This window comes from Scyliorhinus canicula, chromosome 21, assembly GCF_902713615.1.
Source record: "Scyliorhinus canicula chromosome 21, sScyCan1.1, whole genome shotgun sequence".
NCBI classification, from domain to species: Eukaryota; Metazoa; Chordata; class Chondrichthyes; order Carcharhiniformes; family Scyliorhinidae; genus Scyliorhinus; species Scyliorhinus canicula.
The window spans coordinates 54,816,601-54,960,779 of record NC_052166.1 but is presented as its reverse complement, the minus strand read 5'-3'; the positions used below and the strand labels follow the sequence as shown (position 1 = coordinate 54,960,779).

The window sequence follows — 144,179 nt, the reverse complement described above, 5'->3', positions numbered from 1 at the left end:
CACCCCAGTCCAACGCCGGTATTTCCACATTTGTTTATGAAGCCCAAGATCCTATATGTCTTTTCTCCCGCTTTCTCAACCTCTCTTGCCGCCTTCAACAATTTATGCTCATGTGCCTCCGGGTGCCTCGGTTCTTGCATCTAGTTTAGAATTGTATCCTTTATTTTAAGATGCCTTTCCTTGTTCCCCCTACTAATCTTCATCTGCTACGGGTGCGAGCCCGCACATCCCACCAGCCTGCACATCCCACCAGCCTGCCTTTCCTGGGGAATGTTTGTCAGGTGAAGTAGTGGCACTATCACTGGACTAGTAATCCATAGGCTAATTCAATGAATAGAAATGTGAAACCCACGCAGACACGGGGAGAACGTTGCAGACTCCGCACAGACAGTGACTCAAGCCAGGAATCGAACCTGGGACCCTGGAGCTGTGAAACAACTGTGCTAACCACTGTGCTACCGTGCCGCCCTAAATTTTGTCCTAACTAATAGCTCCGCTCTCCCACCACCGAAGTTAGTGATCTAGCTGGTCTGAAGCAAATACAGAGGGAGGGAAAGGGGCAAAGGGAGAGCAGACTCTCATCCCTTTAATGGGACAGGAGACGATGGCTGCGGTACCTTCAAATAGCCACGGCGGGATTGTCCCGGCATTCCAGCCTCCTGCCACCCTGACCAAAATCTGACCCCCAACTGTGCATTATTGCAACTGGGGCCCCCTCCCTCGAGTTGCAGGGAAGTGTTTCATGACGTCTCTTGAGTAAACCTGGGGCCTCTGCCTGGGACTTCAAATGGTGTTTCACAACCGAGTTCCCCAATGGAAATGATAGCGAAGGGGCTTTCTCCCTGCGTTTGAGCGGTTTCGTCCTCCTATTAGCAACAAATGGTAAAATTACTAGCTGTGCCAGACACGTTGAACTGTAAACAAAAAAAACTCAAAGCTAGTTCTTGTTTGGCTGCTGAGAGGCCAGAGAAAATCTTTCATCTTTGACTTTGTAGAAGTGTCACATGTTCAAGGTCTGTACGCTGGATGAACTTTGCCCTTTTATGACCCATGTTTATGAAATGGGTTGTGATATCTTTGTCTCCCTCCCCTTGGTCGTGACTTGACTTTTTTAAAGCACACCAGGAGCCGTCCAACTTGAGGCTTTGGTGAGGCCACACCTGGAATAATACTTGTCAGAAGAAGTTGACTCGGTTGATTCCAGAGATATTGGGTTTTTCGTATGAGGAGAGATTGAGCAGTTTAGGCCTATACTATCTAGAGTTTAGAAGAATGAGGGGAGATCAAATTGAGGTATACAAGAGGATAAAAGGGGATGGATAAAGTACACGTGGAGCGGATGCTTCCTCCTGTGGGGCATTCTAGAACGAGAGGTCTTAGGATAAGAGTTAGCAATTTTAAAACGGAGTTGAGGAGAAACTACTTCTCCCAAAGGGTTGTAAATCTGTGGAATTTGCTACCCCAGAGTGTGGTGGATGCTGGGACAAAGAGTAAATTTAAGAAGGAGTTAGACAGATTTTTAATTGGTCATGAGTTGAAGGGTTATGGAGAACGGGCAGGATGATGGAGTAAAGGCCAGGCTGAGATCAGCCATAATCGAATGGTGGAGCAGACTCGGATGGGCCAAATGGCCTAATTCTGCTCCTATATCTAATGAACTTGTAACGGTTTTGATGGAAGCTAGTTTGGCTATTGATTGGGGAGGATCATTTGTTTCTTGAGTGGAGAGGACAGATGAATGAGTTGTGAAGCGTTAGGTGGATCGGTTGCCCCTTAGTGTCCAAAAAGGTTAGGTGACGTTACAGGGATAGGTTGGAGGCGAAGCCTTAAGTAGGGTGCTCTTTCCAAGGGGCCAGTGCAGAGCCAATGGGCCAAATGGCCTCCTTCTTCACTGTAAATTCTCTGATTCTCTAATTAACTCTATGAGAAACAAGTGATTGGACAGTTTTTCTGATCCCAGATGCTTGTTATAGAACAGTACAGCACAGAACAGGCCCTTCGGCCCTCGATGTTGTGCCGAGCAATGATCACCCTACTCAAACCCACGTAACCACCCTATACCCGTAACCCAACCCCCCCTCCTTACTTTTTAGGACACTACGGGCAATTTAGCATGGCCAATCCACCTAACCCCGCACATCTTTGGACAGTGGGAGGAAACCGGAGCACCCGGAGGAAACCCACGGACACACTGGGAGGACGTGCAGACTCCACACAGACAGTGACCCAGCCGGGAATCGAACCTGGGACCCTGGAGCTGTGAAGCATATATGCTAACCACCATGCTACCGTGCTCCCCTTATGTAGCTAATAGGCTCAACTTGTTGATAAATGTACCCTAATCACAAAAATTCGGAAAAGATCATGGAGCAAACAATGTGATTCCAGATTCCGTGACCTAAGCTGGGTTTGGCAGACAGCCTCCAGCTCAATCAGCTGATGTCAGGATTTCCAAATTCCCTGGCCTTTCTGGCGAGCGTTGAGAATCTCGTTAGAAACTGTACAATGTTGCTGGGAAACCCTCAGCCCATCACCCACAACCTCCACAATACTGGCTGCCTTTATTTTTGCTTTTAGCAGCTTTCGTAATTAAGAGGTTTTTTTCTCTCTCGGGCACTGGACGAAAGTGATTTTCCAAATCCCCAGTGTGGGGATTGACTGCTTTGCCAGTAAACCTATTTCGTTTCAAAATATGTAGGTTTCAAAATGGAATTTTAAGTTGAGCAAATATTCTGCAGAGCAAAGGGTGTGGGTTAGATCTTATTCATCGCCTTCTGTTCGTTCAGTTGACCACATGCCTACAATCTTGTGGCACGGTGGTAGCGGCCCCACCTTTGGCTAACATAAATCTGTCAATCCCGGATTTTTAAATTACAATTGATCTGGCATTGATTTTTTTTTTTCTTCTCATTGTGGCGAAGAGTTCCAAACGCCTGCCACTCTTTTGTGTGGAGAAATGCTTCTTAATTTCACTCAGTCAGAAGGAGGCCATTTGGCCCATTGCTCCACACGAACTGGCCCAGAGTCAGTCCAACTTCAGCAAATTATTGCGGCTGCTGGAATCTGAAATGAGAACCGAGGACACTGGAAAAACCCAGCCGGCCCAGCAGCTGCAGGGAAAGAAAACAAAAGAGTTATCATTTCGAGTCTGTTCTTCATCAGAACTGGAGAGAGGGAGAATGTGCGAGCTATGAAACTATGGCTGCGGGAGATTGCAACAAGATAGAATAGTATTCCTACAGTCCAGAAGGAGGCCATTCAGCCCATTGAGTCTGCCCCGACCCTCTGAAAGAGTTTCTCACCTAGGCCCACTCCCCTGCCCTGACCCTGCAACTCCACCTAACCTGCACATCTTTGGATACTTAAGGGCAATTTAGCATGGCCAATTCACCTAACCTGCACATCTTTGGACTGTGGGAGGAAACTGGAGCACCCGAAGGAAACCCAGGCAGACACGGGGGGGGGGGGGGAAAGTGCAAACTCCACACAGTCACCCAAGGCCGAAATAGAACCTGGGTCCCTGGTACTGTGAGGCAGCAGCGCTAACCATTGTGGCACCGGGCACAATGTAGCAACCTTGAGAACAAAAGACAGATAGAATGGTGTGTGTGCATGTGTATGTGTATATGTGTGTGCGTGTGTGTGCGCGTGTGTATGTGTGCGCGTGTGTATGTGTGCGCGTGTGTATGTGTGTGCGTGTGTATGGTTTTGTGCATGCGTATGTATGTGTATATGTGTGTGCGCGTGTGTGTGCGCGTGTGTATGTGTGTCTGTCTCTCTACCCCTCGCATTGGGGCTGAAGATGAAAAATATACAGATGTGAAACGGAAGCAATTGGATAATTGCCTGATTTCAGACGCTTGTTATGACACTAATAGGCTAAGCTCATTGATCAAAGTACCCTAATCAGGTTAGATCCTGTGTAGGCAAATGGATTCCCTTCAGAAAGGTTCATGAAGCAAACAATGTGATTCCAGATTCCGTGACCTAAGCTAGCTGCTGGTAGGCATCCTCTAGTTCGATCAGCTGATGTGTGGGTTTTCAAATTCCTTCGCCTTTCTGGCGAGCGTTGAGAATCCAGTCTCATCAGAAACTGTACGGTGGTGCTAGAAGACCCTCCATCCGCCACGTACAACTTCCACAATACTGGCTGTCTTTAGTTTTGCTTTTAGCAGCTTTCATAATTCCGACTGTTTGTCTCGAGCACTGAAGCAAAGTGATTTTCCAAATCTCTAGTGTGGGGGTTGATTAACGTGCCGGTAAATCCCATTGCATTTCAAAATGTATTTATTTGGAGCGAAACATCGATCCTCTTTCCCACCCCCCCTCCCAACCCTGGTGAGGTTCAGGTCATTACCGCTCACTGCATTAAAAATAAAAATTCTTTCTTCCTCTTGTTCCTCCTGGTGCCTCTTGCCCAAAACCTTTAGCCTGTATGTTCTCAAGCCTCGGTGCAATCAACGTTTCTTTGTCCGCCTTATCTAACCTCCGTAGACCTCTTATCAACGTTCTGCTCGCTCAATCTGCTTTGCTCAAAGGAGCACAGTAATTATTTGTACTTTTGCAACTTGCCAGTGAAGCAGCACGATTGCGAAAGAAAAGATGGCTCGTTTGAGTGTTCCATCTGAAGCCTTTGCCATCTGCAAATCTTTTACAGCAGAGACGCGGGGCGCGATTTTCCAGCGACAGAGTCGCTCTCCATTGTCCATCGATGGAATCTTCCCGTCCGGCTGTTGTCTGCGCCGCTTTGCGTGTCTCTTTCCCCCTGTGGGGTAGTCGCCTTTGCCTGGAACCCATCGGCAGCCAGGGGCTGGAAAATCCCTCCAGTCTTCCGTTATCTTCCGCCGCTTTGATGAGCTGTCGAACTCTGAAGTGACAACTGTTGCAGGCTGTCCGTTTGTATTTGGTGCCGTGTGTCTGACTTGGGGGTGTGGTGGGGGGCGACTCTTGGGCGGTTTTAAAAATAGATGAGTCCAGTTGGAGAAGGGAATGTTTTGAGCTGCCAGAAGAGCCTGAGGACTAAAAATACAAACATTAAGTTGTGTCCCTTTTTACTTGTGCCCTGTAGTTACCTTTAACCAGTGTGTACCGTGCCTGAATACAATATTTTTAACCATGTCAATGCTCAAAATGTAAACATCCATAAAACAATTCCAGCACTTCTGCCAATCTGCATATATGGTTCTAGTATATACAGTGTAATTTATGCTCTTGTGACGGCTCCACGTCAATCATGATTTGTTTAATGTGCAGCAGCTTGCCGCTGGTTCTGAAACTATTCTAATAGATTTTCTCTTTCCTCTCAGGGCTGTTTTTCGTCCTGCCCTGTACTGACTCTTTTGTCAAAGTGGACATGAGGACTATTTCGTTTGACATTCCACCTCAAGAGGCAAGATGTTTGAATGCTCAGTGTTTATACCTCCGGTACATTGTCTCGTTAGTTGAATCTCTTGGTTTCTCCGTCCCGTCCTAATGCCTTTTTTGTTTTTGCAACCTGTTGTTTAGATTCTCACCAAAGATTCTGTGACGGTCAGTGTTGACGGAGTCGTTTATTACCGCGTGCAGAACGCCATACTGGCCGTTGCAAATATCACAAACGCAGACTCGGCTACCCGCCTCTTGGCTCAGACCACATTAAGAAACGTTCTTGGGACAAAGAATCTGTCTCAAATTCTGTCAGACAGGGAGGAAATTGCCCACAACATGCAGGTGAGTGCCGCTAACCTTCAATTTCATACTTTTTTTTTTAAAAATCCCCCACCCAAGTGGAATACCTTATTCAAAATAATTTTTTTTTAAACGGGAGAAAACTTTATTGGTGTTTTAAACAAATATACAATTTACAGGGAAAGGTCAAAAGCTTAAACAGAAAATATCAAAAGCAGGTTGCAAATGTAGTCCTCCGTCCTCTGAGGATAGACAAGTGATGAAGCGTCGACTTAATTCATTTGGGACATTCCCGTGCTCGTTATTTCTTGCCAGACTTTTTGATGCCCCCAGTACTAAGTGGCCCTTTGCCTGCAGCTTTTTGATGCCCCCAGTACTAAGTGGCCCTTTGCCTGCAGCTTTTTGATGCCCCCAGTACTAAGTGGCCCTTTGCCTGCAGCTTTTTGATGCCCCCAGTACTAAGTGGCCCTTTGCCTGCAGCTTTTGCTTTCATCTCTTTTTCTGCTCCTCCTCCTTTTTCTGTTTGAAAGCAACATCGTCCTCATCCACGTCCTTGCTCATTTTTTTGGGTTGTTTTAATGGTTTCTTCTTGCCTCCTTCCCGGCCGGACATCTTCCCTCTGTGTGTCTCTCCCTCGCCGCTCGGCTCAACCCTGCAAAAGAATTTATAACGGTATATTACATAGCAGTTTAACTTTAACATTGCATACACGCAGTTTATTCCAGTGCTGTACATGGCACTCTGAGGTGCCTCGCTACACTTGCAATTTTTTAAAAAATTTGTTCATGGGATGTGGGCGTCGCTGGTCGGGCCAACATTCATTGCCCATCCTTGAGGACATTTAAGAGTCAACCACATTGCTGTGGATCTGGAGTCACATGTAGGCCAGAGCAGGTAAGGACGACAGATTTCCTTCCCTAATTAGTGAACCAGATGGGATTTTACGACATGGTCACCTTTCAGATTTTTAATTCCAGATTTTTTTTGTTGAATTCAAATTTTGCCATCTTCCACGGAGGGATTCGAACCTGGGTCCCCACAGCATGACTCTGGGTCCCTGGATTACTAGTCCAGCGGCAATACCGCTACGCCACTGCCACCCCTCATTGCAGGTTCTATTTACAATATCAAGTCAAACGTAACAGCCCGATGGGGTTTTACGAGATTCCCAGCCATTCTGTGTACTCTGTCAGGCGGTGGCCTATCCCATTGAACGTTTGTAACGGCTGCCCCATATTTTAGTGCATCCCTCAATGCATACTCCTAGACCTGGAAATGTATCTGTCTGCAATGCTCAGTCATCGATAGCTCTTTGCATTGGAAAACCAACAAGTTTTGGGTTTTGTTTTGGCATTGAATTCAGGGCACAGGTAAAGACACTTTGTCCAATGTGTTCATATTGGTGGTCCCCTAAATCCTCCTTCCCATCTAACTCTTAGCTGCATACTCCTAGGCCTTGCTCGTATGTTTTTGTAGGTTTGGTTTCATTTGTGTGCATTTTATTTAGCAGAGTGGGGGAAATTTAGCCTTGTTCACAAGTGAAGCATTCTGTTAATCATTGAGTCTTTGACTATTGTGTGAAAAGGCACATGATCCATTCCAAGTACTGAATAATGCCAAAGTGCAGATGCAGATTATGCCAAGCCAGTAGATATTTAACACACGAGTGGCTGGCTCACAGATCTGTGCATTTGATTCACTGGCTTGATCATTAAAAATGCGTTGAAAAGGGTGACACGTGGCGCAGTGGCTAGCACTGGGACTGTGGCGCTGAGGACCCGGGTTCGAATCCCGGCCCTGGGTCACTGCCCGTGTGGAGTTTGCACATTAGAACATAGAACAGTACAGCACAGAACAGGCCCTTCGGCCCTCGATGTTGTGCCGAGCCATGATCACCCTACTCAAATCCACGTATCCACCCTATACCCGTAACCCAACAACCCCCCCCCCTTAACCTTACTTTTTTAGGACACTACGGGAAATTTAGCATGGCCAATCCACCTAACCCGCACATCTTTGGACTGTGGGAGGAAACCGGAGCACCCGGAGGAAACCCACGCACACACGGGGAGGACGTGCAGACTCTGCACAGACAGTGACCCAGCCGGGAATCGAACCTGGAGCTGTGAAGCATTTATGCTAACCACCATGCTACCGTGCTGCCCATTCTCCCCGTGTCTGCGTGGGTTTCACCCTCCCAACACAAAGATGTGCAGGGTAGGTGAATTGGCCACGCTAAAATTGCCCCTTAATTAGAAAAGAATAAATAATTGGGTACTCTAAATTTTTTTTTAAAGAAATGTGTTGAATTCATGTTTGTTCCCAGGTTTTCATGTCGATTTTTTTTTAAGTGAAGCTTCGCTATTTAATTTCTCCCCCCCCCCCCCCCAACAGTACATTCCACAATCCACCCCCCCCCCCCTGCCCCCAGCAAAATAAAACTATTGTCTGCATGTAATTTCCAGAATCTGTAACTTTTCGCAGGACATCATGACATCAGAACACTGAATTGCAACATAAAGACAGGAAGTCTAAAGCCACATGCATCCCAATGTGCAAAAAGTCCCAATAGTACAATCTGCACGTTCTCCCCATGTCTGCGTGGGTTTCCTCCGGGTGCTCCGGTTTCCTGCCACAGTCAGAAGACGTGCAGGTTAGGTGGATTGGCCATGCTCAATTGCCCTTAGTGTCCAAAAAAGGCTAGGAGGCGTTATTGGGTAACGGGGATGGGGAGGAAGTGGGTGCTTAAGTGGGTCGGTGCAGACTTGATGGGCCGAATGGCCTCCTTCTGCACTGTATGTTCTATGTCTCTGTCCGCTCGTTCCAGACACTCACCACCCTCTGTGTGAAAAAAGTGCCTCTCTGGACCCTTTTGTACCTCTCCCCTCTCACCTTAAACCTATGCCCTCTTGTTTTTGACTCCCCTATCTTAGGGGAAACATGCTGACTAGCTACCTTATCAGTGCTCCTCTCTGTTTGGGAGTGTTCCCATTCAGTTGGACGATCCGGACTTCAACTCCATTTACCTACCTTTGCTGCAGATTGCTAGATAAACGTCCAGAGTCCACAACCTGTCAATGGAGAGAATTGCAGATTTCTTCCATCTTCTGAGAAAATGTTACCAGGGAGTGGCGTTAGCTTTAAGATTATGCTGCCTTCTATATTCCCACAGCAGAAGGTATATTTCCTTTATCATCAATCCTAATCAGACCCTTATCACTGTAAACATTTCAATTTGATCACCCCGCCCCCAAATTCAAGGAAATATGCAGCTTGTCCTCCTGATTTAACCCTTTAAGGCCCAGTATCGTTCTGGTGATTTTGTGCTGTACCCTCCCCAAAACCTTGGTGCCCAAAGTCAAGGATGGTATTCCCAACGGAATGTGTGCAACTGGAGCATCACTTCCTTGGTTTGTAGTTCAACCCCCTCATGCTAAAGGCCAGCATTCCATTAGCCTTTATAATGACCACCTTCTCCCTGTGGACTAGCTGTTGGTAATTTGAGTACATGGAGTTGAAATCAACCATGATTGAATGGTGGAGTGGACTCGATGGGCCGAATGGCCTTGCTTCCGCTCCTATGTCTTATGGTCTTACATGGCTTCCTACGAGAATAATCCGTTGTATGTCTTTGATCCTGAGTGAATGACCTGGTGCTTCCCCGCACCGACATGATTTCATAGAGTGCAGAAGGAGGCCATTCGGCCCATCGAGTCTGCACCGACCCTCTGAAAGAACACCATACCTAGGCCCATGCCCCCACACTATCCCAGTAACCCCACCTAACCTTTTAGGGGCACTAAGGGGCCAATCCACCTAACCTATACATCTTCCGACTGTGGGAAGAAACCGGAGCACCCGGAGGACACCCCCACATACACGGGGAGAACGTGCAAACTCCACCCAGCCACCCGCGGTCAGAATTGAACCTGGATCCCTGCCGCTGTGAGGCGGCAATGCTAACCACAGTGCCACCGTACCTCCCTTCTGCTGCGCCATCTGATTCCTAGAGCTTCACCATGAGTCTCTGGGTTACTAATCCAGAGACAATAGCACTGCATGCTCACTTTGAGTCTCTTGGTGTTTTCTGTTCCCGATCCTCTTAACTTAATGCAGATCCAATGTTGTGGGTCACAACTCCTCCTCCATCATCCAAGCCATTAATACATTTGGCGAATCTTGCTGACACCAATGACTGGCTGTGTTATTTACAACCTCTGCAGAAAATAATGGTATGTTGATGCTGAATAAAAATTGCAGCACCTGGGACCTGGTGCTTTCAACATCTGCACCAAGATTTGGCAAAGTACAAAGTACTTTCTGCAATGGAAAAATCATGTCTTGCTTAGGCTGAGTAATCTAGTTTGACCCCGATCGTTGAAGTGTTTTTAATGGTCGTATTGGTTAAGATTAGAAATTTCAACAATTCCAAGGGCCACTTGGAATTGTGCAAACAGCCTTCAAAGTCCACTATTACATCAGGCACATTCTTCAGAGGTGCTGCTAGATGCTGGGTCAGCCTTTCATTCCCTTTCTCATTCTCGCCTGCGTTTACCCCCCCCTTTATTCATGTCATCTTTCTTTCTCTGCGATTCCTCAATCGTTATTTTTGGCAGAGGTTGTAAATGACACAGCCAGTCATTGGCGGCTGTAAGATTCTCTAATGCCCCAGATACTTCAAAGTCTGTTTTGGTAAAGGATCTATCTGCACCGGAAACATGAACCATTTCAGATGCGGGCAAGCTGCTTCCACCATCTTCCATTTTATGCCCAACATAAAGGATATGTCTGACAGCCTAATGAATTTGGACAATTCATTTTTATATTCTCCACACCGCAGAATTAGTATGTGATTTATAGTTTGAACGGATTCACATTACACAAAATTCTACCTGCAATTTTTTTTTATTGAAGTGACTGATTGGTTAAAAAAATGGAGATTTTTGCTTAATATTATTAAGGGGCTGGTTTAGCTCACCAGGCTAAATCGCTGGCTTTTAAAGCAGGCCAGCAGCACGGTTCGATTCCCGTACCAGCCTCCCCGGACAGGCGCCGGAATGTGGCGACTAGGGGCTTTTCACAGTAACTTCATTGAAGCCTACTCGTGACAATAAGCGATTTTCATTTTTCATTTTCATTTTGCTGCTCTGTATTCTAAATTTGGAGATAGGGTGGGGCGATAGTGGAAGCTTTGACTCTTCCTTCTGTGCCAGTAACTTTACTGTTTTTAACTAATTTTCTCAGACAACGCTTGATGTTGCAACGGATGAATGGGGCATAAAGGTTGAGCGCGTGGAGATCAAGGATGTGAAACTGCCTGTCCAACTCCAGAGAGCAATGGCCGCTGAGGCTGAGGCATCGAGAGAGGCCAGAGCTAAGGTGAGCAAATGCTTAAACATAACCAAAAGTTCTGCATGTGACAAAATGAAGATATTTTTTAAAAAAAGATTTGGCCTTTTTTGAAACGAGAGGGCTCAGTATTTGGTCAGTTGTTGCCTCGTTGTCGCCGGGTCAGAATCCTGGAACTCCCTCCCTAACAGCACTCTGCGGTTACCTACACCACACGGACTGCAGTGCTCCAAGAAGGTAGCAGCCTACCGCCACCATCTCAAGGGCAGTTGGGTTGGGGGTGGGCAATAAATGCCAGGCCTAGCCAGGGACGCTCGTGTCCCGTGAGTGAATTTTTAAAAAAATGTTCACCTTTCCTAATCCAGCAGGGCTCCGAAGCCACAGTTGCCTATCATTTCTCTCATTTAAGTTAACAAAATAAAGACAAAAGAGAAAACAAATGACAGTCAACATGATTTAAGGAATACGTTCCACCTTCGCTAAATTGTGAAGTGTGATTTAGTTACAGCGGGGAATGTTGCAAGGTAGTAAACTCTCCTCTTACTAAAGATGCTGGGGCTGGTTTAGCACAGGGCTAAATCGCTGGCTTTGAAAGAAGACCAAGGCAGGCCAGCAGCACGGTTCAATTCCCATACCAGCCTCCCTGAACAGGCGTCGGAATGTGGCGACTAGAAGCTTTTCACAGTAACTTCATTTGAAGCCTTCTTGTGACAATAAGCGATTTTCAAATGTTGCTGCGTGGCAAATGCCGTGATTGGATGTCTAGTCTTCTTGCGATCAACAAACCTATTTTGACAGGCAAAGTCTCCTTAACAGCAAGGTTACTTGATAGGACTATCATAGATCTGTATTGACTTGGGCAATCTTGCATCGATGTTGGCTGATCCGTTGTCTCCAAACTTTAGGTAGAGTGGAATCAATTTTGATGTTTTGATTTGTTAAAATGACCGCAAGGGTTTGGGGTACTTTCACTCTTGCTGGAGCTGGGTGGGGGTTCTTTTGGCCTCCAGTATATTTGGACTTTGTTCCGTGCAGATAGGATAAAGGGCGACTTGGGACTGTTAATGTTTTGCACAAGAGGCTGCCTTGACTTGCCGGGATTAGATACTTTGAAGCAGTTTATCGCCAACTGTGCTCCAGTCTTAAAACTGTAAATATTTCTATATCAAATATATTTCCCCAGTGGGGAATCTGTTTTGCTGGAAGATTATATATACAGAATGGAAAGAAATTGGTGAATAATTAAACGGTGGGTCGCATAGAAAATTTATTACACAGGAGGTGGGCACTTGGCCCAGTACGTCTGCCCTGGCTGACATGAGACATATCCAGTCCAATCCTACTTTCCAAATCTTGACCCTGTAGGTTACAGCACTTCCACGTGTGTATCCCAAGTGTTTTCTAAATGCAGTGTGGATGACTGGCTCTACCAACCTTTCAGGCAACGAGTTCCTGACTCCCACCATAATTTGAGTGAAAAGATTACTCTTCCGCTCTCCTCTATCAATTATTTCAAAAGCTCTGCCCCCTGGCTAATCAGCTGTCTGCTAACAGAAATTGGTCTTTCTTATCCACCCTATTTAGATCCCTCATCATTTAACGCACCTTGATTTAAATCTTCCCCCTCAGCCTCCTTTTCATGGAGTTTTACAGCATAGAAAGGGGCCCTTCGGCCCATCGTGTCTGCGCCAGCCATCAAGCACCTATCCCAATCCCATTTTCCAGCACTTGGTCTGTAGCCTTGCGTGATGTGAACAACACCAGTCTATCCGATCTTTCCTCATTGCTGAAATTCCTGGCAACATCCTCATAAATGTGCCCTCTCTGTAGTGCGATCACATTCTTCCTGTAATAGTGTCCAGAACTGTACACATTACTATAGCTGTGGAGCAGAACCTCCTACTCTTACTTGGTTGAGCCGGACAATCTATCCCGAACGCCACCTTGATCATCGTTTCTACATATCCTGCTACCTTCAGGGATGTGTAGGAACACAAGTCAGCAATAGGCCATTCGGTCCATCGAGCCTGCTCTGTCATTCAAATAAACTTAAAACTATAAACATTTCTATATCAATAATATTGCCCCAATGGAGAGTTTGTTCCGCTGTAAGAATATCTATACAGAATGGAAAGAAAGGTGAATAATTTAGCATTGATCGCATTAGAAAGATGTATGGCACAGGAGATGCAAGTCTACGTTCCCATATCCTTGATATAATTCATAGCCAGAAATCTATCCATTTCTGACTTGAACACGCTCAAGGATTGAGTTTCCACAGCACTCTGGGAAAAAGAATTCCAAAGAGTCACCCCCTCATTGAAAAAATTCCTTCCTATCTCAGTCGTAAATAGCCTACCCTTATTCTGAAACACAACCCATTGCATCAAATATATTTTTCCAATCCACCATAGCTAATTTTCTCTTCATAATTTCTTTTGTTCAGATTTAAGACTCTGGTTCAGAATGAACTATATAATTTTCAGACTTTTGTAAAATTCCGTCATGTTATGGTCACTATTTCCTAATGGCGCCTTTCCAGCAAGGCTATCAATTAGCCCTTTCACATTACTTGATACGAAATCTAAAATAGGTTGTTCCCTAGTTGGTTCCTCAATGTACTGCTCCAGGACCTCCGGTGACGGGGATGTGCTGAGAAGTCGCACATCGGGTGGCTCTCCTCCTGCGAACCTGAAAAATAGCCACTTTTTACCGGAAAAACACCTGCAAGCCACAACACTAGCTGAACAACAGGAAAGATAAAGATGCCGCACAAGAACCAGTCCAGGGGTTGAGCAGGAACCAGGAGTGGGAAGAGCCTGGACCAGCAACAGGCGGACGAGCCGACCGGCGCACGAGGCGGCGAAACTCGAACTTCGCCGGAGCGAGAGGGCCCAACAAGCCCCACAAGAAGCCCCCCCCCCCCCCCCCCCCCCCCCCGGCGCTAGGGGATGGCTGGTTGACGTTCCTTTCAAGACCATTGAGGGAACACAGAGACGAGATAAATTCGGACATCCAGGCTGCGGTGAAGGGCGCAGTAGCCGAAGCTCTGGCGCACAGGCAATTGGCCCTGGACAAGGCCGAAAAGCGACTGGAGGCCCAGGGGGCGATGATCGGTGACCTGGAAAGGGTCGCTACGGACCAGAGCGATCGGATCGTCGCCCTGGAAAAAGGAGGTGGCGAGGCCTGTCGCGACACAAGACAGCCTGAAAGGAAACGTTGAGGACCAAGAGAACTGGTCGAGGCGGCAGAACGTGCGACTCGTGGGCCTACCGGAGGGGATTGAAGGTAGCGAAATACGTGGCCTAAATCCTAGGTAACCTGGTGGGAAGGGATAGCTTCCCCAACACACCAGAAGTAGACAGAGCACAACGCTGGCTCCGACCAAAGCCGGGGACCAGCCATGGGAGATTATAGCGAAAATATATCGGTACCAGGATTAGGAAAGAATCCTGCCCTGGGCCAGGCAGTCCAAACACTGTAGCTGGGAAGGAGACAGGATCTGGATATACCAGGACTTTGGGGCTGTCCTGGCCAAGTGCCGGGCCAAATTCAACAAGGCAAAGGTTGCGCTGTACAAGAACGGTGTAAGATTTGTACCCATGTAAGATCTGGGTCACATACCAAGGTGAAGAACACTTTTTCACAGTCCCTGCAGAGACGGACAAGTTCATCGCAGAGAGCAGGCTGGAAAAGTGGCAGCAGGGAAGCGAGGAGCCCACAGAGCAAGACTGTAACAGTGCAGTGTTTTAACACGGAGGGGGGAGAAAAGAGCCCCCCCCCCCCCCCATAGACTGTACAGCCGACACCAAACCACAGCCACAGAGACCGCTTTACACGGGCGAACGTGACCTCCTTTTGGAAGACGAAAGTAGTGAAAGAGGGAAAGTTGAGCTGAGTGCAGGCAAGCACAGGGTAAGAAGGAGGAAAGAGTGGGTAAGGAGTCCAGAGAACGAGGGCGACGGGGCAACAAGTACGGTAATTCCCCAGGAGGGAAGCTAACTAGCGAGGTAGCTAACAGCGGGAATCATGAGAAGGAAAGAAGGCGCGCCCACAGCAGGGGGGAGGGGGGGGGGGGCACCTGGCATGGGGAGGGAGGGGCAGATAACGCAGACGGGATGGTAAGCAGGGAAAGAAACAGGTGGAAGGGGGAAGTGGACTACAGGAGGGGGGGAAAGAGGATTCGGGGGAGGGGAGGCACCATAGAGAGAAATAGGCAAGGAAAGATGGGAGACATTAGACTGGCTACAGCAGGCCACACGTGGCGACTTGGAACAACATGGCGCTGGAGGCAACCACTTAGAAGTGTCCCTGGGCCAAGGGAAACCCTGGACTGCAAGGGCTTATCCACATGGCGAACGCACAGTTGGCAGCCTTGTTGGTTGCCCCCTAGACAAAGGGAAATCCCAGAGTGCAGGAGCCTGATCTCATGGGAAGAAAAGTGACCGCGGCTATTTTGGACGGCCCCCGAACAAAGGGAAACCCCCCCGAGTGCAGGGGCGTGTCCACCAGGTAAGTATGGTTGATCCCGTAGGAGCGGGGTGACAAAAAACCCCATCAGGATAGTCACCTGGAACGTCAGAGGACTTAACGGCCCAGTGAAAAGACCCAGAATCTTCACCCACCTGAGAAACATGGAGGCTGACATAGTCTGCCTCCAAGAGATGCACAAGGAAGGAAGGGCTGATGGGACCGACCTACCACTCCTGCTACAGGACGAGGGCAAGGGGGTAGCCATTTTGCTAAACAAGAGAGCAATGTTTCCAGCATCAAAGACGCTTACAGACCCAGGGGGTTGTTAACGTGTGTGCTCCCAACTGGGACAACATTGAATTTGTAAAGAAGGCCATGACGGAATCCCCAACATGGATACACACAGACTGATCATGGGCGGGGGTGGGGGGGGCTTTAACTGTGTACAGGACCCATTGACGGACAGGTCGAACCCCAAAACGGGAAAGACCTGCAACATGGCAAAGGACGGCCTTTTGAATGGTGCAGATTGGGGGTGGACCCATGGCGATTCACCCACCTAGGGGAGAAAAGGTCTCCTCCTTCTCCCAAGTACACAACGTCCACTCTTCTTTGTCATGGAGAAATCAGTGCTTCCAGCGCTGGTACGGGTGGAGTACTCCGCGATCGTAATCTCCGACCACACTCCACATTACATGGATGTGAGGTTGGAACATGGATGTGAGGTTGGAACATGGATGTGAGGTTGGAACATGGATGTGAGGTTGGAACATGGATGTGAGGTTGGAACATGGATGTGAGGTTGGAACATGGATGTGAGGTTGGAACATGGATGTGAGGTTGGAACATGGATGTGAGGTTGGAACATGGATGTGAGGTTGGAACATGGATGTGAGGTTGGAACATGGATGTGAGGTTGGAACATGGATGTGAGGTTGGAACATGGATGTGAGGTTGGAGATGGGCCATACCCAACACCTCACATGGAGGTTGGACACAGCCCTCCTGACCGATGAGGCTTTTTGTGAGAAAATATCACAGGCCATAGAAGAGTATATTATTAACAACCAGAATGGGGAGGTCTCACCCTCCCAAGTTCTGGGAGGCGCTACAAGCTGTGATCAGGGGAGAAATGATCACTTTTGAAGCACGAAGAGATAGGGAGAAGAGAGCGACTAGGCTACAGCTAGTTGACTCCATACTAGGGTGGACTGGCAATACTCCGAAGTTCCGACTGTAGAGTTCCTGGCGGAGAGGAAAAAGCTGCAGATGGACTTTGACCTGCCCTCCACGAGGAAAGCAGTGCACCAAATCCGCCATACACGGAGGACCCTATACGAATACGGAGACAAGGCCAGCCGCCTGCTGGCTGACCAGCTGAGAAAGCTGGCAGCCCCAAGGAAGATTGCACAAATTCGGGATAACGGAGGAAAACTACAAGCGGACCCAAGTCAACAAGGCCTCAGAGACTTCTACCGGGAGCTGTACACCTCGGAGCCCCCAGCAGGGGACTCGGGGATGATGCAGTTCCTTGATGGACTGGACATGCCGGTCGTGGGGAGGACAGGAAACGGGAACTGGAAGCACCGCTAGAACTGGGAGAGGTTATGCAGCGTATTAGCTCCATGCAGGTTGAAGAATGGTGTTAAACGTACAAGTTCCTGGGAGGACTTGAACAGAGTGAGTGTGTGTGTGTGGGGAGAGATTGTTCCCTTAAAATAAAGTTAAAGGCCACAGTTTAAAAACAATGGGCTTCCCCAGATAAGGTCAAGGGAGATTTTTTTATGAGGGTCGTGAATCTGCGTAACTCTAAAAGTAGAGGCAGGGTCATCAAATATTTTTAATGCTATGGTAAATAAAGGGTACAATTGTAGGCAGAAAGTAATGAATTGGGTCAGCCATGAACAGGTTCAAGAGGCCAACTAGCCTATTCCTGCTCCTAACTCATCATGCCAATTAAGCAGAAACATTCTCTACATATATCCTATCGGACCCCAAGAGTATGGCCACCTAAAATGGCATCCAGCAAGGGGTGCTGGGAAAAGTGGCCAGCTCTGAATAAACAAAGGCTACAGCTCAGACTGCAAAGTGACACAGAAAAAAGGCCATCCCAGGATATGGGTTTAAATGCAAATTGCTTCTAAGGTATCAGACTCCGTCCAGTTTCCTAATTTGGAAAGGCTTTGGACACAGCCAGTAAGGATTATGCTGATTGGACTTCATGATTTAAGCCCTGATAGATTTGATAGCCCTCCAGAGACCACCAAGGTCACAAAATCCCCATTGATAATAAAGGCCCTGTGCAAGCCCTCTATAATCCCTGTACAGCAGCAACCAACAAGTGACTCCATGCAGGCAGGGACTCCCATGCCGGACCGGATGGTTTCCTGGCTGACTTCTACCACAAGTGCACTGGCCCTGCACCCGTGGGAGATGTTGACAGACTCTCTAGCGAGAGGCACACTGCCACCTACACTAGCACAAGCTTCAATCTCACTGACACCTTAAAAAAAGATAAAGACCCAACAGAGTGCGGTTCCTCAGACCCGTCACGCTACTAAATGTTGACGCAAAATTACTGGCCAAAATCCACGCCAAAAGGCTGGAGGACTGTGTGCCGGAGGTGGTGGCAGAGGACCAGAAGGGCTTTCTCAAAGGTAGACAGCTTACCTCGAACATGAGGCGCCTGCTGAACGTGATCGTGACCCCATCCGGGAAGAGAACACTTGAGATGATCATCTCCTTGGCCCGAGCCACGGAGGCACTCCCATCCCCACCTAAGAAGCACTCAGAGAGGACGTACCCACGACCACCACAGCAGTCACTGCTAGAGGAACTGTTGGACGCGGACATCTTGGGCAAAGGGAACCGTGGCGACATGTACGGGTGACTACTAAGGGGGGCCAGCACCCAACTGGTCGAGATGAGGGAGAAGTGGGGGGGGAAGACTTGGGGTTCAAAATAGGGTGGGGACTCTGGAGCGAAGCACTACACAGGGTCAACTCCACCTCCAGATGCACAAGGCTGAGCCTAACACAGCTAAAAGTGGCACACAGAACCCACTTAAGCAGAACCCGAATGAGCTGGTTCTTCCCGGAGCTGAAGGACACATGCGAACGGTGCCAAGGAAGCCCGGCCAACCACGCCCACATGTTCCTGTCTTGCCCCAGACTTGCTGGGTTCTGGACAGCCTTCTTCAAGGCCAAGGTGGTGGGGATGAGGGTGGAGCCATGCCTGAGAATGGCAGTCTTTGGGATATCAAAACAGCCAGATCTCTTCATGGGGAGGAGGGCCGACGACCTTGCCTTTGCCTCCCTGATCGCCTTAGAATCCTGGTCATCAGCCCAAAGCTGCAGACTGTCTGTCCAGCCTGTCGGAATTTCTCCAAATGGAGAAAATCAAATTTGCCATTCAAGGGTCGGAAGAGGGCTTCCACAAAACGTGGGAGTCATTAATTCGGTTGTTCTAAGACCTGTTTGTAGTCAACAACTGGGAAGCCAACAATCAAGAGAAGGTAGCCACGACACAGAAGGGAAGAAATGGAGGGGGGAGAAAGTGGGGGGGGGGGGGGGGGGGGGGGGTTAGGGAAACTAGGAATTTAGCCAAACCCAACAGGAGAGCCTGGAGACACAAGGGAGGGATGTGGGGGAGGGTGCAGGAGTAACAACAACGGGAACCAGGGTGGAGAAAAGCAAGCGGGGAAAACCGTCAGGGAGCGAAACGTAAAGGACCACAATTGCCACGGCAAACACTGAGGAAAGGGAAACTATGACGTATCCATGTAAATAGTTAAAACCGGTATTGATGTAAATATCTCTAATAGTACTCCCTATTTACTCTCTTGCGAAACTCTCACTGTTTTGTTCTATTTATATTTTGTTTTGTACACCAAAAAACCCAATGAAAACATTTTTTTTAATGTACTGCTCCAGAAACCCATCTCGTACACATTCCAGAAATTCATCCTCCACAGCATTAGTTCTAATTAGGTCTATCCGGTCTGAATTATTACCCATTATTGCTGTATTGCCTATGTTACGTGTATCTCTAACTTTCTGATTTATACAGTGCCCAACATTACCACTACAGGATATAAATAACCACAAATGCTAACTCGCACTTAGTAAGTTTGTTAAATGAATGAAACTCGAAAACACGAGGTGAAAAAAAGCGAAGTTCCATCCAATTCGCCTTTTGCACTGTTAGCCATTTGATAAATGACTTGTTGACCATTCACAGCAATCCACTTCTATCAGTAAGTCCACAGCAGGCCCAGACATCACGTGAGGGAGAAACTCCATTAGAAAACTGAGAGAACCAAGACAGCCACACCTGGCACATTTCATGCCTCAAATTACTCGTAAAGTGAATCTCAGAAATTATTTTTGAATCCCTAGGTGGGTTTTATTTTTAGCACGGGATACTGAGTGGTGGGAGAAGGATTTGGGGAGGTGACCAATTGTCACGGTGATTCTACACACTGGATCTCTTGTGTGTGAGCCGTGGCTCACTGGGTGGCCCTTTCACAGCCTTTTAACGAAGTACAAGGGTTGTGAGTTCAAGTCCTGCTCCAGAGACTTGTGCGGATGACAGTACTGAGCTGATGGGACTGGCACACTGCTGGAGGTGCCACCTTTCAAATTAGACTTTAAATCTAGTCTACCCTTTCAAGTGATCTTAAAAGATCACATGGCACTCTTTTGAAGCAATGCCATGACAGTAATGATTCCTCTATCAACATGGCAAAAAGAGGGCTAGCAGCCACTGCTGTTCGTGGGAGGTTGCTGTGCACAAATTGAGTGCTCTGTTTTCTACACTTCCAACGACTGCACTTCAGAAATACTTCATTTGCATACCATGAGGATGTGAATGGTGTTATATAACCGCTGGCCGAGCCACCCACATCCCAAGTCAGTTTTTTAAAAAAGTAAATCAATGCCAGTCTTTTTTTTCACTTTAAAAAAAATAAATTTAGAGTAGCCAATTATTATATTTTTTTCCAATTAAGGGGCAATTTAGCGTGACCAATCCACCTAACCTGCACATCTTTGGGTTGTGGGGGGAAACCCACGCAGACACGGGGAGAATAGGCAAACTCCACACGGCTGGTGACCCAGGGCCGGGATCGAACCTGGGTCCTCGGCACCAGAGTCCCAGTGCTAACCACTGCGCCACGTGCAGCAGCTTTTTTGTTCCCCCGAAAGAGAAAATGCTGGAAATTCTCGGCAAGTCTGGCAGCATCTGTAGGGAGAGAAAAGTTCAGCAAGTCTGGCACTTTTTTTTCCCCCACTTTTTGACAACTTAAGGCAGAGCCCTGTCTGGCGCTGGGTTGAAGAATGCAGTGGCTCAGGAAGAATGGGGAACAAAGGGATTTACTATTTTAAATGGATTGAAGGTTTCTTCAATCAACAGGCAATTTGGTTTCGATGCGTCAGTGTTTTAAATACTGATTGTAAGAAAAACATTTTTTGCATTTCACTTGCACTTTACCCCATCTTCTGGACATCTTGCAACATCCTCCTCCCCCCCCCCCCCCCCCCGAGCAGTCCCTCCGATTGAGGTTGACTCGCTTCCACTCGGGTTTGATGGGTTCTGAGATGGCTGATGGGACCGGTGCGCCATCTGCAGACTTTTGCCACGGGCGGGGCAGTTGATGCCTGGGAAATGTTGGGCACATGGTCCGTTTGGAGAGTTTGTCTGCTCCCACTGACATCTCCACTTGGCCGCAGCTCCCAGCAGAGCCTATCTGGGTTTGGTGCCTTCCCAAATAAACTTTCTCCATTTTGGTTAGGCACAAGCCAGCGACTCCCATGACTCGGCAGGGGGTGTTTGATCTCTTCAGGGATGCTTTGAGGGCATCCGAGAGGACAGTGGAAATGCATCTCCTGCCACAACAAGTAGAACGATTGCTTTGGGAGTTTGGCATCACGCGTATGAACTACATGGCCCCACCCGACAGAGCTTGTTTTGAGTGCCTTGACGATGGTTCATGTGGGCTTGGGAGAGGGGGCACTGCTGTTGAATTGCCTTTATTGCTATCAGATTTGGAGGATTTTGCGAGGGCACTGCTGGTGGTACTTCTCTAATGCTTTGAGGTGCCTGTTGGAAGTCTCCAAAACACATTGGAGTATGGGGATGTCTGGTAAGCCATAACTTTAGTCTCGGTGTTTGAGACCCTGTTCCTCAAATACTGTTCCCCAGTTAGCTAAAGATTGAACAAGCACATTGGAGGGAAAGATAAATTTTGTCAGCGATGCCTGCCTTTGACGACAGGAGGCTCCCAGTTGTGGAAAATGGGCCACATTTTCCAGAATAACCCTGTTGATCTTCGTTGATGGGGGAGGGAAAGCGGGCGGTGTCGTGTGGCAGATGGTTGAAAGAGCACCCAAGGCCCAATTTCTCACATGCTTTTGAGAAGGAGTCGATGATCATCTGGTGATCAGCCATTGCCAGTTCTTGGTATTTACCTTGCTCCATATAGTTGTAGAGGATTCCTAACTGAGCACGTCTGCGCTTGTTGGAATGGAAAATCTGCTGTGTTTTTGCATCAAATTTCTCTAAGGCTGAGGTCATTAGCGTCACGGCTTAAAACTGTTCAGCCAGGTTCAGTAAATTCCGAGGGCCAGCTACTGACTAGACATACTGAGCCATCCCGAAACATCTCTGGATCCCAGTTTACTTCTAACTTGCACTTTCTTTCCTAATTTGATTGTGAATAAAGCCACGGGTTCTGGTTGATCTTAAAAATAATCAATTTTCATGCAAATTTGTTTTGAATTAAGTTATTGGTTTTTAATGTCATTTCTATTTGTCTGTATTCAAATTTTAGATTCACTTGGAAATGTTCCTGCATTTAAAACACTGTTGTAGGAAACGGTTGCTGTTGTAAATCGTTGCCAATATGCATTCACAACACTAGATGATAAAACAGTTTATGTAAGCTCCGTAAACAATAGTGATCACTTGAGAAACATTCCGATCTCCTAAATTGAATAAGCCTTACTCATGGACTGAATTTGACAAAGTTTAATGTTATCGCTACGAATGTGTATTTACAAGACTATTAATTAATCCAACCCGACATGGATAGCTATGCATTTGAGTAGAAACTTTTAAACTAGATGTCATAAAAACACACGAACTAGGATCAGGAGTCGGCCATCTGGCCCCTCGACCTGCTTCGCCATTCAATAAGATCATGGCTGATCTTTTTATGGATTCAGCTCCACTTACCCGTCCATTCACCACAACCCTTAATTACTTTACTGTTCAAAAATCTTCTATCTTTGCCTTAAAAACATCCAACAAGATCGCCTCAACTGCTTCACTGGGCAGGGAATTCCACAGACTCACAGGGTCTAACCTGGAAGTGCACAGTGGGTCTGAAGAGAATTTTAAAAATTAATATTTTCCACAAAATTCTCCTGTTTTTGTTTTTTTGTGCTTTTTGACATTCCATGTTTTTTTAAAATTTGGAGTACCCAATTCATATGTTTCCAATTAAGGGGCAATTTAGCATGGCCAATCCAGCTACCCTGCACATCTTTAGGTGTGGGGGTGAAACCCACGCAAACACGGGAAGAATGTGTAAACTCCACACGGACAGTGACCCAGAGCCGAGATCAAACCTGGGACCTCAGCGGCATGAGGCAGCAATGCTAACCACTGCACCACCGTGCTGCCGTTGACATTCCATGGATTTTGAAACTCTCTTGCAGTGACCCTGGTTCAAAGTCTCGTCCCTCGGCCTTTCAAAGATAGCCATTCCTCATTTTAATTCTGCATCTGGCTGCCGTCTGCATTCAGTCTGTTTGGAAATTACTCCTGGCAATGCCAAAAGCGTGAGAAAACACTTAATATTTTTGAAGGTGCAACCTGAGATGGGTGGCCCAGTGTATTAGAACAGCTGATACAAAGCTGGAGCTTTCTGAACTGTCATTGGCATTAACAGCTCAGAATGGGGGCATTTCCCCAAGAGGTCCAGCTCAGTGTTTATGCTCTACACAAGCCTCCCACCCTTGCCTTTCTTTCTCCCTCGCATGTTTAGCTTCCTCTTAATCGCAGTCTTTGGAGGTTTATGCGATTTCTCCAGCGTCTGGACTTCACTGCTGGTGGTACTTCTCCAGTGCTTTGAGATGCCTCAGTCGGATGTCCAAACCTCCGATGTATATAATAACGTGGGAATCACTGTGGCCTGGTGAATCATGGTGTTAGTCTCGTTTGGGATCCTGGTCCACAGTCCAACATGGGACATGTCTGCCTCAACCCTTTTTTTTCAAATAATCTCTGGTCCTCACTCCACTTTAGAAAAAAAGAGCTCCAGCCTGTTCACTGGCCCTGGTGGGTATAACCTCTCGGTTCTTGCATCATTCTAGTTTATCTTATTAGGCTCTTTTTCAATGCCTCCAGAACTATTCGCTGTAGTGTGTATGGCCGAACCAAGGTTTTAGACAGGTTTAACAAGTTTATTTTTGTTTTCTAGTTCTACCTCTTTAGAATCCCAGTGTTTGGTTTGGGTTTTTTTCTTTTAGGCCTTGTTAATCACGGTCGCTACTTTTCAAAAAACATTTACTCATGGGAAGGGGTAGAGGAGGATAGACTCGACCAGCATTTATTGCCCGTCCCTAATTGCCTTTTGAGAAGGTGGCGGCGCGGCGAGCTACCTCCTTGAGCCGCTGCAGTCCATGTGCTATCAGAGAGGGAGTTCCAGGATATTGACACAGTGAAGGAACAGAGATATAGTTCCACAGGGCGGTGCGCGGCTTGGAGGGGAACTTGGAGGCCATCGTGATTTTGTGTACCTATCACACTAAACCCCTCTGGTCCTCTACCCAGTTTAGACACTTTTTCCAAGGAGTATGTCAAAATATGCCAATTCACACTTACCTATTTTGAGGTTCGTTTGTCAATTATAGGCCCAGTATAGAAGTTGTGTTTTCTTGTGTTTTTCTGCTCTCCCCCTCCCTTTATATTAACTACACCACAAATCCACTCCCACTAAACTGATGTCGTCTGCTAATTTTGAGATTGTATGTAAATTGTGATTAACAGTGATCTTAGCAGCAGTCCTTGTGGAGTACGCTGTCTACCTCTCTAACCAGTCGGAGTGACTACCTTTTCACCCTATTCTCCGTTTTCTAATTTGCGACCAGTTTGCTTTCCATTCTGCTTCTTGCCCCTGACTCCACATGTTCCAATCTATAGTTATGAACCACCCACGTGGCCCCTTATTGAAGGCATTGAGAATATCCAAATATATGGCGTCAACTGCATTATCCTCCTCTACCCCTTCTAACAAGAATTAAATCCTGGTTCCTGAGTTAGGAAATAAGCATTCGCCTCCAGGTCGATGGATTGTGCATTGAAGCCCCACTCTAGGATTTGAGTACGTGACAGACACTTTGGTGGAACTACATTGTCAAAGCTGACAGGTGTGACCCAAAACTCAGAGCCTGCCTGCCTATTCAGGTGGATGTGAAAGATCTCGTGGCATTATTTAAAGGGATGGAGATTCCCCTCGGACCCTAGCCGGCATTCCTTCTTCAACCAGCACCAATCAAAGAAGCTTATCTGCTTATTTACTGTTTCTTGCCTAGTACAAAGTGCCTGTTCTGTTGGTCTTGACCCTTCAAAGGTAAGTAATTGAATGTGAAGCACTTTGAGATATGTTCAGTGCCAAGTAAACTTTCTCCCTTCCCAATCATGATTGTGATTTTTAAAATAAATTTAGAGTACCCAATTCATTTTTTTCTAATTAAGGGGCAATTAAGCATGGCCAATCCACCTAGCCTGCACATCTTTTGGGTTGTGGGGGGGGGAAACCACGCAAACACGGCGAGAATGTGCAAACTCCACACGGACAGTGACCCAGAGCTGGGATCGAACATTGGACCTCAGCGGCGTGAGGCAGCAATGCTAACCACTGCGCTACCACGCTGCCCTCCCAATCATGACTATGACCTCCCCTTGACTCTTGAGTTCGTTCTGAAAAAGGATCTGTTTTAAAATCATTCAAGTCCTCAGTGGAAAAGTACAGAAGATCAGGTGGCGTCTGGGAAATTCGAGACAAGTGTAAGCTTCAGGTGGGGTGAGGCTTTTATCAGAACTGACTTTTAAAAACACTGCAGTGCAAATATTTGCCGCTCCCCCTTTTTGATATCCCAGCTAAACGTGACACATTGTATAGGGCGGTTTGCCCAATTGCGGATAAATTTATCTTGTATCCTTTACTGATTCACTCTCTTCCAGATCACTGACTCTATGTTTGTTCTCTCTCAGGTGATTGCCGCCGAAGGTGAAATGAATGCATCCAGAGCCCTGAAAGAAGCTGCGATTGTGATCTCCGAATCTCCAGCAGCACTCCAGCTGCGCTACCTGCAGACCCTCACCACCATCGCCGCGGAAAAGAACTCCACCATTGTATTCCCTCTGCCAATGGACCTGGTGCAAAATATCATGGGGGCAGGAAAGTGAAGCAACCGAAGACGAACCTTGACCACAGTTTTAATGTATGTTTTCCAATGACGAGACAATTTTGGTTCATATTTTACTTTTAATTTTATTTTTCCATGTTGCAATAACAGCAAGCCATACGGGGGCGGCACTGGTTTACCTTGGTGACGGATCACAGCTAGCCCCTCTTAAAGGGAGGGGGGGGGGGGGGTCCGCATCAACTAATATTTCACTATATGTAACTGCTTCCACTTTTGAACAATTTGATTGTATTTGTTAAAGCAATGAGTCACAGTGGAATGTACACAGTGCTGGGCAAATTCACAGCATGCAGGTGTTAGGTCTGAGCAAACTGTGGCTTTATCCTTGCACTCTTCACGTTTCTGTCACTGTAGTGTCGGCCTGAATGTTTTCTGGCTAAACAGAGCTGCTTGCTATCCATTTGATGGTGAAGCCAATAATATTCGCTGCACATTTTACTGGTTTCGTTTAGCACAGTGACGTGTACAGATGCTTTTGTTCCACTTTTGTTGCACAATGCTGCCACGACCCTAAACCCTATCCAGTTAAAATAAAGCCAATGCTGTTTAACTCCGCAGTTAAGAAGGAGTGCGTCTTTGACTGATGATTTAATTATGTGATACCATCGATTTTTCTTTTTGGAATTTAGTGTTCCACACACCACCTGCGCCCCATTTAATTTTAAACAATTCTTTAATCTGTACAATATATGTAACTAGAAGACTTGTATCACAGCATATAGTGTATCTATAAATCTTTTAATTTCTGTATATTATATAGAGACTACATGTTTTGGACTTGAGGTGTTAAAATCTTGTGCCTGTACCAATATATCAAAGGTCTGGATGGAAACTAGTTAAATTTAAGCTATCATCAGCACCAAGAGCTCTAGAAGTGATTGATCACACAGATTTGCAATTTACAGAAGGTGCATTTTTGGTGCATTTGATAAGTATTTCCAGTTGCTTTTTCCACAATCTTCTTCCTACCTATTGAGTTCCTCCAACCCCACCCACCATGTTAACGTGGATTAGGGCATTGCCCGTTAAAGCCCTTTGATAAAACTCAGTGCTGGCTAGTTACCGTTGTGGTCCTTGGTCAGTAATGAATATTATGGTATGCCTCCTCAGTAATGAATTCAGTAATGAATATTATGGTATGACTGGCCAACTGGTACTCCAGCCTGCCGATGCATGATGACCCCCCCCCCCCCCCCCCAACCCCCTTTTCTGTGTGAAAACACCAATTTCAATTCCCCCTCCACAAAACACCCAAAAGTCCCTTGCCAAGTGGAATTTTATTTCTCCCTCTCTTTTAAGCTGAGTCTATATAATCAGGAAGATACTTTTGCTAACTTTTTCAAAAATTCTCTATTCAGGCGACTGGCCAGATATTTTGATTTTGTCACCTTCCAGATTCCTCCCCTGCGAGGGAAGTGAATCCTTGAAGTGTTCTCAACCATCTACCCCATTGGAACTGAACTTGATGAATAAGTCAAGCATGCTCAGATCCCGTTGCCTGTTTGAACCCGTTTGCCATTGGATGGCCTGCGATAAGCAAGTAAACATCACAGACGTTAACAATTCCTGCCCTGTTCTTTTGTGCTGAAGTCTCTTCTTTTTGTTGCTGAATGATTGCATTGTGAGTCTATTGGCGGTTCAGCTTTGTGGTGTAATCTAAAATAAATGTCACTCCAAGTGACCTCACCATTTTTGCCTGCGAGTTTTGTAGGGGAACGCTGTTGGTCTTGGTGCAGTGTAAGCAAAGCCCAAGTGTAGGCACTAGAATCTACCAATGGGGCTGTGTGTGTAACAACTTAATGCCTGTCCTGGGCTGGGGGTGCCGCTAGATTCTGGGAAATCTGTAGTAATGTAAACCCTACAGAGCATTCAAACTAGACCCCAATTGGAGGCCTTGCTATCATTCCATAATTCCAAATGTGATACACATGTGCCTAAGTAAATGTGTTGTCCAGGGCTCGGCAGACAGCAGAACAATGACCAACCACCCAAACCCAATTTTGGGATGGGGGGGTGGGTGTTGTGGTGAGTGGATGAGTGTTGATGGTATGATGGAGTTCAGGTGGTTAGTCACGTCTGAGAGATGAAAAATCTGGCCAGTGACCTGGTCGGGAAAGGAGAAGGAAATGCTTCCTCAAGGAATTCAGTCTTTCATTTGAGAAATGAAACCTATTTGAACAGTTTTGTTGATTATAGTGTGTAACGTTGCTGTACGAACTTTCCGGTGATTATAATTCACTGTATACTGATGGTAAACTGAGCTTCACTTTGAAACTGTTGTATCATAATTCACTACTACTTCATATTAAAAGCACTGTTTAAATACTTGCAGTCAAATGAATGTGCCTGTAACTAAAGCAATGCGACCTAAGTGGGGGAACTTTTTTGTCTACAGTTGAACGTTAGTGATAAAGGTCAGCTCACTGTGTAACGGTGATTTTTCTGTGAGCTCATTTCACCAGGAAAAGTTGCCAATTTGCATTAACTCCTCATTGTGCTCCAGGTCCATCCCTAACTATCTCACAAGCACACGCTGCCTAATGGCCGAAAATGTCAGATCTGCGTTTGAGCTGATGCAGCTCCGTCATTGGTGACACGATCACATGCACGTCAATGGTATGTGGAGCAGGGTTGGAGAGCATTGGTGCTGAGTGAGGCGCAGTGTTCTGTCACTTCTGCCTCCAAGTCCAGCCCAGATCTCTGTGATTGAAGCATTCACTGCTGGCTGCACGTAAAATGGGTTTGGACCCATTTGGCAGGAAATTGGTTATCTCACTCTGCTCCAGTGTCCACGGTGACCGTGTCCAACTCCGAACTGCTTTAGCAGGTGATGCCGCTCTGAAGATGGGAACTGTAGGAGAGCAGAGAGAACCTGGCTCTGTATCCAACTCTGTGTATGTCTGGGAGCACGTGACAGAGAGAATTGGCAGAGACTTATCCTTCACTGTGGGAGAGTACAAAAAAAACCCGCAGTCAGACGTAATTTGTGTGAATGTTTTATGTACTCGCCTTATCACCGTTTGTGATTCATTTATTGCTGAGTCAGAACCACTCCATCACCTCACCAGACGAGCTTCTCTTCACATGCACTTAAAAATGACTATTCCTTTTGTTTTGTGTGTCTTTTAAATCCAACCCAATAGTCAATCTGGATTGGAATCAACACAGCCCGGAGTGTGAATGGGCACGACTCCAACTCGCTATTCAAGAAACCAAGAGAGCGGATCTGTTTAGACGTGCACTAGCTTGATACATTATTGACCAAGGCTGGGTTTTGGAGGCCTTATAACTCAATGCTATATGCTGTATAATTCTCCTGCTCCTGAAGTTCATGAATGTAACATTTTAGAATGTACACTATATAATAACCAAGGTAATTGCTTTTATTTTATAACTGTTTTTGAAAGCATGTTCGGTAATTGGTGTAGTGTACTTTTATAATTAATCCTGCAATGCATTTAATAAATGTTATTAAACCAAGTCTGCTTTCCATATTTGTAACTTTGTCCCTAACTTCCTGTCGACTTTTAAAGATACACTGTTTCTCTTTGAGTGAAAAAAAAACACCATGGCAGATGGTGAAATTTAAACACTATTTTTTTAAAAATGTAAAATTAAAAGTCTAATGATGACCATGAAACCATTGTCGATTGTTGTAAAAACCCAACTGATTTGCTAATGAATGCCCTTTAGGGAAGGGAATCTGACCTTGCCTGCTCTGGCGTACATGTGTTTGACTCCAGACCCACAGCAATGTGGTTGACTCTTAAATGCCCTCTGAATGGCCTAGCAAGCACCTCAGTTGTATTCAACCACCACAGAGGAATGAAATCGGATCACCCAGCATCAACCTAGGCACCAGAAACAACCACGGCAAACCTAGCCCTGTCGACTCTGCAAATCTCTCCTTACTAACATCTGGGGGTTTGTGCCAAATTTTGGAGAACTGTCTCAGACTAGTAAAGCAAACGTCTTGACAGTCACACTTGCAGATAATGTTCCAGACATCACTATCGCCATCGCCGAACTGGCGGTACAGTGGTACACAGTCGGGAGGGAGTTGTCCTGGGAGTCCTCAACATCATCTCTGGGCCCCGTGACGTCTCATGGCACCAGGTCAAACATGGACACCCCTTTCTGATTACCATGTATGGTACGCTGCTATGTTGAATATACTTGAGGGTGGCAAGGGCACAGAATGTACCGTGGCTTGGGGCCCTTCAATGCCCACCAGCAAGAGTGGTTGAGTGGTGCCACCACACCAAACTGGCCAGGTCCTAAAGCAAAGTTCTTCATATTCAGGGCTGCGACCCACGGGTGGGTGTCGGGAGGGTCATCGATCGGCCGAGTCGTTCCCGATCGCGGGAGAAGTGGCCCAACGGCCACAACCGGTTTTTAAGTTGAGAATGTCGGCTGCGACCAGCCTTTAAATATGAACGATGGAGTCTTCCTGCCAGAAGCAGTGGCAGAGAGCAGGTCACACACCTGGCACGTCCACTGACGTCACGCCCTTAAATCAGGAAGGAGAGATTCCTCCATTTTATAGCTGCCAGCAAGCCAAAAACAGGATTGTATGAAGAACTGAAGATGGGTCATTTTGTAATAAGGAAGAGAGGGCCAGTTACATAAACAGGCCAGGATCTCACAACTGAATTTGCTGGAGAGAGCTTCACAGGAGAGTCCACGGCAGGACAACAGTGCTGGTGTGAGCTGTTTGCAGTGCTCCAGGGTCCTTGGTGAACAACCCATGAAGAAGAAACTGAAATCGGGAATAAAGCAGTATAAAAATGATTTATTAAAGTGTGGTTTTGTTAATTGTATAAATACAAATCAGGATGCAATGCCCATATGGGTTATATGCAAGGAAGTACTGACAAATGAAAGTTTAAAATCCTCAAAACTTCAAAGGCATTTGAAGACGAAGCAAGATGAGTTCAAGGAAAAACCTCTTGATTTTTTTCAAAGGAAACATTACTGAAAGGAAGGACAGCAGGTAATAGCAGGCATTCAAGGAACGAATAGGAGAACTCCAAAAGCTGTTTATTCTTATTTGTCACGAGTTCAATGGGAACTGTGGCCAACCCATGGCTGATGAGGGAAATTAGAGATAGTGTTAGAGTCAAAGAAGAGGCGTACAAAGAAAAATAAATCAACCTGAGGATTGGGAAGTTTAAAATTCAGCAAAGGCAGACCAAGGGATTGATTAAGAAGGGGGAAAACGGACTATAAAGGTTTCTATAGGTATGTAAAGAGAAAAAGATTGATAACTAATGTAGGCCCTTTACAGTCAGAAATGGGGGATTCATAACGGAACAAAGAAATGGCTCAGGAACTAAATTTGCACTTTGCTTCTGTCTTCACAAGGAAAGACTTGAATAACATACCGGAGAAACACAGGTTTTAGCAAGGAGCTGAAGGACATTAGTATTAGTAAAGAAAAGATTTGGGGAAATTAATGGGATTGAAGGTGGACAAATCTCCAGGGTCTGATGACCGTCATCCGAGAGTGCTTAAGGCAGTGGCCCTAGAAATTAGATCAATCGGTGGCAATTTTCCAAAATCGTTTGGAAAAAATTCTGTAATGGTTCCTACAGATTAGGGGGTAGCGAATGTAACCTCGCGATTCAAAAAGGGAGGTAGAGCGGAAAAAGGGAAATATATAGACCAGTGAGTCTAACATCGGTAGTAGGGAAGTTGCTGGAGTTTCATAGAGTATTCGGAAAGTCAGCATGGATTTACGAAAGGAAAATCATGCTTGACAAATCTAGAATTCTTTGAAGATGTAACTAGTAGAGTTGACCAGGGAGAACCGGTGGATGTGATTTATTTAGACTTTCAGAAGGCTTTCGACGAGGTCTCACATAGCAGATTAATGTGTAAAGTTAAAGCACATGGATTATGGGTAGTGTCTTGAGATGGATAGAAAGCTGTTTAGTAGACAAAGCAAAACGTTGGAATAAATGGGTCTTTTTTTGAGTGGCAGGCAGTGACTAGTGGGGTACCGCAGGGATCTGTGCTAGGACCCCAATTGTTCACATTAAATATTAATAATAATCGGCAGAACTAAATGTATTCTCCACATTTGCAGATGATACAAAGTTGGGTAGGAGGGTGAGCTGTGAGGAGGATGCAGAGATGTTTCAGCTTGATGATCAACCATGATCATAATGAATGGCGGAGCAGGCTCGAAGGGCCGAATGGCCACCTGCTGCTTCTATTTTCGATGTTTCTAAGATGCAGCGAGAACTTAAAAGTTCAGCTGAAGTCCTTATCAGAAATGTAACATTGGGGCAGACGGCGGCACAGTGGTTAGCACTGCTGCCTCATGACGCCAAGGTCTCCGGTTCGATCCCGACTCTGGGACACTGTCCGTGTGGATTTGCACATTCTCCCCGTGTCTGCGTGGGTCTCACCCCCACAACCCAATGATGTGCAGGGTAGGTGGATTGACCGTGCTAAATTGTCTCCAAAGACGTGCTGTTAGGTAATTTGGACATTCTGAATTCTCCCTCTGTGTACCTGAACAGGCGCCGGAATGTGGCGCATGTGGGAATTTTCACAGTAACTTCATGGCAGTGTTAATGTAAGCCTATTTCTGACAATAAAGATTATTTTGAGAATTGTGGAAGGAATGTTTCTTTTTGTTACCTGCATTTCAACCAAGAACCACCTCACGTGCTTGAAGTGTAGATGTCAGAAAACTAAACGCTTGCTTGGGTTCCTTGGTGTTCAAGGTTTTGAGTGTGTTTCTTTCCAGCACCCCTATGAGTTTTGGATTAGTTAATCCGTGAGTGAGAAGAAACAGACAATAGGAGTCCACAATGCCCAGAATTCTGGCATTCCTGTAGTGTTGGTTTGATATTGTGCTCGGCTGATTACATACATAATGGGAGGTTTAAATGTTGGGGGCCTGTTGCTCAGCTGATGCCAGGTTTCAATGTGGAGTTAGAAACAAACCACATTGGGTTCTGAAATTTATGTTAATGGAATACCCCTGTTTATGTCCTTAAAGATTGTCCTCCTATTAAATAAAATCCTGTCATTCTCTTCTGCTTTTGATTCCTTGTTTTGCCTTTTATGGTTTTACCCACACTCAGGCTAATAGCTTGGCTGCAAAATTGGATGCACTGGTGTCGTGGTACTGTTGCTGAACTAATCATTCAGCGACCCAGGGTAATACTCCAGGGGTCCAGGTTCAAATTCCACCACAGCATATGGTGAAATTTGACTTTTTATTTTTATTTTTTTACCCCAACCTCAAAAGTTAGAAATCCAATGTGCAGCGTAGATGGGGCAAACCCTGCTCGCTCCAAAAACCAATTCAAATTCAAATTGAAGCCAATTCAAGAGAGACGTACACGATCCTAGCTGACAAGAAAAGGCTTTGCACCTCGTCTTGGGCTCGATCTGACACTCGGTCTTAGCCACAAAGCCGAGAAACTATGTGAAATTTGAATTTGGTAAAAAATCTGGAAGGTCAAATGTCGATTGTTGTAAAAAAAACCACCTGGTTCACTAATGCCAGATCCACAGCAATGTGCTTGACTTAAATGCCCCCAGGGCAATAAATGCTGACTCAGCCAGTGACGGCCTCATCCCATGAACAAATAAAAAAGAATAATGCTGCAGCAACAGTGCTGCTGGCTCAGTCACCTTAGAGAAGTCATTATTAATCGCTCTGGATCAAGAAGCAATCATTGATAATTAACTGACATTGCAATGAATGGTCGTGGGTAATAGAGTAAAACAACTTTGTACATTTGGGCTTAGGAGATGAATACTTTCCCGCGTAAATGTAAAGATTCCAAGGGGTTTTGGTAACTGCGCATAGAAACTGGGCCAGAAACTCATAGAATTTACAGTGTAAACATAGAACAGTACAGCACAGAACAGGCCCTTCGGCCCTCGATGTTGTGCCGAGCAATGATTACCCGACTCAAACACACGTATCCACCCTATACCCGTAACCCCTAACCTTACTTTTTTAGGACACTACGGGCAATTTAGGAGTAAAAGGGTAAAAGGAGGCCATTTGGCCTATCGATTCTGCACCTACTTAAGCCCACACGTCCACCCTATCCCCATAATCTAGTAACCCCACATAACCTTTTTTGGACACTAAGGGCAGTTCAGCATGGTCAATCCACCTAACCTACACATCTTTGGACTGTGGGAGGAAACCGGAGCACCTGGAGAAAACCCACGCAGACACGGGGAGAACATGCTAACGACTGTGCTACCGTGCGGCCCCTACTGATCCACATGAGTCTCTTCCCAGCAGACTTCACTTAACCCAATGATGGGCAGCCTAGGCTAGTGAGTGGACCGCATGAGTGGTTGTTCCTGCACCTTAGTGGGCCTCAAGACTGAAATTGGCCAAGCTCACGATCTACGACCCAACGAATAAGATATACATTTAATACATGCCAAATATTTATTTAATGAGTTATAGAAAGTGTTTAACCATTCACATGTGAGTCAAAGTGCCATCAACTTCAAATGGTAAAAACTAAAGAAATATTTACGCTTCGATTGGATGCAGAGGGAGCGGACAGCCCTCACAGTCAATGTTGTGTGCAGTCAGCGCACACCTCTCCTCGTGTGCCCTTGCTTCGTGTCTGTATCGCTTTAGTCACACCGGTAGAAAGAAAAACACGTGGATGGAAATCAGCGGAACCTGCCAACCCTGAGCATCGGTAAGATTCAAAACAAAAGGCCGTACCCAGAACCCTGAGGGCAGCAAGTTTCCCACCACTGACATCACTCTCTCTCCATATCCTTCTATTCCTTTCTCCTTTGGTTGTTTATCGAAGCCACTTCCCTCAAGGGCTCTATGTATTAGCGAGTTCCACATTCGAAACACTTTCTGGGTACAAAATGTTTCTCCTGAATGTACATTTTGGTGCTATAGGCAACACCAGAAGTGTACTTTTAAAATTGTCAAGGACACTCTGTGCCATTTAGTTCAGGGAGACTGGAGAAGCTGTTCCTCAATGCCCGAATTCAGTGGTTTTAATGACCATTCTCAGACAGCTGTAATAGGAACGTTTATCCCTCTATCTGTCTGTCCACCCTGCTCTAATATTTTACAAAAAATGTATTAGGGACAGCATAGGCACATCTTACTTCAAACAATATATACAGTACGTTCTGGTGGCACGGTATCACAGTGGTTAGCACCGCTGCCTCACAGCGCCAGGGACCAAGGTTCAATTCCAGCCTTGGGTAACTGCAAGGGATTCCTCCGGATGCTCCGGTTTCCTCCCACAGTCCAAAGATGTGCAGGTCAAGTGGATTGGCCATGCTAAATTGCCCCTTAGTATCCAGGGATGTACCTGTAAGGTGGGGTTATGGGGATAGGGTTAGGGGGAGTGGGTCTAGGTAAGGTGCTCTTTCAGAGGTGAGCGCAAACTCATAGAAATACAGTGCAGAAGAGATCCTTCGGCTTATCAAGTCTGCACCGACACATGAAAGACATCTGATCTGTCTAATCCCATTTGCCAGCACTTGGCCCATAGCCTTGAACGTTATGATGCGCTAAGTGCTCATCCAGGTACTTTGTAAAGGCTGTGAGGCAACCCGTCTCTGCCACCCTCACAGGCAGTGCGTTCCAAACCATCGCCACCCTCTGCATAACGTTTTTCCTCAAATCCCCCCTTAACCTCCTGCCCCTCACCTTGGACTTGTGTCCCCTCATGACTGACCCTTCAATAAGGCAAGCCAGCTGCTCCCTATCCACTCTGCCCATAACCCCTCATAATCCTGTACACCTCAATCAGGTCGCCCCTATGTCTTCTCTGCTCCAACAAAAGCAACCCAAGCCTATTCAACCTCTCTTCATAATTTAAATGTTCCATCCCAGGCAACATCCTGGTGAATCTCCTCTGCTCCCCCTCCAATGGGATCATATTCTTCCTATAATGTGATGACCTGAACTACACACAGTACTCCAGCTGTGGTCACACCAAAGTTCTATACAACTCCAACATGACCTCCCTGCTTTTGTAATCTATGCCCTGATTGATAAAGACAAGTGTCCCATGTGCCTTTTTCACCACCCTATTAACCTGCCCTTCCGCCTTCAGAGACCTATGGACAAACGTGCCACGGTCTCTTTGTTTCTCGGAACTTCCCAGTATTAGGCCATTCATTGACTGCTTCCTTGTCAAATGACACTTTCCATCCACTTTTTTGGGTTAAATTCCATCTGCCACTTTCCTGCCCATTTGATCACCCCGTCTATAGCTTCCTGTAACCCAAGACGCTCAATCTCACTGTTAACCACCCGGCCAATCTGTGTGTCATCTGCAGGCTTACTGATCCTACCCTGCAAATAGCCATCTATGTAATTTATACAAATGACAAACAATACGGGATTCGGCACAGATCCCTGTGGTAAGCCACTGGACACTGGCTTCCAGTCACTAAAGCAGCCGTCTGTCATCACCCTCTGTCTCCTGCAGCTAAGTCAATTTTGAATCCACCTTATCAAGTTATCCTGTATCCCATGTGCATTTTCCTCCTTTATAAGTCTCCGATGTGGGACCTTGTCAAAGGCTTTGCTGAAATCCATGTAAACTACGTCAACTGAACTACCCTTATCTACACACCTGGTCACATGCTAAAAAATTCAATCAAATTTGTTAGGCATGACGTCCCTCTGACAAAGCCATGCCTGATCAAACCATGCCTCTCCAAATGGAGATAGATTATCTCCTTCAGAATATTCTCCAGTAGTTTCCCGGTTACTGATGTGAGACTGACTGGTGTGTAGCTCCCTGGCTTTTCTCTACAACCATTCTTAAATAGTGGCATCACGTTAGCTGTTCTCCAATTCTCTAGCACAGGGGTGGGCAAACTACGGCCTGCGGGCCGCATGCGGCCCGCCAAAGGTATTTCTGCGGCCCACCAAGTCATTAAAAAAAAACATTTTTTTTTTTTTAAATATTTTTTTTAAAGGTTAATGGGGGGGGGGCTGTTGGGTTACTGGTATAGGGTGGATACGTTGACTTGAGTAGGGTGATCATTGCTTGGCACAACGTCGAGGGCCGAAGGGCCTGTTCTGTGCTGTACTGTTCTATGTTCTATATGAGGCGCCCAGAATCATAACCGGGTGAAGTAATTATTTTACTTAATATACTATGCGGCCCTTTGTGAATTGTGAATTTCTGAATGCGGCCCTTGCACGGAAAAGTTTGCCCACCCCTGCTCTAGCACCTGCCTCGTGGCCAGTGAGGAAATAAAAATTTGGGTCAGAGCCTCCACAATCTCCTCCCTTGCCTCCCACAGCAGCCCGGGCCACAATCCATTCGGACTTGGAGATTCGTCCACTTTTAAGCCTGCCAACACTCGATGGGCCGAATGGTCCCTTCTGCACTGTAGGGAATCTATGCTATTGTTCTGTGGTTCTATATGAGTCTTCTTCCAGTAATCACTGAGGACACTGGGACATTTTGAATCCACCTTATTGCTTATTGCAGCACGGTAGCATTGTGGACAGCACAATCGCTTCACAGCTCCAGGGTCCCAGGTTCGATTCCGGCTTGGGTCACTGTCTGTGCGGAGTCTGCACATCCTGCCCGTGTGTGCGTGGGTTTCCTCCGGGTGCTCCGGTTTCCTCCCACAGTCCAAAGATGTGCAGGTTAGGTGGATTGGCCATGATAAATTGCCCTTAGTGTCCAAAATTACCCTTAGTGCTGGGTGGGGTTACTGGGTTATGGGGATAGGGTGGGGGTGTGAACCTTGGGTGGGGTGCTCTTTCCAGGAGCCGGTGCAGACTCGATGGGCCGAATGGCCTCCTTCTGCATTGTAAATTCTATGTAAAAAAAACCTTTGACCGTGTTCTGCACTGAAGGAGAGGCACATTGGACTTGATGTTAATTGTTCTCTCCACAGATGCTGGTGGGGTTGCTGATTGTTTTCCCCAGCACTTCCTGTTTTTATCTCAGATCCCCAGCGTCCGCAGTATTCTTTGTTTGGTTTAATGTTTTGCACCCTGTGCGTTTTATCAGCAGTTCCTACAGTATTTACATTCTAATTATGCTAACCACAGGTACTGCTCATTCCTGGCACAACAGGCTAGCCACAAGCTAAGCCACCCTTGCTGCTGATCCTCATTACATAAGGGTTTTTTTTCTCTCAATCTGATTTTGCTTGCAGTATGGCGTTCGAATATGACTCAGTATGAGATGACAGAGCTGTGACTATTTTTATTTTGCAGGCCTGTTCCCTTAGCTGTTCATTAATGATGCTGCTGCGGTTTGTCGATAGCTGGATGTCAGGAAACCATGGGGTTGTTATTTTTTTCACACTTGTCCAGCAGGTGCTCTTTGTCTTTGCAGTTTTCAGAGTTCCCTGTCGCACCGGAGCAGAGAGCAGCACAAACTTGCAGTGATGCGTGAAAAACTTTCATTTTAACTCACTTTAGTTCTGACACAAACTCCAGTGCAGTTTAGGCTAAAAGGTGGCCAAGGCAAATCTCGGCTAACAGTTTACCTTCATGTAAATAGTCTAACCCGCCAATACATTTTTTTCTGCTCCTGTTATAGAATTTCATAGAATTTACAGTGCAGAAGGAGGCCATTCGGCCCATCGAGTCTGCACCGGCCTTTGGAAAGAGCACCCTACTTAAACCCACACTTCCAACCTATCCCCGTAACCCAGGTAATCCCTTTTTGGGCACTAAGGGCAACTTAGCACGGACAATCCACCCAACCTGCCGACCTCTGGACTGTGGGAGGAAACTGGAGCACCCGGAGGAAACCCACGCAGACACGGGGAGAACATGCAGACTCCGCACAGAGAGCGACCCAGCAGGGAATCGAACCTGGAACCCTGGTGCTGTGAAGCCACTGGACTAACCACTGTGCTACCTTTTTTTTTTGCAGTTGTTTTTTTTTCTAGACCCCCCTCCTTCAAGCTCCTCCCTCGTCCATGAACTATTTACCGGCCACCTGGAAGATTTCACGGTGTGTTTTTCTTTGCAAGTCAGACGCTCAAAAACTGCTCCGTGTGACAAGTGTCTTGAATTCCTCTATCCTATTTTTAGTGCACTATTCAATATATTTGCGCCAAGTTCATGTGTCCAATATTTCAGCAGTGTTTTTTAAGTTGTTTAAAAATAACTGTGCTCAGCGGAAAAATCTCAACTCGCTGACCCCCTGGCTTCTCGGCCTGCCTCTTCTCCCTATTTTTAAGTAGCCTTTGCTTCACAGCTTTTGCAGTGGGTCTGGTTGGGATAATGGATTTTTCATGTGGGTGATTTACACGCACTGCACTGCACTTCCGCACAGCAGCCCCACACTGTGGTAAATGGTGGATGCGGAGAGGAGGTTTCCTCTTGTTGGAGAATCTAGAAACAGGGGGTCACTGTTTAGAAAGTAAAGGGTCACCCCATTTAAAACGTAGGCGAGGAGGACTTTTTCCCCTCAGAGGGCCGTGAGTCACTGCAACTCTCTTCCTCAAAAGGCGGTGGAAGAAGCGGAATCTTACAATCGTTTTAAGGCCGAGGTGCATAGATTCTTGATTAACATGGGGGGGGGGGAGTGGGGGTTGCAAAAGGCTAGCAGCGGTGGGCAGGAATGTGGAGCTGAAATTACAATCAGATCAGCCATGACCTTATTGGAACAGCGGGGTAGAGTCGAGGGGCCGAGTGGCCTACTCCTGCTCTTAATTCATATGTTCACAGATTAATTGAAAGCAATTTGCCCTGGCAGCAAATTGAAAAATTAACCCTCATCTGCTGGGCTGACACTGGCTGTTCACACTTAAGTATAACTCCGTAATTCACACTGTATTGTATATACATGAGACCATGCATTTGTAAGCGCAGTTGCGTTGCCCGACCACTAGCGGGAGTAGCGCTGGGAATGCTTAGGAGTTTGTACAGGGCTCCACCCTTGGCACCGCCCACGACTCCTCCCCCTGGACTGCTGTGTAAATACCAATGCTCAGAGCCAGTCGTTCAGTTCATCGAGAGTTCAACGCGGAACAGGCTGGCTCTGTTGTAAGTAGATTAAAACCACTGTTCATATCTTAAAGCACGTGTCTAGTGAATTGATGGTTCCATCAAGTATATAAGTATTATTTTAAAGTTCTACACTCAAGGTAGAATCATTTCCCAAAAACTTTCATCAATTGTCAAATGCTAACAAGGTCATAACCCTATTTTGTGTTAACATTGAGATTAGAGGGCAGCACGGCGGCGCAGTTGGTTAGCACTGCTGCCTCACGGTGCCGTAGGTCCCAGGTTCAATCCTGGCTCTGGGTCACTGTCCGTGTGGAGTTTGCACATTATTCCCGCGTTTGTGTGGGTTTCAAAGATGTGCAGGGTAGGTGGATTGGCCACGCTAAATTGCCCCTTAATTGGAAAAAATGAATTGGGTCCTCTAACTTTGTTTTTTTTTAAAAAACATTGAGATGAGCAGACATTCTGGGTGGAATTTTCTCATTTTCTCATTTTTTTGCCAAGTGCGGCGACAGGCGGGGAGAGCACTGTGGAAGCCGTAGGCGCAAAGGGTGGCTACCGCCGCCATATTGTTAGGGAATTGGGGCCATGTTTTCCACGCGCCCCGCGGCACGTTTCACGGTGGCAGAGGCAGCCCGCCAGTGGCCGGCGGTGGGACCTTCTGGGCCCGCCACTGACATCGGGGTTTCCCGTTGTTTGCAACCCCCAGCCAGTACCGGGAAACAAATGGGGGGGGGTACATTCTGACAAAGCTCGCCCGCTCCAGCACCTCAGTATTTAAAAGCTTGCGATGTCCATACAAATTTTAAAAAATATAACACCCCCTCCCCCACACCCAGCCGGAGCTCCACCCATGGAACCCTCCACAACAAACTAATCACCCTCACATAACACTCACCTCCCCCACAGAACACTCACCTCCCCCACAGAACACTCACCTCCCCCACAGAACACTCACCTCCCCCACAGAACACTCACCTCCCCCACAGAACACTCACCTCCCCCACAGAACACTCACCTCCCCCACAGAACACTCACCTCCCCCACAGAACACTCACCTCCCCCACAGAACACTCACCTCCCCCACAGAACCCTCACCTCCCTCACATAACACTCACCTCCCCCACAGAACACTCACCTCCCCCACAGAACACTCACCTTCCCCACAGAACACTCACCTCCCCCACAGAACACTCACCTCCCCCACAGAACACTCACCTCCCCCACAGAACACTCACCTCCCCACAGAACCCTCACCCCCACAGAACACTCACCTCCCTCCCCACAGAACCCTCACCTTCCCCACAGAACCCTCACCTCCCCCACAGAACACCCACCTCCCCCACAGAACACTCACCTCCCCCACAGAACACTCACCTCCCCACAGAACCCTCACCCCCACAGAACACTCACCTCCCTCCCCACAGAACACTCACCTCCCCCACAGAACCCTCACCTTCCCCATAGAACACTCACCTCCCCCACAGAACACTCACCTGCCCCACAGAACCCTCACCTCCCCCACAGAACACTCACCTCCTCCACAGAACACTCACCTTCCCCACAGAACACTCACCCCCCCTCCCCCACAGAACACTCACCTCCCCCACAGAACCCTCACCCCCACAGAACACCCACCTTCCCCACAGAACACTCACCTCTCCCATAGAACACTCACCTCTCCCACAGAACACTCACCTCCCCCATAGAACACTCACCTCTCCCACAGAACACTCACCTTCCCCACAGAACACTCACCTCCCCCATAGAACACTCACCTTCCCCACAGAACACTCACCTCCCCACAGAACCCTCACCCCCACAGAACCCTCACCCCCACAGAACACTCACCTCCCTCCCCACAGAACCCTCACCTCCCCACAGAACACTCACCTTCCCCACAGAACCCTCACCTCCCCCACAGAACACTCACCCCCCCCCCCCCCCCACAGAACACTCACCTTCCCCACAGAACCCTCACCCCCACAGAACACTCACCTCCCTCCCCACAGAACACTCACCTCCCTCCCCACAGAACACTCACCTCCTCCACAGAACCCTCACCTCCCCCACAGAACACTCACCTCCCCCACAGAACACTCACCTCCCCCATGGAGCCCTCACCTCCCCCACAGAACACTCACCTCCCCCATAGAACACTCACCTTCCCCACAGAACACTCACCTCCCCCATAGAACCCTCACCTCCCCCCACAGAACACTCACCTTCCCCACAGAACACTCACCTTCCCCACAGAACACTCACCTCCTCCACAGAACACTCACCTCCCCCACAGAACACTCACCTCCTCCACAGAACACTCACCTCCCCCACAGAACCCTCACCTTCCCCATAGAACACTCACCTCCCTCCCCACAGAACCCTCACCTTCCCCATAGAACACTCACCTCCCTCCCCACAGAACCCTCACCTTCCCCACAGAACACTCACCTTCCCCACAGAACACTCACCTTCCCCACAGAACACTCACCTCCCCCACAGAACACTCACCTTCCCCACAGAACACTCACCTCCCCCATGGAACCCTCACCTTCCCCACAGAACACTCACCTCCCTCCCCCACAGAACACTCACCTCCTCCACAGAACACTCACCTTCCCCACAGAACACTCACCTCCCCCATAGAACCCTCACCTCCCCCACAGAACCCTCACCTCCCCCACAGAACACCCACCTCCCCCATAGAACCCTCACCTCCCCCACAGAACACTCACCTTCCCCACAGAACACTCACCTCCCCCACAGAACCCTCACCTCCCCCACAGAACACTCACCTCCCCCATGGAACCCTCACCTCCTCCACAGAACACTCACCTCCCCCCCACAGAACACTCACCTCCCTCCCCACAGAACACTCACCTCCCCCACAGAACACTCACCTCCCCCACAGAACACTCACCTCCCCCACAGAACACTCACCTCCTCCACAGAACACTCACCTCCCTCCCCACAGAACACTCACCTCCCCACAGAACACTCACCTCCCCACAGAACACTCACCTTCCCCACAGAACACTCACCTCCCCAATGGAACATTCAGCTCTTGGGAGGTGTGCATCATCAGGGTATACCCCGATTTGGAACTGGCTAAACGCCGTGCCGGTTTTAATAAAGTCAAGGCAGTTCCCCACAAGGAAGGTGTGAGATTTGGAATGCTGTATCTGTCCCGTTTGTGGATCACCTTCCGGAAACAGGAATACCTCTTGGACACCCTGGAGGAGGCGGATACGTTTCTTCGAGACCAAGGGATTGGGAATTTGCAAATACTTTGAATTCTTAAAATGTTGTTGCCCTGAGTTGTTGGGGATTGTGTTATTAGTTGAATTGCTGTATTACTGTTACTGTGTTCCTCTATCCATCACTTTCCTCATGGTTTTCTTTTTCGTTCTAATGAGTTGGGTCTGGTGCTTGTGAGCTGGGGGGATGTGGAGGACAGGATGGGGGTATCTATTTACTCGGGTTCTTCTTATTTTTTTGTTTGGTATTGGGTTTGGGTGTTTTGGCGGGTTCAGGGTAGTCCCGGGCCTTGTCCGGGGGCCGCCATGCTGGTGTGAAAACCAGTAAACAGAAGGGATGTGGGGGACAAAATGGTGTGAGGAGGGTAGGGTTTTGTTTGGTTTAACTTGAGGGTGGGAGGGTGGGAAATCGGAGGGGGGGGGGGGGGGTGATGGGATAGCTGACGGCTTGAGTATTGTCAGGGTGCTGCGGTGTGGGAGTCGGCGGCAGTGGAGCCAAAAGGTGCGGCTTGGGCATCTGGAGGGGTTTGGCTCAAGCAAAAATATGGCTGATTGCCAGGGGGTAGGGGGCAGATGCCCCCTCACTCGATTGGTAAATTGGAATGTCCGAGGCCTGAATGGTCCTGTTAAAAGGTCGCGCATATTTGCTCATCTGGGGGCGGACTTGATGTTTCTCCAGGAGACTCATTTGAAGGTGGCAGACCAGATAAGACTGAGAAGGGGATGGGTTGGTCGGGTGTATCACTCTGGTCTGGATATGAAAGCGAGAGTGGTTGCCGTGGTAATACGTAGAAGGGTGTCTTTCTCAATGAAGAGGTTCATTGCTGATCTGAGTGGTAGAGTGTTGGTGAGTGGGCGATTGGAGGGCTCCCAAATAGTACTGTGCAATATATATGCCCCAAATTGGGATGATGTGGACTTTGTAAGGCCGGTTCTGTCCCTGAACCTGGATCTAGATTCGCACAGATTCATCCTTTGGGGAGACCTTACTACAGTTCTGAATCCAGAGATAGACTGATGAAGCCCTAGGTCTGGGAGAACGTCGGTGATGGCTGGGGAGCTGTCAAAATTCATGCAGCTCATGGGGGCGGGGTGGATCCATGGCGCTTTGGGAGGCCTACAGAGAGGGAGTGTTCTTTCTTTTCACATGTTCACAAGTGATTATTCTCAAATAGATTTTTTTGTTTTCGACAAGTAGCTGAGTTGCGGGGACAGACTACTCGGCGATCGTGGTGTCTGACCATGCCCCTTACTGGGTGGAGAACTGCGGACGGAGAACCTTTGACTTAGAGACCACAGTGGAGACTGGACATTGGTCTCCTTGCAGACCAGGGAATATGTGAGAGGTTGGAAGGGGTCATTCCTAATTATGTGGATCAGAGCGACACTGGGGAGGTCTCCACCGGGGTGTTGTGGGAAGCACTGAGGCTGTGGTTAGGGAATAACTCATTTCATTCCAGGTGCTTAGGCTAAGGGTGGAGCGAGAAGAGCAATTGAGATTGGTGGAGGCGATCTTAGCAGTTGATCGCAGTTACCTGGATTCACAGAATGAAGCACTGTTGAGGGAGCGTCAGAGGCTCCAGATGGAGTTTAATTTGGTCACTTCAGAGGAGGTGGTGAGACAACTGCGCAGAGCCAGGGGGTTCATGTACGAATATGGGAGAAGTCTGGTAGGCTGCTAGGGTAAGAGGTAGATGTAGGAGAGGTGGTTACAGACCCAGCACGGATTAATAAAACGTTTGCGGCTTTCTATCGAAGGCTAGATCAATCAGAACCGCCAACGGGGGACGAACTGAGACATAGATTCCTAGATAGGTTGGAGTTTCCGAGGGTGGGTCAGGCTAGGATGCAGGGTTGGGGGCACCAGTAGATCTGCGGGCGCTGTTGGGATGTGTGAACTTGATGCACTCAGGGAAGGCCCCAGAACAGGATGGATTCCCAGCTGAATTTTATAAATGTTTCGGCGCGTCTCTGGGTCTGTTCATGGTCCGAATGTACAATGAGGCGCTGGAGAGGGGCTCACTCCCCCCTACACTGTGGCAGGCTACCATCTTCTTTATCCACAAAAAGGACAAAGATCCTGAGCAATGTGGATCTGATCATCCAATTGCACTCCTGAATGTAAATACAAAGCTTCTGGCCAAGATCTTGGCCACCCGTATTGAGGGATATGTTCCGGGTGTGGTTGGAGAGGATCCAACTGGGTTAGTAAAAGGCAGAGTGTCGGTAATCAATGTACGGAGGCTGCTGGACATAATCATGATGCCCGCTGGAGGAATTGAGGTCGAGGTTTGCAGCAAATTGTGCTTTGACAAAGAGTCATTGGACTTGAAACGTTAGCTCTTGTCTCTCCCTACAGATGCTTCCAGACCTGCTGAGATTCTCCAGACCAGACCTGTTGAGATTTTCCAGCATTTTCTCTTTCTTTTCTTGTGCTGTCAATGGATGCCGAGAAGACATTCGACCGAGTGGAATGGGCAGACCTATTTGACGGCTATTTGTGCCCAGCTTCACAAGATCAATCTGACATGCTTACTAGAGGGGATGAAAGAAGAGTTTAAAAGGTGGGACAGTCTGCCTCTCTCTTTGTCCGGAAGACTCCAGACTATTAAGGTGGTGATACTGCTGAGGTTCCTTTTTGTATTTCAGAACATCCCAGTCTTTTTGCCCAAATCCTTTTTCAGAAAGATGAATAGGCTGGTCCTGGGCTATGTGTGGGCAGGAGGGTTCCCCGTATTAAAATAATTTGTCTGGAGAGGAGTAGACGAGGGGGTGGCCTGGCCCTTCCCAATTTTCAGTGTTGCTACTGGGCTGCTAATATTGTTCTGGTCCGAAGATGGATGGTGGTTCAGGGCTTGTTATGGTGCAGAGCGGAGGAGGCCTCATGTAGAGGGACTTCCTTAATGTCATTGGTTTTAGCTCCCCTTCCTTTTTCACCAGGTAGATACTAATCAAACCCAGTGATGGTTTCCACTCTGAGGGTTTGGAACCAGTGCCAGTTACATGTTGACTTGGAGGGCATGTACAGAAAGGCTCCAATTAGTGGTAACCATGGATTTGTCCCAGCCAATCTGGATGCCAGGTTTAAGGAATGGGACCGCTTAGGGATCCACTGCTTTGAGGGCCTGTTTGTGGGTGGAAGGTTTGGGGACCTAACTGAACTGACGGAGGCCTATCAAATGCCCAATGGTAATGAGTTTAGGTACCTCCAGATTAGGGCCGTTTTGAGTAAAGCGTTTGTTTCCAATGTTGCCGCCCTTGAGTCTACAGGACAGGCTCCTCTCAGATGATGGGATTAGGTGGGGGGTAAGATCTTCAATGTGTGTGCTGAGTTGGCCAGGGGTGAGGAGGTTTTGATGGTGACGGTGCGGCAGAAATGGGAGGAGGAACCGGGAGGCGCAGTGCAGGGCTGGATTTGGGAGGAAGCATTGCGTTGGGTTAATGCGTCCTCACCATGTGCCACACAGTCTTATGCAGCTTAAGGTTGTGCACAGAGCAAATATGACACTGGCTGGGCTGAGCCGTTTCTTCCAGAAGTGGCTGATCAATGTGCATGAGGCGCCGGACTCCAGGCGAACCGTTTCCACATGTTCTGGTCCTGTCCAAAACCGGTGGGGTTTTGGAAGGGTGTGACAGGTGTTCTGTCTCAGGTGATGGGGATGGTGGTCACACCTTCTCCATGGGTAGCTATCTTTGGTGTGTCTGAGGATCCTGATGGTGGGGTAAAGGGCCGATGTTGCGGCATTCGCCTCCCTCCCAGCACAAAGGAGAATTTTACTCAATTGGCGGGCCGCAGACCCGCCAAGCGCTGGGTCATGAGTATGGGACATTGCTTTTTTTTTCTATAAATTTAGAATATCCAATTATTTTTTCCAATTAAGGGGCAATTTAGCATGGCCAATTCACCTACCCTGCACATCTTTGGGTTGTGGGGGCGAAACCCACGCAGACACGGGGAGAATGTGCAAACTCCACACGGACAGTGACCCAGGGCCGGGATTCGAACCCGGGTCCTCAGCGCCATAGGCAGCAATGCTAACCACTGTGCCACCGTGCTGCCCCGAGTATGGGACATTGCTGAGTTCCTTCATTTGGAGAGAATCAAGTTCGCCATTGGCGATTCGGACAAGGGGTTCTCCGTGAGGTGGAAGCTGTTCATCGACTTTATCAAGAACTACTAGACCGTAAGCGGGGGTGGGGAGGGTGTGTGGGGGTGGGGGGGGGGGGGGGGGGGGTGGGGGGGGGGGTGGGGGGGGGGGGGTGAAATAGGGGATGGCAATGAGGTGCAGTAATTATTGACTGTGGGTTGGGGGGTACTTTATTTTGTTTTAATCAAAAAAAATTATTCGGGATAGTTGATGACATATATAGTGGGTTTGTGTTGTATAGCACTGTTGTAGTGTTAGATGCATTGTTTTTCAAATAAATGTACAGTACCCAATTAATTTTTCCAATTAAGAGGCAATTTAGCATGGCCCATCCACCTACCCTGCATATCTTTGGGTTGTGGGGGCGAAACCCAAGCAAACACGAGGAAGAATGTGCAAACTCCACACGGACAGTGACCCAGAGCCGGGATTGAACCTGGGACCTTGGCGCTGTGAGGCTGCAGTGCTAACCCACTGCGCCACCATGCTGTTAGATGCATTGTTAATATGTTATGCAGTGTTCAATGTTATTTTTTTTTATGGACTGTTCCTGTTCCTGTTCTCTGTGCGCTTTGGATATATCTCAATAAATTATCTTTTTAAAAAAAAGAATAGAAGTGAAGTAAAGTCACCATATCACAGTCCAGCTGTCCAGGCAAGTGAGCGAAGCCAGTCCCACTTGCATGCAGCATTTCAGTCATACATGGATCTTTGCCCAGGTTTCCGCACACGGCCCACTTACTGGGATGATGCTGTGCTATGTATAAGGGTTCAGGATGGGAGGAGGCAGCCCCCAGTGTCACCAGTTACACATGAATTCTTCCGAAGAACTGTTTAATCACTGTCACTGTACCCGGCGTGAAGCTTTCTTCCAGGATTGTCAACAGCTCTCGGATTAACTGGTAATCTCCAGGAATGGGAAGATAAATATCCCAGGCTACTGCTGCTCGCAATCTGGGAGCAAAATAAATCGGGCTTCACTTTGGGCTCAGGACTTACAATCCATCTGTGAGAACACCTGTCCGTGCCGCAGACACTCTACAATCAGCTTATACAGTCAGAGCTAATGTGCTGTAAGGAGTTTAAGACTGAGGTGTTGCAGCCTCTTACTGCGTATTGAATGATAATAAGCGAACACTGCATAGGGAGAGGGGGACAATGGGAGGAAGGGCTGCATCGCCAGGGGAGAATGGAGTGTCTCGGTATCCTCAGCCTATTCATTGTCAGTGAACGCCAGGATTGCTGCTCTAGCAAGTTTGGTGGGGGGGGGGGGGGGGGGGGGGCTGCGCGCGCAGGGGGGGGGGGTGGGGGGGGGGGGGATCGCGGCTGGTGTCCCTGGTGTCTCTGCACAAATCTCCTGTTAACAAATTGCACGAGGCAATTTCATCTCCATCCACATTCCCTCCCAGGCAGGTGCAGGAACTATTCAGGCCGATAGAGAATCTCATGCAGTTGCGTCTTCAGTGTTCTCCAGCCTCAGACACACCTATTCCACCAAATGCAAACTTCCCATGAATGAGCTGCTGGGAAGGCTGGGCTGGATGCCAAGAACATGGAGAAGCCCCCCCCCCCCCCCCCCCCCCCCCTGCCACGAGGAGGGATACCCCACACAGAATTCAGCTCATTGCATCGGAGGGCAGGGGGTCATTGGGGTCATTGGAGACTGTTACCCTGGTCAGCTTGACCAATCAGAATAAAGGCTCCAGATCACCAAGGAATCAAGCATAACCAATAAACAGCAGCTCTTACAGGGCAAAGTATGGTGGAGGGCCTGGGGGGGGGGGGGGGGGGGGGGGGGGGAGAGTATGGTGGAGGGGCCTGGAAGGACAGTCGGAAAGGGCTTGAGGAAGCGTGAAGGGCGTATGGGAGAGTGGGAAAGGGCCTGGGCGGCCAGGGGGGGTGGGGGGTCTGGACGGAAATTTGGGGAAGGGTCTGAAACGCAGAATCTTTACAGTGCAGAAGGAAGCCATTCAGCCCATCATATTTGCACTGTGTCTTTGAAAGTGCAATCTACCTAGTTCCAATCCCCTGCTTTATCCTATAATCTTGCACATTTTTCCCTTTCAGTTAGCAATCTAATTCCCTATGGATTGCCTCAATCAAACCTATTTCCTTTTTTAATTTTTAAATAAACTTAGAGTACCCAATTCATTTTTTCCAATTCAGGGGCAATTTAGCGTGGCCAATCCACCTAACCTGCACATCTTTGGGTTGTGGGGGAGAAACCCACGCAGACACTGGGAGAATGTGCAAACACCACACGGACAGTGACCCAGGGCCGGGATCACCTTGGCGCTGTGAGGCAGCAGTGCTAACCGCTGTGCCACCGCGCTGCCCCAATCAACTCTTTTTCCTCCACCCTCTAAGGAAGCTCGTTCCAGACTCCCTCTGGGTAAAACATTTTCCCCTCAGATCACTTACTCCTTTTGCCAATTATGTTGAATCTGTGCCCTTCTTGTTCTTGATGCTCTGTTGAGTGGGAACTGTTTCTCACTATTTATCCTGGCCATACTCCTCAGGATCTTGACTACATCTGCCAAGTCTCCTCTCAGCCTCTCCAATCTATTCTCATAGCTGCACGTCTTTATCCCTGGAGTCATTCTTATGAATCTCCTCGGCACCCGCCCCAACGCCTTCACACCCTTCCTCATATATGGCACCCAGAAATGGACCAACATGACCTCCTTACTCTTGAGTCTAGAGGGAGAGTGGGGGAGGGTCTGCACAGAGGTGGAGAGGGTCTTGAGAGAGAGTGGGGGAGGGTTTGCAGGGAGCTAGAACAGGGTCTAGAGGGAGAGTGTATACAAGGGATTGGCACAGAAGTGAGCTTAAAACTGTGGTTAGTCGGCGACTTTTATCAGACAACACTCCATTACATCACGAGTGTGGTATAGAAAGGGCAACACATTATAATTAAGATTATCATTGCTTCTTGTTAAAGTTTAGCCTGGCAGTGATAAACTTGTGTGTGATTTAACCACACCTTGCATCTACAACGAGACATTTCTAATGACACTAGGGGAATTTATCAGCCAACCTTGAAAATCCTAATGGCAAAACAGAAGTTATAAATTCTCAGCAAGCATGTCGCCCTCACAATGTTTGAATAAGCTGTCATAAACCTACATTTATTTATTATCATGATTCAGGGACACCCCAGCGACAGGGAAAAAACCAGTAATGGGGACTGATATGTAATCTGATGGAATGTGACAGTGAGTCATGTTTAACTATATGGATCAACGAGACTCAATTGTCACTCTATATTGGGTCAGTTCATCTGAGTCAAGTTGCAGCAGCTGATGCAACAATTGGCCTCCCTGATCTTGAATTTAGTAAGGGGACGATTAGGCGGGGATCGCCCGTCTCGATTCCGTGTCCTGGGAGTCAAGAACTTGCCTACATGTTAACTTTGGTTGAGGGCTGAATTTGAGCTTGCCTCTCCCCAAAGCGATGAGATAAGCAGCGACGGAGTTTTGCAAATGTCCAATGGTCATTGGCTTGTTGACATTGACACCGTGATATTGTGTGGGGAGAGGGGGGGGTGATGATAATAATCTTTATTGTCACAAGTAGGTTTACAATGCAATGAGGTTACTGTGAAAAGCCCCTAGTCGCCACATTCCGGTGCCTATTCGGATACACAGAGGGAGAATTCAGAATGTTCAAATGACCTAACAGCAAGTCTTTCGGGACTTGTGGGAGGAAACCGCAGCACCCGGAGGAAACCCACGCGGACACGGGGAGAATGTGCAGACTCCGCACAGACAATGCCTCAAGCTGGGAATCGAACCTTGGACCCTGGCACTGTGAAGTCACAATGCTGCCCGTGATGGTATCAGTTTCTCAATACTTACAACCCTCTGAACACTGGTGGAAGCTGGCGACAGCACAAAATCTTTTCAACAACTCGTATCCAACAATTTCTCCATAGATTTGTCAAAATGAACATATTAACCCTCGACATTAGTGTATCAGTCACCAAAAGTCCATCCATTTAACAATGGCACTCTAATCTTCCTAATGGGTGCCTGAAATGTACAACTTGAAAATTTTTACAGTTGCCTCTTCTTCGTGCCTCTGGTCAGATCGTTATACTCGCGAATAAATCTTGAAACCTCCTGACTTGCAACAGTTTATTCTGAATGTCCTTCATTCTCTTTTGTTGATATAATAACATAATATTCCATCATAGCAAGCCATTTTGACAGAGGCAGTAGGTTAGAATCTGCATTTAATTCGCTTTATAACATTATTAGAACCTGCTTCTCGGGCAGCGCGGTGGCACAGTGGTTAGCACTGGTGTCTCACGGCGCCGAGGACCCGGATTCGATCCCAGCCCCGGGTCGCTGTCTGTGTGGAGTTTGCACATTCTCCCCGTGTCTACGTGCGACTCATCCTCACAACCCAAAGATGTGTAGGGTAGGTGGATTGGCCACGCTAAATTGGCCCTTAATTGGGGAAAAAAAAGAATTGGGTACTCTAAATTTATTTTTAAAAACCTGCTTCTAATTTGGAGTCATTATGTAGTTGTGAGGGTATGGGTCTGTACAGGTGAGATGGGCAATCAAATTCCAAACCTTTTCAGAGTGTAAATTCCGTTGCTCGCCATTGTGATAGTTGTGTGAAGTCTTGTCCATCCTGCATCTCAAAAACAGTTTAAAGGAACCCATTGACATGCCGTCTACATCCCATATTTCTTAGAATAATAATCCCAGAGTAAGGGATCGCTCATTTAAGGCAGAGATAAGGAGGATTTACTTCTCTCAGAGGGCAGTGAATCTGTGGAATTCTTTACTGCAGAGGGCTGCAGGGCCTGGGTCGTTAAATATGTTCAAGGCTGAGATAGGCAGATTTTTAATCAGTGAGGGATTCAAGGGTTATGGAGATAAGGTGAGAAAGTGGGGTTGAGAGTTATCATAGCAGATCAGTCACAATCTCATTGAAGGGCAGAGCAGGCTCGATGGATCGAGTAGCCTACTTCTGCTGCTAGATCTTATTGATCATGGGCTAATTGTCACCACGAAAGACATTTTCATTCATAATATGACTGCAAGCTTTAACTTAGACGTACAGGTTCCTATGTATGTGCAGCACATTGATCTACACAGTTACGCGCATCATTTAGATGTTTGTATGTCAGAAACTGTGACATTAAGTCATGTTCCCAAAGGCACTGTCAAGAAAGGAAAACAGATTATTTTGGTTCAGTAAGCAGATTAACTCAGTTAATTTGTCCATTGCTTAATCTTGATGTCAATGTCAATTATTCCACGCACCCCCCTTCCCTCAATATTCTCTATTTCACATGTCCCCAGGAATCTGTCAAATGTATTATAAATATTAGTAATTCTTTGGAACATCATCTTTGGAAAGTGTTTGCCGATAGGGTTAAAATTTATTACTATTTTTCTTTTCGTTTCATTACCCTGGTGGTCTCGTGTACATCTAGGCAGTACCTCCTGATTTCCCTGGCGGACTAGTTATACAGTAATATGTCGGTGTCACCTAATCTCCCTGGTGATTATCTCTACATGTCATCTGATTTCTTTGATGAACTGAAGGACTATCTGTTTGGAGAACCAAAGTTTAATGTGGGACGAGTTCTAATAATACGTCCCCATTGCCTAACAAACAAGCAACCAAACTATCATTGGCAAATTGTGAATTCAGAATTTCGGAGAACCTTAAGTCCTTAAGTCCACGTGTATCTAAACTGAGTATTGTGAACCTCTTCAAAAAGAAAAAGGAGGCTTTTGTACGGTCTCGAAGGGTGGGGACAGTCAAAACCCTTGAGGAGTACAAAGAATGTAGGAAGGTACTTAAGCGGGAAATTAGGAGGGCTAGGAAGGGTCATGAAAAGTTCTTGGCAAGTAGGACTAAGGTGAATCCCAAAGCTTTTTATTCATATGTAAACAACAAGAGGGTGGCCAGGGAAAGGATTGGACCACTTAAGGACAGTGGGGGGAATCTATGTGTTGAGCCAGAGGAAATGGGCGAGGTACTAAATGAGTACTTTGCGACAAAGTACTTTTCACTAAAGAAAATGACTTTGTAGAAGATGATTCTTGGGTAGGGTGTGGGGATAGTCTGGGTCATGTTGACATAGAAAAGGAGAAGGTATTGGGTCTTTTAAAAGACATTAAGGTAGATAAATATCCAGGGCCGGATGAGATTTACCCCAGAGTACTGAGGGAAGAAAGGGAGGAAATAGCGGGGGCCCTAATTGACATCTTTCTATCCTCATTGGCTACAGGTGAGATCCCAGAGGACTGGAGCATAGCTAATGTGGTACCGCTGTTTAAGAAAGACAGCAGGGATAACCTAGGAAACTATAGGCTGGTGAGCCTCACGTCGGCAGTAGGTAAATTATTGGAATTAATTCTCAGGGACAGGATATATATCCATTTGGAAACAAATGGACTCATTGGCGATAGACAGCATGGTTTTGTGAAGGGGAGGTTGTGCCTCACAAACTTGATTGAGCTTTTTGAGGAGGTGACAAAGATGATTGATGAGGGGAGGGCGGTGGATGTTGTTTACATGGATTTCGGCAAAGCCTTTGACAAGGTACCTCATAGCAGACTGGTACAAAAGGTGAAGTCACAGGATCAGAGGGGAGGTGGTAAGATGGATACAGAACTGGCTCAGGGTATCAGAAGGCAAAGGGTATCAGCAGAAGAGTGTTTTTCTGAATGGAAGGTTGTTACTATTGGTGTTCCACAGGGATCTGTGCTGGGGCCTCTGTTGTTTATAGTGTAGATAAACGATTTGGAGGAAAAGGTAGCTGGTCTGATTAATAAGTTTGTGGATGACACCAAGGTTGGTGGAGTAGCAGATAATGTTGAGGATTGTCAGAGGATACAGCAGGACATATATAGGATAGAGACTTGGGCAGAGAAATGGCAAATGGAGTTTAATCCAGACAAATGTGAGTTAATGCATTTTGGTAGGTCTAACATAGAGGGGAAATTTACCGTAAATGGCAAAGTTCTTAGGAATATAGAAAGCCATAGAGATCTGGGCGTGCAGGTCCACAGATCTTTGAAAGTGGCAACATAAGTGGACAATGTAGTCAAGAAAGCTTATGGGCTGCTTGCCTTCATTGGACGGGGCAGCGAGTATAAAAACTGGCAAGTCATACTACAGTTGTATAGAACCTTGGTAAGGTCTTGACATGTTTGGAAGGATTTGTGGGTTGGCGTTCAACCTGTTTAACCACATGATGGACACACCTTCCTTGGCCATCAAGTCCTAAGGTAAATTTGAACCTTGAGCTTCAGGCTCACAGTTAGGGACACTACCCACTGAGTGACAAGACCTCTCTTCTTCTGGATTACTTCCCTGCATTATGAAAAAAAAATGGGAAGAGGTGAAATCCAGCCTTCCAACAGCATGTTTATAAACATTAATATTGTGCTCCTGCCTCTCCAGGTTCAAAATCAACAGGAATCGAACTGTCCCTTTCCACAGATGGCAAAACAATCTTCTGGGCACTAAAATGGACTCGATCGTCGTTAGAAACCTGCAGCATTTCAGGCGGGTCAAACTACACGGAAAACCCAACATTAGCTCCTTATCCGACTCTCTCTAATAATACAAGCGAATAATCATGTGAGGTTTGGTTTTTTTGGTTCCTCTGGTTTGGAATGATCAATATGTGGATCTGAAACACGGTTGTGGTATTTAGCTGTGCTGCTGCCTCTATGTACTCCTTCTGAGGACGCTGTCCAATTGGCTCATTCTGCTTTGGATATTCAGGTTAAATAAGAGACCCCCCACACACCTCCCCCAACAGATAGGAAGCACTTGCATTTATATAGCACCTTTCCTGATCTCACAACGACCCAAAGCACTTCACCATCAATGAAGTATTTTTTGGAAGTGAGGTCGCTGTTCTAAGATGGGGAATTGCAGCGGCTAATTTGTGCACAGCAAGATCCCAGAAACAGCCATAAGATAATGACCAGATAATCTGCCGGTGGAGCATTCTCTGGGAAATTCTCCAATTTCTCTTCTCTGAAACAGTCTCACGGCATGTGTACATGTACAGCCTGAGAGAGAAGAATCCATAGAGTCCTGACAGTGCAGAAGGAGGCCATTTGGCCCATCGAAACTGCACCAACCCTCTGAAAGACCACCCTACCTAAGTCCACCTCCTCCCCTTTTCCGCAACCTCATCTAACCTACACATCTTTGGATGCTAAGGGACAACTTAGTGCGGCCAAACCACCTAACCTGCTGGCCTTTGGATTTTCGATTTCATAGAATTTACAGTGCAGAAGGAGGCCATTCGGCCCATTGAGTCTGCGCCGGCTCTTGGAAAGAGCACCAGACCCAAGGTCAACACCTCCACCCTATCCCCATAACCCAGTAACCCCACCCAACACTAAGGGCAATTTTAGACATTAAGGGCAATTTATCATGGCCAATCCACCTAACCTGCACATCTTTGGACTGTGGGAGGAAACCGGAGCACCCAGAGGAAACCCACGCACACACGGGGAGGATGTGCAGACTCCGCACAGACAGTGACCCAAGCCGGAATCGAACCTAGGACCCTGGAGCTGTGAAGCAATTGTGCTATCCACAATGCTACCAGAGCACCAGGAGGAAATCCACGCGGGGAGAACGTGCAGACTCCACACAGTCACCTAAGGCTGGGATTTCACCCTGGTTCCCGTGCTGCGAGAGAGAACACGTGCCATTCCCAGTTATTTCATTTAATTTCAATTCAGATTACCCAATTAGGGGGCAATTAAGCGTGGTGAATCCACCTAACCTGCACATCTTTGGAATGTGGGGCAGACACGGGGAGAATGTGCAAACTCCACATGGACAGTGACCCGGGGCCGGGATCGGACCCGGGTCCTCCGCGCCGTAGGCAGCAGTGCTAAGCATTGCGCCGCTGTACTGCCCGCCATTCTGAGTTAATATCAGAACAGCACCCACACAGTAGGCGAGGTGAAATGCCCAGAGCAGAATTCTATAAATGCTGTGAAATACCTTGAATGGCTCGTGACCCACTTTCATTCTGAGTCACTTCCATGCGTTCAATTCATTGGCGTACATGTATCAATTACTTCAGTGGGTCAGGGGATAATAATCTCTGCCCATATTCCCTTTATACTGCTGCTCCACACCCTGCAACCCCCCCCAAACCACTTAAACACCAGCCAAATCGTGACGTAAACACAATCAGCCACAATTTTGTGCACAGTCCTTCAGCATTGCACCCAGCAGAGACTGAAAAGCCTCAAAGTGTCCTGCAGACGATTGTCCAGAATCTCACAAAATACAGAAGCTGCCGATCGAGCCTGTCACCTCAGAATGGATTAAATCCCTGCCGGTGGATGACGAGGAAGCACAGCAAACGGCACAGGCAGAGTCAGGGCAGAGTATTGCAAGCAGCTTGTGGTAACCTGAATGAAACCCATTTTAATTAAGTGAGTATCTGTTGCTGGCGTCGCACCTCATTCATCAGATTTACACGTTAGCAGCGTGCAGATACTTGGAGCACAAGCTCCACCATCTGACCTGTAGAAACAAAAATGTCCCTCTGGTAATCAAGGATTGAGACACCTGGCGCTACCAACATGAGTGCAAAAAAAAAATGCATTTATAAGGAAACCTTTGATAAATATGCCCACTGAATTGGTGACTGCACGCTTCAACAATGGTGACGTTTTTGCCGCCAGTTTGCCAAGTGCTACCCTGGACTATCTGTCAGCTGAGATGGTCAGCGGTCCCCAGGAATCCAGCAGACGCTTGATCAGTCACTGAAAGGTGCACCAAAAATGTCCAAAGGATGATTCCTTTTCCCTCTCCAACGCCATCTCCATTTAAGGGGAAGGCGGCGGCACAGTGGTAATGCCACTGTTTGTTCAAGAGACTAGCAATCCAGAGGTTTGTGGGTTCAAATCCCGTCAAAGCAGGAACTTAAATTCAATTCAAAATAAATCGGGAATTAAAAGCTGCTGGTTTAATGGTGACCATGAAAGCTGTCGTTAAAAAAGCTGCTTCGCTAATGTCCCCCTCGGGGGAAGGAAATCACATCCTTAGCTGGGTTGGCTTGGCCTATGAGTGCTTTCAGTGTGGTTGACTCTGAAACTGTCTGTATCAAACCACCAAAAAAGGTTTACAGGAAATGAAACTGACAAACGCAGGCCTGTCAACCTTGCAAAGTACTCCTTACTGATGTCTCGAGGCTTGTACCAAAATTAGGATTGTCCCACCGATTGATAATGTCCCAGCTACTATCACCATCCCTGGGTATGTGTTGTCCTATCGTTAAGACCGAGCCAGCAGAGTGGCATGCAGTCGAGAGTGAGTTACCCACTGAGTCCTCAACATCAATTCTGGACTCCATGAAGTCTCGTGGTATCAGGTCAAACATGGGCAAGGAATTCCCCTGCTGGTTACCACGTACCGTCCCCCCTCAGCTGATGAGTCAGTACTCCTCCATGTTGAACACCACTTGGAGGAAGCATTGAAGGTGGCAAGGGGACAGATTGTACTCTGGGTGGGGGACTTCAATGTTCATCGCCAAGACTGGCTCAGCTATACCATCACAGACACAGAGCTGGGTGAGTCCTGAAGGACGTAGCTGCAAGACTGGGCCTTTGTAGGTTGGTGAGAGAACCATCAAGAGGGAAGAACCTTGTTGACCTCATAATTGCCCATCCTGCCAGGTGCAGATGCATCTTTCCATGACAGCATTGGTAGGAATGACCGCTGTACAATACTTGTGGAGACAAGGTCCTGTTTACATTGAGGATACCCAAGGATACCCCCCAGCATGCGGTGTGGCCCTACCACTGTGCTAAATGGGATAGATTCCGAACAGATTTAGTAACTCATGATAGGTATCTATGAGGCGCTGTGGGCCATCAGCAGCAGCAGAATTATATACAACCACAGGATTATTTGCATACCAAAGAGCAGAAGTCAAATGGGAAGCACATAATATGCAGCTGCCCCTTTATACTGCTTTCTGAGGCTTTGGTTAAACTCAGCAAAAAGGAAAGCCTTGCACGTTATACAGTGTCTTTCCCGAGCTCCAAGTGTCCCAAAGTACTTTATACAATGAAATAGTTTCTAAGTATGGTCACTGTTGTTATGTTGAGGACAAAATGCTATTCTTGGTTTGACACAGCGAACTGTACATTGACTCAATGCCAGTTTTCACTGGAACATTCAGGCTGAACACTCCATGACAGTGCTGATAAGGTTGGCAGAGAGATTGATTTCCATTTATGTAGCGCCATTCGGGGCCAACGGACTTCCCAAAGCATTTTACAGTCATTGAAGCACTTTTTAAAAATGTTGCTATTGTTGTAAACCAGGAAACGGGCAGTCAATATACAGGATCCCACGAATGACCAGATAATCCATGTTGTTAATTTAGGGATAAATGTGGACCAGGACACCAGGGTTAACTTCCCAGTTCTGCTCCAAAACTGTACCATGGGATCTTCCTGAGCAGACAGGGAGGGCCTCAGTTCAACCTCTCATTTAAAAGAGGACAGCCCCGGCAGTGCAGCACTCCCTCAGCACAGACTGGAGTGTCAGCCTTGATTTTATTTTTGTCAAACAACCAAAAGAACAAAAAAAAGTACAGCACAGGAACAGGCCCTTCGGCCCTCCAAGCCCGTGCCGACCATGCTGCCCGTCTGAACTAAAATCTTCTACACTTCCTGGGTCCGTATCCCTCTATTCCCATCCTATTCATGTATTTGTCAAGATGCCCCTTAAATGTCACTATCGTCCCTGCTTCCACCACCTCCTCCAGCAGCGAGTTCCAGGCACCCACTACCCTCTGTGTAAAAAACTTGCCTCGTACATCTCCTCTAAACCTTGCCCCTCGCACCTTAAACCTATGCCCCCTAGTAATTGACCCCTCTACCCTGGGGAAAAGCCTCTGACTATCCACTCTGTCTATGCCCCTCATAACTTTGTAGACCTCTACCAGGTCGTCCCTCAAATCCTGGAGTGTGATTTGAACCCAGAGCCTTCTGGCACAAAAGTGGGAATGCCATTAACTGAGCCAGGGATGACACTAAGCAGTGAGGTGCACGGTGGCACACTGGTTAACACTTACAGCACCAGGGACTCGGGTACAATTCCAGCCTCAGGTCACTATGTGGTTGGACCTGCTCCCTGCGTCAGAGTGGATTTCCACCGGGTGCTCAGGTTTCCTCCCACAGTCCAAAGATGTGTAGGTTAGGTGGATTGGCAATGTAAAATTGCCCCTTAGAGTCCAGGGATGTGCAGGTTAGGTTACAGGGATAGGTGGACGAAGGAGGGGACATGGGTAGAGTGCTCTTTTGAAGGGTCAGTGGAGACGCGATGGGTCAAATGGCCTCCTTCTGCACCATAGTGATTCTATGATCACATACTCAGCATCTGAGCATAAACCCACCTCATGAGAAGGCTTCAGAAGACACATCTGGTCATCATGGTAGATTTTACCACATCCCTATTCTATTTCTATTAGGGGCAGCACGGTAGCATTGTGGATAGCACAATCGCTTCACAGCTCCAGGGTCCCAGGTTCGATTCCAGCTTGGGTCACTGTCTGTGCGGAGTCTGCACATAGTCCCCGTGTGTGCGTTGGTTTCCTCCGGGTGCTCTGGTTTCCTCCCACAGTCCAAAGATGTGCAGGTTAGGTGAATTGGCCATGATAAATTGCCCTTAGTGTCCAAAATTGCCCTTAGTGTTGGGTGGGGTTACTGGGTTATGTGGATAGGGTGGAGGTGTTGACCTTGGGTAGGGTGCTCTTTCCAAGAGCCGGTGCAGACTCGATGGGCCGAATGGCCTCCTTCTGCACTGTAAATTCTATGATAACTATGATTTCTCTTTCCCATCATCTACAATTTGCTAAGTTCCAGCCCCTCTCCTTACTGCTTAGCTGCCTATTCTGGTTAGAGCTCATCCACAATTATAGCACAGGAGATCATTCAGCCCATTCCATCTACCTGTGCCATATTTTTGAAAGCAGTCCAGTTACCCCCACTCAACTGCTGTTTCCCACATTTCTCTGTAAATTCTACCCCTTCAAGTATTTATCCAATTGATTCTCTTTTGAAAGTTTTGATGGAATCTGTGTCCATTTCCCTTTCAAGCAGTACATTCCGGATCATTAAAAGGTTTGCTGCATGAAAATATTTTCCCTCAAGTTGCACCTGGTTCTTATTCCATCACCTTAAGTCGGTCTCCTCTTGTAAAGTCTATTGCCGCTGCAAACACTTTCACCCTAATCCTAACCCTATTAACAAAGCACTTTGTGATTTTGACCACCTCCAAAATAAAATCACTACTTAATGTCCCAATTCTCAGGGGATAAGCCCCAGTGTATCATGTCTCTCCACATAACTGAAGTCTTTCATTCCTCTTGTCTTTCCAGTAAGTCTTCTCTGCACATTCACAAACTCTTTCTGAAGTGTGGTGCCAGAATTGGCCATAATACTGCAGCTCGGGGCCTCCCCAGTGTTTTATGAGGGTTTAAAATAGCTTCCTTGCTTTCGTACTCTATGCCTCCAGATTCCCGAATGACTTTCAATAGACTTCTCAACTTATTCTGCCATCTTCAGAGATCCGTGCATGTGCCCCAACCCCTCTCCACAGAGGTCCTCTCTGTTCCTGCCTCTGCCTGTTTCACACCATCCACAAGCTGTGAAATGAAGCCCTATTTGCCCAGGTCCAGGTCATTAACATGTAACAAAAAGAATGATCCCAAAACCCAACCCTTGTGACGTTACAATCACACTTCCCGTCAACCAGAAGAACAAGAATTTGCCCATCTTTTCGCTCTCCTTTCTTCCCCTTGCCAATTTTGCATTCACACACCCACTCTTCCTTCAATACCGAGAGTTTCAATTTTTCAAACATCAAAACGCTCCCCCACACCCCCTCCTGTGTGTACGTTCTGCAGCCGTTTTAGATTATGGACATGCCACCAACCCGTTGTGCAAAAGTTCCTCAGATTTCTCTCACTCAATCCCAGATTGGCTTGGATTTGTTCATTGTCACCTGTACCGAGGTACAGTGAAAGGTATTGTTCTGTGTGCAGCTCAGACAGATCATTCCATACATGAAAAGAAAATACATTATTGGGCAAACATAAAATACACAATGTAAATGCGTAGACACAGGCATGGGGTGAAGCACACAGGAGTGTAGAGAAGACGTGTGAAGAGATCAGATTAGCCCATAAGAGGGCCGTTTAGGAGTCTGGTAACAACGGGGAAGAAGCTGTTTGAAGTGCGTGTTCTCAGACTTTTGTATCTCCTGCCCGATGGAAGAAGTTGGAAGAGTGAGTAAGCCGGGTGGGAGGGGTCTTTGTGCTGCCCGCTTTCCCAAGGCAGCAGGAGGTGTAAACGGAGTCAATAGATGGGAGGTGGGTTTGTGTGATGGACCGGACAACTCTCTAAGGTTTCTTATGGTCTTGGGCCGAGCAGTTTCCATACCTGGCTGTGATGCAGCCAGATACGATCCTCTCTATGGCGCACCTGTAAAAGTTGGTATGAGTCAATGTGGACATGCCGAATTTCCTTAGTTTCCTGAGGAAGTATAGGCGCTGTTGTGCTTTCTTGGCTGTAGTGTCGACGTGGCTGAACCAGGACAGATTGTTGGTGATATGCACACCTAAGAATTTGAAGCTGTCAACCATCTCCACCTTGGCCTCGTTGACGCCGACCGGGGTGTATATGGTACTTTGCTTCCCAAAGAAAATGACCAGCTCTTTAGTTTTACTAACACTGAGGGAGAGATCGTTACCATTAAAGAGAGAAGGATATGTCCTATAGTGTGCAAATTCGGACCAGTCTTCTGTCCTGATATGTTAGGGAAGGTAACCAACCACTATTCCCCATCGCACAGGGGAGGCACAGGTTCTCACACTTTGAAAAGTTTTAAATACATTTTAGCCAGGGTTACCTCCTAGAAACATAGAAATTAAAAGGCAGAGGCCAAAGTACTATCAGCTAATTCAATACACAAACACAGAATTGATTGTGAAGATTAGATTACACAAGGTTTGTGTGTGGCTGGGAAAGCACTTTTGGCAATGAAATGAGAAAATCCTCTTAGAAGCTTCAAAGAGACAGGGATGGGTTTAATCATTCTCTTCCTATTCCCCCTCCCCTCTGCACCCACCCCCAATGCTTCTGGTCAATTATAATCTCCAAACAACAAGACCTCACGAGGGATAACATGGAATTCTGATTTAAATTTAAATTGCAGAAGTGCATCCAGATCCAGGAAAGTTTGAATTAAGAAAATAAATGATCCTCTTCACAGCAAAGAATCAATTAACAACGAATCCCCTTTTTGTTTTGTACAGAACACCATACCGTTGAGTTTGGGCCAAAGTCAATTGGTTCGGACGTAACCCCATCAAGTATAAACAGGAGGTTCGATAGTGAATTGATAGACGGCGTGGGGTCTACCTCAGATGGATTCAGGTGGAGTGGGCAGCACGCTAGCACAGTGGTTTGCACTGTTGCTTCACAGCTCCAGGCTCCCAGGTTCAATTCCCGGCTTGGGTCACTGTCTGTGTGGAGTCTGCATGTTCTCCCCTCGTCCGCGTGCGTTTCCTCCGGGTGCTCCGGTTTCCTCCCACAAGTCCTGAAAGACGTGCTGTTAGGTAATTTGGACATTCTGAATTCTCCCTCTGTGTACCCAAACAGGCGCCGGAATGTGGCGACTAGGGGCTTTTCACAGTAACTTCATTGCAGTGTTAATGTAAGCCTTCTTGTGGCAATAAAGATTACTTTCAGTCAAGTACCAGGTGGTGTTCCTGCAGCTCCCTTGCAACCTCTCAGTGTAACACCCAGTGAATAGTACAGTATGAATATACCCTCAACTACAAGGTCAGTGAGGTAGCTCAGAGTTTAGGCCACTGCACTGAAACAAATTGAAGCACATTGTATTTTATGTAGTATGTACTGTTACGTAATGCACTTTAACAAATAACCTAAATTTTTGGAAAAGAAACTCTACCTCTCGGTGCCACCTAACAGCTCCTGACCCTGAACTTACTTGTGGAATTGAGCAAGATGTGTGTGTTCAGATTGCGTTACAATTCAATGCAATTATTTTCCACAATAAAAGTCCACCCAGAACATTGTGAAAGCACAGGAACTTGTGCAACACATCGCAATTCCCCCATGACAAAGGTAACCTAATAAAACTGGATCAGTCGGCACTCAGTACTTTTCCATCACCTGTGTACATGTTGACAAGACTCGGAACATAATGGTATTTTTGCAATCTGATCCCAGGGCCAGGTACCAGCAATTAACGTAATGCATCAGAATTAGAATTGGGGCGGCACAGTGGCGTAGTGGTTAGCACTGCTGCCTCACGGCGCCGAGGTCCCAGGTTTGAATCCCGGCCCAAGGTCACTGTCCGTGTGGAGTATGCACGTTCTTCCTGTGTCTGCGTGGGTCTCACCCCCACAACCCAAAAAGATGTGCAGGGCAGGTGGATTGGCCGCGCTAAATTGGCCCCTTAATTGGCGAAAAAATAATTAGATGCTCTAGACTTTAAAAAATTTGAATTATGCACTATTGCCCCAAGCTCCAACTTCACACCCATTGCTGCAATTTTAATGGCGTTTTCCCACCCACTCGCCTCTCATCTTCCAAAGGGGGGAGGGCCAATTGTAACTTCCTCTTCCCGTCATACAAATGGACACCAAAATGAACGTGGGCACTTCACATTTCAGTTATGCAGCCACTCTGACGAAGAGCTTCTGATGTAAGCTCGCGGGATGGGCAGTTCAATATAGCCTTCTGCCAGAATCATACTGGTGATATGCAAATTGGAGTCGCGATCTATATGGGATCCACATTGCAAGCCAGCAATGTTTTCTCTAATTCATTGTGGGGCATGGGCATCGCTGGCGAGGCGGGTATTTATTGCCCATCCCTAATTTCTCTTAAGGTACAGGTGAGCAGAGGGTGGCATGTGGCACAGTGGTTAGCACTGGGACAGCGGTGCTGAGGACCCGGGCGCTGTCCGTGTGGCGTTTGCACATTCTCCCCGTGTCTGCGTGGGTTTCACCCCCACAACCCAAAGATGTGCAGGTTAGGTGGATTGGCCAGGCTAAATTGCCCCTCAGTTGGGAAAAAAAATAATTGGGTACTCTAACTTTTAAAACCAAAGGTACAGGTGAGACAACCTCTGGAGCCGCCACAGTCCATGTGGTGCAGGTGTTTCAGGATTTTAATCCGCAGGTTAATATGCTGGAATGGTCATACAAGACGAACTAGCGAGTGAGTGGTTCGGGTCTGGGATGCACTGTTCGGATGTGTGGTGGAGGCAGGTTCAATCTAGGCATTCAAGAGGGCATCAGGTGAGTAAACAGAAACAACGTGCAGCGAAGAGGTAGGGGAATGGCACCAACTCCTTTGGAGAGCCGGTGCAGATGGGCCGAATGGCTTTCTTTGCTCCGTAACAATTCTGAGAGGAGGGGAGCTTGCAGGTGGTGGCGGCATTTTCATAAGGTTGCCCTTATTCTACTAGGTGGTAGAGATCAGAACGGGATTCTCCTTGAGACCAGGTGTTGAGGCCGATGCAGAATCCATGGACTTTTATGACAGACAAACGGGCAGCGCACCTGGGCTGATTCCGGTACCGTCGAGGGGCTTGCGCTGCTGCCGCCTGGAACACAATCCATTCCAATTAAAAATGGTGCCGGATTCTGCTGGTGTCGGAGGGAGGGTTTCAGTTATCTGAACCACTGGGAACTCTTCCAGGGCAGGTGTGACCTGTATAAGAAGGACGGGTTGCATCTAAACTAGAGAGGCATAAATATTGGGGCAGCAGGGTAGCATGGTGGTTAGCATAAATGCTTCACAGCTCCAGGGTCCCAGGTTCGATTCCCGGCTGGGTCACTGTCTGTGTGGAGTCTGCACGTCCTCCCCCTGTGTGCGTGGGTTTCCTCCGGGTGCTCCGGTTTCCTCCCACAGTCCAAAGATGTGCGGGTTAGGTGGATTGGCCATGCTAAATTGCCCGTAGTGTCCTAATAAATGTAAGGTTAAGGGGCGGGTTGTTGGGTTACTGGTATAGGGTGGATACGTGGGTTTGAGTAGGGTGATCATGGCTCGGCACAACATTGAGGGCCGAAGGGCCTGTTCTGTGCTGTACTGTTCTATGTTCTATGTTCTATGTTCTATCCTGGCCGCGAGGTTTGCTAGTGTCACACGGGAGGGTTTAAACTAGTATGGCAGGGGGGTGGGTACCAGAGCAATAGGTCAGAAGGTGAAAAAATTGAGGGAGAACTAGGGAATAGGGCCAGTATGGCTCTGAGGAAGTACAGACAGGGAGATGTTGCTGAAAACAGCGGGACTGGTGGCCTGAAGTGCATATGTTTTAATGCAAGAAGTATAACAGGTAAGGCAGATGAATTTAGAGCTCGGATTAGTTGTTGCCATTACAGAGACCCGGTTGAGGGAAGGACAGGATAGGCAGCTAAACGTTCCAGGATTTAGATGTTTCAGGCGGGATAGAGGGGGATGTAAAAGGGGTGGCGGAGTTGCGCTACTGGTTAGGGAGAATATCACAGCTGTACTACGGGAGGACACCTCAGGGAGCATCGAGGCTATATGGGTAGAGATTAGGAATAAGAAGGGTGCAGTCACAATGTTGGGGGTTTTACTACAGGCCTCCCAACAGCCAGCGGGAGATAGAGGAGCAGATAGGTAGACAGATTTTGTAAAGGAGCAAAAGCAACAGGGTTGGTGTGATGGGAGACTTTAACTTCCCCAATATTGACTGGGACTCAGTGCTAGGTGCTTGGACGAGGCAGAGTTTGTAAGGAGCATCCAGGAGGGCTTCTTAAAACAATATGTAGATAGTCCAACTAGGGAAGGGGCTGTATTGGACCTGGTATTGGGGAATGAGCCCAGCCAGGTGTTAGAAGTTTCAGTAGGGAAGCATTTCGGGAACAGTGGCCACAATTCAGTAAGTTTTAAAGTGCTGGTGGACAAGGATAAGTGTGGTCCTAGGGTGAATGTGCTAAATTGGGGGAAGGCTAATTATAACAATATTAGGCGGGAACAGAAGAACCTAGATTGGGGGCGGATGTTTGAGGGTAAATCAACATCTGACATGTGGGAGGCTTTCAAATGTCAGTTGAAAGGAATTCAGGACCAGCATGTTCTTGTGAGGAAGAAGGACAAATATGACAAATTTCGGGAACCTTGGATAACGAGAGATATCATAGACCTCGTCAAAAAGAAAAAGGAGGCATTTGTCAGGGCTGGAAGGCTGAGTACAGATGAAGCCTGTGTGGAATATAAGGAAAGTAGGAAGGAACTTAAGCAAGGAGTCAGGAGGGTTAAAAGAAGTCATGAAAAGTAATTGGCAAATAGCGTTAAGGAAAGTCCCTAGGCTTTTTACACATATATAAAAAGCAAGAGGGTAGCCAGGGAAAGGTTTGGCCCACTAAAGGACAGGGAGGGAATTTATGTGTGGAACCAGAGGAAATTGGCGACGTACTAAATGAATATTTAGTATTCACCAAAGAGAAGGAATTGGTGGATGTTGAGTCTGGAGAAGGGTGTGTAGATAGCCTGGGTCACATTGGGATCCAAAAAGACAAGGTGTTGAGCATCTTGAAAAATATTAAGGTAGATAAGTCCCCAGGGTCTAATGGGATCTACCCCAGAATACTGAAGGAGGCTAGAGAGGAAATTGCTGAGGCCTTAACAGAAATCTTTGGATCCTCACTGTCTTCAGGTGATGTCCCGGAGGACTGGAGAATAGCCAATGTTGTTCCTTTGTTTAAGAAGGGTAGCAAGGATAATACAGAGAACTACAGGCCGGTGGTGGTAGGGAAATTACTGGAGAGAGTTCTTCGAGACAGGATCTACTCCCATTTGGAAGCAAGTGGGCATATTAGCGAGAGGCAGCATGGTTTTGTGAAGGGGAGGTCATGTCTCACTAGCTTGATAGTTTTTCGAGGATGTTACAAAGATGATTGATGCAGGTAGGGCAGTGGATGTTGTCTATATGGACTTCAGTAAGGCCTTTGACAAGGTCCCTCATGGCAGACTGGTACAAAAGGTGAAATCACACGGGATCAAGATGGATACAGAACTGGCTAGGTCATAGAAGGCAGAGAGTAGCAATGGAAGGGTGCTTTTCTGATTGGAGGGCTGTGACTAGTGGTGTTCCGCAGGGATCAGTGCTGGGACCTTTGCTGTTTGTTTTATATGTAAATGATTTGGAGGAAAATGTAACTGGTCTGATTAGTAAGTTTTCGGACGACACAAAGGAAGGTGGAATTGCGGATAGCAATGAGGACTGTCAGAGGATACAGCAGGATTTAGATCTTTGGAGACTTGGGCGGAGAGATGGCAGATGGAGTTTAATCCGGACAAATGTGAGGTAATGCATTTTGGAAGGTCTAATACAGGTAGGGAATATACAGTGAATGGTAGAACCCTCAAGAGTTTTAACAGTCAGAGAGATCTGGGTGTACAGGTCCACAGGTCACTGAAAGGGGCAACACAGGGGCAGCAGGGTGGCGCAGTGGGTTAGGCCTGTTGCCTCACGGCGCCGAGGTCCCAGGTTCGATCCTGGCTCTGGGTCACTGTCTGTATGGAGTTTGTACATTCTCCCCATGTTTGCGTGGGTTTCGCCCCCACAACCCAAAGATGTGCCGGCGAGGTGGATTGGCCATGCTAAATTGCCCCTTAATTGGAAAAAATGAATTGGGTACTCTAAATTTATAAAACAAAAAGAAAGTGGCAACACAGGTAGTCAAGGCGGCATACGGTGGTGGAAGCAGGGATGATAGTGACGTTTAAGGGGCGTCATAGTGTTCCATTCCCATCCACTCCGACCCCACAGCCCACCTCCTGGCCCTGGCAGAAGCCCCACGGCCAGCGGCACATCTGTCAGCAAACCACGGCAATATGGACACCTTCCATGCCCCCCTTCAAGCAGCCACCCCACCGGTTTCACAATTTAAAAAAGCACAAGTGAACCGCGCCATCAGGACCTCGGTCCATCGGAGGCGGAGAATTGCGGAGACCCCAGAGGATACCCGGGTAGGGCCTGCTAAAGATATGTAAATGGTGTCTACTGTACGTGTGATCCAGTGTGCATTGACGCCGCTGTTGAGGTGCTGGAGCATTGTGATTTGACATTGGAACAGATTCGATCGCCTTTCCCAATTTCAGCGTCGGCTCATGGGAGAGTCCCACCCCATGTGTTTGCAAGACGCTGGGGAAGATGTCTTGCGACGTCTAGCTGCATTCGCTGGCGAGTGACCCAATCAACGGCTCTCAAAGGGCATTACCAAAGCTTGCTGTTAAACTGGTCAAGGAGAAAGTAATTTATTTTTGTTTGAGGTTCAGGGAAAGGGAGAATCACTCCTGGGCGCCATGAACAAATTCCAGGCCCCTAGTGGTCAATCTGCTGGCCACACGAGTCACTTTATTCAGGCAATCTCCCCCCCCATTAAAACATTGGAGCCAAAATACACCCCGTCCTGACAGCATTGCTGGGATATGGCTATTGATGCAGTGACCAAGTATAAACACTCAATCTTGGCTCACATCAGCTAACTCAGCAGAATGTTAGAGCCAGGCTTGTCCCATACTGAAAATGTCTGGTGTCCATTTACCTTGTGGAGCCAACGGGCTAGCTCAGATGTCCAATTGGCACTTTTTCAAACAATCTTCCACAGGAAGTCCACAGAGGAAAGATGCAATGCAATTTATTTGGCAGAATTTCAGAGGCTACAGCCGTCATAAAAAAGATCTGTAACTTCATTATTACCTGGCTAAATCCTTTTCTTTTTTGACTTTGTGGGTCCATTTTGTGCCTACTGGGGGGTGTGGGGGTGGGGTGGGTGGGTGGGGGGGGGGGGGGGGGTGGGGGGTGCGCACACAGGAGAGAGTCCTAGACATGGTCAGTCTTCAAAGTATGAATGCTCCTCCTACCTAGCTCCATGTTCGATTAAGTGGGGGTTGGATTCTCTGTACCTTCTACCAAGGGTTCACAAAGTGTTGTGACAATTGAAACCACTGCCAAATACACAGACCTCCTAGTCAATAGGAGATCTCCTATTTCAAATGTTTTCCCCTCCCTCCCCGCCCCCACCACAACCCAGCACCAGCGGAACCACTTCATCCAAAACAGAGGGTGGTGCAATGGCAGCTGAAAGTGGGGCGGCAAGGTAACAGTGGTTAGCACAGTTGCTTCACAGCTCCAGGGTCCCAGGTCTTTGCAGAGTCTGCACATCCTCCCCGTGCCTGCGTGAGTTTCCTCCGGGTGCTCCGGTTTCCTCCTACAGTCCAAAGATGTGCAGGTTAGGTGGATTGGCCATGATAAATTATTGGGTTAGGTGGGGTTACGGGGATAGGGTGGCGATGTGGGCTTTAAGTGGGGTGGCTCTTTCCAGGAGCCAATGCATACTCAATGGGCCAAATGGCCTCCTTCTGCACTGTAAATTCTATGATTCTATGAAGTGTGCACTCAGCTCCTGTAGCCCCAAGTGTCTGCTGCACTATCAAGAGTTGCCATTACCCCCAGATGAGACATTAAGCCAATGTCCCATCTGCCCGCGAGGGCAATGGACCCAGGGTGGTATTGAAAGATCAGGGGAGGTCTCTCCTGCATCTGGCCACTATTTATCCTTCGATTGACATCACTAAAAAGAGAGATGATCGAATTATTATCACATTAGTGGGAACCGGCAGCTGCATTTACATTACAACACTTAATGCCCAGAAACAGTATTAAAAAACTCCCAAAACGACTTCCGGTGGCGGCGATGACGTAGGAAGCCGCACATTTGGGAGCTCCCCATTCAAACTGACTTTTCGGCTCTTTTTCGAGCCCAAAACAGAATTTTTTCGACGTCTCCCAGTGGGAGAAGGTGTGCTGATCGACTTTCTCCGCATTTCATGACTCGAACTCGGAGTGGAAAGGGGTAAAAAAATGGCTGCAGCTCCCCAGAAAAAACGGGGGAAGGAATCCAAGATGGCGGCCGGCGGAGCTCCTGCGGAGTGGAAGCAGTGGGCCCAGGAGCAGCAAGCTGCTCTCCTGCGCTGTTTTGCAGACTTTAAGGCTGAGGTGCTGAGCTCTCTGCAGGAAACGAATAAAAAGCTCTCGGAGATGCAGACAACCCAGGGTGCTGCCATCCAGGCGTTGCAGGCGCAGGCCACTGAAGGAGAGGAGGCCGTGGTCCTCGTAAGGTGGAGGGGCACGAGGCACCACAAGAAGTGGCAGGAACGCTTCGAGGAGCTTGATCACCGCATGAGGTGGAAGAATTTGAGGATCTTGGGCCTTGCGGAGGGGCTGGAGGGGTCGGACCTGACAACCTACGTGGCTACGATGCTGAACCCGGGTCTCTCCATCTGCCCCGGAGCTGGAGGGAGCACACAGAGTACTGGCCAGGAGGCCTAAGGAGAACGAACCCCCGCGTGCGGTGCTGGTGAGGTTCCACCGGTTCAGTGATCGGGAGTGTGCGCTGCGCTGGGCCAAGAAGGTGAAGAGCAGCAATTGGGAGAATGGGGTAGTACGGATCTACCAGGATTGGAGTGCGGAGGTGGCTAAGCGGCGGTCCGGGTTTAATCGGACGAAGGAGATGCTCTATAAGAAGAAGATAAAGTTTTGAATGTTGCAGCCTGCGCGCTTGTGGGTAACTTATTTGGATCGGCATTATTATTTTGATTCCCTGGAGGAGGCGTGTGCCTTTGTGCGGACGGAGAAGCTGGACTCGAACTAGGGGTTGGGGGTTGCAGGGTCGGTTGTAATGCTTTATTGCTGGTTTCTGCTGTTGCTGTGCTTTTTTTTTCTGTACTTTTGTAATTTTGATATGGTTATTTATTGGGGTGTTGTTCTGTTTTTTGTTGGGGGGCATTGTTTGGGTTTTGTATCTTGCGGGCGGTTTGTTGTATTCTGTATAGGGTTGGGGGTATGGAGTGGGGCTGGTATTTGGGAGCTGCGTCAGAAGGGTGTGGTGGGGCAGTGCGGAAGCGCGGGCTTTCCTCTGGTTTCCCGCGTTGCGGGGCTGGGGGGGTGGAGATGATGACAGGGGGGACGGGGCCTTAACTGGTTCCTCCCCGCGCTGGAGCGGTGCCTTGAGGAGGGACAGGATGGGGGATGATCCCACTTTAGGAGGGGTCGGGTTTTTGGCGGGAGTTTCCGGGGTCAGCAGAAGTTAGCTGACCCATGGAAGTACAATGGAGGACGGTTCGCGGCTGAGAGGGTTCCTAGCCTGGGGGGGGAAGGGAGGGGGGGGAAAGGGGAATACCGGGTTGCTGCTGGTAGGGTCAGGAAGGAGCTGGTGGGGGCTGGGGGGACAGAGGTGAGGTGTTGTCGCTGTGGGGACTGGGTCGGGAGGGGGGTGCTGGCCTGGGGCGGGCAGTCGACGGGCTATGGCTAATCGACGGGGGAGGGGGGTGGGACGCCCTCTGATCCGGTTGGTCACCTGGAATGCGAGAGGATTGAATGGGCCGGTGAAGCGGTCTAGGGTATTTGCTCATCTGAGGGGGCTAAAGGCAGATATGGCAATACTTCAGGAGACCCACCTGAAGGTGGCGGACCAGGTCCGTCTGAGGAAGGGATGGGTGGGGCAGGTTTTCCACTCTGGGTTGGATGTGAAGAACCGGGGAGTGGCGATTCTGTTGGGGAAAAATGTGTCGTTTGAGGCATCTGAGGTGGTGGCGGGTAAGGGGGGTAGGTATGTTATGGTTAGGGGCAGGCTACAAGGAGAGAAGGTGGTACTTGCTAGTGTGTATGCCCCAAATTGGGATGATGCAGGCTTTATGAGGCGTATGCTGGGACGGGTCCCGGATCTAGAGGCGGGAGGTCTGATCATGGGGGAGGGGGGACTTCAATACGGTGTTGGATCCTTCACTGGATCGGTCCAGTTCAAGGACGGGTAGGAGGCCGGCAGCGGCCAAGGTACTGAGAGGTTTTACGGACCAGATGGGAGGGGTGGACCCATGGAGGTTTGTGAGGCCGAGGGCACGGGAGTACTCTTACTTCTCCCACGTACATAGGGTTTATTCTCGGATAGACTTCTTCATGGTGAGTAGGGGACTGATTCCGAGAGTGGAGGAGGCCGAATATTCAGCCATTGCAATCTCCAACCACGCTCCGCATTGGATAGAGTTGGAGATGGGGGAGGTGCGGGACCAGCGCCCATTGTGGCAGTTGGATGTGGGGTTGCTGGCGGAGGAGGAGGTGTGCAGGAGGGTCCGGGCGAGTATTGAGGGGTACCTCGAGGTGAATGATACGGGGGAGGTCCGGGTGGGGATGGTCTGGGAAGCCCTGAAGGCAGTGATTCGTGGGGAGCTGATATCCATCCGGGCACACAGGGAGAGGAGCGAGAGGAGTGAGAGGGATAGACTGGTGGGGAAGATGCTGGAGGTAGATAGGAGGTAGGCGGAGGCACCAGAGGAGGGATTGTTGGGGGAGAGGCGCAGCCTACAGGCTAAATTTGATTTGCTGACCACGAGAAAGGCGGAGGCACAGTGGAGGAAGGCACAAGGGGCAGTGTACGAACATGGTGAAAAGGCGAGTAGGATGCTGGCTCATCAGCTCCGCAAGCGGGATGCGGCTAAGGAAATTGCTGGAATGAGAGACAAGAGTGGGAATGTGGTGCGGAAGGGGGTAGAGGTGAATGAGGTCTTCAAGGACTTTTACGGGGAACTGTACCGGTCGGAGCCAACGGTGGAGACGAGGGGAATGGAGAGGTTTCTCGACGGGCTATCTTTCCCGAAGGTGCAGGAGGAGCAGGTGGAGGGGTTGGGGCGCCGATTGAGCTGGAGAGCTGGTTAAGGGGATCGGGCAGATGCAGTCAGGGAAGGCGCCGAGGCCGGATGGGTTCCCGGTGGAGTTTTATAAAAAGTTTGTGGACCTAGTGGGCCCCTTGCTGGTGCGGACACTTAATGAAGCGTGGGAAGGGGGGACTTTGCCCCCGACGATGGCGCGGGCGCTGATTTCTTTAATCTTGAAGAGGGACAAGGACCCCCAGCAGTGTGGTTCATACAGGCCTATATCTCTTCTTAATGTGGATGCCAAGGTGCTGGCAAAGATCCTGGCCACCAGGATAGAGGACTGTGTGCCAGGTTTTGTTAAGGGAAGGCAGCTGAACACGAATGTACGGAGATTGCTGAATGTCATCATGATGCCGGCGATTGAGGGGGAGGCTGAGATAGTGGTGGCGCTGGATGCGGAGAAGGCCTTCGATAGAGTGGAGTGGGGGTACTTATGGGAGGTGTGGATTTGGTGAAGGGTTTATTAGATGGGCGAGGCTGCTATATGAGGCCCCGATGGAGTATGTGGCCACCAATGGGAGGAGGTCGGAGTACTTCCGGCTTTACTGAGGGACCAGGCAGGGTTGCCCCGTCCCCCTTGTTGTTTGCATTGGCAATCGAGCCGTTGGCGATGACGTTGAGATTCAGGGAGGTGGAGAGGTTTGGTGCGAGGTGGGGAGGAACATAAGGTGTTGTTGTATGCCGATTACCTGCTACTGTATGTGGCGGACCCGGTGGGAGGGATGTCGGGGGTGATGGAGCTGCGAGCTGAGTTTGGGACCTTTTCAGGCTATAAACTAAATCTAGGCAAGAGTGAGGCGTTTGTGGTGCACCCTGGGGGCCAGGAGGAGGGAATTGGTTGGCTCCCGCTTGGGAGGGCAGGGGAGAGTTTTAGGTACCTGGGGGTGCAGGTGGCCAGGGACTGGGGGACTTCTCACAAGCATAATTTCACCAGACTGGTGGACCAGATAGAGGAGGAGTTCAAGAGGTGGGACATGCTGCCATTGTCGTTGGCAGGGAGGGTGCAGTCCGTCAAAATTACGGTGCTCCCGAGGTTCTGGAGCGAGGGAGGGATCGAGGCGGGCTGGCACTACCCAACCTTTTGGGGTACTATTGGGCGGCCAATAGGTCAATGGCGCGTAAATGGGTGATGGGGGGGGGGGCGTGGAAAATAATGGAGATGGTGTCTTGCAGAGGTACGAGCCTGGGTGCCTTGGTAACGGCGCCGTTGCCACTCTCTCCTAAGAGGTACACCACGAGCCCAGTGGTGGCGGCGACCCTAAGAATCTGGGGACAGTGGAGACGGCATAGGGGGGAAACAGGGGGCTCGATGGAGGCTCCATTAGGTGGAAATCATCGGTTCATCCCAGGGGCACTGATGGGGGATTTGGGGGGTGGCAAAGGGTGGGCATCAGTAAACTGAGGGACCTGTTTATTGGCGAGAGGTTTGCAGGCCTGGGGGAACTGGAAGATAAATTTGGGCTCCCCAAGGGAACATGTTCAGATACTTGCAGGTAAAGGCGTTTGCTAGGCGACAGGTAGAGGAATTCCCTTTGCTGCCCTCGCAGGGGACGATGGACAGAGTGCTTTCGGTGGTGTGGGTCGGCGAGGGGAAGGTGTCTGACATTTATAAGGTAATGCAGGAGGTGGAGGAGTCGTCAGTGGAGGAGCTGAAGGCTAAATGGGAGGGGGAACTAGGGGAGCAGACAGAGGATGGGACTTGGGCGGATGCCTTGGAGAGAGTCAACTCTTCCTCTTCACGTGCGAGGCTTAGTCTCATCCAATTTAAGGTGCTGCACCGGGCCCACATGTCCAGGGCTAGGATGAGTAGGTTCTTTGGGGGTGAGGACAGGTGCACCAGGTGTTCGGGGAGTCCAGCGGATCATGCCCATATGTTCTGGGCACCCCGGCACTGGAAGAATTCTGGAAGGGGGTGGCAGGGATAGTGTCGAGGGTGGTTGGATTCAGGGTCAAACCAAGGTGGGGACTCGCGATTTTTGGAGTTGCGGTAGAGCCGGGAGTGCAGGAGGCGAAAGAGGCCGGTGTTCTGGCCTTTGCGTCCCTAGCAGCCCGGCGGAGGATCTTGATGCAGTGGAAAGATGCGAGGCCCCCGAGTGTGGAGGCCTGGATCAGTGACATGGCGGGATTTATAAAATTGTAGAGGGTCAAATTTGCAGAGGGGATCAATACAAGGGTTCTATAAACGATGGCAGCCTTTTCTGGACTTCCTGGCTCAAAGATAGGTAACTTGGTCAATAGCAGCAGCAACCCGGGGGGCGGGGTTCTTCATTATTGTTTCTATTTTTCTATGGTTATGTAACTTAACATTGTGTTAATTTAAGTTGTTGTTAATATGTTTTGTTGTTCATGGAGGATGGGCGAATGTTTATGACGGCTATCATTATTGTTGGTATTTTATTGCGGTTCGTTGTTGTTATATAAATACAAAATTTTTCAATAACATTTTTTTTTAATATAAAAGTCCCAAAACAAATGCAAGTTCATTCAGTTCTTTTAGAGAGCAGGAGGAGCCACAAGATAGGAATGAGGAAATGAATGCAAGCCGAAATTTAGATAAGAGTTAAATTTCCCAAAATAAAATACAAGATGCTGCTCTCAAAATGTCAATCTTTATTAGAGAAAGCTTTGGAAGCACAGGGCATTTCATTGCAGATGCCAATGGAGAAACCTAATATTGCACAGAAACATTGCAGAGGTGAAGCGGCAGTTCCCATCATTGGCAGAACTTAACATTTAGATCTTCAAAGCTCCTTAGAAAGTGAGATCAAAAGCGCAGACGTCGGTGGGAAATGCACCCAGGGATTTAAGACATGACAAGTCCATCCATGGCCCGTTGGAGGGGGTCAACACTCCAGTAATCGTAATCCCATCCCAAGAACCAACCAGTGAAGGAGGGCGGCTCGAATTCTTGTTTGATGATCACTATCGGAGTTCGCTTATCCCTGTTGGAAGGATCAGTCTCAATGTACTCTTTAGCTAGATTGAAGACAAAAAAGGAAACTAATGTTAATCTCGTTCTGTAAAACTTTGCATTCCTGGATAGCTTTCCCATTAAAGCGGATTAAATGATATAGTGGCATCTGGGCCTCCATAGAACCCTGACAGTGCAGAAGGACGGAATTTAGCCCATCAAGTCTGCACTGCTGATCAAAAAGAGCACCCTACCCTGGCCCAATCCCCAACTCTTTTCCTGTAACTCCATATCTTTGGATACTTGGGGGCAATTTAGCGTGGCTGGTCAATCCATCTAACTTGCACATCATTGGACTGTGGAAGAAAACCCATTGGGGGGGCGGGGGAACGCAGATATGGGGAGAAAGTGCGAACTCCACACAAGACGGTCATCCAAGGCCAGGGACTGGTGTTGTGAGGCAATAGTGCTAACCACTATGCCACCAGGTCACACTGCGTTGCTCTATCAATGAGATTTGGAGGGAAACGTGGCAATTCTAACACGGCTTCACTTCTGCGATATGTGCATCTCAGACCGGCTGGGAGGTATAGGCAACTATCCCAATCCTATGCAGCGTGTGTACACACACACACACACACACACACACACACACACACACATTTCCAGGAAAGGGGCTGACTGGGCTGCAACCAGGATTGGAAACCCCCCCCACTCACTTCCCCTTTGTAAGCTCAATGCAACTCCCAGGAGAGCTATCTTTTGTGACCAGGTATGCTGCTGGACACTTTCCAAAATGTTGCAACTCTGAACACAGCACGTGCTGAATTTATTTGCCGAGTCAGAGGGAGACAGCACAATTTTGCATTTTAGAACATAGAGACACACACATTTGCTCCCAGGGTGATCCGCAGTGCTTTCTGTGCTGGTGGTTCACAAATAGCACCAGATTATTCCCTCAGGAGAACCCTGGTTTAAAACATGTCAATAGATATATGCCACTTTCAACAATAGTTGGCCCACAGACATCATTGTCGCCCTATCCAAAAGTTTCAAAATCAGCACTTTAAAAAAACCTCAACAATCCCACTCGCAGGGCAGCACACAGCACAGTGGTTAGCACTGTTGCTTCACAGCATCAGGGTCCCAGGTTAGACTCCCGGCTTGGGTGACTGTCACTGCAGAGAGTCTGCACAGGTTCCCTCCGGGTGCTCCGGTTTCCTCAAACTCAAAAGATTTACGAGTCATACCAACTTTTAGTCAACTACATCAGAATGCTCATGGAGTGGGTCACCAACAACCACCACATTCGCAAGCAAACATTGAGTGATTCGATCAAATATCAGATGATCCAAGTCTGTAATCAGAAAAAGTGGTGTACAATTGTCTATTCAAATCTGAATTAATTTTTTTTTTTTTTTTAAATCACTGCTGGGACTGGTTGTACGTCAGAAAATTCAGGAAGTTTCTGCAGTTCAGGTCTGCTTTGATTTCCCCTCCCTCCCCACTTAATACCCCTCTCCTCTTCCAAAATTTGCGACAGGGAAAACAAGAGGGGTACAAATTCCTCCATCAGCCCAGAGGAACACATGTTGCCACCGGCACAGCCAATGTCTGACCACCAGCGCCGGCCCTAGGGTTGCTGGCGCCCCGGGCAAGCTGAACGTCAGCGCCCTTCGGGGGCGGGGCCGAGGCGGGGGGGGGGGGCGGCGGGGGGGGGGGGCTGCCCTGGGGGAGGGCGGCCACCGCACATGCGCTGGCTGGCACCGGCCCAACTGCGCATGCGCGGGACCCGAGTCTCTGGCGCCCCCTAGCACATGGCGCCCCGGGCGACTGCCAGAGTTGCCGGTACCTTGGGCCGGCCCTGCTGACCACAGGAAAGGCAACAGCAAACTGGAAAATAGTCTATCTTTGTAAATCGATGGGCCGAATAGCCTCCTTCTGGATTGTAAAGCGATTCTGTAAAAAGCGATTCTCCTCTCGCCACCATCCCACGGTCATTGGCAAAAAAAAAAAAAAAACAGGGCGGGTGGGGCAAAGTGGGTAAGAAAGAGAATTAAAAAGACTAGAGATTAACAAGCCGGAGTGTTGTGTTCTTACCAGATTTTGGGGCCTCTGCTTTTTCTTCCTCTTGTGCTTCTTTTCCTATCCAGACAAACACCTGGAACAGAGAAGACCAAAATCCATCAGCTGTCGTCAAAGAACAGGCAGCAGCTTGGAATTCTGCAACCAATCTGGGCCACTGACCCATTCTGGAGACAGAATCACATTCACGGAGATAAATCTCAACTTCGAAACTCAGGGCAGAGAGAAGCACGTCCATTTAATCTCCTCAAATTGCTCGTCACAACTATAAACTGAGAAAACACTCATGGCATTTTATGGCACCTGCTCATTTCTCAGTACTGACAATGACTTGGTGAACTGTGGCCCCACCATTGGCCAAGAACCCCGCGACTGGACCAGGAACGTGGCTTCTCAAGTACAATGGGGATATTTCAGCTTTAGGCAGCAGTCAAACCAGCAAGAGGGGGTAATGCCTCTGGTGATACACCAAGTTTTTAGTCCTCTGATCAATAGAAACTAAAGTAGGAAATGTACACCAGATTAGATATCCCTCATTTTATTCTATGCCTAATGCCAAAATGGTGAGCAGCACGGTAGCACAGTGGTTAGCACTGTTGCTTCACAGCTCCAGGGTCCCAGGTTCGATTCCCGGCTTGGGTGTGCTCCCCGTGTGGGTTTCCTCCGGGTGCTCCAGTTTCCTCCCACAAGTACCGAAAGACGTGCTTGTTAGGTAATTTGGACATTCTGAATTCTCCCTCTGTGTACCCGAACAGGCACCGGTATGTGGCGACTGGGGGATTTTCACAGTAACTTCATTTTGTGACAAAAGATTCTTAAAATTCGACACAACATTAATTTGTTTTCCTATATAAATGGGGGGGGGGGAAAAAAAAGTGATGCGAGACTTTTACGCAGATACACTAGGTCAGTGAAATTTCAAACACAGTATCACAGGCTCCGCACAGTCTGCCCCCCATTTACAGGACACAAGTCAGACGTGTGATGGAGTCTCTCTACTTGCCGGGTTGAGTGCAGCTCAAACTCGTGACCCCATTCAGGATAAAAGGCATTCCATCCACCACCTTGAACATTCACTCCCTCCCCCCCCCCACCACTGGCACACAGTGGCCGCTGTGTGCACCAGCTACAAGATGCACTGTAGCTCCTTCGTCAGCACCTTCCAAATCCACGATCGCTACCACCTTGGAGGAGCAGTGCAGCAGAGGCTCATAGAACATAGAACAGTACAGCACAGAACAGGCCCTTCGGCCCTCGATGTTGTGCCGAGCAATGATCACCCTACTCAAACCCACATATCCACCCTATACCTGTAACCCAACAACTCCCCCCTTAACTTTACTATTAGAACACTACGGGCAATTTAGCATGGCCAATCCACCTAACCCGCACATCTTTGGACTGTGGGAGGAAACCGGAGCACCTGGGGGAAACCCACGCACACACGGGGAGGACGTGAAACCAAGTCCCCCTCTAAGCCACACACCATCCCTTGTTATCTCGTGACGCCCTCCCTAACAGCACTGTGGGCGTAACTACATCACGGGGACTGCGGCAGTTCAAGGCATCAGCTCACGACTGCCTTCAAGGGTGATTACGGATGGGCAACAAACGCTGGTCTTGCAAACCACTACCCACAAAAATTTTTTTTAAAGCCGCAGCCTCTTGTAAATAACATGAACTAGTAACCTCACCTGGTTCCAGGTATCAAGAATCATGACATCGTCAATGGCGAGATCTTCCTGGATCTGCTCACCAGGAACTTCTTCGATCTGTCAGAGGGAATAGGAAACCCAGTTCAGTCAGACTATAGGTGAGGAGCATGTCGACACACACTGAAAAGGTGAAGGATGTTGGAAAGCTTCATCATTTCCTTGGGGCACTCAAAATGATAAAAGATCCCCAAGGTTATAAAAACAAATTACTGTGGATGCTGGAATCGGAAACCAGAAAATAACTGGACAATCCCCAGGTTACATGCTCACCAGCCAGATGCACCCCAAATCTCTTACCCAGTTACTGAAACAAATCGGGACATTTGCCTCATTTGCAAACAGGCCAACCCAGGGCCTAGTAAAGGAAAGATATCAATTAATGACAAATCTGAGCCAGTTTTGCAGCAAGTCTTCAAGGCAGTTTCCTTTCGAACTTTAAAAAAATTTAGGGTACCCAATTCATTTTTTCCAATTAAGGGGCAATTTAGCGTGGCCAATCCACCTACCCTGCATATCTTTGGGTTGTGGGGGCAAAACCCACGCAAACACGGGGAGAATGGACAAACTCCACGCGGACAGTGGTCCAGAGCCGGGATCGAACCTGGGACCTCGGTGCAGTGAGGCAGCAGAGCTAACCACTGCGCCACCGTGCTGCCCTCTTTCGGACTTTTATGACTTACAGATGTGTACAGCATCTTAAAGCAAGGGGAGAGAGGTAGAGGGGAAATTCGAGAGTCGCCAATGGACGAGCAATTTTTAAAATTGGGGTTAACTAAGAGCTGCTTAAAAAGGGGTGTTGAGCCCTGGCAGCCATTCTACAAGATGGGAGAACCTTGCACCATGTTACTTTTAAAAAAAAGTTTGGTAACAAACGTCCTCCACTAGGATGTGACACACCCAGTTATGTCACGGATGTCAAATAATAAATTCACATTCTTCTAAAAAATAAGAAACGACAATAGTTTCAGGGGAGTCACCATACTACCTGCCGGGGGTGGGGGGTTTCGTGCCAAGCAGAAATACATCATGGACAGAATGGGCTTTTGTATTAAATTACACCACAGTTTCCCTTTCTTGGAATTTCTGATCTCTGTCGCAGTACATTCTTCATTTCCTGTTGGACGGGTTTTGCTCGTCTTACCCATTCCGATCAGCGTGTTTCATCAACACACGGATCTTCCGGTGGGCAAATAAAACTTCGCACATTCTGGTCACGTTCCTGTGTACATTAAGCCTTCCTGCCTTTTATGCTTTAGAATTGTTCTCAAAAAAAAAAAAAATGTTTTCCCCACACCTCCCCCTTTCAGAAACTGGTCAGGAGAGGGACTCTGCTCTATCACGTCAAGCATGGCGACTGTCAACCAGGCCGACTTCACAAGATAATTATGGGTAAACAAAGCCTCTTGACTGATGTTAATGCACCCAGAGAGATCCTGTCACACATCCACTCGGCATCCAATTGTTCTGCCTTCAAGTTCTACATTTGGAAAGCGGAGACTCCAATCAAGGTCAGGAGACTGAACCCCGCTGAGCACTGAAAATATAACGTCTGTCATCTTATGGCATTATTTACCGTTGCACCGCGGTGCGACCAACATTTCCCGCCAAAGGGAAAAAGGTGGAGCAAACATTGATAAACTCACAATGAAGTTTCCAGTCTTGTTAGAGCATGCAAAGAGGCGAGGAGGGTGGGCGTCCATTTTGTCCTTCAGCCTTGGAGATGTCCGATAATCTGCCTTTCCACCCAAGATATCCCAGAAGTCGTCTGTCATCAAAAAGAGCAAGTGTGGAAGAGAGAAATGATTAGACACACTGGAAGATACACACAGACTGCGCACGCGCAATGATTGCGTGCCAGGTTCTAAGCTACATATCCATTCTGGTGAAGACTGTAATAAGCAACAAGAAAAAGGCTGGAAAGATTAAGTTTGTATTTAGCACCTTTATCAAAACCTTTAAAAAAGGTCCTGTGGGGTGCTGAGGGTGGGCACGGAGAGAATGTTTCCTCTTGCGGAGGAATCTAGAGCTGGGGGGGGTGGTCACCATTTAAAAATAAGGGTTCGCCCATTTAAGATGGAGATGAGGATTCTTTCAGAGGGTCATGAGTCTCTAGAACTCTTCCTCAGAAGGCAGCGGAAGCAAAGTCTTCGAATAGTTTTAAAGGCAGAGTGGGATAAATCCTCAATTCACAATTCCGCCTCACTGGCACGAATATTGCAGGAAAAGTACAAATGATGAATCGACATTATTATTAATAATAAATACTCAATGTCAACATCAGTCAGGGAGCTGGATCTCTACGGGGTGATCGGGTAGGCGGGATGTAGATGAGGTTACCATCAGATCAACCATGATCTTATTAAATGGAGGAGCAGGCTCGAGGGGCCAAATGGCCTGCTCCTGCTCCACTGTTGCATGTGCATAACCTACCTGGTTCACTGCCCTCAGCTATTTCAGAGGCACTAACTCCCAGAATGTCGAGGAGTTGCTGGGCCCCCTGCTTCTCTGGGTCACTTGCTCCCTGGCCAACCCAGATAAAGGAAGATCCGGGAGTCTTCAGAACAAAGGCGTCATTTGAATTCAGGCTGGAGGCAGCAGCTTCGACCTGCAGGGAGGGGACAGAGAAAGAAGTAACAGCATCGGTGGGTCAAGTATTTTATACGTATCTAAAGAGCAAGAGCGTAGCCAGGGAAAGGATTGGCGCACTAGAGGACAAAGGGGGGAATCTATGCCAGGAGGAAATGAGCGAGGTACTGAATGAGTACTTTGCATCAGCATTCAGCAAAGAGAAGGACTCGGTGGATGATGAGTAGATGATCTGGGTCATGGTGATATCAAAAAGGAGTGTTGCATTGTATTTTAGCATTAAGATAGTTATGTCCTCAGTGCCTGATGGGATCTACCCCAGAATACTGGGGGAGACGAGGGAGGAAATTGCTGGGGGCTTAACAGAAATCTTTGTATCCTCATTGGCTTGGAGGGGAGGTCCCAGAGGACTGGAGAACAACCAATGTTGTTCCTTTGTTCAAGAAGGGTAGCAGGGATAATCCAGGAAATGATAGGCTGATGAGGTTTATGTCAGTAGTAGGGAAATTAATGAAGTGTCTTAGAGACAGAATTTACTCACATTTGGATACAAGTGGACACAGTAGCAAGAGCGATAGGCAGCATGGTTTTGTGAAGGGGAGGTCATGAATCTAACTTGATCAAGTTTTGAGGAAGCGACGAAGAGGATTGAAGGTAGGGCAGTGGATGTTGTCTACGCGGCCGTCAGTAAAGCCTTTGGGAAGGTCGTTCATGGGAGCAGAGTACAGAAAGTGAAGTCACATGGGATCAGAGGTGAGCTGACAAGATGAATACAAAACTGGCTCGGTCATAGAAAACAGGGTAGCAGTGGAAGGGTGCTTTTCTGATTGGAGGGCTGTGACCAGTGGCGTTCCACAGGGATCAGTGCTGGGACCGTTGCTGTTTGTAGTATACTAATATAGTTGAGAATTATTGAGAAAAATAGCAGGCCCATAGGATTATTGACCGGCAGTGGGATATGATTGTACAGGTCCACAGTTCACTGAAAATGGTAACACAGGTGAATAAGGTAGTCAAGGCAGCATACAGCACGCTTGCCTTCAGCAATCAGGGCATGGGAGTATAAAAATTGGCAAGTCATGCTGAAGTTGTAAAGAACCTTGGTTCAGCCACATTTTTAGAGTATTGCTTACAATTCTGATCGCCACTGCCAGGTAGCAGCTTTGGAGAGGGCACAGGTTTGCCAGGCTGGTCTGGAAGGTATTAGCTATGAGGAGGGGTTAAATAACCTTGGTTTGTTCTCACTGGAATGATGGAAGTTGAGGGAGGGGCGACCTGATCAAGAGGTTTTGTAGAGGCATGGACAGAGTGGATAGTCAACGCTTTTCCCCCCCAGGATGGATAAGTCAATTACTAGGGGGCATAGGCGAGGGGGATGTTTAGAGGAGGTGTGAGAGGGTGGGGAGTGCCTGGAACGCAGTGCCAGGGAAGATGGTGAAAGCAGATACGATAGCGATGTTTTAAGAGGCATCTTGCAGAATACACGAATAAGATAACGGGCAGCACGGTAGCATTGTGGATAGCACAATCGCTTCACAGCTCCAGGGTCCCAGGTTCGATTCCGGCTTGGGTCACTGTCTGTGTGGAGTCTGCACATCCTCCCCGTGTCTGCGTGGGTTTCCTCCGGGTGCTCCGGTTTCCTCCCACAGTCCAAAGATGTGCAGGTTAGGTGGATTGGCCATGATAAATTGCCCTTATTGTCCAAAATTGCCTTTAGTGTTGGGTGGGGTTACTGGGTTATGGGGATACGGTGGAGGTGTTAACCTTGGGTAGGGTGCTCTTTCCAGGAGCCGGTGCAGACTCGATGGGCCGAATGGCCTCCTTCTGTACTGTAAATTCTATGAAAAAAAAAGATGGGAATAGAGGGGGATACAGACGCTGGAAGTGCAGAAGGTTTTAGTTTAGACAGGAGTCATGGTCAGGCTTGGAGGGCCGAAGGGCCTGTGCTGTACTGTTCTTTGTTGGGTACAGCTGTAACTCTGTTCCCCACTTTGAAGCTTCAAAAGTAGACAACACATTTCACAACACCAGCCACTGCTGAAAATTCAGGGCCAAGTAATGTTACCCTCTCCAAATTAATTCATAAATATTTTAACATTTCCATCTCATATTTTAAGACTTAAAACCGCAGGCCAGATAGAATTGGTTTAGAAAGACTCGCATTTATATAACACTTTGTACAACCACTGGACAAAGCACTTTACAACAAATTTAAATGCCTTCTGAAGTTCGATGACTGTTGTAATGTAGCAAATGAGGCAAAGTCTGCACAGCAAGCTGCCACAAACAGCATTGCGGAGCAACAAGATGTCAGTTGACGGTGAAGCATTGACCTCAGACCTTTCAATCCCACCCAAGAGGTCGCATTTTTTTGAAAGACAGCACTTCCAACAGAAGTGTACTCCCCCATTACACTACATCAGGGTAACTGATGCTAATGTCCTGGAGTGGGACTTGAACCCGAAGAGGAGAGAGTGCATTTTCAAAGGTCGCAATGAGTTGGATTAAAGATTAAACCACAGTTGGAGTCTTGTATGATTTGTTGTTCACCTTAAACAGCATTAGGAACAAAAGACATCAACTCACAATACTTTGTGGGGAGGGGGAGAGAGAGAGAAAGAGAAAGAGAAAGAGAAAGAGAAAGAGAAAGGAGAGAGAGAGAACACCCTTCATGGTTAGCTTTCAGGCAGCTCACTCAGAAACCACAGAGACACCGTTTGTAATCCCGGTTTGTAACTGGCCCATGGCCTTCATGTCAGGAAACACTAACCAAGCTTCTAACTGTCCTCGCCTTCTGTACACCTAGTCCTTTCACACCAAAGTATCTGTCAGCTTACTGTGTCTGATAATGGCAGCCACATCAGCCGCTTTCCCATGTGAAAAACTGCAGCCCGTTGGCCAAATGAGCATCTAGATAAATTTGCAATATGCTGGAAACGACTGGCACGCAGAGTGCTGGAAACATTGCCAGAGGACAAAAATAAATACATTTCATCCAATGAATTTTTTGTGAAAGAGGTTCCCAGAGAGACACAGACACTGGCCAGATCTCACTAACAACAAGGTCTGCATTCGAGGACTCGTGTGATCGAGATCCCCACAGGATGACCGACTCAAGTTGGGCACATCCCTGATGGGCAAGTTTCATAACGTGACCTTCCCATCACCAGACGTCTGCTAATCAATTGCCCAAAATGTCCACCTTCACTCCTTACTGCTCTTTCTCCAGTCCACCAGGTATATGGCAGCCGTGGCTCAATTGGTGGCGCTCTTTCCTCTGAAACCCCGGGTTCAAGCCCCGCCCTGGAGTTGGAGCACAAAAATCAAAGGCCAATACTCTGGTGCAATGGTGAGGGAATGCTGCACGGTCAGAGATGTCAGGTGCCATCTTTCATGTGCCTAAATGGAGGCACATCTGCTTATTCAGATGATGTAAAAAAGGTCTCCTGGCATTACTTCCAAGAAGAACAGGGGTTATTACCCATGCATTGGCCAATATTCATCCTCCATCACCACCACAACGATCTTCTGGTTATTAAGAGTCCTGTTGCTGTGCGCAAATTGGTTGTCATTATAACAGGGGCTACACGTCAAAAGTACTTGATTGTCTTGGAAGTGCTTTGAAATGTGTAGTATAGCCCCAGCAACAGAACAGCCCCAGGCTCCTTCCAGCCACCTGAACAGGCCAGCCCCAGCACCAGGCCAGCCCCAGCCACCTGAACAGGCCAGCCCCAGGCCCACCCCAGCACCAGGCCAGCCCCAGCCACCTGAGCAGGCCAGCCCCAGCAACAGGCCAGCCCCAGGCCCCTTCCAGCCCCAGCACCAGGCCCGCCCCAGCCACCTGAACAGGCCAACCCCAGGCCCCTTCCAGCCACCTGAACAGGCCAGCCCCAGGCCCACCCCAGCAACAGGCCAGCCCCAGCCACCTGAACAGGCCAGCCCCAGGCCCCTTCCAGCCACCTGAACAGGCCAGCCCCAGGCCCACCCCAGCCCCAGGCCCCTTCCAGCCTTATTAACAGTTCAGCCAAAGGCCCCTTCCAGCCACAGGACCCTTCCAATCCCAGCTAGAGGGCAGATCAGAAGTTCTCCTTTCACTGCAGTCGCTCGCGCAGTGTCGGGAGATTTCTCCGCTTTGCTCCAGTGGGTTTAAAATTGGAAAGATTGGCGAAAAGCTCATCTAGGAGGTTCCATGGATTTTGCAAAATGCCCCCAGCAACGCGGAAACTTTCATAGATCAATTTTCTGATGTATGAAAGCCCATTGCTACTGGGTGCAGAATTATTGGGGGGGTTTCCCCAGTGATTGGTGCAATATTAACACAAAGAGGGAGAGGGGATGTGTTGTGTGTTTGGGACACCCGTGAGCGAGGTGCCACGCAGTCTCAGCAAACAGCAATCAAAAAAAAAAAAACTTGAGCCTGTTGTGATGGGGGCCATACCCTTGTACAGAAATTCTCCCCCTTTGCTAGATTCCTGGCCAGTCAGAGGTTTATAAACGCTAGGTGGTCAAGCTGTGGCAATGGTGGCATTAGGAGATGGCTGGGGGCAAGAGGGGGCCAAGTGGTGAAAGCAGCAGGAATTGGTTAACCCGAGTGTACACCCCGATGGAGGTACTGATCAGCACATTCCAAGCTGGAGCGGACACGAGAGAAGGAAGGTGTTGTCCACATGAGGGACTGGAGTTGGTTCAGTGTCAGTGTCTCCAGTCCGCCTGGTAAATGAGCGTACCAGTGACATCTGCTGGCGATACACCATTACTGCGAGAAGCGTTCCAGATGCTCATCCTTCATGGCAAAATCTGAACAATCTTCACAATTTTGGTTGTGTGATACAACCAACCACTCCCAGATTTCCTCACCTTTGAATGGGACCCACTCATTCTTAAATTTTCCAAAAAGGATTAGATAGATAGAACAGTACAGCACAGAACAGGCCCTTCGGCCCTCAATGTTGTGCCGAGCCATGATCACCCTACTCAAACCCACGTATCCACCCTATACCCGTAACCCAACAACCCCCCCCCCCTTAACTTTACTATTAGGACACTACGGGCAATTTATCACGGCCAATCCACCTAACCCGCACATCTTTGGACTGCGGTTCTGGTTGAAGATGGGAGGGGAAACAGAAAACTGGTATTAACCCAACTCACCTCCACTGCCCGGGTGGACCCAGAGGTGCTGGCCCGCACCTGGAACAAACGATTGTCTGCAGGCGCAGTCTGGCCACCTTCCCTGGAAGTCCCACCTTGGTAAATGACCATTGGCTGCCCTCCAAACATGCTCATCAAATGGGCCGGCTCCTTGCCCTGGCTCACACGCACCTGTCCAGGTGAGGAAAAAGGGCAGCGGTTACTGTCAAACAGACATGACACTGGATAAAGAGCACATCATAATAAAGTAAATCCAAACTCACCTGACACCAGTTAATAACATGATCTAACACACTAGGAAACCCAATCTGTGCTACCCCGAGTGCACTGTAACACGAAGCATCAATACTGAACAGAATATCTAGGCCATTATGATCTTTAGAATTGGCAAATTTGAGGGATGAAGACCTTACCACAGTAAGATTTTCCACTATCCATATTTCTCCTTGTATTGGGCAACAAGGTGGGGACGAGGTGAGGATAGATCAAACCTCACCGTCATGTGACTAATCTTTTTTCCCCCCACATAGTGGGCTTGGGAGCAATTAGGTTCCGCCCCCTTGTAAGATGGAAGAGCGTCGTCCCTTACAGCTCATGTTAGTGCTGTGCCCTTTGAAGCCCACACCTGTCCAAGCAGCTTCTTGTTGTCAACTGGAAGTGCAAAGTAGCACACATTTCCTTTTGTGGAAGAATCTAGAACACAAGGGGTCACCCAGTTGAAACAGAGGAGAAGAAATATTTTTCCTCTCAAGAACACTCTTCTTCAGAAGTTGAGGAGGCATTGGCATATAGCGGTATTATCATAGTCATAGAATTTACAGTGCAGAAGGAGGCCATTCAGCCCATCGGGTCTGCACCGGCTCTTGGAAAGAGCATCCTACCCAAGGTCAACACCTCCACCCTATCCCCATAACCCAGTAACCCCACCCAAAACAAAGGGCAATTTTGGACACTAAGGGCAATTTATCATGGTCAATCCACCTAACCTGCACATCTTTGGACTGCGGGGAGAAAACCAGAGCACCCGGAGGAAACCCACGCACACACGGGGAGGATGTGCAGACTCCGCACGGACAGTGACCCAAGCTGGAATCGAACCTGGGACCTCGAAGCTGTGAAGCAATTGTGCTATCCACAATGCTACCGTGCTGCCCAATAATAATCTTTTATTGTCACGACTATGAAGTTACTGTGAAAAGCCCCTCACCGCCACATTCCGGCAGCTGTTTGGGGAGACTGGAACGGGAATTGAACCCGCGCTGCTGGCCTTATTCTGCATCACAAACCAGCTGTCCAGCACACTGAGCTAAACCAGCCCTCCAGGTTATCACTGGACTAGTAATCCAGAGACCCAGGATAATGATCTGGGGACCTGGGTTCAAATCCCACCACGGCAGATGATGGAATTTAAACTCAATAAAAGATCTGGAATTAAAAAGTCTAATGAGGGGCAGCATGGTGGTACAGTGGTTAGCACTGTTGCCACTGCCTTTGTACATTCCTCTGTTTGCATGGGTTTCGCCTCCACAACCCAAAAGATGAGCAGGGTAGGTGGATTGGCCACGCTAAAATTGCCCCTCAATAAGGAAAAATGAATTGGGTGAAATTGGGGACCGTGAAACCATTGTCAATTGTTGGAAAAAACCCATCTGGTTCACTAATTTTAAGGAAATCTGCCATCCTTAGCTGGTCTGGCTGTATGTGACTCCAGACCCACAGCATTGTGGGTTGACTCTCAACTGCCCCCTCCAGGGCAATTAGGGACGGGCAATAAACAGTGGCAGAGCCGGCACTGCCCACGCCCCATGAGCAAATTAAAAAAAAAAGATTAGAGGCAGATCGAGATGGATTCTTGATAAGCAAACAAGTAAAAAGGCTAATTGATGCTTCAATTCAACACTGCCACTGCCTTTGCCTCCGAAGCAGCTGTCATTTAGTTGGAGGATTGTAGCGATGGATTTGCTAATGGATCGAGTCCATGTCACAGCAGTGATGCCAGCACATCAGATGCAGAGGCCCAACCTGTACCGAGCCACTTGAGGAGGCTGAAGTTGGAGCCTCCCCAGATGGGGTTGAGAGTTTACCACGCAAACCACTTCCTACACTGCAACAGTCAACAGTCTACACAGGAGGCATATTAGGAACAGAGAGTCTACTGGTGGTCAGTTCAGCTGGTTTGTGATGCAGAACGAGGCACAACAGCGTAGGGTTCAATTCCTGTACCGGCTGAGATTATTCATGAAGGTACCTCCTTCTCAATCTTGCCCTCGTCGAGGTGTGGTGATCCTTAGGCTAAATCACCACCAGGCAGCTCCTCCCCCTCAAAGGGGGGGGAGCAGCCTATGGTCATCTGGGACTTTGGCAACTTCACTTTACTGATGGCCAACCATGAAATGCAGGAGGGGAGAGTGGCAACTTCACTTTACTGGTGGCCAACCATGAAATGTAGGAGGGGAGAGTGGGGGGGAGGAGGGAGAAGGATCACAAAATCAAGTTGTAACAAAAAAAAACCTAGCTCATGATAGTCTGGAGTACTTACTATTCGATCTACAATTCCCAGAGAGGCTGTGGTTTTGAAAGAGGGAAAAAAAACATGGGCAGTGCAGGAGTAAAGTGAACTAATAGGAGCAATTAGAATTTCAACATTTGCTTGTAAAGATAGGATACAACTGTGTGGGTTAGTCAACGCGGTCGCAAATTCTGCAAACAGGACTGGTCCGCACAAAGTCAAAAAGCAGCAGAGACAAGGTGACCATAAAAGCAACACTGGTGGAACTCGTGCAAGTGCACACAACATTCACACACTTCTAACCAGTCACTAGGCACTTTTCTATTGACAGTAAGAGAGGACCTCCCACACCACTACATTTTGTGGAGCAAATCCCACATCTTCAGAGTCCAGGAATTTTCCTGGGATTGACGGACACCAGGCAGAAGTGGGGCACCCACAAAACTGGAAGCAGCCACTGCAGGAGAGGACGGCAGTTTTAAAATATTTAGAGTACCCAATTCCCCCCCCCCCCCCCCAAATTAAGGGGCAACTTAGCATGGCCAATCCACCTACCCTGCACATCTTTGGGTTGTGGGGGGGGGGGTGAGACCCACACCGACACGGGGAGAATGTGCAAATTCCACACGGAATGTGACCCGGGGCCAGGATCGAACCTGGGACCACTGCACCATGCCACCCAGAATGTCAGAGTTAAGTAAAAAAGAATTGCATTCTCGCTCTCTTTCCCACCCTCCCACACACACACTGCCAGGCCTGTTGAGTATTTCCAGCATTATGTTTTTATGTCAGATTTGCTTTTACGCAACAAGACAACAATGTTTGGACGGTGTTGAAGTTCAGCAGTCAATATAAATGGCCCAAAAGCAGTACAATGGAATGTTACACGTAGGGGACAGACAGGTTTTCAAAGGGCCGACGATGCAACGATCTTCAGTAACATTCGCTGGACATCACTGGAGGCCCGGTCACACCTGGGTTGCACGATTAGGGAATTGAAGTCTAATGCAAGGCTCCCGATTGTGGAGGTGGTTGGGACTCACTCTGCAGTTTGCTTGAGGGGACCTGGGGGGGGGGGGGGGGATGCCATTTATTGGTTCTCTCTTCCATCTCCCACCCGGTTTTACTGAAGGAAAGTTTGGTAGTTAAGTTTTTGACACAGTCACCTGTTTGTGTGGGTCTCACCCCCACAACACAAAAAGAGAGTTGTGTTGGATAAACCCACTTGTGTTTGCTTCAAATTAACTCCCCAGGAGAGAGAGGAATAATGGGGTTAAAGGCATTGGGAAATGTTTACAACGGTGGGCTGCTGTCCGTTGTCACTCAGCACAGGGAATCTGATGGAAAATATCAAACCGACCACACCTTTGGGCAACTGTCGGGTACAGGCACCAAAAGGGTACTGATGCAACCATCAATTCTCTCAAAGACACGAGAAGTAAACAGAGGTTTTAAATCAGCTTTAAACAGTGCCTGCCTGCGAGTGGTACAATACTGTGATCCGCCGATAGGTCAACTGCTCTTTATACTTCCTTTCAAAGGGAGGAGCCATGGGCAGAGCCCGTACATGCCCCAACATATCCCCCTGTGGGTGAAGCCACACAATGGCCCATTAGGTGGAGCCCACAAGGTCAACAAATTAACATGGCTGTACCACAATGGCAGAACATGATACTAATACACTGGTGAATTACTAGTACTATACATGCACCACAGGTACAAAATCCCTCGGGCAATGATACGGGCATCAAGAGGGTACAAAACACCTCGGCCAAATGTTCCACTTTTGATTTTTAAAGGGCTCCGATTTGCAAACAGCTGATTTCACCCAAATTCTTACTCAACTTCAGAAATGAGACATCACAACAAAAATCAGAAAGCTTTTAAGTTTTTCAAATCCATGGTAGAAAATAGGATTTCCTGGAATATCTCAAGTGCTTCACTTTAATCCAGAAATCCTGATCATCAGATCAAAAGTTGGAATCCTGATGGAACCAGCAACATGCTCGCTGCGTTCAAATACAAATATATTGTTTTCCATTTCCCCAACTCCCAGGCAGTGAGAAAGAGTTATCACGGATTCTTGCTCCAGGGTTAAATGTTCAGCTCCTGTCTCCACAGCTCGAGTCCAAGGTACAGATACACCAGGATATCACACTGGATGGCTGCACAGGCTCGAGGGGCTGATTGGCCCCCTCTTGGTCATAGCTGGATTGGTCTCTCTTCTGGCACAATTAGAGGTTGCCCTTTGATCTACATCACTCGGTAGAAATGTTTCCTCCTCCCCCCCCAAAAACACACAAATTTGTCACAATGGCTACTTGTATGCTTCAGGGAGGTGGTAGAAACAAGTTTTATAGACGTCAACAGAATGACCCACATTTTTCTGCCCCGCGTGACTTTTTTTGGCCATCAACCAATCCGACAGAAACAGAAAAAAAAAACCTCAAATCAAACCACGGATGAAATGTATTAATGAATGGGCCCATTTTAAAGACAGAAGCACAGAATGGTGGTTTTATTAAATATTTATGCAGAGAAGGAAGAAAAAAAGAGAGACAGAGAAAAGGGAGAGAGAAAAAGAGAAAAGGAGAAGAGAGAGAAAAAAGCGAAAGAGAAAAAAAAGAGAATTTAGTGCGATTGCGGCTGTAGGTATTAAAGCTGGGGAAACTGGAGACTGAAGCTCCATCTAGTGGAAAGAGTATGTAGCTACAATTATGCCCACAACAGTGATGGTGCCCAAATAAGGATTGCTCGATATAAAGCAGATGCCACATATTACAGGCCATTAGCTAAAAAGCTAGGAGTAGCAGTGGGCTGGAATTTTGCCCTCATCCACGGGGAAGAGATGCCAGCCCTGATTAAGGTATTCTGTCTGTATTGGCTATCGGGAAACATGAGAAAGAACAGCCAGCCATTCAGCCCCTCAAACCTGCTCCACCCTATGCCAACACCATTTTCACCAGACTATTGGACCCTTGGATATCTCTCAAAAATCTATTGACTGCGGTCCTGAGAGTGCTCAATGACGGAGGTTAACAACCCACAGGAATGGCCTCCAGGGATTGAAGATCAATTTCCAGGACTGTGCGCATCCCTGGAGAAAATCATTGGGACATTATAAAGGATTATTCGGGTTTCCTGAAAAAAGTTATCTTTTTAAAAATATATATAAATTTAAGAGTACCCAATTCATTTTTTCAAATTAAGGGGCAATTTAGCATGTTCAATTCACCTACCCTGCACATCTTTTGGGATGTGGGGGTGAAACCCACGCAAACACGGGGAGAATGTACAAACTCCACACAGACAGTGACCCAGAGCCAGGATCGAACCTGGGACCTCGGTGCCGTGAGACTGCAGTGCTACCACTGTGCTGCCCCTGAAAAGCTATCTTTACCAGATATTAAATATTGAAAATGGGGCAGGGGCAGTTGTTTGACAGACAGTCAAGCATCATCCAGTTGGGTAATGAGTCTTTTTGCTTTCCAATTGGTGGAGGAAGGCAGTGCGTCACAAGGAGGGACGCCTGGCTGACATAATGGCTGGAACATGGGGGCAGGTCATGTGACAAAACCTCCAGAAAAACATTGGCAACTTTGCCTCCACAGACCTCTCGAGGCAGAAAGTTTCCTGTGTCCTAAACGGCCTCTTAACCGGGAGCAAAGTCCCCTCGCTCCAGATGCCCCAATCAGGGGGAAAACCATGCTCCCTGCATCACAAGAACCTTGGATACTTTCCTGATGAGCCCTACGGGCCTAGTCTGCTAAATCTCTCCCCAGAAGAATAAATCCACCATCCTAGGCACCAGTCTGGTGAACGTTTGTTTCACCCCCTCATGGCAAGCATCTCCTTCCTTAGACGAGGAAAGCAAAACTGCACACAATCCCCCCCAAGTGTGGTCTGACAAGACTAAATTGCAGTAAGACATCTTTATTCCTGTACCCAGATCCTCTTGGCATAAAGGCCAAGGTACCATTTGTCTTCCTAGTTGCTTGCTGCAGCTAAACGCCAGCTTTCAGTGACTCGTGGACAAGGGCACGCAGGTCGCTTTCTCACCATTTTAGTAATGCTCTGCATTTCGATTTAACTTTCAAAGTGGATAACTTCAAATTAGATTGAATTTGCCATGTTTTTGCTCAAACAGTCTGTGGCAGTATGACTAGAGGTACTACGGTACCTGGGAGTGCTGAGCCACCATTGGTGGAGAAGGCTCGCTGCTCATTGACCAATGAAATACTAACCATTGGGCCAGTGTAAGGTAGCTCCACCCAGTGAGGCGGAGTATAAGAGCCCGTGTTTTCCCAGCAGCCTGCCTTTTCTGTACTCGAGCTGCTGGGGAAACATTTTGTTCGGACTACATCATCGTTTCAGTAGTTATTGATTGCGCATCACAGCCCATTTGCATCCTTCTCGTAACTCATATCCGAGGTGATCTATTCCTAACGCACATGTGCATATATTCTATTTTCTCTTTCTTCCATCATTTTCCTGATCCTCCTTTGCCGAATTCCAAAATGCCTCCTAATTCTCATGTTTACTACTTTGTTCTGAGCAACTTTATAAGCCTCTTCCCTTTGAGGGCCGGCACAGTGGTTAGCACCGCTGCCTCACAGCTCCAGGGTCCCAGGTTCAAGTCCGGCCTCGGGTGACTGTGTGGAGTTTGCACTTTCTCCCCGTGTCTGCATGACTTTCCTCCGGGTGCTCCGGGTTCCTCCCACAGTCCAAAGATGTGGTTAGGTGGATTGGCCATGCTAAATTGCCCCCTTAGTTTCCAAAAGGGGAGGTAGGGTTACTGTAATAGGGTGGAGGCATAGGGTGCTCTTTCTAAGGACCAGTGCAGACCCGATGGGCCGAATGGCCTCCATTTGCACTGCAAATTCTACGATTCAATACAACCTTTAACTTCTGCCATTGGTCACAATTAAATATTTTCTTACTGTTGGGTTTTGGTGACATTTCTACTAAACCACATATCACACCGATATAAATGTAGTTTCCCAATGTACCCATTTAGAGTGAAGACCCTGGTTTCAGATTGATGGGCATGGTGATTGGCCTAAGGCAGAAGTTATCAGCGCACGGGTGCAACATTCCTCTGGCACTGGAACGTTGGCATTAGCATTCAAGACAAATGGGATAGTGTCCCTATTAGCTCAGCAACAATCAGTTCACGAGCAACATTGCCCACTCAGGCGAATGCTACTCTTTGATAGACATGTGTAAAAAGCACGAGAGAGAGAGGGAGAGAGAGACCCAGAAGGACTTAGTGTTGCCTTCTCCGATTGGGATGGAGGCAGATCCTAGGCAGTTTCACTGGGCACCCATCCACTGCCGGATTTTTAAACTGGAAGCTCCCAGGGAAAAACACCAAGTTGCCAAAATTAGAGAAGGGTTTAAATTCCTCAGCACGGAGTTCATGCCTCTTCTTTCTATATCGCAAAGCATGTTAACCATTGGAGGAGAATTGTGCACAAGCATAACAGATATGAGGGGGATCAGCTACATTTTTCACCCTCCCAGAGGACACTCCGATGCTGTTAATAAATGCAACAGTGAAGCATTCCATCCACAGCTGCTACGTCTACACATTTCCAGCTGTAAACGCCACGAGTGGCACGCTGGACACAAATCTACAAAAGCAGCAACATTCGGACAACTTGGATCATGCAGAACGGTGTCATGCCTGCAGGGTTTGAGGTTAGAGACACAAATACTTCCTCATTTTGCTACAAGTGTAGGGGGGGTCACTAAAAGCCACAATCTACAGCGAGCAGGTGCCGATACCTGGTTAATGATTCGGGAACCATCAGCTCCCTGCAGAGAATTAGGAATTCAGAGGAAGTCACCAATTAAATCCTGCTTCATTAACACAAGTTATATTGTTGACAGATCAGACCAATATTCAACACCACACTGTAAACAAACCCAACTTATTTCACTTACTTTAAACACCACAATCGATCGGGTCACCTTTTGATTCTGCGTAGTGCTGAGTGTGAGGAATTAAGCCACTGTCTGGGAAGTGCAAGAACTTGTCTGTTCATGCATACACAGAGTGCCCCCAGCCCAATCGCATGCAAATAATGCCAGCATTGTACTGTTGCAGTGCCAACCTGGCAGGGCCCATGCCAGCTGGTCATGCCACCTGGCACCCTGGCAATGCTGGGCAGCACTGCCAAAGTGTCCAGGAAACCATCCTGCCCAAGGAGCATGCAGCTGGGGGCCTGATGCCCCAGGAGACCCCCCACAAATGTCATTCCGTCTTGTCCCAGCTTGTGGGGACCAGTGCTGAATGGCGCTCGCCTGAGGTCGCCGAGGCGAAGGTGGATGAATTCCAAAGCCTCAGGTACCAGATATCCTGCACCTTGGCTGGTTGGGCGCGATCTATGGGCCTTGCCGTGCCCGATTCAGGGCATGGCGAGGCCGTTAAATCCCAGAGAGGCCTCTTGCGAGATTGTCCAGCCTCATCACACCTCGTGAGATCAACGAGAGCTCACAAAGTGCCGTGATCCGGATCCCATCCATTGATATCGAGACCCATTTAGATAATATGTCCACACCGGATCTACCCAGAGCCTGGAATTGAATGGCCTCAGAGACCCCAAGCAGGTGCCATTTAGCACTGGTTTCAAACGTGGACCTGGCATACTGGCACTTTGTGTGGGGGGAGGGGGGGGGGGCTGCTCATCTCCCAGGTGATCTGGGGCCTCGGTGTGGTTGGGCTGTGGGCAGGGTGGTACCTTGGCACCGTACCATACCAGGAATTGGGCTCAGGGGTGCTCTGCCCTGATGAGTTGGAATGCGGGTGAACCCCCTTATTCAAGAGGAGGGGGTGGGCGGTGCAGAGATCGAGCCAAGCTCGTTAGTGCGGGAAATGGGACTAGGTGTAGCCTGGGAAGGGCCTTCCTCACAGAGGCCCAGTAATGAAGCAGAGTCCAGTTTTAATCATAGAATTTACAGTGCAAAAGGAGACCATTCGGCCCATCGAGTCTGCACCAGCCCTTAGAAAGGGCACCCTACTTAAGCTCACGCCTCCACCCTGACCCCCGTAACCCTACCCAACCTTTTTGGACACCAAGAGCAATTTAGCACAGCCAATCCACTTAATCTGCACATCTTTGAACTGTGGGAGGAAACCCACGCAGACACTGGAAGAACATGCAGACTCCGCACAGTCACCCAAGCCGGGAATCGAACCTGGGACCCTGGAGCTGTGAAGCAACTGTGCTACCAGCAACAGCAGGGTCGTTCTGTGCTGCTAGCACACCCAGCCAAACACAAAACTCTTCCATTTCTGTTAAATCGCACCCGTTCTGACTGCCCCACTATTTGAGTCCAGACTGGTTCACTTTGCGTTTTTGTTTTTGAGCAGGGGCTGCCTGTCAGGAGGCGGCAAAGGTGAAAGCATGGCTTCGGGACCCAACCAGAAAGCATTGTTCATTTAACCAACCCCATCCTTGCTTTCAAATTGCTTCTGTAATCAAAGCGACCCAGCTCATTCACAAAGGGGCAGGTGACTGGTACCCGACACAGGCGACTGGCCATTCGTACAGCAGGTGGTGAAAAATATTTTCACAATAGTCAGATGACAAATCTTGAATGTTGCTTTAGTGCACAGTTGGTTTCAGAAGGAAAGGGTGGAGAAATTAGCAAAAAGTTTAAATATTCCCCAGTCAATTCAACGGTCAGGGAATTACCGTTTTGAAAAAAAAAAAAGCACCAATAATTGATTTCTCACTTCCGGTGACGGCGGGAGGCAGCCGCACAACGGAGGGCTCCCGTTTGGGAACGGCATTTCCGGGGCTTTAAGCCTGGTCCCAGGGTCCACGGAGGTGGCAAAGAGAGAAGGCACAGAGGAGCCACAGTGAAGGCACAGTAAAGGAAAATGTCGAGGGAGAGCAAAAAACCGGCCGTTAAAAAAAAAACAGCTGAAGGTCCGTCGGGAACGGCATCGTCAGGGATTGACGCCCGGTCCTAGGGGCAGCGAAGGTGGTGAAGGTCAGGATAAGGCAAACGGAAGGGATATGTCGAGGACCAGTTAAAAAAAAACTGCTGTGAAAACAGCTGAAAGTTCGTCGGGGAGTAGAAAGGTCACCGCGGGGTCACCAAGGAAAATGGAGGCTGGAGCACCAGGGGAGGCCGCATTGCTTACGGCTGAAGAAATAACTAAGGTGATGGCCGTGGAATTCGAAAGACAATTTACAAAATCCATGGAGACAATGAGGAAGGAGATGAGGGAGGTTTCGAGTGCGCTGGTGGAGGAGGCGATTTCCCCGGTGACGACGGCGGTGGCGAGCGCAGTGAAGGAGGTGCGGGAGCAAGGGAGAAGGAAGTGGAGGAGACATTATTGCAGCACGGTGATCAACTTACCTCGACGGGGAAGGAGATGCGGAAGGTGATGGATATTAACAAGGATCTACGAGGGAAAATGGAAGACCTGGAAAACAGATCCAGGCGACAGAATTTGTGAATTGTGGGGCTGCCCGAAGGAGTTGAAGGGCCGAGGCCGACTGAGTATTTTGCTGCGATGCTGGCGAAACTATTGGGGGGGGGGGGGGGAAAAAAAGGAGGATCCCTCCCGGTATGAACTGGATCGGGCTCATCGGTCGTGGAGGCCTGTACCAAAGGCGAGTGAGCCGCCAAGGGTAGTGACTCTGTGCTTCCGTAGGTACCAGTGTGAAGGAGAAGGTCCTGTGCTGGGCCAAGCAGAAGCGGGTGGTGCAGTGGGCTACAGCTGGTATAAGTGTGTACCAGGACTTTACGGTGGAGCTGGCGAGGAGGCGGGCTGCTTTCAACCGGGTGAAGAGGGCACTGTACATCAGCAAGGTGCAGTGCGGCATTGTATATCCAGCGAAGCTGAGGGTAACTTACAAGCTCAAGGACTTTTATTTTGGAACGGCGGAATCGTTTGCGAAGGCAGAAAGACTGTGGCAGAACTGAGAACTCTATGGTGACCATGGGCAGTCCCGGACTCCTTTTTCTCCTTTGTTTTCACCGTGGGTTTGTTTTATTGGATGCATATATGGACAGGTGGGCCGTTGTTTGGGGTGGTGGGAGGATGGGATTGTTGTTATTGTTAAGGGGATTGATTTTGTATTTGTTACCGTTTACTGAATGTGGGTGGGGAGTAAATTGTGAAGGAAAATGCGAAAATGGAGAATAAAAACATTTTAAAAAAATAAATAAATTGATTTCTAGTTTTATTTCCTCACTCAAAACCCTTTCCCCTCATTTCTGAAACGGATTATAAAAAAGACTTTGAAGCGGGAGTAGTGCTGGAGGGGTCACATCGCTCTCGAGGTGATGCGACAACACGAGGGGGGGGATGCACAGCTGGTGCTTTGCAACTAAGAGATCCTCAGACTGCAAGAGGAACCACAGTAAAGTCCTCACGTAGAATTCACTGCAGCAGAGGTGGTGTGAAAAGTTGAACCGTTAAATTAGTTCAACTGCAGGAATGGTAGAAATCTTATTGAATTATTCTTCCAATTCTGTCAGTGTCTTTACAGGTATTGGACGACCCGTCTTCAGAACCCTAGTATCAGGTCATCCAGGTTTCTTCTCATGGTGGAAACCCATGGAATTAAATAGTTGATTACTGCGGTGCTCGACTTGTACAAACAATGAAACTAATTGATGCCCCGTGAGGCTGGCTGATAAACACAGTCAAAGCAGCTCCACTGACTGACTGGCTACACTTGCCCACTCAGCCCGATCATGGGACCAAACCGCAACATTTGGCACAATGGTTTCAGTCAGATCTTTATTCTGGAGGGGGGCCGTGCAACAGAAACCCAAAATTAACCCCACCTCGGGCACTTATTTTTGTCACCGTTTTATAGAAACTGATGGGGCAGCTGTATTCAAACTTATTCATTTGTCGACATCAGTGGCAGCAATTTGGTAACCGCACAACACGCTTTGACTCTTCGCTGGAGAATTGTGGGGGTTTTTTTTTTTTTTTTTTTTTACCTGGACTGGGCCACCACGCAGCTCCTCGTCGAGCTGAGCTGTCAAGATGGCAGCCGCACCCATTTCATCTTGGGACGCGTCACCTCCTAACCTGCAAAACAAATACAACCAACCAACACATTAACCAGTAGACTAGACCAGAGTTTGATCCAATGATGCTGCAGCGATTAATTGTTCTTTTTTTTGGGGGGGGGGGGGGGGAAGAGGTAAGGATGACGCTGGAGTCAGTCTTTACTCAATTTATTTACCGAGTGAAACATTACAAGTATGCACCTCCCAACTGAACAGTACTACAGTTAAGCACCACGTTATAGGTGCTGAAATAAAAACCTAATTAATGCCCTCCAACTGCATATAATTAAAGCACTTAATTTACCATGAATACTACTTGTGCAATAGCACCAAGTCAAACGGACCAAAGGCACCCCCCCCCCACCCAGGCAATCTGTTTGTTAGGCAATGCTGCCGAGGAGAGAGAGAGAGAGAGAGATGCACGAGAGAGAGCGCGAGAGAACGAGAGACATCACTGTAGCAAAAAACAGTCTTCAGTAGAGATGAGACGACATTAAGGCAAAAGGGTCTTCAGATCATAAATTATAAACCACAGTGCAGTTTCCGAATCAGCAATCTGTTGCTGTGGTAAATGACAGGAGTGTGTGACGCTCTCCATTCAGAGTTCAGATGTTAGAATATCCACCTCAGTACAAGTGCAATGGACATGCTAAGTGTTGAACAAACACCAAATAGGTGCAGGTGCCACACACGCACACACCACTAGGTGGCAGCATGGAACAAAGTTTACAAGATGGTGTGTGAACTGTCCTTTCACCAGAAACAAAATGAGCTCCACTCCAGAATCCCAACAAGGAAATACATCATTTTTTCCATATCCAAGTGGAGGACACCTTCAGAGGCACCAGCAGGGTAGATGCAAAGGTTCCCAAGAACTGTGCAATCTAATTTAACGTATAATGAAGGAAATGAATAGAACTATGGAAAAATAAAAGGTACTACAGTAAAAGGGAACATACATTAAAAACAAATCTTAAACATTATCAATAGGGAGGAGGTTAAGGGACAACGGTCCGAACATTGCCTGCGCCATTCACCTCGCACTCGCTTCCTGACTTAGTTTTCGGGACAGTAGAGTTTGAATTGGTCTCCCGCTCCGGGAAAGCAATCAAGGCCAGAGCTTTTTCCATCCCCAAAAATATGTCCCAACTCCAGAAAGGAGGCAGAATCCGCTCCAGCAGTCGAGGGGTCCGATGTCAAGAGGGAGCTGCAAAAAGGTGGTGAAGAGACAGCAAGTCTTTGCTTCGGAGACCTCAAAGTCATCTTGCGGTCCAGAGCCCGCTCCGTGGAGCGGGATGAAACGGGCTTGGGTTTCGTGATCAGCAGCCTGAAGGAAGACGACGGGTTGGTAAAGTCACCGCAGTCTGCCATGGAGGATTAATAAATCCTTGTATGACCTGATGCCAACAGACCGCGGGGCCTCCCAGGTTATCTGTAACGGGATGCCTTAGACAGCGAATGGGATAGCCTGGAAATTCCGCCAACTCACTGACAAATGGCCATGTCCTTCGGGATGAGCAAAACTCCCGGAGGGGACGGCTTACCGGCCGAGTTGTCTTCGGCTGGGTGGGAGCGGAGCAGCCCAGATCTGTTGAAAGTGTACAATGCGGCTTCTGCAGCAGCACAGTGGTAAGCACAGCTGCCTCAGAGCCAGGGCTCGATTCCGGCCACGGGTGACTGTGTGGAGTTTGCACGTTCTTGTGAGTTTCCTCCGGGTGCTCCAGTTTCGTCCCACAGTGCAAAGATGTGCAGGTTAGGTGGATTGGCCACACTAAATTGCCCCCAAGTGTCCAAAAGTACAAGGATTAAGTGGGGGATTGAGCCTAGGTAGGGTGGTGTTTCGAAGGGTCGGTGCACGCTCAATGGGCCAAATGGCCTACTCCTACTCTGTAGGGATTCCATGATGCTGGACGGCAGCATGTCGGAATCCACGAGGAAAGGCATCATCACCCTCATCTACAAGCGGAAGGGGAAGGGAGGAAATTAGTGATTCATTTAATTGTTGAATGTGGATTATAAATTCTAGCGATGGTCAGCGCTAACTGGGTCATGTCTGCTCTGGAGTCAGTGATCCACCCTGACCAGACTGGGAAGATCTCGGATAGATGATCATATCCCCGAGTAGGGCAGGACTATGTGCAGGACAAGAGGGTGGACTCCTACCTCATCAGCCAGGACCAGGGGCAGGGCGGACCGCTCTCCTGTCCTGTTTTAGTGTGTTGCATGGAACCTTTTGCCGGGTCCATCAAGAAGGATTCGGACACAAGAGTGATGATCCCAGGCAGTGGAGGCAGTCAGGTCAAAGCCTCTCTGTCCATGGACAACGTCGCCACCTTCTGCTCAGGCACGTCGGTGCGCAGGTTCATGAACGTCTGCGACCAGTTTGAACTGGCCTCGGGAGCGAAGGTAAAACGTGGCAAGGGGTATGACAGTTCTTTGAGGACTGGGCTGACCGATCTTTAGTCCTCTTCACCGTCAGGTCAGATCACCTGAAGGCTACACGATTCGGACTGGCTGAGACATGCGTTATTGCCAAGGCAAGGCAAAAAAACTGGGCTTGTGGGAGCGACACTTCCTCTCCTTGTGGATAAGAACTTGGTCATCAAATGAGAGGTGCAGTGTTGCTGTACGTGACGCAAGTCTGGCCCATACCCCCAATCCTGCACTGGCCCAAGCCATCTTCTACTTCATCTTATAAAGTTGGCTGGTGTCCTAGGTTTTCGTTGCTGCAAAGAGAAAAGATATGGAGGTTCCCACACTCCTGGATTCTTGTAAAACCCGAATGAGAGGTTAATTCAGGGTGTGGCTCAATACAATAAGATGGTGATCAGCACAAACACTCTGGCTATGCATCAAGTGATGTGTAATGATGCCAGCAGAGGGAATATTCCCAGATACGTAACATGTCCGAAGGGACACAATGTAAAAATCTCTGGATAGGCGAGGGAGAAATATACCAAACGTCACCCTCATCCTGATGGCCACTTGTGTGCGTGGCTGTATCAAGCAGTGTGTAGATTTAAGTGTCGATACATAGGGAGTTCTGCCCGTCCCCAGTGTTGTGAAGGATGGGTTTGGACATGTTGCTGTGGAACGCCCAGAGTAGTTGGACTGTGCCGTATCACTCAGTCCCTCGTCAAAAAAGTTGGTTCAGAAAAAGACCTTTGGCCACAAATACATCAAATAGTGGTCGGCACGTAATGTCCACTAAGGGGCTGGACACCATGTAAAACCCCACGGATGGTGTGCTGAATCCTAACTCTATGTAACTGTATTAAGCACTGCAGAGTGTAACATGACGAATGTATACTTTGAACAGAACTGTAACAAAAATATTGCGATGTTTGTAATGTTCTCATTAAATATTTAAGCACCTCAGACTGCATCTTGATCTCTGCAGAGAATGTAAATATCCTAGCACTTTGCTGTTATGATCACGTTTAAGATATTTCTTTGAGTAAAGCATATTTTTGTAAAGAAAGCCCATGTTTAAATTCTGCGCCCTCAGCAGACCTCTGATGACTTGTTTTTATTTAAATATAAATTTAGAGTACCCAATTCTTCCCCCCCCCCCCCAATTAAGGGGCCATTTAGTGCAATCAATTCACCTACTCTGCATACCCTGGGCAGCACGGTAGATCGTGGTTAGCACAATTGCTTCACAGCTCCATGGTCCCAGGTTCGATTCCCGGCTTGGGTCACTGTCTGTGCGGAGTCGGCACGTCCTCCCAGTGTGTGCGTGGGTTTCCTCCGGGTGCTCAGTTCAAAGATGTGCAGGTTAGGTGAGTTGGCCATGCTAAATTGTCCTCAAGTGTCCAAAATTGCCCTTAGTGGTGGGTGGGGCGTTCTTTCAAAGAGCCGGTGTGGACTCGATGGGCTGAATGGCCTCCTTTTGCACTGTAAATTCTATGATCTATAACTTTTTGGGATGTAGGAGTGACACGGGGGGGAATGTGCAAACTCCTCTGACGACTTGTTAAAGTAATAAGCAGCAGAGAGATTCTTCAAGCAATGAACCAGATTGTAGAATCCAATACAATCATACAGGAAGCAAAATCAAGATTGGGATGTAGATAAGTAAAAATAATCGCTCCAATATTCTGCAACACTTCCTGATGGAATGAGACTCTACACTTGCTTATCTTTTGATGCTCAGCAGTAGGGCAGGAATAGTAAGCTCAACCCACACTACACCCGAGCGGAGGGGACAGCAGCAGAGAGGCAAACTACCACTCGCTCCATGTGAATGAAAATACGTCTTAGCACTCAAAGGGTGAAAAGCACCACTGTTAATCTGCCTCTATTTGACCAAGATCTGCCTTTAGAGATGTTAAATGACTACCGGGTCCTGAGCAACCAAGAGGAAAACCAATATTAAAAGTTCAGAGCCCAGTGGCAGTAGTATTTGTGGTACCTTGGCCCGAGCACACAGTCAAAGTAGTTGCTTCCCCACACTCCTCCCTGTTCAGGGAGCAATGATTTGTGCTCAGCCAGTCCCATATTTCCACCAATGTAAAGGCAGACAAGTGCGAGCAGGTAATTTAGCATTGGGCTGAAATGATTCATAGAATTAGAATCATAGAATTTACACGGCAGAAGAAGGAGGATGCGGCCATTCGGCCCATCAAGTCTGCACCAGCCCCTGGAAAGAGCACCGCACCCCACCCAAGCCCACGCCTCAACCCTATCCCCATAACCCCACCCAACTTTTTTTTTGGACATCAAGGGCATTTAGCCTGGCCAATCCACCTAACTTGCACGTCTTTGGACTGTGGGAGGAAACCGGGAGCACCCGAAGGAAACCCACGCAGACACGGGGAGAACGGGCAGACTCCGCACAGACAGTGACCCAAGCCGGAATCGAACTTGGGACCCTGGAGCTGTGAAGCAACTGTGCTAACTACTAAACCACACTCTACCCCAATTGGGTCAAGGTTCTTCAATTCTCTACCCCATCATCATCATGGCACCACCTTCATTCCCTGGACTGCTGTGGTTCAAAAAATCATTTATTTTCAGGGAAGCGGGGGAGGCGGTAGACCTGCTTTACTGTTTAAAGGGACCTGCAGTTCTAATATAGTCAATATACAACTGTAAATGTTTCACTCAGGAATAAAACTTATTCTAAGGAAGGTGGGATTCTTCCTTCCCCAGCCAGCATCAGGAGTAGAACAGCTTCCACACCCTTAACGTACCCCAAAGCTATTCCCAGCCACTGAATCACTTTTCAGATGGTTTGTGAAAGGAATGTTCGGTTCACCTTTCGATGGCGTCGGTTAATGGACGAACTATCCAATACTTTTCACGCAATCTTATTAGCAGAGGGCACTGCGGCCGAAACCTGTACCACAGCACAGACCCACAGTTCAGCTGGGAACCTCCTTGGGTGTCGTCGTCGTCGTCGTCCCCCCCCCCCCCCCCCCCCCCGGGCACGTACCCACTGAAGCATCCCACAGAAACAAGTACAAATAAAATATTTTAAAGCTTTTCAGCAGCTTACCAGTAATAGATGATGTGACCCTGCCGTCCAGAAAAGGTGTAATTGTACAGGACAATGTAGCAGTCTCCACCATAGAACTGGCCGTGGGTGCTCGGGTCAACAACCACTTTGTCACTGCCTTCAATGCGCCAGATCTGAAAGTTCCAAGTTGATTTACTGTTGGTAGTGTCAAGCTAGTATTTGATTTCATCTCCCCACCCACCTTCCCAGAGCCAGGCACACATGGTGGAAACAGTCGAGGCCTTCTTCCAACGCACCAATCAACTGGTCATTTTTCATGTACATGTACAAAGTGCAGCTCTGTGGAGCTACATTCAGCCCTCCCCAGGCAGTTGAGCGAGGGGGCGCACGTATACAGGATAGCAGTACAATTGTGGCTGTCTGCCTCCCTCCCTGGCCAAGAAACACACGAGATCAACTACTGGAGCACAGACCAATCCCTGGACATCCCTAGTCTGTGGGACCAGTATTGAGTCAGGCCAACAGCATTAGCCCAATACTATTCCCAGTTCCACTTGTGGATTTCTTCATTGCCTGCCCAGAGTATGGACTGGTAACCCACTCCAAAGCACGTGCTGCTAGGAGGAGGCAGACCCTTGCCCGGGAGCACTCTATGACGATAACTATGAAGAAGAAACTGAGCAAGGCAAAGGCACATCCCATCTCTCAGTGTTGCCATGTCACCATCCCCTTCCCTGTCCTTATTCAATCGGATCCACCATGTGCAAATGCATTTAATTCAGGTAAAAAAGTCTATAATGTCTTACAGTCTACACTGCTTACACCCCCCCTGCCCCCCAAAAAAATATTGTAGGTTTACACCATCTAGATCTCACATCCTAAAATCTATTCGCTTTTACATTGGGACAGTTAACTTGAAGGAATAAAGTGGTGTACACTCACATCAAGATATTGAAGCTTAGAAGACTCCCAAATTCAATGAGAATGCAATATTGATTACCAAATACTCCACCTTGCTGCAGTAACGGAGTGTTGAGAAAGTGGTGGGTTTAGGGCTGGGCAGGAAGGAGGGTTTGCTTTGTTAGAACAAGGCAATCGAGTGGATAGGTTGAAAATAGGAGGGGAGGGTTGCGGGGAAAGCCTGTGAACAATCTTATTGAGTAAAGTATCCATGGAGCTCCTTCTACTGGTTATTGGGGAGGAGAGGGGGCGGGGGGCAAGGAGAGGTCCACAACCCCAAGATTATCCAGGAGTGGTTTCAGCAGAGATGTGGTCCCAGTCAGCCAGACCAGATGATGGATTTAGGAGTCTAGCTGTACACCACTTGGACTGGATGGGTGGGTAGGGAGGGGGACAGGGGAGGGCACACTTGTTCAGTATTGTGGGGCATTACATCAAAAAGGTGCTACACAAATGTAATTTGCTGTTGTGAAGGCACATTTGGAAGCGATCCGGATCATTCAGCCATGTAAATTAAATGACAGGTCTCCGTTACACAGCTGGGTAAATGTTTAGAATCTAGAGCTCGATGTAGATTAGATTAGGTTTCTATACTGCTTCCTACAAGCTGGCGGTGCAACTCTCCAGGGCACCGTTAGGTGATGCGTTAAGTGCTTTTACCGTTTTCTCTCCAGACCCATCGTCCACCATCCCGTGTTGGGCGGCCATGGCAGGAGACTCGTGCAACGTTGCAGCATCAAAAGGCACTTTTTCAATTTTGGCAATCTGCCCAGAGATGTAGCAGGATCCCATTCCCTCGGTCTGGTACAGGTCGACCCAATTCTTGAAGAACTGCTTGAACAGAGGAGTCTCCCCGGTCTCTGGCAGAATCTGAACCTAGGAGACACAATAGTGGGAGCTTTAATCACAAAGTCCCTCGTCCCGCCCTGCTCCAAATATAAATTCCAACCACACAGTGAAAACTGTTAAATCTGTTTTCCTCCAAGTATACAACTGCCAAGATGAAAATGTAATTGCTGCGACAAGACAAAACAGCGAGACATCTATTTAATATTGGATTCCTAATAGACAGGCGATATAAAATATTGCGTGGTGAGCCCTTCAACATGGAATGTGAATGTGTCGGTCGCTTATAGAATAGAACAGTACAGCACAGAACAGGCCCTTCGGCCCTCGATGTTGTGCCGAGCAATGATCACCCCACTTAAACCCACGTAACCCGTATACCCGTAACCCAACAAACCCCCCATTAACCTTACACTACGGGCAATTTGGCATGGCCAATCCACCTAACCCGCACATCATTGGACTGTGGGAGGAAACCGGAGCACCCAGAGGAAACCCACGCACACACGGGGAGGACGTGCAGACTCCACACAGACAGTGACCCAGCCGGGAATCGAACCTGGGACCCTGGAGCTGTGAAGCATTGATGCTAACCACCATGCTACCGTGAGGCCCCTATGAGGCTTCTGAGTGAATTCCAAATCATTCCTTCGCAGTGACCATCATCGGTCTCAACATGTTCCCAAATGTTCCCCCAGTTGCTCTCACTAACAGGTTGAAGGGTGGGGAGAAAGGTTTGACGAGCGGAGTAAGCTGCTGCCCTCATTTTGATACAAAAACCGAAACACTCCACAGCGCATCTTACCTGGGTGTGTTTGGGGTAGTCCATTTTGGTGATAAAGTCCTCAGCAGCTTGGAGAGCAGCTTTTCGTTCGTCTGGGTTAGCTTTCTTACCTTTCACAAAAAAAAAGTAGGAGATGAGAGAATGGCCTTTCTCCCCCATTCTCAGAACGTTAGCAATAATTTAACAACACTCAAGAGTCACACTCAACTGGAGGTGAAAAGAAAGAAGAAGAAAAAAAGTAAAAGATTTTGGTTAAAACAAAAATTATTCTCGTGCGAGATCAATGGTTACATGGCTGGATGACTAATAATTCAGAGAATGTCTACAAACCCCACAAAAATATCTGCAAGATGTCAGTTTAAATCAAAACGTGACCATGAACCAATGGATTATTACAAAATCCACATGGTTCTCAATTGCTCCTCAGAGAGCAAAACCTGCCTTCATTTACCACAGGTCCAGTCTCTGGGACTTACCTACACCAAGTGAGGCACTCAATTGCATTAAATTGCTACAGACTGTCAAAATTCACGGTGGCAGCCAATAACCACCTTCACAGAGCAAGTTAGGTTAGACAATACATCCTAGTGCACACCAATAGTGCATTACCACTAACCAGATTCAAACAATCTCAAGTACGCAATGACATCCACCAACAAAATCTACGTGAATTCAACTACTGTTTCCCCTTCTACTTCTTCCTCTTCAAAACATCAGCGCTGTCAATAAGGACTCCTTTCGCCTGGATATGCATTGCCATACATAGAAATATTTCCTAGATTGACAACTCCCATCACAACTCATCTAACTCCATCTCTATCAAGTGGTGTTGCGACAGGTGATTCCCCATTTTCATGCCATGTAAAGGCACAGGATCTGCATTCCTTTACTCTGACCTGAAGCCAAAATAATCCAGGTGAAACTAGGGTGAGCGAGGCTGTGGGGGACATATGTACAGCAACACAATGAAGATTGTTGATGCACTGTTAGCGAGCACAAAACTTTAAATCCTTATTCCCTGCCCACCCTCCAACCTGTGACAGACTGATTTGCTTTCCGCATTTCAAAAAAACTCCTTTGGTACCACAATGGTGCAAATTGGCTCTACAAAGGGTAGAGTCCCTCGCAGTCAATAGCACTACCAAAATCAGTCCAACTGACTCGGTGTAATCAACACCTTTGTAGATGGATGTTTACCTGGAATTTCCAAACCCGTACCAATTATTTCCATCCTTCGCCTTGTGAACCCACAGAGCTGGTTCAAAAAGAGTTTTCCCACCTCATATCATGGATAAATATGGATCACTGAGCCCTCACTGTCCGCTCTCCAGGCTTATTCCAATATAATCTAAAAGATTGGGTTTTCATTTGCGGACTTGGGGTGAAAGGGAAGTTGAGAACAATGGGACACAAAGGCGAGCTAGGTGTCCATTCACCAAATATTATCCTGGGCAACATTGAACAAATCCTTTAAACCCGCCCTTAAAACCAGCCCGACAAACTGGCCAGCTTGACCATTCTAACCTTTCCACACAAAGATCTGTCCATTGGATCCATTGTCCAGGATGAAGCTGTCCTCAGACTCCAGCATGCTCTGTTTAAATGGATTCTCGGCAGACACCAGGCTTATTTGGATGTCACCACCAGCAGCGTTCGAAACCTGGGGGGAAAAAAAAAAGAGACAAGAAGATCAAAATGAGAGATTCGCCAGCCTGGTGTTGCTTCCCACACAAAAACAACCTTTAATCTCCACGCCTATATTCAAAATTGATTCCATGGTTCCCCCAAATAGTGTATGGTTATTGAAGATAAAGTAGTTCCCTCTCTGGCTTTGTGCGGAGATAGTTCAGGACAATTGAGGATCTCCTTTGTTACAAGTGATCCAACAGACTATTTGAACTACACATCTACCACCCTGATGGCAAGATGGTCTGTATTAGAGGAAGATACAGTTGCTGATCTGTAGAAGTGGACGGGGCTCGATGCCAGAAACCCCCCCCCCCCCTCCCCCAGCTGCATGTTGCCCCAGCTGAGTGAGCTGGAAAACCACCAATGTGAGGTTGCTTTCAAGACCACTATTCTGATATAAAGCATGGGGGAAGCTTCTTTTCCCCCCCATCCCACATTAAAGTTCTGATCTGGTCACCAGAGGGATGGAGTGCGCAAAAACCACACCGTCGTTTTCTTGCCCGTCAGTTCCTAGAGGCTGTCGTCATGCGAGCCTGGGAAGCAGGCCCTTTGGGCCAGACCACTCAAAATGCGATTACCCACCTTCCTCAGTGGACAGGACTCGCATCCCATTGGCTCTTCTGTACCCAACAGAAGCAACACTAACAACCTCTGGGACGTGAATGTTGCTGAGCCAGCACTTTTTGCCCATCCCTGAAAACGGATTTTCTTGGCCATTGCAGAGAACATTAGAAAGTCAACCACATTGCTGTGCGACACTCGCATGTAGGTCAGACCAGGTAAGGAGAGCCAATTTCCTTCCCTAAAAAAGGGACATTATAGTGATGGGCTGACAACAAATGAAGAAAATGGTCTTCTAATTACAGAATTTTATTCAATTCAATCTGCCCTGGTGGGATTTGAACCCAGCTCATTACCCTGGATTGTTAGTCCAGTGACGATATCACTGCCTTACCCTGGTCTGAAACTGGGAAAATACAGACCCCTCTACTACCCAAGAAACCCCTCGAGCTTAACAGGTCACTGCAGTCTGTGGTGCAGGTGGGCCCCAAATTGTAGGCCTCAGTTAACTGATTAGGTGACAAAGAGGAGCGATAGCAGTAGAATATCACCAGGCCTGTTGCACCATACAATATAAACATGGCTGATCTTTAGCTTCGGCCCACCCCCCAATTCCCCCCGAGACACAGAACTACGTCCACATCCATCTTTCCTTTAAATATAGTCAACAAGGGAGCATTGACAACCTCATCGGGGCAGACAATTCCAAAGATTCACAACCCTCAAGTGCAGAAATTTCTCCTCACCTCAGTCCTATGTGATCGGATCCTGATCCGGACACCACTTACCCAAGTATTCTTGTTCCCAGTCAGGGAAAACTGCCATGTCTACCCGGTCAGGCTATTCCGTAATCTATGTTTCATTTAGATCACCTCTGCTCTCATTCTACATTCCAGAGTATCGGCCCAGTTTATCAGCCTATCATAGAACAACCTTCTCACCCCTGGGACCCATTTAGTGGTGAACTTCACTGGACCACCTCCAATGCAAGTATATTCTTCCTCAAATATGGAGATGAAAACTTGAGCACGGCATTCCAGGCGCGGTCTCACCAAAGGAAGCCCTGTACAATTGCAGTAAGACATCTTTATACCTGTACTCCAATCCCCATTACGGGACACAGCCAACATGCCGATTGCCTTCACACAAGAGGGCGGCGAAAAACCAAACTTGATCAAAATTTATTTTCCCACATCGAAAAACCTTTTGGAAGGGTTGTCATGGGCACCTTGTACAATTTAGCCAGTTTCCTGTTGGATGCATCAGCTCTGACATCATCAGCCGTTCCTTCTGGCAAATCCGGCTTTGGTCCAAGAACCTATAAAAGGAGGTAGCAACATAGTTAGTAACCAGCTGCAAACCCCACCAAAAACACCTTCACAACTGATGTAAACTCTGCTCTAGTTGAAAGATTAGAACTCCTGCCCTGCCTCACAATGCCAGGGACCCAGGCTCAATTTCCTGCCTCGTGTAGAGTTTGCACATTCTCCCCGCGTCTGCGTGGGTTTCCTCCGGCTGCTCCAAGTTTCCTTTCCCAGTCCAAAGATGTGCAGATTAAGTGGATTGGCCATGCTAAACTGCCCCTTAGTGAATAAAATAAGTTAGGTCAGGTTACTGGGTTAGGAGAGTGGTGGGGCCCTAGGTGGAGATCTCTTTCAAGGACTCAATGGGCCGAATGGCCTCTTCTGCACCGAGGGATTCCATGATTATTTCCTCATCCCTCCCAAATGAATTCCTCCGACAGTCATGGAAAGAAGCTCCAAAGGCCTCATTCTATACGATTGCTTCCTTGGTAGATGAACGTTCTTGGTCTCAAAGTGCATTTTGCTGGCTCACCAAATGATGTATAGAGGAACAAAAATGGCACCAAGCATTGTGCAACAGATTATTAATACATTTTGTTGCTGCTCTCATCTAAATTAGTAGTGTTCAATGGAGCCCACCTAAGGAGACCAGTGGGGTAAGGGGGAAGAGACATCGACTGCATGTTCTCAGAAGCAAGATGTGACCCTTCAGCAATAAGTCATGCCATTCACTCAGGATGCAACACTGATTTTAAAAAAAAATAAATACAGGTCCAACTGTAGTCAGATACAAACACAATGGACACACAATGGACTGACTTGCTCATTGAGCTTACGACAGAGCCAACCCCCATGATACAAATGCCCCTAGTTCTGGAGTTCCCAGTCCCTTTAACGAGGGTTATACGAATGATAACTTGCATCTTGGCGTCCATCAACCCCAGAATTGTGAACCATAGACGACCACACCCCAACTTCCCCTCCCTGGTGGCAGCAGAATCTCACCCACTGGACGTTGTGTCCGATCTCCCATATCCATGACACCACATTTTGGCCAGTGAACAAATTGCTCGAAGAAATATAAACGTGTTATTCACCATTTCTAATCAATAACTTGCGGAAATGGTAACTTCAAAAAAACAAAAAACAAATGGGCTCGAGCTGCCCCTGCCTCACCTCCAGTAGCTTTTCTGGCTCCCTTCCGTCCTCCACTACACGCAGAGTGGCACGGCCACTTCTCTCGTTGTCACGGATACCCTTGGATACTTTTGTGGCCTTTAGCCGCTCAAATAGATTGCACTTTGAGCCACACCACTGAAAGATTTCCTGAAACAGAAGGCAAGGGAATGTATGATTCACGAGCATGGCTGAAGTTCAAAACACAAACCCATCATGATCAATGCAGGACACACCTCACTGTAATCTCATTACACCTTCTACACTCCGTGCTGGCAGTGGGATGTCCTGAAGCACGAATGGCTTCAAGAAAATTTCAAGCTCTTCATTCATTTCAGTGAGGACAGACAAAATGATGGCAATGGGACCACATCAGGGAAGGGAAAAGCAAAACTGGTCCAGAACACCATACTCCATCATGGAATCCAACTGGTTGGCAGACAGGAAACAAAGTAGGAATACAGGTGGCACAGCGGTTAGCACTGTTGTAACACAGCCCCAAGCAGACATGGGGAGAACGTAGAAACTCCGCACAGATAGTGACCCAAGCGGGAATCGAACCTGGCGCTGTGAAGCAACAGTGCTAACCACTGTGCTACCATGCCAACCACAGGTGTTAAAGGCGGTAAATGGTATGTTGGCCTTCATAACAGGAGGATTGGAGTGCAGGAGCAGGATTTTGCTGCATTTATACAGGGCCTTGGCGAGGCCAAACATGGAATACAGTGTGCAGTTTTGAGTCTCCGTAGCAGAGAAAGAACGCAACACATGGCAGAGAGTTCAACCACGGGTCACAGTCTGAGGAAAGGTAGACCATTTAGGACTGAGGAGAAAAGTCTTCACCCAGACAGGTGGTGGATATCAGGAATTCACTACCATAGAAAGCAGTTGATGCCAAAACATGAAGGAGTTAGATATAGCTCTTGGGGCTAAAGTGATCAAAGGATATTGAGGGAAAAAGCGGAAACAGGTTACCAAGTTGGATGATTAGCCATGATCATGTTGAATGGCGGAGCAGGCTTGAAGGGCCAAATGGCCTCCTCCTGCTCCTATTTTCTGTGTTTCTACTTCCAGCATTTCAATATTTTGCTATTCTTTCAATTTCCATTGGGAGCCTGTTACGAGCGGATTTGCAGAAATTGCTCAAAGAACGAATGTTGTTTTCAGCCACAGATCAGGGAGAATTCAGGTTTCATCCCGACTCGCGAGATCTCCCCTGCTGTGATTGGGGGGATTATAAATCGCCTCAGTGCCCTGGGCGACTGCACCCGGTCAGAACCATGACCGCATAACAGGGTCAACAACTTCATTACAGGACAGGAGCTACTTCACAGAAGAGTGTTGAACAAAATGGGTCATCGAGCCAAACAGGATAGGGGACTAAAATCTTGGTCAAAATGCAGCTTTTAAGGGGTGTCTCAAAAGGAGAGGGTCAGATGATCCCAGAATTCAGGGCCTTGGCAGCTGAAGGCACTATGGTCAATTCCAGCTGAAAAAACGGAGCCTGTTTGAGAGCGACTCCTCACGATGGCCAGGCGGCCTGGCTGTAATCACTGCCAGACCCCCCCCCCTCCTCAAGCTGGTGTGTGTGGTTCATTCAAAACAATAGGAGAACAATGTAAGCAGATGTGCTCAGGTGGTCTGGTCAAAGGTTAAACAGACTGAGGGAGCACATCATCCAGGTTTTTTTCCATTGACCAAAAAAGTCAGCAGCTCGGAGGCTGGGAATCCTGCGGTGAGTAGTGAGTACTGACTCCTCAAAGCCTGTCCACTATCTACAAGGCACAAGTCAGGAGTGTGAAGAAATACTCTCCGCTTGCCTGGATGAGCGCAGCTCCAACAGCACTCGAGAAGCTCAACACCATCCAGGAAGAAGCAGCCCACTTGACTGCACCCAATCCCAAAAACATTCACTCCCTCCACAACCGACACACCGCAGCAGCAATGGTGTACACCATCCACAAGGGGCACTGCAGGAACTCAAAAGGCTCCTCGGATAACACATTCCAAACCCAGAAGGAAAAAGGGCAGCAGACATATGGAGCACCGAGGGGTTCCCTGTAAAAATCACACATCATCCAGACTTGGGAATTATAATCACCGTTCCGCCACTGTCACTGGGTCAAAATCCTGGAACTTCCCCAGCAGCTCTGTGGGTGTAGCAACACCTCAGGGACTGCAATAGTTCAAGGCGGCAACTCACCACCACTTTAAAGAGGGAAATTAGGGATGGGCAATAAATGCTGGTTGCGTCAGCGACGCCCACATTCCACGAATGAATAAAACCAAAACAATCACATTTGTGGTGCAAAATGTAACCTCAATGGTCATTGTGTAATGGCCATCGGCAAACACGTGAACATGGGTCAATGGGTAATACAATTGACTTTAGAGAATAGGTAGGATGCCCTTTTCCTCCTCCTGTCCTGAACTCCTCTCTCTCCCCCCTTCTCCTACCTCCTCCTCTTTCTCCCCCCCCCCCCCCCCCCCCCCACCTCCCAAATGAACTTTAACTCTGTCGTCACTGCAGGGGAGAAATAGATCCAATTGGAAATGAACGGAGGTGGAATAAGTGTGTGTTCAAGGTGTGGACGCGAGCTGTTGTAACAATGAGGCTTGGCATCAAGGGCTTTGTTCAATGCAGTGGAAATAAATGAATTTGAATGCAAGGTGACCCTTGACCCGCTTCATCTCTGATGAAGGGGATGGAGCCCGCCTCCAAAATAAATAATACTGACTGCATCACCAGCAGCGAGATACCAGCCAGCTCCAGTCACCATTTACCAACAGGGTCCAGGCCCTTACTGTCCTTTTGTTTCTATTAGTTTGGTGCATTTCGAAGGGGAGGCTGGAGGGTAATATGATCTCCTCGACTGAGTGTCGCCCTGAGACTTCATTCCATTAAAGTATGAAAACTGCCACAATGATCATATGACAGGATTACTCAATGGAACAGCTGACTTTGGCATTGTGAGCAGAGACAAAGGTACAAAGGGAAAAAAACCTCGCACCCTGATCGTATGTCTGACCAGCTGTTTAAACAAAGGAGGAATAGACTACAGAAACAGCACAGTTACTTTTGGTATTTTTATTTTTAAATGGATATGGACATTGCTGACAGAGCCAGCATTTGTTCCCCAGCCCGATTAGCCTTTTTGAGGGCATTTAAAAAATTTTTTTTTTTTTTTTTATAAACAGAGTACCCAATTCATTTTTTCCAATTAAGGGGCAATTTAGCATGGCCAATCCATCTACTCTACACATCTTTCGGTTGTGGGGGCGAAACCCACACAAACACGGGGAGAATGTGCAAACTCCACAGGGACAGTGACCCAGAGCCGGGATGGAACCTGGGAATCTCGGCACCGTGAGGCAGCAGTGCTAACCACCACGCCACTGTACTGCCCTTCGAGGGCAGTTTAGGAGTTGACCACATTGCTGTAGGCCAGACAGGGTAAAGATGGCAGATTTCCTTCCCTAAAAGGACATTAGCGAAGCAGATGGGTTTTAATTGGCAATTATGTAGATGGCCACTATTATGTTCATTGCAGAATTTTTTTGATTAATTAATTGGATTTGCTCTGGTGGGATTTGAACCGGTGTCCCCCAGAGCATTAGCCTGGGCCTCCGGATTACTAGCCTAGTAATATTACCACGACCCACCTTCTCCCCCGAGGAAATACCACAATGTTCTTTTTAAATTGGCATTTATTAAACATCTCACAAATGGTCGGTATTCACATTCCAGTTACAGAACATTTGGAATGGTCAGGTCACCTTGTTATTAACACAAGAAAAAAAATGCACTGGGATAGTAACAAAAAAATGCAATGTCTGGCTTGGTAACCAACCCACACTGGGGATTTAAAGTGAAAGCTTTCAAAATCAAACTCACATTTCCCAGGTCAATGATGAAACAGTCCCCCATGTTGAAGCTGTCCCAAGACAAGGGGACCTCCAACGCACGCACTGTTCTGCGACCCTTCAGATGGAGTAAACGTTTCACTGAGACATCATTGGGCACCACATGGGAGAAGCCCGATGCCACCCCTCCAGCCTGCAGAGAAACATTGTAAAAACGCTAAATCAGGGGTGGGCAAACTTTTCCGTGCAAGGGCCACATTCAGAAATTCACAATTTTAAAGGGCCGCATAGTATATTAATTAATAGTCCCGGTTGTAACCAATTAGCGTGCGGCATATACCTCAGCGCTTCCCCCGGCGGCACCCTTCCTTTAGCCCTCTTTTTCTCTACTTTTCAAAAATGGCGCTTCACCCGGTTATGATTCTGGGCACCTCATATAGAACATAGAACAGTACAGCACAGAACAGGCCCTTCGGCCCTCGATGTTGTGCCGAGCAATGATCACCCTATTCAAGTCAACGTATCCACCCTATACCAGTAACCCAACAGCCCTCCCCCCCCCCCATTAACCTTATAAAAAATATTTTTTAAATGACTTGATCTTGGTGGGCCGCATAAAGACCTTTGGTGGGCCGCATGCAGCCCGCGGGCCGTAGTTTGCCCATCCCTGCGCTAAATCATTCAAGCCATCAAACTATACAATTGACAATTAAATCATATGAAGCCATTGCTTTTAACATTTGCAAACACATTGCCCAATTTAAATGTTCCCATCGAGGTTGACTTGGTTCTCCAACGTAAAGGATTGTACTTAGTGGTTGACCAGATTAAACTGAACCCCCCCCCCCCCCCCCCCCCCCCCCCCCCCCCCATACACAGCGAGCGTCTAGAGGCCTTCAGTGCTTGCTGAAGGTGGGGGTGAGGAGCCAGGAGAGAGAGTGGCCTCCCCTCAGCCACCCAACATCTAAACTGGTTGATTTTCAGGCTTCCTCCACGCAAGGCCAACCCTCCCCTTCCCATCAGCCTGACAATCAAGGCTGGGTTAAGAGTCTCAATTTGAGCAAGGGCAGGCTAAACAATTCACTTGCATCAACTGTTGAGCAAAAGTGGTTAACCGTTTCAGAGATTTCTCAAGATCAACGATTGAAGCCTTGCCAGATACTAAAACCAAAAGAAAATACAGAACACCTGCCTCATACACCGCAAGTGTTGAATCAAGTTACTGTCATTTTATTTTTACCCTGTATTTGATGCCAGACTTGAAGTTGCCAAGAAAGACATTGGACTCGTGGCCCTGCACCTCTCTGTATTGGACAGGCTTTCCATCAAGATAATCATCCATCTGCATTGTGAATATGGCAGCAGCTCCCTTCTCATCCTGTGAACAGTCATCACCTGTGCATCAGAAGGGAAAAACAATTATTAGGATTGAAAATACACAACTAAGGAAGTGCTCCCACAAGCAGCAACAAGGAACATACACACACCCATTTTCTTTTCATGTAACTTATGGCTAATTTCATGGAATTCTTAACAGTGCAGAAGGAGGCCATTTGGCCCATCAAGTCTGCACTGATCCTTAGAACAGCACCCTTAGAAGAGCACCCTACCTCGGCCCACTACCCCACCCTATTCCTGTAACCCCACCTAACCGGCACATCTTTGGACTGTGGGAGGAAACCGGTGCTCCCGAAGGAAACCCACGCAGACACCGGGAGAACGTGCAGACTCTGCACAGACAGTCACCCACGCCCAAAATGAACCCGAATTCATGGCACTGAGGCAGCAGTGCTAACCTCTCTACCACCATGCTGGTGAAAGCAATGAACAAGTTTTCGGAACAAGAATGAAAAATAGCCAATGTTAATAATAAATGTTCCTTTCAAGTTCTTGGAACTTGATACTGGTTATAACTGACAAGTCACTGCACCCTCCGAATCTACCACCACGACAAATCTACGACCACTAGAAGGACAGGGGCAGCGTGGGACCACCACCACTGGAAGCTCCCTCACCCCACACCGTTCCTGCACTGTCGCTGGGTCAAAACCCTGGAACTCTCTCCACAACAGCACCGTGGCTATACCTAAACCACATGGGACTGCAGCAGTTCAAGGCAACAGCTCACCTCCACAAGGGCAATTAGGGATGGGCTGATCACCAGGGGCACCCACATCCTTTGAATGGTTAAAAGAAAAATTGATCCATAATGCACTACTTGGAAGGCTGGTGGGAAGCAGATTCCATTGGAACTTTCAAAAGGGAACCAGGTACATTTTAAAGGGTCAAGCAGAGAGGGGAGTGGGACGAAAGAGATTGTTCGCAGGCAGACATAGAACATAGAACAGTACAGCACAGAACAGGCCCTTCGGCCCTCGATGTTGTGCCGAGCAATGATCACCCTACTCAAACCCACGTGTCCACCCTATACCCGTAACCCAACAACCCCCCCCTTAACTTTACTATTAGGACACTACGGGCAATTTATCATGGCCAATCCACCTAACCCGCACATCTTTGGACTGTGGGAGGAAACCGGAGCACCCGGAGGAAACCCACGCACACAGGGGGAGGACGTGCAGACTCCGCACAGACAGTGACCCAGCCGGGAACTGAACCTGGGACCCTGGAGCTGTGAAGCATTTATGCTAACCACCATGCTACCGTGCTGCCCATGAAGCAAAATGTCCCCTGATGCCATGCGTATTACACTATTAATCCTGGGGCATTGGAAAATGTTTTTGCTAGGGCTGGATGGTCCCAAGTATGCAACTGAGATAGGTAACCATGGGATCACATTGCAACAAAGAAAAATAGTGAGCACCATCATCCAACCAGTAATTAAAAAAAGAAACTAGATATTGACAACAACACGGTGTGACACAAAAAAAAGCAATATACATACATTACCATCAAAGAGCAGCAGCTGCTAAAAAAAAAACTATTTCAAGGAAGGTACGTTAAGAATGCAGCTAGAAAGATATTAGGAATTAAAATCGCAAGGAAATTAAAAGACACATTCCACATTTGAAAGGCGGAGATAGAATGTATTGCTGCAAGAATGTATTGCTGCAAGCAGTTTCCATTGGTCTAGTCGGCAGGTTTTGAAACATAAAACTGGGACATAAAGTAACCACTCCATAACAGCAGCCAACGCCAGTTACAAAATAAAAGCAAGCGACTGTGCAGCTGCCTGGCTGGGAGATGCCAAAAGACAAGCGGCCTGTTTCGGCTGAAACGTGGCAGAGGCAACATCATGGATAAAATGCCGGAGGAATATCAGGAACAATTCTAGGAGCAGGGAAAAGTGGAGAGGAGGGTGGGAAGAAAGAAAAGTTAACATGCCACATGTGTTAAAAGAGGACGGGAGCAACACATCTCTTCATTAGTGCACATTGGTTTAGCTCACTGGGCTAAATCGCTGGCTTTTAAAGCAGACCAACAGCACGGTTCGATTCCCGTACCAGCCTCCCCGGACAGGCGCCGGAATGCGGCGACTAGGGGCTTTTCACAGTAACGTCATTGAAGCCTACTCGTGACAATAAGCGATTTTCATTTCATTCCACAGTATTCAATATTCTACACTTTTTTTGTTCCTTTGTGGGATGTGGGCATCCCAGGCAAGGCTGGCATTTGTTGCCCATTTGCCACAGGAGTGATTTTCCAGGCTACTTCAAAGTAAGAGTCTACCACAGCACTGGGCCTGAAGTCGCATGAAGACCAGATAAGAATGGACGATTTGCTTGCCTGAAGGATATTAGTGAATCAGATGGGTTTTTACAACAATGGGTTCATGGTCAGGTTCCGCAAAGACCATTTTAAAGGTCCCGGAACACAAATGCAACTTCCCAGATTGTCAAAAGGCATCTGCAATGAAAAAGTCATCTCCGTCACCTGGTGGTTCACGATCCCGAGAGGAGGAAGAGGAATATTAAACTATGAATGTAGACAAAAACAGCACCAAGGCCACAGAAACCTGGTTATCGAAGCTGACGAGGCTTTTCAATGAAACACTGTTCAAGTCAAAAAGCAAGATTGAGTCACCTTTCCGGTCTCTTCAACTAGCGTAAAATTCCACATCCTGTGACTGTGGAGGCCAATCTGGCATGACTGTTTGAAAACCAGCTGTCCCTACCAGCAAAATAGCTTAATAGTGACATAGTAACATGCAATAGTTACAGCCATGACCTCAAAAAGTAACATGAAATCCCCGTGAGCAAGAGGGCCTATTCACAAACCACCATTTGCTCTTCTTGCACCAAGCAAGAATATAACCATTGTTCACCCACATCAGACTAGCCTCACTGTCCCCAGCAATCCCAGGGGCGGCACGGTGGCACAGTGGTTAGCACAGCTAACTCACGGCAACGATGACCCAGGTTCGATCCCGGCCCAGGTCACAGTGGAGTTTATTCTTTCTCTGTGATTGCGTGGGTCTCACCCCCATAACCCAAAAATGCACAGGATAGGTGGATTGGCCACGCTAAATTGACCCTTGGGAGGGGGGAAATCTGACGTAGGTCCATCATTTGGAATACCCCATTTAGTGTGGGATTATTAATCTTAGCAAGTCGGCTGTGGCCATTATGGAAATAGGCCACACTGCTCGAATCTGTGCAAGGTGCCGCCCATAAATGTAGGCCAATTGAAAGCCAAAGACACCAAACATTCCCAATGATTTAATAGAGCCTTTGGGTATCAAATCCAAGATACTGCTGCAGTCATCCTCAATCTACTTGGAGAATCGGAAAGAAAAATTCAAGCCTGCCCATGATTCTCAAGAGGACATGCGGAGGGCATGATTCCTGCTTTGGGGGCCTTGCACAAGGACAGCTGGCCTGACATTCATGACAGTTGCGTTTTTAGGTCATCATATTTGGGGAGAGCAAATCGCACTCAACTAGGGGGGAGAAAATCACACTCAACCAGCTGCAGATGGGGAAGCTTCGAATACTTAGAAGCACATCAGAATTAGTCAAATACGACACCCATTGCGCAGAAATAAAAACATAAATTGTCCAAAGGATAAGTAACCAAACGGCGTCTGGCCTCTGGAACATTCATGTTCAGGACATGTGATGGTCTGCACTGCAGCCAAGCAATGAATTGCATCAGGTCAACGCTTCCGCGCACTTTGATGGATCAGATTTGAGAGATAATGCAAATATTGCACTTGTTTAAAAATCAGTGCGCTAAAAATAGCGCAGCTGGGATGGGGACCATGAATTGCCAGCAACTCAGTTGATGCAGTTACTTCAAAGTCGAACTCAGATTTTTGGATTTACAAAATCCTGCTACTGGTTTGATTTCTTGACTAGTCTTGACTGGAATTCCACCAGCTGTGTTGTCTAAAATAAATCCCACACAGCAGGCTTTTATTTGGCAACTTCACGGAATGACATCGCTGAAGAGTGAAGTGTTGACTATAGTATAAATATAGCCACAGAACTTGAACAGTGAAAGCTTCAAAAGTAAGCACTTACCCAGCCAGAAGTGCAGATCATACTGCAAGCTTCCAGACCGCTGTTTAGTGGTGAGCATTACAAGATAGGCATCGCCTGTGAAGAAGTCTCCATACACGTTTTTGGGAACAGCGACGAGATCCAACATTTCCACCCGCCAGATCTGCAGACCAGGCTCCTTTCCCGCTTTCTCAAACTCCGGATGGTAAACCATTGTGGGAACCTGGAAAAGGGAGTCAGTCAGCAAGTATTAAAAAAACGATCAGAGTTAAAACTAATCATCAGAATCAGGGCAAATTCTCAATTTCACCAACAAGGTCGGCCTTTTAAAGCAATGAAAAGGGATCAGTCTCAATAAGCAAAGAAAAACTCGTCAGTATGGGCTTTTGTTGGGCAGGTCACATGGCCTCGTCCCTAGTCAGAGTTTTGGATTGATGATAGTGTTGGGCTGATTATGATTATTAATATCACACAAAACACATGGCTGCTCTCTACATATTTTGCCTTCACATTGGCAATCTGTGGACCTCATGGAGGACTGCCTCTTTTTCCGTTTCCCACCCTGCTCTGACCCTCGTCCGCCAGCCAAAATGGAGGCTGGGCAGGAAAAAGGAGCTCAAGTGGCCAACTTAGGGACCGGAGTAGGGAAAAAGAGGGCTGTGGTAGGGAGCATACAATTCTGCTCACAATGGAACAGTCCACGGAGTCAAAATTGCAAATATTCCCAAATGTCTCCCGATTCATTGGGTAGCACTTGCCATTGGCAAACAAAGGCAACGTCAAGCTCAACTACATGGATTCCTGTTTAACTATTTAAAACTTCTGCCCATGCCATTAATTACCAACACCTACTACAAGCGGAAGAATATTAAGATTTGAATTTCAGAAGTTACACAAGCCACATTCCTCGGAGTAGGAGACAGTCTGCCTCCGGTTCTTAGTTAATTAGCAATGCAAACAGGTGTGTCCTACATAAAGTATGTGTCCAATCCTTTCTTAATGAGAGCAATCTTCCTACACGGAGAGTTCAGGCATCAGTAACCAGTCCCTGGGATACAGCTAGTTTCGGCTCTTAAAGGGCAGAACTTAATTGTGAAATGATATTTCCCAAGGAGTCGATTACCAGAGAGAAAAGAAAAAAATATATATACACATATAAAATTTGATAGTCCTAATTAAGAGGATTGCTCTCCTGTGGCGTAGCAATGAGAATTATATTTGCAGTTATATTTCAGTTTTAGGATAAAGAAAAACTTCTACTTGTGCAGTTACAGCTGAATGCAGTGTGTAGCCACCCAAGTTGGCTATTCCCTCAATACAAAATGGAGGAACGCAAAGCTTGCAGGTTAAAATGGACAATGTTTGCAGCACAAGCAGGCTGCACCAAGCCAATGTGTATTCTGTCTGCTAAGAGAGCAGACAGCACCGAAACGAACATTCCGCATACTAATGAGGCAATCTCCGGGATAGTTAACATAGCAATGGAACGATCCCAGGGACAATGGACACAAATAGAGAAGTGATTGCAACAGTTTATGGGAAACCAGACACCCCGGCACCAGCGGGGTTCGAAAACAAAGCACCTGAAGGCCCGCCCAGTAGCCGAGAGACAGCCTCAGTATTGGGGGGATTCAAACCAAATCGATTGGGAAGAGACCCAATCGATTCCCAGCAGGTAAAGGGTCCGCCCAAAAGGGCGCGAAGCCCTAGGAACTATAAAAGACAGGTCCCACACTTAGTTCGTTCTTCTTGACCAGCCCGCCTCTCTGTACCAGCCCCTCGACCAGCTTTTACCAAAGAAGACCTTGACCGAGAGAGGGGAGAGGTTTGGGACAGCAGCCACCAGCAAGTAAGTGTCTTACAACGATCGCTACCAGAGATAGACACTCCTGAACCCCTTTTTAACCCGTACCAACCTGAAGTCTGCGGACCAGTGCAGAGCAAGAAGCCTTGTCCCCTGATCCGGCAGTTCCCTTTAAGATAAGTATTGGTTTATTTAGTGGTAGGAATAGTTTAATCATCTTAGAGTGTGCATGGGTAGTATTATAATAAACTCAGTTCTTTGAATTTACTAATTGGTGTATGGTTTTATTGATTTGAACTTGACCTTGAAACTTGCGGTGGTATCTTAACGATACCTGGCGACTCCAGAGCTAAGTAATGAAACAGAGCCAAATTGAGTGTTAAGCACACTCACCCAGAACGAGCAACAAGAGTGGTGGAGAAGTGGTTAACCCCTGTCTATTCGAATTGGAGGCGAGTGCATTGTAGCTTATTGTTTGGCCGTGAACTCAAACCTCCTGGTCGACAGTGAGCAATAGGTATCGAGGTGGTAACAAGATTGGATTGCCTTCCCAATCGTCTTGACCCTGAAGGCATTTTGCCTTCAATCATAACCAATGATCACTAACTTGGGATTCAATTCTGGCTCATCAATAGGCAAGGTACTTGCGCACTGAAGACTGCTTGTAGCCACGAGGGGAGGCCTTTCCAACTCTGCCACGGTGCTGTTCTCTGATAGAAGCTTCATTGCCAGCCAATGTATGATCGAGGCTTAAGAAAGAGGGCTGACTTTCATTCAATGCCTTGGCAAGGTGTCCAGGTTGCTATCGAGTGTTTTCAATTGTTTTCTTTAGTCCATCCTCACCGTAATCAGTGGAGTGCAAATATTGCCATGTTCAGGTTAAGAGAAAACCACCTCCAAGATTAAATCAAATTAGTTTATTAGCCAAGTAAGCTTAAGCTGATTTTTGTACATAGCTGGAAGGTTATACCCGGTCACATTTCTGCTTAATGTACTCCGTTTGAAAATACAGGCATCGCAAGGGTGCTCCAGTCTTGCTCACGCTCCACAGGTCCCCAGCCAATTCCCTACATTATATACTTTTCCAATTAAAGAGCAATTTAGCACAGCCAATCCACCTACCCTGCACATCTTTGGGTTGCACATCTTTGGGTTGCAGGGGAGTGAGACCCACACAGACACGGGGAGAACATGCAGACTCTACACAAGTGACCCGGGATTGGATTGAACCCGGGTCCTCGGCGCTGTGAGGCAGCAGTGCTAACCACTGCACCGCCCCCAACGCCCTACATTGACCTACCATTAAAGATTATTCACACATACACTTATTGGAAATTTAAACAGCGTAACTCCAGAGATAGTTTAATATAGGCTGTTTAATTGAAACAAGCTGCTTTTCCCCCTCACAGTCGATGTTAGCCAGCTGTGATAAATTCTATTTAATCTTTCTAGGTGCTCCCATCCTTCGAATTAGGATGTTTTTTTAAAAAATATAAATTTAGAGTACACGATTCATTTTTTTTCCAATTAAGGGGCAATTTAGCATGGCCAATCCACCGACCCTGCACATCTTTAGATTGTGGGGGCGAAACCCGTGCAGACACGGGGAAAATGTGCAAACTTGACAGGAATTAGGATGTTATATACACTGGATATAGTCCACACAGTCACCTTTAAACATTTTAATTGCAATACTGCTCCTCCTTTTGCTCAGCCATTTTGGCGCTTGTCTGTGAAATGGTGGCACAGTGGTTAGCACTGCTGCCTCATGGCACCGCGGTCCCAGGTTCGATCCCAGCTCTGGGTCACAGTACGTGTGGCGTTTGCACATTCTCCCAGTATTTGTGTGGGTTGCGCCTCCACAACTGAAAGATGTACAGGGTAGCTGGGATTGGCCGCGCTAAATTGCCCCTCAATTGGAAAAAATGAATTGGGTACTCTAAATTTATATTTTAAAAACATAGTCTGGGTTTGGAGGTAGAATATGGAGAGGTTATCAGAGTTCACCGTTTCAGAGTAAATTAAGACAGCAATATCCAGTCATTGCACAGGTACGGCTAAATAGGGAAAGCATGATTTGATCTAAGCTCCCCTGCTCCTCCAGAAGCTTTGCATTATTGGTGATTTGCTGAAAGGCTAAACATTGAAACACACGGAAGGGAACAAATGGTGGCACCTGGTAGCCGGCTGCCCCGAACAGGGCAGAAGGAGTCAACCTTATCCATTCAATCTGTTTGATCGGTTGTTCCACGACCCCCGTGGGAGGATGCTGGGCTGTTTAATCTTCCTAATAGCCGCAAGAGCTGATGCAAAAACCCGCGGAAAGTCCGTGGGGAAATGTCGAAAATGCAATGAGCAGCTGGTGCTGTTCATTTGCCACGGACCCCAAAATCCGTAACAACTGGGACTATTAAAAACAGCGGGGACTAGTTTTTACACGAAAAGTTAGTTGTTGTATACTTGGCTAAACATGCTGTAAAACGCTGCTCTGCTAATGGTACACATATGAACTAAAGAGGGAATCTGGATAATGGGACGTCCATTTAAAAAAGTAGCAATTCGTCAAAGGATGTCAATTTCATTAATCAAAGTGCTCATGGTCTCAGGAAAAGATAAGAGGAGATTTATTAGAATAGTACCAGGGTGAGGGGCTTCAGTTTTGTGCAGTGACTAGTCCAGATAGGACTGGGATGGCACCATTTAAAAACAGGCAAAATAAAGACTTGCATTTGTATAGCGCCATCCATGGTTTGCATTTACAGACACTGCTGGAGGCAAGTCTGTTGCTAAACTTAAATATTTCATTGAACATTCTACGAACCATGTACCGTACAGGTTTAGCACGAGGCTCTACATAGAACACTCAACATATCATCTTGTTATTTGATCTTGCGTCACTGACAACATAAATTTACATATTTATACAGCGCCACGTTTCCAATTTATAAATAAACTTGTGTTTACACGGCAGCCAATTTGCTGTTGGGGGGCAGGGAAATATTTGCCATGTCTGATTTGATAATGACCAGAGCATCTATTTTTGGGAATGTTGATTCAGGGATAGATATTGGCCAGGAGATAAGAGTGCTATCGCATTTTTACATCGATCTTGGGAGTATACGGGGGTCTCAGTTTAAAGACGCACTTGGAAAATGTTACCACCAATACAGTACTACAGTACTATTAGAATGGAACATTAACTTCGATTTTTTTTCATGCTCAACTAATGGGAGGGGGACTTGAAAACCCAGAACCTTGTGACTCAGTGGGTAAAAGAGCTCCCAATTGATTCTCAGCTAACACAAAAACTTGCTGCCATCTCAAGAGGAAATGAACAGCGGACCTACAGATCCAGACGGACATATTGGAGAATGTGGGTGCTGCTGACTAGGCCAACATTTATGGCCCATTAGAAGAGCTTTGATACAGAGAGAAAATGGATCAACGAAAGGCATGATTTCTCCCCCCACCCCCTATCCACTGAAGTTACAGCTTCAAAGCTGGTGGAAGGCAATTCAATGAATGTCAAATATATTTGAAGGGACAAATTTGCAAGACCATGGGGAAAGAGCAGGGCTGTAGGAATAATCCCACCTCCCCCAAACCAGTCTCAATGATCCCTGACATTTGGTTTAGTAGATGGCACAAAAAAATGACAAGATGTCTTCAGTTCAATCCTGCAGGAGAAATCCATCACATAGCTGTGTGTCAGATCTCCCTAGTTACTGATATGATGTAAACTCAGTGCAACTGTATTGTGTCATCAAGTATCAGTATTGTGTCACCACTAAAGGGCTATTTCAGGGGTATCCAACTTCTTGGATCTATTGCAGATGGAACATTCAAAACTACATCTATTTAAATCCATGTTTCATGTATCAATTTAGGATTCACATCCCAATGGGGCAATAGCATCAAAGCCTGTGGTCCATACTCAATAAACCAGCAATAAAAACAACACTTAGCACAAATGGAAGCAGTGTTTGCCTGGGCTACTATCCAGGGACTCTGCATAATCCACAGGACAGTGTGAATATTCTCAATCCTATTGCTCACAATTCCAATGTAAATTTCACAAATGGTGTCACATCACATTCTCTCCCTGCCCAGACAGGGTACAATTAAGTACACAGGGTGACCGACACTCCACTCTTACATTGCAAACTATTTGTTGTCCTTCAGCACAACGATATGGATAGGAGAGGCAGCAAGCACGGTGGTGCACGGTTAACACTGCTGGCTCACGGCGCCGAGGATCCGGGTTTGATCCCGGCCCACTGTCCGTGTGGAGTTTGCACATTCTCCCCGTGTCTGCCTGGGTCTCACCCCCACAACCCAAAGATGTGCAGGTTAGGTGGATTGGCCCCGCTAAATTGCCCCTTGGAAAACAAAATGAATTGGGTACTTAATTTATTTATTATTATTTTTAAATTTAGATTACCCAATTATTTTTTCCAATTAAGGGGCAATTTAGCGAGGCCAATCTACCTACTCTGCACATTTTTAGGTTGTGGGGGCGAAACCCACGCAGACACAGGGAGAATGTGCAAACTCAGTGACCCAGGGCCGGGATTCGAACCTGGGACCTCAGCGCCGTGAGGCAGTTATGCTAACCACTAGGCCACCGTGCCGCCCTACTCAATTTATTTTTTTTAAAAATACGGATAGGAATGGAGACTAATTATGAACCTACATCATTCAATCCTGCATCATAGTTCAACATTTATACTGTGATTCTCAACTCAGCTAAAAATTAGTGTGACATTAAAATATTTTAAAGAGTGAATCAGCAGATAAGTGAATAACTGAACCAGCTGTTCAGCTTCCTTCTGCAAAGACTGACATAATCTTAAGCAGCAGGAAAAAGCAGCGAATACCACCACAGATTCTCGCAAACAGGAAAACCAGGCTATTTTAGCATTTCCCAACTCTTTTCAGCTGCCCATTTATGGTCATTGTTAAAAGATTTCACCAACTGTTCAGCTGCTGGCGACTCCTGTAGGTTTGGTGAAGTCACAGACAAGGGCAGCAAGATTTCTCTTTAGTCATTCACAGGATGTGGGTGCAGCTGGCTATGCCAGCATTTGTTGCCCATCCCTAATTGTGCGCGAGAAGGTTTTTTCCTATATTTTCCTAGGTTTTTTCCTATGTTTCAGTGAAATCACCTACATTCTAGAGAATACAGGCCAAGTCTATCAATCTCTCAGGACAATGCCCTCATCTGGTGAACCTTTGTTGCAATCTGAGGCAAGGATGTATAATCTTATAAAGGGAGACCAGGTGTGGTCTCACCAATGCTCTCCACACTCTGACTCCAAAAGGTTATGCAGATACCTGTACACAAGTGTGCAATAGCCTTTCAAACAATTAGCTTGAGCCAGTCTGCAAGCAATGGTGTGTGTTATATCCCCCCTTCAGTAATATAAATGCCGAGTTCAGTGATACTCATTGCGAGTGCAGTGTACAGCAATTCCCCAAAGTGTCCTTTTCCATTTAAAACTAGAAGCTTCAACATGGACAATACAAGGCACGGAAAAGCTGAGAGTAGTGTACGGAGAAATACATTTCCATCAATTCACGGTGAAGTGGAAACTTAGATAAACACACTTCCCTGTTCAACAGCATAAAGCCAGATTCCCTTTTTTTTTTTAAAAACACGAAAATAAATTTAAAATTGCTGGTTCTTCATTTTTTGAGCCGGTTTCCCTCCCTACTTATTCCATTTGCAGCTGGTAACTTTATTGCAAAGTGGTGGATTGGGATAATTTTAAAAAAAAAAATATTTTGTAAAATGTGTTTTGCCACCCCCCGCCCCGACTGGACCATAAATAGGTTCAGGTGATGTGTGAAATCTTTTGAGGAATGTAAACTGAAAAGCTTTTGCAATCAACACAAGAGAAAAATCAGTTCAACTGACATTCACACTATTAAGTCACATTTAGCCTTCAATGAGTCTTGGAAAATTAAAATAGAGCAGTCACTAGCCGAGGTTTAGCACAGCAGTTAGCACTGTTGTTTCACAGTGCCTGGGTCCCAGGTTCAATTCCCAGCTTGGGTCACTGTGCGGAGTCTGCACGTTCTCCCCATGTCTGCGTGGGTTTCCTCCGGGTGCTCCAGTTTCCTCCCACAAGCCCACATGTTTGTTAGGTGATTTGACATTCTGAATTCTGCTGCTGTGTACCCGAACAGGCGCCAGAGTGTGGCAACTAGGGGCTTTTCACACTAACATCATGTGTAGTCTGTGTAGAGGTATTACGGTACCTAGTAATGCTGGAACACCATTGGTAGATAATGTATGCTTTCTATTGGTCGAGCCTGTATGGTAGCTCCGCCCTGCAAGGCGGGGTATAAGAGCCCGTGCCACCCCAGCAGCTTCCTTTCTGTACCCGAGCTGCTGGGGGAAACATCTAGCTTATTAAAGCCTTCAGTTGTACTACAACCTCGCTTTAGTAGTCATCGATTGTGCATCACATCATTGCAGTGTTAATGTAAGCCTACTTGTGACAAAAGATTATTTAGTGCAGTAAATAACAGCTGCAGTTGGGGGACGAAGAATTCTATTTTTTTTTAAAAAGCACATTTACTTTACTCAAGCCACTTTGAAACTATTCAATGTTAAGCCATGCATCATAAAAAAAAAAAACTTTCAGATCAATTGGATTTAAGAATTCAAGAAAAATAGTTACGTGCTTTGAAATCACCTTCTGGATTATATTGCAACGGCACCACATTGCTGTGGGTTGAACTTCCCTACGTGTTCCCTCAGTTGTTCCCTCAGTATGGAACAGATGTCCACAGCCAACTTACCAAAGGAACAATTCTGCTTCCTCAGTATTTGATCAATTTCCCTTTCAACTTCCTCTCCGATTTGTTAAATTCACTACCTTATATACTTCAGTGGCCACAGCTTTACAATACACTATTGTCAGATGTATTTAGTCTAGAAGTCCTAGCAGTCTTGGGTAACAACAATTGAAGTATTACTTATAGGAAAGAATTACTAACTGCCCAAATGATTTTGGATTTTATTCCTGAAAAAAAAGTTAAAAACTGGGAAACAACATCAAGAGTGCTGGTCTATTAAATTACCAGATTTATCAATCTTAAATCAGCTGTGGTAAATAGTAAATAAACTGCATCAGTCTACCTGCTTATAATCAATTGAGGATTAAAATACCTTAAAACACAACTTAAAAATTTGAAGCATTGATGTGAACTTATTGCATTAAAGTTACAGACTAATTTTTTAGTTTTGAAACATTTATCATGACCATTCTAAAGCTTTGAAGGAGGAAGTGAATAAAGGAACTAATGAACACTGAGGAAGCAATGATTACTTCAGTAAAATTGCCACACAGGTAAATTCACAGCTGAACAGCTGCAAATGTCCCAGCGTGTAATTCACATGGGACAGAAATTAAAACAAGGTTTAATGTTAAACCATTAAAAAAAACTCTGTTAGAGAGTGCGAGATATCATCTTCCATCACATCCAGATCATTCTGCAATGTAGATCACTGATCCAAAATAATTAATTATACATCCATCACTAACAGCTGGGAGAAAGGAAAAAATATATGTTAGCGTTGACAAAATATATGAGCGATTTCCCCCCCAGTGATCCGGCAAGCCTATCCAGGGAATACCTGCTGTGTAGAAATGCAAAGGACTCTGTTTGAAAGACTGACTGTGCTGATGATCTGGTCTGCAAGGTGTAACTGGGAATGCAATCAGCCCCAGAGCCTCTCGTACAGGGAAGAGGAGGAGGAGGAAGAAATGGCCACAGTTCAGCCTTTCTGGAATGTGGAAAATCTTGCTTCAAGTACATAGAAAGATTACAGCACAGAAAGAGGCCACTCGGCACACCAAGTCTGCGTTGGCCAAGAAAGAAACCACCCAGCCTAATCCCACGTTGGTCCATAGCCCTGCAAATTAGTACACTGGAGATGCGTATCCAGCACCTTGAAAGTCATTGAGAGCTTCTGCCTCCACCCTATCAGGCAGTGAGCCCCCCCTCCTCCCCAAGAGCACTCTGGGTGAAAACAATTTTCATCATCTCCTCTAATCTTTCTGCCAATCACTTAAAAATCTATGCTCTCTAGTCACTGACCTCTCTGCTAGGACCTTCCCATTCACTATTTCAGGCCACACAATTTTGCATCAAATCCCCCCTCAGCTTCCTGGGTTTCAAGAAGAACAACAACTACAGCCTATCCAATCATTCCAGCCTATCCAATCCAATCATGCTGAGCCATGTTCATGGTAAATGGCAGAGCTGGCTCGAAGGGCAAAAGGCCACCTCCCGCTCCTATCTTCTTTGTATGCATTCCTCATAGCTGCACTTTCCTGGCAACATCCTCATATCTCCTCTCCCTAGTGAAATTACATTCTCTCTGTAATGAGGGGAACAGAACAGCACTTAGCCACGACCCACATACAGTTCCAGTAGAACCTCCTGGAATCTCTTGTGAACCACCTTATCAACTAGTCCTACTACCTTCTGGGAACTGTGGGCACTCACCCCAATTGGGTATGCCTTTCTCTTGTTTAACCTCTCCAACACATCATCCCTTGTTTAACCTCCCCAGCACATCATCTCACTTTTCAGGGATGAATTCCATTTGCTACTTTTCTGACCACCTGACCAGTCCATTGATGGCGTTCTACACAAACCACGTGGCTATTTTCTGTTGTCTATTTGATCAGGGGGTTTGGGTGTCGCTGGCTGGACCAGCATTTATTGTCCACCCCAGAGGGTATTCAGGAACCACATTGCTGTGAATCTGAAGTCACTCGGGCCTGACCAGGTAAGCACAACGGAGTGCCTTCCCGAAAGGGATATTAGTGAACCAGATGGGTTTTAAAAAAAAAACACAATTAGATTTTATTGAATTCAGATTTCACCATCAGCTATGGCAGGATTCCAGACCCAGGTCCCCAGAGCATTATCCTGGGTTTCTGGTCCAGTGACAGTATTGCTTCCCCACTGACAAACTGAAATAGTTTCTACCACAAAATGGAGGTGACCTACCACTGAGCCCTGTGAAACCCCGCTGGAAACAGCCATCCATTTGCAAAAACATGGTAACAATTACGCTTTCTCTACGGTAGTTTTTCAATTTGTGGGTCATGACACGTGGGTCGGTCATGGGCAGGTGTCAGGAGGTCTACAGTGTGATCGGTCGTGTCATTCCTGCGGTGGTCCCAATTACGGGAGAAGTGGCCATTGAGAATGGTCAGCTGCTTGAAGTGAGGCTGTGTGCAGTCATCCAGCCAGAAGCAGCAGCAGCGAGCAGGTCATGGGCCCTGCACAGAGAGGGCACTTGGGGTGGGATTCTCCCAGCCCTGGGACGGGCAGGAGAATCCCCGTGAACGGGCCATGCTGCCCCGACGCCGGCACGTGATTCTCCACAGAGCGGAGAATCAGCGCTGCCGTGGTTAGCAAGGCGCCGGTCGCTGTACATGGCCAGCCCGCCGTTTCTCCAGCCCAGATGGGCCGAGCGGCCGTAAGAAAAGAACCGAGTCCTACCAGCGGCGTTCTAACCTGCTCTGGGCCAGAAGACATTGTGGAAGAGTCGGGTGACGGCCTGAGGAGTGGGGGAGCTTCTCAGGAGAGTCCAGGGCAGGACAAAGCAGTGTTACATGTGTGAGGTTGGATTTTTCCATTTTCACAAAAATGGAGAGAGCACAAAGGAACTAGCTGAAGTCTGCGCCAGATATGCACAAGGTCAACCAGCATGAGTTGCAAAGTCAGCCATTTGATAAAATGGATCCTAGGGAAAAAAGTTTGGAAAACACTTACGCACTGCAAACTGAGCCGCTTTGGATCCAGCTTGCTACATTCTCATGGATTCCATAGGTTTCATCTTTAAAAAAAGGTCTGCCCAATACCCCATGTCAATTCCACTGACCTCAAACATCTTCATTACTTAAGCAAATTATTCCAACACTACCTTCCCATAACAAATCTATATTGACTAATCAGAGTCCGTGACAGGTAATCCTGCATTTCAGAAATAGCTCCAATAATTAGCTTATTGATTGGCCTGTAATTATTTGGTCCAGCCCCAAACAACACAAGCATACCTCCAATCCCCCACCACCACACCTCTATCCAGTGAGGTTTGGAAAATGGTCAGACTTTCTGCTACTTCCTCCTTGGCTTCTTTTCACCTAGGGTACATTTAATTGGACCTTTTTAATCTGTTTTCAAGGATGCTAAACCCATTAACACACCTCCTCTTGCCCCATGTTTATCACATCCAATACTGTACCCCTCAACTACAGGATCTACATCATCCCCCTCTTTTTGAGAAGACAAACAGAAATATTCATTAATAACCATAGCAACATCTTCTGCCTGTACATCTAACACAAGCTTTCTCGACATCCAAGGGGAGGGGGGGGGGTTTATATTTGGCCACCCCAGCCTCTTTCTTTGTGGGAACTCATGTTTCGGAGCCCCTTGAATACCTCCCACTGCTCTGACACCAATTTACCTGCAGGCAGCTAATTTCAGTCCACTTGCTACGCAATTCTCAGCTTGGTAAAATGACCCTTGCCCCAATTTAGAACGCACTCCTGTTCTTTGTCCTTTCCCATAATTATGTTAAAACTGACCAAGTCATGATAACTACCACTAAAAATGTTCTGACTATCACCCCTTCCACATGGCCGACTGAATTTCCTAAAATTAAGTCCAGAACTGCACCGTTTCTTATTGGGCTTGCTTACATATCGATCATTCCAGAAGGCAAGAATTCTGATATCCTAATTCCCTTCACAATCAAACTATCCCAGTTAATTGTTGAAGTAATTAACCCCCCACCCCATTACTGCCCTATGTTTCTGCAATTCACAAATTTGCTGACATATTTGCACCTCCATCTACCGCTGACTGCTCAGGGGTCTATACTGCATTCCCACTCGTGGAAACTGTCCCTCTTTTGCTCCTTAGCCACATTTGATGATCCCTGTAACATAGCATCCCCATCACTGACTACACTCCCCAGATGAACCGTCACTCAGAACTGAATACTGATTGGAATGTGGGACTCCTGTACTACCTGGTTGGAATGTGGGACGTGTACTACCTGCCTGGTCCTTGACTACCTAGTCCCCTCTCTCCGTGTCCTCTAATCTGCAGAGTTACCACATCTACAAACATGCAAACTATGTTGCTTTTGGCCTCCCAGATGCACCGCCGTGATGCCAGCGGCTGGGGGGGGGGGGGGGGGCAAATCATGACCGATTTTGCCTCTTCCCAATTTTTCCATGCTCAATTCTCATCAAGGACCGAACAAATGCATAACTGGGCAGAATTCAACAGAAGCAGCAGCACCCATTCTTAATGTTAAAAATTGCACAGTACCCCCTAACAATTTTGGGTGACATTGAGTCACAAATAAGGAATGTTCCTTCCACATCTGAACTCTGGTCTTTGTTGAACATTTGTTTTTGTTAGAGTGGGCACTGCAGCCAGTTAGTGACTCCAGACTCGAGGAAGAGTAACCAAAACTCAATTATCGGGGCGCTTTTAATTTATTTTAAAATAATCTCAAACACACACGCGGCCAGCACAACTTTTCTAGAGGTTTCAATGTGAAGCACCTGTAGCTGAATAGCCTAACACTGTCCTGGTGGGACAGGAATGAATGACTAATTGGGACAAAGCACAGGGAAGACTCATGTACTTCGAGAAGTGCGTGCCAGTGCAACCTTTGAAAGAGGAGTTTTTTTTTTAAACTTTGGAAAATACTTGCAAAATAACTTCACCACTATCCTCGCCCATCATTTACATCGGTGGCTGCCGTTGCTATCAAACTTCAAAAGGTGGTTTTGCTAAAAAAAAAGTTTCATAGTTTTCAATGGGATAATCGTTCAGCCAAATTTCACAAATCAACCTGGGAAGCCTTTGGTGAAATCTAATCCATCTCAGACGTGGCAGCCACTTTTATTTCCCCACTCGTTACTTTGTTACCGCAGCTACAAAAGTTCTATTCTGGTTACCATCTTCAAAAAGTTTAAGAGCCGAATCGCTCTTGCAAGTTAACGTTAAAGATTTCTCATACCAAAAGTTACCTAGTTCTAAACAACTCCCAGTCTAATTGAGGGCTTTTAAAAATGGCGAGGTTAAAGTTCCAGACAAGCAAAGGCACACCTCAAAAAGATGGCGAAATTCTTGGATTTAACACAAAAAGATAAACGAGAAGATTTTTCTTCTGGCGACAAAAAAAAATGTCCTTGTATATCAGAACGTTAGTCATCAACTATTTTTCCTAATGACTCATTCTCTCTACAGACCATTAAACAACCCTCTCAACTTCCTTAAGTTTGCACGCAAGCAATCAGTAGTTTTAAAACTAAATACTTCTACATCTCGTTAAAACTTCACAACGTAAATAGTTGAAATGTCCACTTTTAAAAAGCCATTGCCACAATTCAAGGGAAAATATTTATTAAGAAAAAGAAAAAAAAAGACTTGAAATGAATAGTGAGCCCAGGTTAACGCCCACCACCACTCAGCTGGAATGAATGGAATGAATACCCGGGGCTACGGAATTAACACAGCAAATATAATGGACAGACATCCAGAAAATGAGATACCAGAAAACAAACTCCAGCCAGGTCTGAACATTGAGGTCGTGTTAAATCTGCTGGGTTCTGGAGAGCCAAACACGCCCATATTTGGTTAAAAGATCCCAGTTTCCCACAGATAGTAGCGAGCAAGTCTACAGAAACTGTTCACATACTTTAAACGGGGAATTCTTAATTACTTTACCCACACCATAACGTGAGAGGAGAGCAACTGTTCCCCTAAAAAAAACCTTGCCCAAATTGAGGGGAGGAAAAGATGATTAAATGCCCAGACAGCTGGGACCATAACTCCCTCATTGGTACCTAAATCACTCAAAATAATCTACACTCCGGGGTAGGGGGGAGGCAAAAGCTGAATCCAAATAGTGTTCCTTACCTCACTGTCTCACAACGCGCAGAAACAACTGATCCGAGGCTGAACGAGCTGAGGTGTGCCGGTAGAATTTGGCTAGGCGAGGGGAAGGAGGGTTCCGCCCTTTTATTTCCACAACTCAAATCCCTGCAGAGTCATAGAAAGAGGGAAATAAATAAATAAATCGACCCAACAGGCGGCGCCAGGGAGCAACTGCAACGACATCCGCAGCCTGGTCAGATTTCAGACAAAACTCCAAACACCCAGAAATATGTTGCTCTCCGTTAAACCGCGTCCGTCCTTTCATGTGACTTGGTCGCAACGACTCAAGGTCCATCGGATTTGCAAATTTGGGTAAAATGTAAAAGATTTAGAAGAGGAGAAGCAATTTAGTTTTATACTAATTTGCGAGAACGCGTGAAAAATGTTGCAATTTCCGTCGTCAGTATCAACTTGAATGAATATTTACGATTGCACTTTAGAAACGTTGACACTGTAACAATGAAACGATGCCCTTTGGTGCTAGGGTTTCTCAGACACCCCTATTGTAAGTGCAGTTTAGTACAGTCTCGAAGCTGAATGTCATCCTGTGAATCAATTTAAGTTAGCCATCATCAATTTGAAGCAGAATCTATTCGACCTCAAAACCTGAGAACAAAACCTGTCAATTTCCAAACATCACTCAGGACATTTCTCATCGGCAAGCGATACTGGTGATTTAGTAAAAACTAAAAACAACGGCCTTGCAAAGTGAAATTGCTCCAATTGTTGGCAGACTTTTCGAAGGAGAAGCTGGTGATTGAGTCGGTGGAAGGAGCAGTGACCAGCCCATGGGCGATGTGCCCAGTCCTACAAAACGCATTGGGCCGTCTGATCAACAAATAGACCGGTTGTAACGCTGCCAGCCTCTTTGATATTCTTTTCTTTAAGTGTTATAAACGTGCAAAATTGAATACAAATAAAACGCAGGCATTTTTACTGAACTCTGCCAGTTCCACAGGACAAGCTGTGCAGTTTGTTTCACAACATTCAATTAATAACATTTCTTTGTGCTCAGTGCTGTGGATAGCGCCAGGGCCCGGGTTCGATTCCCGGCTTGGGTCACTGTGCGGCACGTTCTCCCCGTGTCAGCGTGGGTTTCCTCCCGGCGCTCCGGTTTCCTCCCACAAGTCACGAAACACGTGCTGTTAGGTGAATTGGGCATTCTGAATTCTCCCTCTGTGTACCCGAACAGGTGCCGGAGTGTGGCGACTAGGGGCTTTTCACAGTAACTACATTGCAGTGTTAATGTAAGCCTACTTGTGACGATAATAAAGATTATAAGATTTTATTATATAATATGCATGCATGTAAAGAGGTTACTTGGATGTCTAGGTTAGTTAAAGGGTGATCGGATGACGATCCGATTTGCCTTTGACAAAGTTTTTCCATTTTCAATCGCCTTCTCGAGGACTTGGGCTCTCCTGAGAATCTTCTGAAGAGGAACGGCCCCTTCGAAATGGAGATCCAGGCTTGGACTTCATTGGAACGAGGGGCCGACTTGTCTTCCTGGAATACGACAAACCCCGCTGCGGCTTCGGGATCTGGGATAACGATGGCCCTTTGATCTGGATCTCAAACGGGAATAAGACAATTGGCTATCCTAAAAGCAAATTCCTGTGGATGCTGGAATCTGAAACCAAAGGGAAAATGCTGGAAAATCTCAGCAGGTCTGGCAGGTAGGGAGAGAAAAGAGCTAAAGTTTCGAGTCCAGGTGACCCTTTGTCAAAGCTATAATACAGAGAAAGTGGGAAATATTTACACTGTGGAATACTTTCTCTGTATTATAGCTTTGACAAAGGGTCACGGGGACTCGAAACGTTCGCTCTTTTCTCTCCCTACATTTGGCTATCAATTCTATTGACTATCACCACCTTCTCAAGGATGATTAATAATAATAATCTTTATTATTGTCACAAGTAGACCTACATTAACACTGCAATGAAGTTACTGTGAAAATTCCCTAGTCGCCACATTCCGGCGCCTGTTCGGGTACACAGAGGGAGAATTCAGAATGTCCAATTCACCCAGCAAGCACATCTTTCGGGACTTGTGGGAGGAAACCAGAGCACCCGGCAGAAACCCACGCAGACACGGGGAGAATGTGCAGAATCCGCACAGACAATGACCCAAGCTGGGAATCGGACCCAGGTTCCTGGCGCTGTGAAGCAACAGTGCTAACCACTGTGCTACCGAGCCGCCAAAATAGTGGTTGAGGTAGCGACACCCTCATCCTGTGAATGAATATGTATGAAAAGACTTCCGGTTGCGGCTATGCGGAGCTAAGCCGCACGTTCGGGAACTCCCGCTTTAAAGGGACTTGCGGGCTCTTTTAAGGGCCCCAAACGGCGCTGATTCGACGATTCCCGGTGGATAAAGGGGTCTAGAGCAAAACCTCCCGGGATTTATGGTACGGACTCGAAGTGGGGCGAGGAGAAAAATGACAGCAGCTCCCCTGGAAAAGCGGGGGAAGGTGGACAAAATGGCGGCCGGTGGAGCCCCTGAGGAGTGGAGGCAGTGGGCTGAGGAGCAGCAGGCGGCCCTTCTGCGCTATTTCACGGAGCTGAAAGGGGAGTTGTTGGAATCCCTGAAGGTGACGACTAGTAAGCTGCTGGAGACCCAGACAACCCAGGGTGCAGCGATACTTGAGTTGCAGTAGCAGGCCTCTGAGCACGAGGAGGAGGTTTCGGCCCTCGTGCAGGCCAAGTTTGATTTATTGACCGCCAGAAAGGCGGAGACACAGTGGAGGAAGGCGCAGGGAGCGGTCTATGAGTATGGAGAGAAGGCAAGCAGGATGCTGGCGCACCAGCTGCGTAAGCGGGACGCAGTTAGAGAGATTGGTGGAGTGAAGGATAGAGATGGGAATGTGGTGCGGCAGGGGGCAGAGGTCAATGAGGTCTTTAGGGACTTCTATAGGGAACTGTACCGGTCAGAGCCGCCGGCGGTGGGAGGGGGAATGGAGAATTCTTTGGACAGGCTCCGATTTCCAAGGGTGCAGGAGGAGCAGGTGGAGGGACTGGGGGCGCCGATCGAGTTGGAGGAGCTGGTCAGTGGGATTGGCCACATGCAGTCGGGGAAGGCGCCGGGACCGGATGGGTTCCAGGTTGAATTTTAAAAGAAATATGAAATGAAATGAAATGAAAATCGCTTATTGTCACGAGTAGGCTTCAAATGAAGTTACTGTGAAAAGCCCCTAGTCGCCACATTCCGGCGCCTGTTCGGGGAGGCTGTTACGGGAATCGAACCGTGCTGCTGGCCTGCTTGGTCTGCTTTCAAAGCCAGCGATTTAGCCCTGTGCTAAACAGCCCCTGATATGCGGACCTGCTGGGCCCCCTGTTGGTCAGGACCTTTAAAGAGGCATGGGAGGGGGGTGTTCTGCCCACGACGATGTCTCGGGCAATAATCTCCCTGATCCTGAAGCGTGATAAGGACCCCTTGCAGTGCGGTTCATACAGGCCGATTTCACTGCTGAATGTAGACGCCAAGTTGCTGGCGAAGATCTTGGCCACTAGAATAGAGGACTGTGTGCGGGGGGTGATACATGAAGATCAGACGGGTTTTGTGAAGGGGAGGCAGCTGAACACTAACGTGCGAAGGCTGCTAAATATGATAATGATGCCGGCAGCAGATGGAGAGGCGGAGATTGTGGTGGCATTGGATGCGGAGAAGGCCTTTGACAGGATTGAGTGGGGGTACTTGTGGGAGGTGCTGGAGAGGTTCGGGTTTGGGGTGGGATTTATTAAATGGATGAGGTTGCTGTACGAGGCCCCGATGGCGAGTGTAGCGACAAATGGGAGGAGGTCCGAGTACTTCAGGCTCCACCGTGGGACGAGGCAGGGGTGCCCCCTGTCCCCCTTGCTTTTTGCGCTGGCAATAGAGCCTCTTGCCATGGCTCTCAGGGAGTCGAGGAGGTGGAGGGGTTTGGTGTGAGGTGTGGAGGGGTTTGGTGCGAGGTGGGGAGGAGCACCGAGTGTTGCTGTATGCGGACGACTTGCTGTTGTATGTAGCAGACCCGGTGGGGGGAATGACGGAGGTGATGGAGATTCTTGCTGAGTTCGGGAGTTTCTCGGGATATAAATTGAACCTGGCAAGAGTGAGCTGTTTGTCGTACACCCGGGGGATCAGGAGGAGGGGATTGGTAGGCTCCCGCTAAAGAGGGCAGTGAGGAGTTTTAGGTACCTGGGGGTTCAGGTGGCTAGGAGCTGGGGGACTCTGCACAAGCTCAATTTTACTAGGTTGGTGGAGCAGATGGAGGAGGAATTTAAAAGGTGGGACATGCTGCCGTTGTCGTTGGCGGGTAGAGTACAGTCCGTTAAAATGACGGTGCTCCAGAGGTTTTTGTTTCAGTGCCTCCCCATTTCCGTACCGAGGGCCTTTTTTAGGAGGGTGAACAGCAGCATTCTGGGATTTGTTTGGGCGCACGGGACTCCGAGGGTAAGGAGGGTCTTTTTGGAACGGGGCAGGGATAGAGGGGGGCTGGCGCTGCCCAACCTCTCTGGGTACTATTGGGCGGCTAATGTCTCGATGGTACGCAAGTGGGTAATGGAGGGGGAGGGGGCAGCATGGAAAAGGATGGAGATGGCCTCATGCGGAGGCATGAGCCTGAAGGCACTGGTAACGGCTCCGTTGCCGTTCCTTCCAACGACGTACACCACGAGCCCGGTGGCGGCGGCCACCCTCAAAATTTGGAGGCAGTGGAGGCGACACAGGGGGGAAGTGGGGGGCTCGGTGGAGGCCCCACTGCGGGGGGAACCACCGGTTTGTCCCAGGGAACATGGATGGCGGGTTCCTGGGGTGGCACTGGGCGGGAATTAGGAAGTTGGGAGACCTGTTTATTGACGGGAGGTTCGCGAGCCTTGGTGAACTGGAGGAGAAGTTTGAGCTCCCCCGGGGAATATGTTCAGGTACCTTCAGGTCAAGGCGTTTGCTAGGCGACAGGTGGAGGGGTTCCCTTTGCTGCCCCCGCAGGGGGTAAGGGATAGGGTGCTTTCGGGGGTGTGGGTCGGGGATGGGAAGGTGTCTGACATCTACCAGGTAATGCAGGAGGTGGGGGAAGCGTCGATAGAGGAGCTGAAGGCTAAGTGGGAGGTGGAACTTTGAGAGCAGATTGAGGAGGGGGACATGGGCGGACGCCCTGGAGAGGGTGAACTCCTCCTCTTCATGTGCGAGGCTTAGTCTCATCCAGTTCAAGGTGTTGCACCGGACCCACATGTCCGGATCTAGGATGAGCAGGTTCTTTGGGGGCGAAGACAGGTGCGTCAGGTGTTCGGGGAGTCCAGCGAACCATGCCCATATGTTCTGGGCATGCCCGGCACTGGAGGAGTTCTGGAAGGGGGTGGCGGGGACGGTGTCGAGGGTGGTGGGATCCAGGGCCAAGCCAGGCTGGGGACTCGCGATATTTGGGGTTGGGGTGGAGCCGGGAGTGCAGGAGGCGAAAGAGGCCGATGTCTTGGCCTTTGCGTCCGTAGTAGCCCGGCGGAGGATCTTGCTGCAGTGGAAAGATGCGAGACCTCCGAGTGTGGAAACCTGGATTAATGACATGGCGGGATTCATTAAGTTGGAGAGGGTCAAGTTCGCCCTGAGGGGGTCGGTACAAGGGTTCTTTAGGAGGTGGCAGCCTTTCCTCGACTTTCTGGCTCAACGATAAAAATTCCAATAAAAATTATTTTTTAAAAAAAGAATATGTATGAAAAATGAATGCCCCTGCTCTTCATGGGATTTCCTGGGGCGCACTCAAGATCGGGGCAGCTGCTGCCAAGGTACAATAGGGAAAGATCACGATGTGAGGTTTTCCCGCCAATGTACCAAAGTACAAAGGGATCTGGGAGTGCTAGTCGAGGATTCCCTAAAGGTAAACATGCAGGTTGAATCTGTGATTAAGAAAGCGAATGCAATGTTGTCATTTATCTCAAGAGGGTTGGAATATAAAAGCAGCGATGTGCTACTGAGCCTTTTTAAGGCTCTGGTTAGGCCCCATTTGGAGTACTGTGTCCAGTTTTGGGCCCCACATCTCAGGAAGGACATACTGGCACTGGAGCGTGTCCAGCGGAGATTCACACGGATGATCCCTGGAATGGCGGGTCTAACATATGATGAACGGCTGAGGATCCTGGGATTGTATTCATTGGAGTTTAGAAGGTTAAGGGGAGATCTAATAGAAACTTACAAGATAATACATGGCTTAGAAAGGGTGGACGCAAAGAAACTGTTTCCGTTAGGCGAGGAGACGAGGACCCGTGGGCACAGCCTTAGAATTAGAGGGGGTAAATTCAGAACAGAAATGCGGAGACATTTCTTCAGCCAGAGAGTGGTGGGCCTGTGGAATTCATTGCCGCGGAGTGCAGTGGAGACCGGGACGCTAAAAGGCTTCAAGGCAGAGATAGATAAATTCTTGATGTCGCGAGGAATTAAGGGCTACGGGGAGAATGATGGTAGGTGGAGTTGAAATGCCCATCAGCCATGATTGAATGGCGGAGTGGACTCGATGGGCCGAATGGCCTTACTTCCACTCCTATGTCTTATGGTCTTATGGTCTTATGGTCAATGTACACCAAGGGGCTGTAACCATGTAAAACCCCTTGAACTGCAAGCTTAATCCTGACTGTAGTAAGTGAAGGTGCCATAGCCCCAGATAACCATAGGCTGCTTTCCCCTTTGAGGGAGAGAGCTGATGGTGGTGATTGAACCTGGGGATCACCACACCTCAGGCAAGGGGCAAGGTTGAGAAGGCGGGGCCTCCATGAATAACCTGGCCTTTTTCTGCATCATGAACCAGCTGTCTAGCCACCTGAGCTAAATCGGCCCCCCACAGAGTAATTCTAACTCTGAGTGCGACATGACTGATGTATATAATTAGAACAGCATTGTAAACGTTAATAAATGTTTGTAATGTTCTCATTGCAGTACTGAGGCACCTTAAAATGTGTCTTAATCTCTCTTAATAGAGAATGTGATTAGCATTGCACTTTCCTGTTATGACAATTTGAAATGTTTTGTCATGTTTCTTTCAGATATTGTACGATCTCCTAGGTGCACCTGATGAGGCTTGGTTTAATAATTCATCTGAAAGACAACACTTCCAATGTTGCAGCACTCTCTCAGTAACGTACCCAACTA

At 47.7% G+C, this 144,179-nt stretch overlaps 3 protein-coding genes and 1 long non-coding RNA gene across 5 annotated transcripts in view; 2 read left to right on the top strand and 2 right to left on the bottom strand.

The window, feature by feature from the left end:
• Window positions 1-26,550, top strand: part of stom (stomatin) — a 56,470-nt gene extending 29,920 nt beyond the window's left edge. Inside the window, exons 5-8 of the mRNA XM_038781471.1 lie at window positions 5,307-5,389; window positions 5,506-5,709; window positions 10,912-11,046; window positions 25,768-26,550. Of these exons, the coding sequence (XP_038637399.1) occupies window positions 5,307-5,389; window positions 5,506-5,709; window positions 10,912-11,046; window positions 25,768-25,962 (617 nt within the window). The 3' untranslated portion in view covers window positions 25,963-26,550. The remainder of the gene's footprint in view (window positions 1-5,306; window positions 5,390-5,505; window positions 5,710-10,911; window positions 11,047-25,767) is intronic.
• LOC119955402 (translation machinery-associated protein 7-like) lies at window positions 6,110-34,605 on the bottom strand. The gene is made up of 2 exons (XM_038781470.1): window positions 34,508-34,605; window positions 6,110-6,319 (listed from the first exon to the last, which is right to left on the bottom strand). Exon 2 carries the CDS (start codon window positions 6,277-6,279, stop codon window positions 6,157-6,159), a length of 123 nt encoding a protein of 40 aa, XP_038637398.1. The 5' UTR covers window positions 6,280-6,319; window positions 34,508-34,605; the 3' UTR covers window positions 6,110-6,156.
• A 5,353-nt stretch (window positions 34,606-39,958) lies between these two features.
• LOC119955469 lies at window positions 39,959-62,801 on the top strand. The gene is made up of 3 exons (XR_005458477.1): window positions 39,959-39,987; window positions 54,788-54,967; window positions 62,697-62,801. It is a non-coding gene; the product is annotated as an uncharacterized LOC119955469 (long non-coding RNA).
• Window positions 62,802-75,751: 12,950 nt separating this feature from the next.
• On the bottom strand, window positions 75,752-137,241 carry gsna (gelsolin a). Of its 2 annotated transcripts, XM_038781922.1 has the most exons (18): window positions 137,049-137,241; window positions 122,294-122,495; window positions 118,051-118,205; window positions 116,842-117,003; window positions 112,947-113,096; window positions 111,695-111,784; window positions 109,741-109,876; window positions 108,238-108,326; window positions 107,247-107,462; window positions 105,666-105,799; window positions 100,094-100,184; window positions 95,906-95,935; window positions 87,610-87,780; window positions 82,303-82,477; window positions 81,516-81,637; window positions 79,852-79,929; window positions 78,173-78,233; window positions 75,752-76,137 (listed from the first exon to the last, which is right to left on the bottom strand). In XM_038781922.1, the coding sequence occupies exons 2-18, from the start codon at window positions 122,484-122,486 to the stop codon at window positions 75,965-75,967; spliced, it is 2,226 nt and encodes a 741-aa protein (XP_038637850.1). In that variant the 5' UTR covers window positions 122,487-122,495; window positions 137,049-137,241; the 3' UTR covers window positions 75,752-75,964. The 2 variants fall into 2 exon arrangements, with proteins under 2 accessions (XP_038637850.1, XP_038637851.1); XM_038781923.1 differs by lacking the exon at window positions 95,906-95,935.
• Between the last annotated feature and the right edge of the window lie 6,938 nt (window positions 137,242-144,179).

What these genes read in the sequence shown, in the direction of transcription:
- LOC119955402 (XM_038781470.1), bottom strand. Translation starts at nt 6,279, where the DNA reads ATGTCCGGCCGGGAAGGAGGCAAGAAGAAACCATTAAAACAACCCAAA.
- gsna (XM_038781922.1), bottom strand. Translation starts at nt 122,486, where the DNA reads ATGGTTTACCATCCGGAGTTTGAGAAAGCGGGAAAGGAGCCTGGTCTG. An exon ending in TGCGTGGTGGCCCAGTCCAG is followed by an intron (nt 95,936 to 100,093) that starts GTAAAAAAAAAA and finishes AATTCTCTGCAG; the next exon opens with GGAGCTGATGGTTCCCGAAT. An exon ending in ACAAGACTGGAAACTTCATT is followed by an intron (nt 79,930 to 81,515) that starts GTGAGTTTATCA and finishes TCCCTCTGACAG; the next exon opens with ATCGAAGAAGTTCCTGGTGA.